Source organism: Salvelinus sp. IW2-2015, linkage group LG17, assembly GCF_002910315.2.
Source record: "Salvelinus sp. IW2-2015 linkage group LG17, ASM291031v2, whole genome shotgun sequence".
NCBI classification, from domain to species: domain Eukaryota; kingdom Metazoa; phylum Chordata; class Actinopteri; order Salmoniformes; family Salmonidae; genus Salvelinus; species Salvelinus sp. IW2-2015.
In genome coordinates, this window is record NC_036857.1 from 16459622 (window position 1) to 16575612 (window position 115991).

Consider the following 115991-nt stretch of genomic DNA (forward strand, 5'->3'; position numbering starts at 1 on the left):
CCCCTTGGCGTCGCAGACGCTCGTTGGCGTGCGTGAGCAGTGTGGGTGCAATAATTGAATAACATGGATTTCAAAATTTATTTTGCGACGTGTCTGGTCTGGTCAGCATGTCAGATTGGCCTCTCCTCTTCTGTGGTGCTGCATTGCAGTCAGTGATGTTTTCTCTCGGTAGCTGTCCATGGTTACTGAAATCAAATCATCTGAGTTTGCTAAGACACCAGCCTGATCTCCTGCTCCTTCTACCTCTGGAAACTATCTAGGTGGTCATGATACTTCTCATGCGAGCTGAGGAGGCGGAAAGATTCTTCCAGTCCCTGGTTCCATCCCTGACCAGCGTAGATCTCCGTGAATGGCCTGTCCTTGTAGGCTTGTCATTCTCCACACTGGTGGATGTACATTGCTGCACACTGTTACATTTCACCAACGAATTTCTTTGGTTTAGAGATTGTGCCTCTTTTCTCATAGTTTAAAAAAAATATTTGCTTCCTGATAGTTTTTGTCTCTTAGACATGGTAGCAAATAGTTTCAAATCTCTATAGATTACTTTTAGCTAAAATGATATCCACTAGTAGTAGCTAGCTAACGTTAACAGGCTAGGTTATGCTACTGCCTTAATCACTGATTGTTTTCGTCATATACAACCCCCCCCCCAAAAAATACAATAATTTAATTGGCAGATTCATTTTTATTAATATTTCACAATTGGATAATCCCATATAAACATACACATCACCATAGCTACCAATGATAGTGGGAGTGAACTTCGGGAGAAGCGGGAATGGGGTGGGGAGGGGAACTGCAGCAACGCTATGAGCTGGGGTGCCGCGTGCGGTGTAGTAGCCGATCAGGGGCGCCGGAGGGTGGCAGCCAATTGTCAAAATTCCGCCCCAAATTCAAGTGCCGCCATAGGTGGCTGCCTAATGGGAGTGCCGGCCCTGATTGTCATTATCAATGGATGTAAAAACAGACTTTGTTAACTTGCTGTTTGATGCGAAGAACAACATACTTTGAGAAGCTTCACAGTGATGGTGAGTTAAGAAAATCAGAAATAGTATCAGATCCCCAAATAGGTACATTTTATAGGCCTACATTTGCACTCAGGCCAGGTAGACTAGTCCTACTTCTATATGCGTAATCAGTTGCGTGTCCTTACTCAAGATTAACAAGAGCACTCCAAACAAAAGTCAATGAATAAAATGAAATAAACAAACTTTTCTCACAAGTGTAGCCAAGGTTGTGCACTCTGCAAACAACGTGCCCACTCCGACAATGGCAATGGTAAGACTCTAATAATAATATATTGAATGCATTAACAGAAATAAACCAAACAAACATTGTAGATTAGGAATTAACGGTAAATGTTCTACTGGTGATACTGGTGTGCCATCACCGCGGCCTCCGCAATGGATTCTGACAGACGTGAATCAGACAGTTGTCTCGTGTGCCATAATTGTTTTTATATAAATTTGCCACTGCTCGACTAAAAACAATCTTTGTCGACCAACAGCCTATCAATTAAACAATCAACCAGTCGACTAAATGTGGTCAGCCCTAATAATATTAGTAATTAGTGATGGGCGATCGAAACAGTATCTCAATATTATTTTTGCCGATTTTTATATATGATACTGACTCCACTTATCGATTCTAAAAATATAATTAAAAAACATGTTTTAATAATTGGTAAGTAGTTAACGTTAGCTACCTCTAGTTTAGTCGGCTGTACCTGCTCCAAAACTCATCCTATAGCTTGTTCTCCATGTTCTTTTAAAATGGTGAGCACTTATTTCCATGACTGGAAATATATATATATATTTTTTCATGGCTCTCTCTTGTCCATCTGAAGCAGACATATAGTGTGCAATATGTTTGGAACATAGAATCCCAATAAAATCTCAATACATATTGTATCAGCACCTAAGTATCGTGATGTCCCTGACAATTCCCAGCCCTATTCTTAATGACACAGAATAATGTTCTGATATTTTGAGGGGAAATTAAGGGGTTCTCATTGGAATAGATCCTTGAAGGACCAAAGGAATAATAAGAAGGGTTTTGGGTGTGACTCAGTCACATTGAGGTTTAAAATGATGTATCAAAAACACAGCAGCTCAATGACTTTCAACAAATGCAGTGCATTGTGGGGGAATGTCTAGGTAAATGAATATGAATTATTCCTCTCTTCATCCATCCTTTCAGGTTTGTTCCTCTGAATTCAACAATGTCAGGAGCAGCGAACCTGCCCAACCTTGAGGACACCAGTGTGTTTGACCTGTCAGGGTACCAGTACATCATCATGGCGGTGGTGGTGACTAAAGGATACCCCTACAAGAGACCTCTGTACTACAACGGTGAGGCACCAACCAAGGGGCTCCAGACATATCACATCATTCTTTGTGGGGTTCGGTAACGTTGTATGAACGTGCCTTGCAAATCAAAGCCACAAAAAAAGCACCTGTTGCTGGGTCTCCTTTCCCCTCCTTGATGTTCATTCAGTGTGCTGTAAGGAATAGTTTACTTGATTGGTTAATTTAAAAAGTGGTTTTAAATCCACTTAACCAATTTTGAGGTACTAAACCATCTGACACTTAGATTTGAGTGAACTTTCCCTTTAAGCAGTGAACTCTGATAATCACAGTAGCTGCCAAGGTCTCTTACATGATGCCCATATTTTCTCTCTCTCCTAACAGTGGTTTTTGTGTGTGTGCTGCTGGTCTTGTTCGCTCTGATGAGTTGGCTGGTGCTAGCTCCCATGCCTTTCCTGCGCAAGCTGCTGAAGCTTTACGACATCCCTGATATGAACTTCAAAATCCTGCTGGTGGCCCTGGCTGCACTCAACTTTGTTGTCTGCTTCCTATTGGAGGTACTGTATGCAGAACCAACCCTAGGGCCCTGTTCTAAAAATTGTCCTTCCTTCCTTGAGGTAATCTCACGTTAGGATTCAGCCCTTAGTGAGTATGGTTACATGCACACAATAATGCGATTTATTGTGGATAGTCAGATTAATATAATAGTTTGATTAAAACATTTACATGCTTTGCAAGAACGATTTCCCCCAAAAATCCTGTTTACATGGACACATCTGAAATCAGGCTACTTGATGGCACTCTGATAAATTCAGAAAAATCGGCAATCAAAATAAACGTTCTACCACAGCGACCATGTTATTTTCCGGAAGCATATTTTATTCTGAGTTTGGACATATAAAATGTGTATGTGAAAACTACTTCAGAGGCATACATTCAGTTGTTCCGAACTCACTTCACTTGTGCAAAAGTGGGAGGCTCACTCGGCTGGAGCTAGCACATGCGCAGACCAAATACACCGCAGCAAGACCGATTTAAGGTGTTTACTTGTCCTAATAATTAGAAATTTGCTTAGAAAACCAGGGGCCTCATTTATCAATATTGCGTAGAAACTATTCTAAGAAGAAGAATCAGAATCCTAAAACACGGGGCGAGATGTTAAAACTGTCCATTGTGCCAATAGATGGTATGCACTCACATGAGATTTGCCGTGATGTTGACAAATCAAAAATCAAATCACATTTTATTTGTCACATACACATGGTTAGCAGATGTTAATGCGAGTGTAGCGAAATGCTTGTGCTTCTAGTTCCGACAATGCAGTAATAACCAACGAGTAATCTAAACCTAACATTCTACAACTACTACCTTATACACACAAGTGTAAAGGGATAAAGAATATGTACATAAAGATATATGAATGAGTGATGGTACAGAACGGCATAGGCAAGATGCAGTAGATGTTATAGAGTACAGTATATACATATGAGATGAGTAATGTAGGGTATATAAACATAAAGTGGCTAGTGATACATGTATTACATAAAGATGGCAAGATGCAGTAGATGATATAGAGTACAGTATATACATATGAGATGAGTAATGTAGGGTATGTAAACATTATATTAAGTGGCATTGTTTAAAGTGGCTAGTGATACATTTTTACATACAGTGGGGAGAACAAGTATTTGATACATGCCGATTTTGCAGGTTTTACTACTTACAACGCATGTAGAGGTCTGTCATTTTTATCATAGGTACACTTCAACTGTGAGAGACGGAATCTAAAACAAAATCCAGAAAATCACATTGTATGATTTTTAAGTAATTCATTTGCATTTTATTGCATGACATAAGTATTTGATACATCAGAAAAGCAGAACTTAATATTTGGTACAGAAACTTTGTTTGCAATTACAGAGATCATACGTTTTCCTGTAGTTCTTGACCAGGTTTGCACACACTGCAGCAGGGATTTTGGCCCACTCCTCCCTCCAGACCTTCTCCAGATCCTTCAGGTTTCGGGGCTGTCGCTGGGCAATACGGACTTTCAGCTCCCTCCAAAGATTTTCTATTGGGTTCAGGTCTGGAGACTGGCTAGGCCACTCCAGGACCTTGAGATGCTTCTTACGGAGCCACTCCTTAGTTGCCCTGGCTGTGTGTTTCGGGTCGTTGTCATGCTGGAAGATTCAGCCACGACCCATCTTCAATGCTCTTACTGAGGGAAGGAGGTTGTTGGCCAAGATCTCGCGATACATGGCCCCATCCATCCCCCCTCAATACGGTGCAGTCGTCCTGTCCCCTTTGCAGAAAAGCATCCCCAAAGAATGATTTTCACCTCCATGCTTCACGGTTGGGATGGTATTCTTGGGGTTGTACTCATCCTTCTTCTTCCTCCAAACACGGCGAGTGGAGTTTAGACCAAAAAGCTCTATTTTTGTCTCATCAGACCACATGACCTTCTCCCATTCCTCCTCTGGATCATCCAGATGGTCATTGGCAAACTTCAGACGGGCCTGGACATGCGCTGGCTTGAGCAGGGGGACCTTGCGTGCGCTGCAGGATTTTAATCCATGATGGCGTAGTGTGTTACTAATGGTAACATTCTTTGAGACCGTGGTCCAGCTCTCTTCAGGTCATTGACCAGGTCCTGCCGTGTAGTTCTGGGCTGATCCCTCACCTTCCTCATGATCATTGAGCCCCACGAGGTGAGATCTTGCATGGAGCCCAGACCGAGGGTGATTGACCGGCATCTTGAACTTCTTCCATTTTCTAATAATTGCGCCAACAGTTGTTTCCTTCTCACCAAGCTGCTTGCCTATTGTCCTGTAGCCCATCCCAGCCTTGTGCAGGTCTACAATTTTATCCCTGATGTCCTTACACAGCTCTCTGGTCTTGGCCATTGTGAGAGGTTGGAGTCTGTTTGATTGAGTGTGTGGACAGGTGTCTTTTATACAGGTAACGAGTTCAAACAGGTGCAGTTAATACAGGTAATGAGTGGAGAACAGGAGGGCTTCTTAAAGAAAAACTAACAGGTCTGTGAGAGCGGAATTCTTACTGGTTGGTAGGTGATCAAATACTTATGTCATGCAATAAAATGCAATTAATTACTTAAAAAATCATACAATGTGATTTTCTGGATTTTTGTTTTAGATTCCGTCTCTCACAGTTGAAGAGTACCTATGATAAAAATTACAGACCTCTACATGCTTTGTAAGTAGGAAAACCTGCAAAATCGGCAGTGTATCAAATACTTGTTCTCCCCACTGTACATTTCCATCAATTCCCATTATTAAAGTGGCTGGAGTTGAGTCAGTATGTTGGCAGCGGTCCTAAATGTTAGTGGTGGCTGTTTAACAGTCTGATGGCCTTGAGATAGAAGCTGTTTTTCAGTCTCTCGGTCCCTGCTTTGATGCACCTGTACTGACTCGCCTTCTGGATGATAGCGGGGTGAACAGGCAGTGGCTGGGTGGTTGTTGTCCTTGATGATCTTTATGGCCTTCCTGTGACATCGGGTGGTGTAGGTGTCCTGGAGGGCAGGTAGTTTGCCCCGGTGATGCGTTTGCAGACCTCACTACCCTCTGGAGAGCCTTACGGTTGTGGGCGGAGCAGTTGCCGTACCAGGCGGTGATACAGCCCGACAGGATGCTCTCGATTGTGCATCTGTAGAAGTTTGTGAGTGCTTTTGGTGACAAGCCGAATTTCTTCAGCCTCCTGAGGTTGAAGAGGCGCTGCTGCGCCTTCTTCACAACGCTGTCTGTGTGGGTGGACCAATTCAGTTTGTCCGTGATGTGTACACCGAGGAACTTAAAACTTCTACCCTCTCCACTACTGCCCGTCGATGTGGATAGGGGGGTGCTCCCTCTGCTGTTTCCTGAAGTCCCACATCATCTCCTTTGTTTTGTTGACGTTGAGTGTGAGGTTATTTTCCTGACACCACACTCCGAGGGCCTCACCTCCTCCCTGTAGGCGTCTCGTCGTTGTTGGTAATCAAGCCTAACTGTGTGTCTCCGCAAACTTGATGATTGAGTTGGAGGCGTGCATGCCACGCAGTCGTGGGTGAACAGGGAGTACAGGAGAGGGCTCAGAAGCACCCTTGTGGGGCCCCAGTGTTGAGGATCAGCGGGTGGAGATGTTGTTACCTACCCTCACCACCTGGGGGCGGCCCGTCAGGAAGTCCAGACCCAGTTGCACAGGGCGGGGTCGAGACCCAGGGTCTCGAGCTTGATGACGAGTTTGGAGGGTACTATGGTGTTAAATGCTGAGCTGTATCAATGAACAGCATTCTCACATGGTATTCCTCTTGTCCAGATGGGTTAGGGCAGTGTGCAGTGTGGTTGCGATTGCGTCGTCTGTGGACTATTGGGTCGGTAAGCAAATTGGAGTGGGTCTAGGGTGTCGGTAGGGTGGAGGTATATGGTCCTTGACTAGTCTCTCAAAGCACTTCATGATGACGGAAGTGAGTGCTACGGGGCGGTAGTCGTTTAGCTCAGTTACCTTAGCTTTCTTGGGAACAGGAACAATGGTGGCCCTCTTGAAGCATGTGGGAACATCAGACTGGGATAAGGATTGATTGAATATGTCCTTAAACACACCAGCCAGCTGGTCTGCGCATGCTCTGAGGACGCGGCTGGGAATGCCGTCTGGGCCTGCAGCCTTGCGAGGGTTAACACGTTTAAATGTTTTACTCACCTCGGCTGCCGTGAAGGAGAGCCCGCAGGTTTTGGTAGCGGGCCGTGTCAGTGGCACTGTATTGTCCTCAAAGCGAGCAAAAAAGTTATTTAGTCTGTCTGGGAGCAAGACATCCTGGTCCGCGACGGGGCTGGTTTTCTTTTTGTAATCCGTGATTGACTGTAGACCCTGCCACATACCTCTTGTGTCTGAGCTGTTGAATTGCGACTCTACTTTGTCTCTATACTGTCACTTAGCTTGTTTGATTGCCTTGCGGAGGGAATAGCTACACTGTTTGTATTCGGTCATGTTTCCGGTCACCTTGCCCTGGTTAAAAGCTGTGGTTCGCGCTTTCAGTTTCACGCGAATGCTGCCATCAATCCACAGTTTCTGGTTTGGGAATGTTTTAATCGTTGCTGTGGGTATTATGTCGCCGATGCACTTTCTAATGAACTCGCTCACCGAATCAGCGTATTCGTCAATGTTGTTGTTGGACGCAATGCGGAACATATCCCAATCCACGTTGCGATCGAAGCAGTCTTGAAGCGTGGAGTCAGATTGGTCGGACCAGCGTTGAACAGACCTGAGCGCTGGAGCTTCTTGTTTTAGTTTCTGTTTGTAGGCTGGAAGCAACAAAATGTTGAGTCGTGGTCAGCTTTTCCGAAAGGGGGCGGGGGAGGGCCTTATATGCGTCGCGGAAGTTAGAATAACAATGATCCAGGGTTTTGCCAGCCCTGGTAGCACAATCGATATGCTGATAGAATTTAGGGAGTTTTGTTTTCAGATTAGCCTTGTTAAAATCCCAGCTACGATCAATGCAGCCTCAGGGTGTGTGGTTTCCAGTTTACATAGAGTCAGATAAAGTTCGTTCAGGGCCATCGATGTGTCTGCTTGGGGGGAATATATACGGCTGTGATTATAATCTAAGAGAATTCCCTTGGTAGATAATGCGGTCGACATTTGATTGTGAGGAATTCTAAGTCAGGTGAACAGAATGACTTGAGTTCCTGTATGTTGTTATGATCACACRACGTCTCGTTAATCATAAGGCATACCCCCCCGCCCCTCTTCTTACCAGAAAGATGTTTGTTTCTGTCGGCGCGATGCATGAAGAAACCAGCTGGCTGCACCGACTCCGTTAGCGTCTCTCGAGTGAGCCATGTTTCCGTGAAGCAAAGAACGTTACAGTCTCTGATGTCTCTGGAATGCTACCCTTGCTCGGATTTCATCAACCTTGTTGTCAAGAGACTGGACATTGGAGAGTAGTATGCTAGGGAGTGGAGCGCGATGTGCCCGCTTCGTTTGCCCCTTTTACGGCGTCGTTGTTTAGGGTCGCCGACTGGGATCTGATCCATTGTACTGGGTGGAAGGCAAAACACAGGATCCGCTTCGGGAGAGTCATATTCCTGGTCGTAATGATAGTGAGTTGACGTTGCTCTTATATTCAGTAGTTCCTCCCGACTGTATGTAATGAAACCTAAGATTACCTGGGGTACCAATGTAATAAATAACACGTAAAAAAACAAAATACTGCATAGTTTCCTAGGAACGCGAAGCGAGGCAGCCATCTCTGTCGGCGCCGGAAGTATATAAAACAGGACTGGCATGGGAGGTTTATTTCTTAGACTGGGTTAAGATGTCAATTTTGGGACACATCCTCAGTAGTGTGCCTTCGAATCAGTGGGTGTTTCGGCCTTTAATCACTAAACACCCTCATCAAAGGTGGCCAGCTAAAGGGTGATCAAGCCTTAGCTTGTGTCCCATGCCCAATTAAGATTTCCCACGGGACTATGCAAGGCAGGGGCGTCCTCTTCCCTGAGCCAGCCCTACAGCTGACCGCATACCTCAGATCTGAATTGGGTTCTCAGGTGGGGGTGGGGGGTCATGAAGTTATAGCCCAGCAAGGGTCCTTCCGTWTGATCCAGATCCACTGGCTGCCTCTTTCAGCTGCTTGAGAAACTGCTCTGACGGTCTGCCGCAGAGCCTGTCCATGGATTCCAAGTTCTTTCAGCAACCTGATGGTGGAAAAAGCCACGAATCCTCTGCATCCCACTTCAACTGGCCAGACTTTTGCATGTTTGCATTCCAGCCACGCTGAGTTGCGTCTCCTGCCAACTCTGTAACGCAGTTTCTTACGCTCGTAGGCCTCTTCAACAGAGTTTTCCCACGGGACTGTGAGCTCTATGATGTACACAGCCTTTCGTGAAGGGGACCAGAGTACCATGTCTGGCCTAAGGTTGGTAGAAGCAATCTCAGGTGGAAAAATGAGTTGCTGGCCAATATCGACAAGCATCTTCCAGTCCCGGGCCATGGCTAGGTGTCCAGTTTCTGGCTTCGTAGGAGGATGCTTGGGCCTTTTCTGTCCCTCCCGGATGAATGTTGTTGTTTTGACGGGATTGCTTGCTTTTGGAGGTAATGAATTGGTTGCACTTCTCTTGGTCTCAAGTGCTGCAGCCAGGCTCTTGAGGACCTGATTGTGCCTCCAGGTGTAGCGGCCTTGTGAGAGGCTGGTCTTGCAACCTGTATTATATGCCTGAGAGTCGCTGGAGCTGGGCAGAGGGGGCAGGTCGGGTCCTCGCCATACCATTGAGTAGGTTTTTTTGGTGATGGAAGCACATCATAAACAGCTCTTTATGATGAATCTGATGTTGCTTGCCTCCATTTGCCAAAGCTCACTTCAGTTGATCTTTCTCCTCTCCAGGCCTTCCCACCGCGTCCATTGCCCTTGTTTAGCAAGAGAGACAGCCTTTGCACTTCTTGCAGTCTCCTCCTGTCTGCGCATCTCCTCGACCACCAGCTTCCTGCGTTCAGATGTTGTTGCCTTATGGAACGTTGGTTTGCTTGCTGCCAGGCCAAAGCCTCCTCTTCCATGCTGGATATTCCCCACAATGTCTTGGTGTCTCAGGGCTGATGTTGCTTGCTGCACAGCCTTGGATGATGTCTATTTCCGTCCAGTTTGTAGGGGAGGTGCAGCCTTGCTAATGGTCTGGTCTTTGGAGTCCTTCAATGTCATCTGAAGTCTTACTTTAGAGCACTTGTACTCCTCCGTTAGACTTGTAAGAGGTAGTTCAAGGACCCCTTTGCCATAGAGGCCGATGTTACTCAGGCATCGTGGGACACCCAGCCATTTCTTCACGTATGAGGTAATGGTTCGCTCCATCTTCTCCACTGTTGTTATTGGGACCTCATAGAAGGTGAGTGGCCACATTACCCGGGGAAGAAGTCCAAACTGTAGGCACCAAAGCTTGAGCTTCCCAGGCAGTAGGGTCTTGTTGATGTTCTCAAGACCGTCGGCGATGTCCTGCATTACTGCTGCACTTGATCTTTATCCCGGAGGCTTTCGTTGTACCATCTACCCAGGCTCTTGACGGGTTGCTCAGACACCGTTGGTATCGGGTCATCTCCAATGCAGAACCTCACATCTTTAAGCTGTCCCTTGACTATGGAGATGCTTCGAGATTTGCGTTGCTTGATTTTCATCCGGGCCCACTTGATGTTATCCTGCAGTTTTGCAAGTAGCCGCCTGGTGCATGCTGCAGTGGTGGTCAGTGTAGCATGTCATCATGTATGCTCGGATAGGTGGGAGACGGAGCCCTTCCTTAGTTCTCTCACCGCCGACCACCCATCTCGATGCCCTGATGATGACTTCCATGGCCATAGTGAAGGCCAGAGGTGAAATTGTACAGCCTGCCATTATGCCRACTTCCAAGCGCTGCCATGTTGTTGTGAAGTCAGGTGTTGTGAAACACAATTGCAGGTCTTGGAAATAGGCCTTTACCAGTGTAGTGATGGGTTCTGGTACGTGGAAAATGTTGAAGGATTCCCAGAGGAGTTCATGGGGAACTGAGCCAAAGGCATTGGCCAGGTCGAGAAAGATGACAGAGGTCTCTCTTGTCCTTCTTAGCTGTTTGGATCTGGTGCCAAATCATACTAGTATGTTACAGGCAACCAGAGAAACCAGGAATGCCTGCTTTCTGTACAGATGTATCAATGTACTTGTTCCTTTCCAGGTAAGTGGACAGCCTCTGTGCTATTATACTGAAAAAGATCTTCCCTTCGACGTTGAGAAGGGCGATTGGTCGGAATTGACTGATGTCTGTCGCATCCTTCTCTTTCGGGATTAGCACACCACCAGCCCTTCGCCATGCTTTTGGTATTATTTCCTTCTGCCACAATATCCTCATGAGCCTCCAAAGAAAGCGTAGAACATCCGGGGCGTTCTTGTAGAGCTTGTATGGTATTCCATTAGGCCCAGGAGCCGAGGCCGCTCTTGCTCGTCGTGACAACGTTCTCTACTTCCTTCCATTTTGGAGGGTCAGTGTCCAGATTGAATTCTGGTGGTTGAATAGGTGGGATGTCATGTGGGATGATTATCTGCTCATGCCTTTTCGTGTCCTGGTGGACCTTTTCCAGATGTTCTTCCAGTTCTGGCTTTGGAGTTTTTAGGATTCCGCACTTTTCCTTTGCGWAGAGGTCTTTGACAAACTTAAAGGGTTTTTTATAGAACCGTGTTCTTGAGTGTTCCTTCTTCCTACGAAGTTTCCTTAAGTTTTCCGCTCTTCGCAAGGTTGCCAGCCGACATTTGATGTCTGCTTGGAGTAGCATGAGACCTTCTCTCTCTGCATCAGAGGCCTTCTTCCACTGCTTTCTCAGCTGCCTTCTCTCTCTGACAAGTATCTCGATCTCTTGCTGCCTCCTAGATTTGACTGGCGCGGGTGGTGTCTTGCCACTTCTCCTTTTGTTTACTCCAAAGCTCTCTTCTCCGTAGTGGTAGATAATGTCTCCCATCCTTTCAAGCTTTTTCTCTGCTGTTCCTACCTGTTCCAATATTTTTGTCAGGTCGTTGTTGATTGTTTCCCACTCTCTCTTTTCAACAGCTTTGGGCCACTTCACACCTGGTCTGTGCCCTTTGATCTTTTCCTGTTTTAGAGGTCTCTGTGGTTGGGTGAGTTCATCCACCGGCATTTCTGTGCTTGTGTTATCCTCCTCCGTTACAGGGGTGCTGATGCTCTGCGAACTTTGGTTTGCGTCCCGTCGCTGTGCTTCATTCGACTGTTTTGACTGGCTGCTTCGTAAGAAGTACTGGTCAATGCGAGGTCCCTGTCTCTGCTCTCCCAAGCACCTTTTCCTCCCTTGATGGATCCTTAACCCCCTTGCCGATGTTACTCTCTCCCAACCACAGATGCACACCTGAAGTGTGTGTCCTGCTGCTGTTATGGTTGTCTCATGGGCTGTGTTCCTACTCGTAGTCGTTTCCGTTCCTGGGTCCGTAGCAGTGTGATCAGTCGTTGAGCCATCTTGCGCCCCAGCTCTTGCAGGCTCTAGGGGTATGTTCCTTTGTTGACTTTCAGTAGCACTTAGCGGGTGTCTCCAACATACTGAAACAGCGTCGGAGACTGCCAACATGGGTACCTAGCCCATGACAGCCCCAGTGGGGTCTATTCCCCAAATCTCAAATCTCTGCCAAATCTCTAATTCAATTTCCCATTATCGCAGTCTTTTATAGTATTTCAACAACGATTTCATTTTCACACGTGCCTCTAATTGAACAAATTACTGTACTTTATATGGATTATTCTTATTAGGGCTGTCCAACTAAAATTATTTTGAACATTTGATTGTTTGAAAAATATATATAATTTTTCCATATAGACACAAGCTATGTATTTAATAGAATCAACTATATATGCATTGAGCTTGTCTGATGCTTTAAGCATACTGTTTGATGAAATAAGACACAAATGACCCAGCAACATTAAGGAAGTTATATACAATTTAAAATACAACATGACATTACATTTTTGTATTTATTAGGGATCCCCCATTAGGTACTCTTCCAGGGGTCCAAACACATTAAGGCACTTACATCATATAACATTATTACACCACTACATATCTACAATGTATGTGTGTGTAGAGTGTGTGCTAGTGCTTGTGTGCGTATGCGTGTGTCCGTACCTGTGTGTATCTTCACAGTCCCCGTTGTTCCATAAGGTGTTCCATAATCTGATTCTACTGCTTGCATCAGTTACCTGATGTGGAATAGAGTTCCATGTCGCACTGTGTGCCCCCCATAATCTGTTCTGGACTTGGAGATTGTGAAGAGACCTCTGGTGGCATGTCTTGTGTGGTATGCATGGGTGTCCGAGCTGTGTGCTAGTAGTTTAAACAAACAGCTCGGTACATTCAGCTTGTCAACACGTCTTACAAAAACAAGTAGTGACGAAGTCCATCTCTCTTCCACTTTGAGCCATGATAGATTGACATGCGTATCATTAATGTTAGCTCCCTGTGTACTTTTCCTAAGTCCCTCTTTGTGGCACCTGACCACACTACTGAACAGTAGTCCAGGTGTGACAAAACTAGGGCCTGTAGGACCTGCCTTGTTTATAGTGTTGTTAAGAAGGCAGAGCAGCGCTTTATTATGGACAGACTTCTCCACATCTAAGATACTGTTGTATCAATATGTTTTGACCATGACAGTTTACAATCCAAGGTTACTCCAAGCAGTTTAGTCACCTCAACCTCCTAAATTACCACATTTATTATAAGATTTAGGTTTTAGTGAATGATTTGTCCCAAATACAATGCTTTTAGTTGGAAATATTTAGGACAAATGTATTCCTTGCCACCAATTCTGAAACTAACTGCAGCTTTTTGTTAAATGTTGCCGTGATTTCACTCGCTGTAGTAGATGACGTGCATAGTGTTGAGTCATCCGCATACGTAGACACACTGGCTTTACTCAAGGCCAGTTGCATGTCATTAGTAAAGATTGAAAAAGTAAGGGGCCTGATTCTACCAGGATTATGTTGGAGATGCTTCCATTAAAGAACACCCTCTGTGTTCTGTTAGACAGGTAACTCTTTATCCACAATTTAGCAGGGGGTGTAAAGCCATAAAACATATGCTTTTCCATCAGCAGACAATGATCGATAATGTCAAAAGCCGCACTGAAGTCTAACAAAAAAGCTCCCTCAATCTTTCTCTCAGCCAATCATCAGTCATTTGTGTAAGCGCTGTGCTTGTTGAGTGTCCTCCATATAAGCGTGCTGAAAGTCTGTCAATTTGTTTACAGTAAAATAGTATTGTGTCTGGTCAAACACCATTTTCCCCAAAAGTTTATTAAGGGTTGGTAAAAGGCTTATTGGTCGCCTATTTGAGCCAGTAAAGGGGGCTTTACTATTCATGGTTATCGGAATTACTTTTGCTCCGCTCCAGGCCTAAGGACACACTTTCTTATAGGCTTAGATTGCCACTCCTATTTGCCATATCTTCAATGTCAGCCGCTATTATCCTCAGTAATTTTCCATCCAAGTTGTTAGATCCCGGTGGCTTGTCATTGTTGCTAGATAAACAATTTAACTTCTTCCACACTCACTTTATGGAGTTCAAAATTACAATGCTTGTCTTTTTAATAATTTGATCAGTTATACTTGGCCCCCCCAAAAATGAAATGCTAATTTGGCTATCATAAAGAACTACACATGCCATGTTGGTCTGGACGAGACTGCCGAATCGAGGAAAATGTAAGAATCTCTGGATTAACTATCTAATGTTAGCTAAATGTAGTAATGAATAAATTGGCAAAATGTCTTTAAATTGACAATTCTGTGAATGGTCTTGTGCAAGTTATGTATTTTTGTTTACTTTGATGCTCATTAGTATTTTCAAATCTGAATGTAAATAGAGCCAAATATATTGACATAAGTAGATAGATACTGCCATGGTGAGCCTATACGAAACACAGCCCTTATTTTAAGTCTTTCTAAATATCCTCTATGGGAAAAATTAATGGTGGATAAACAATTAGAACCATTTCCCTGTTTGACAGCTAGGTTTTATGCGTATTAGGACACACACCTCCACTGTGGGGCTCTATAGGCTACACAAGGTATTCAGCAACGTTTTTTCTCATGTGAAATGCCAATTTATCTTGCCAGTTATGGTTTTCATGTGCACAGTTTAATTTAAATTTATAACGTCTTCGCATCTTAAAATCATTGTCATCTAAATCTAAATGATAATGATAAACCTAAAATAAACATTAAATGATAATGATAAACCTAAAAAGTAACTTCTATTGCCAACTATCTAAAAATTGCCTATAAAGCAAACAAATAAGACCATTGCAGTCTGCAAGTAGAAAATATCCTGATAAAAATAAATATCCTATAAATCCCATTGGCTATGCATGGCCCTGTCTGCAACGAACTTGAAACGTTGTTTCAACTATCTTGGGCCGAAGGATCAGAGAATTACATTTTTCCCTTTCACGCTGAGTGGTTATCGAAAAGGAGAGAACTGTAAAGATTTTTGAAATACATTGAGGAACTATTGTCATTCTCAATGGATATAAAAACAGACTTTGTTTGCTTGCCATTTGAGGTGAAGAAAACATTAGCCTACTTTGAAAAGCTCCACACCTCATTAGTGGTAGTGCGTTAAGCCAATCAGAAATACTATCAGATCCCCAAATGGAAACATTTATATGCATACATTTGCGCGCATATAGGCCTACTTCTACCTGATTGTGAACGTCCTTACTCAACATTGACAGGAGCGCTCCAAACAAAAGACTGACTAAATTGACTTGTTTCTCAAAAGTGTAGCATAGCTTGTGTACTCTTCAAACGATATAATAATATATTGAATGCATTAACAGAAATTACCGTAACCAAACAAACACAGATTAGGAATTAACGGTAAATGTACTACTGGTGATATGTAATGGGGAATTGATAGACGCAAACAATTCACACAATGATGTTATGAAACAATGAATGTACACAAATTGGCGGGAGAGCGCGCATTCTGGAGAGAAAGGTGCATTTTAGCCACAGTACACTTCTTCTTGTACTGTGCCATCCCCGTGGCCTCCACAATGGATTAAAGACAATTTATGCTTGAGACGTAAATATGGTTGGTTGGCTTCGTATGGAGGGTGTGACGCAATTGCGGAACCTCTGGAGGTCAAATCAAGGTGGAGGGCTCCTTATAGCTCCGCATTGACATGATTGGTTGATGGTAGGTGTGGTGCGGGAGGTCCTGTATGAACACGAACTCACTTTGACAATAGCTCTACTCCGCGATGTGCAAAATGTATGTTTGCTCAGACTTCTGCGGAGGCCTCATCACAGTAAATGCTGTACGGCCACTGCAGATGTCAGATTGACCATGCAGAGCCTTTGTCTCAGTCTCCGCTATGGAGTAGTTCACTAAGATGGGCGCAAATAAGACAGGTCTCTCGTGTGCCATGAAAAAAATAAGATTTGCTTGGTTGACTGACCAGTCGACTATTTGGGTTCAGCCCTAATTATTATCGTAGCAAATTCACTGTGGTCAAATTATGTGATATAGCCTGACAAGATACAGTATGTTGCATGAATTCACAATGAAAATGCAATGAAGTACAAAAAATGTATATTATTACTCACAATTTCACACATTTTCCCCATTCTACGCTTGACAAATAGTTCCCTTATTCCACCACTTGGCACTGTGCCTACGCATGGCTGTGCGTGAAATGTATGCACTCAAGCAAATGTTCATATTGATAAATCACATTTTGTGTGGAAATGATCCCAGACATGGTTTACGCAGATTTGTGCCAACGCATGGTTGATAAGAGGCCCCATATGCTTACTTTGAACTTGACCATAAGCCAATTAAGATAAGCAGAGTAAGGTGTTTACATGACTATTGCATAATCTGCATACTGCCATAATCAGTTTAATATCAAATTATTACTATGCATTTAAACGTACTCAATGACTGTGTGACTATCCTACTGGCTCTCCTGTAGATGCTGATAGACCGAGGTATGCTGAACTGCCTGCGTCTACTCCGAGGGAGGCGCCAGTCCAAGAAGCAGTACAAGCGCCTAGACGTCCTCCTGTCAGACTCTCCCTCCTGGCCCCCCCTGGACCAACCACTAGTCCCGCCCCAGTGCACAGTCATTGGCCTGAGCTAGCATCAGCCTCTCCTCCCATTGCACAATATTGAGAGATTCGATTATCTGGCCCAGGTTGCATCGGTGGGAGGAGTCTAAACCGATAGCATTAGTTTTGGAACCGTGCTGCCTCCCGGGCATGAGTCAGCCAAGTGCCCAACTCTGTCCGATGGCGAAGTCGGCTCAAAACAAAAGTGACGTAGGTGAAGCACGTGAAGTAATGAGTAGGATTCTGTGTTCACATGTAAAAGTGATTGCTTTAGATTAACGCTTTCTGTCTTCCCAATGAACGTTCGAAAATTCTAACATTTTATCGATAAACCATGCTCTATTGTTGACATGACCGAGCGGTGCAGATTACTCTTCAATTTGATAAAGGCGCTCGTCCCTCACCGCTTTCGCCCATTTACATCACAGGCCATAGACCGGTGAACCGTGGTTAATTTTAATCGAACTCTCTCAATATTTCCCCAGCCAAAGAGTGCCTAGGATCTGAGCCACATCCACAATGTCGCAGTGAGGACAGTGGACAAACCTCTGAAGTATGTTTCACACATTTTTCCTTTTCAACAGCAGTGTGAAGTACAATACTGTGCCACTGGACTGCCGAGTGGTGCAAGGCACTGCATCTCAGCGTTAGGTGTCACTACAGACCCTGGTTCGATTCCAGGCTGTATCACAACTGGCCGTGATTGGGAGTCCCATAGGGCGGCGCACAATTGGCCCAGCGTCGTCCGGGGTAGTCCATCATTGTAAATTAGAATTTGTTCTTAACTGATTTGCCAAGTTAAATAAAAAAATACCAGCCAGTGATATAAGATTATGAAAAGCTCAAATGTTCAATAGTATTAGGAATAAAACTATTTTTTAAATGTTCTTGTCAGGTTGTATTTATGTTTCTCAGAGGTAGGTGGTTGCAACACAATAGAGAAAAGTGAAATGTTTACAAGAGAGCTAATTTGATCCCATTAATATGTTCAATAGGGGACTCCAATGGACAACAAATGTGGATGATATACGTATCATTTCTGTGGTGAAATCAATATCACTTTAAACTGTCATGGTCATTTTGAGATATAAAGAAAAGCAGTAGATTATTTTATAAATCATTTAAATTTAAATTTAAAATTTACAGGCAGTTTTGTTCTCACTCAGAGCTTTACAAACCCTGTTGATCCTGTCTCTCCCTCTTAGTGCAGACAGAGGACTTTCAGAAAAACCTTAATATCCAGGGTTACCCTCTGGCATGTAAAGTTTTCACAACCAACATCGGATGAAAACTGAATTGTCAGTTGGGAGGCGATGTTACTGAACACTAGGTGAATGGTTGATACAGTACTATGAAAAAGTATTTTCCCCTTTAATTTGCTCTACTTTTGAATAGAGCATCAGAAAGGGGGCAAATACTTTTTCACATTTCTATCTGCAGCAGTAATGTGGCTGCTAAAGAGGCAACTGGACTCCCCTGAGTTCTTTGGAATAGTTTGCTGATATTCCTCCATTCAAATATCATCATGGCATACTGAAGAGGCCAGAGGCTGTCCACCTGACAGACTTGGGCTGACGCTCATGGATTCCTTTCATTCCAAACATACATTAGTTTAACATTTGGGCACACTTTCAGATATCGGTGTAGCATTAAGTTTAAAGTAGGTGCTCACTAAAGCTTTTATGGACATCAGTTTTTTTGCATTCGATCCCTCCCCAAAATACAGTCTGACATTGCACCCAAGTTCCTACTTCAGTGAAGTGCATTAGAAGAAATGAACGCAGTTGACAGTGTGTGTATGTATGTGTATATATATATATGTAATGGATGAGCCATGAGGGGAGAACATATGCATTTAGATTCACAGCACATCCCATAGAATTGGAGGCCTTTTGTATTTTTTTACACCCTACTATAACCCCTTAGAGGGTGCCCAGCCATTTCATCTTCCTCTTAATTACTCTCCCCATGTCAGGATGGCCCCTCTTCCACTTATCTGTTTTGGTGAAAGGCTTGTGTGCCATCTAGGCATGCTGGTTGGCAGACAGCATGATTTCTTTGATTGGTCCTCTGGGGGTGTGGTGGAATTTGTAAGCCCTGGTCTGGAGGTACGGAGAAGACCAAAAACAGTGGTGCTTATGTACAGTATAAATTATGTGATCATCTACAAAAATATTGCTTTAGTCAAAGTTGGGCTTCCAAAATATATGTAGCAGATAAATGACAAGATACCCAGACTTTGTTTACTCAAGTTTACAGAATCAGAGATTGATGTCRGATCCGAACAGCCACATGTATACACACATACAGTAGGCCTATACTTGAGATTAACAATTGTATCATGGCAGCTGTGCAGTGTACACCATTTTGCCCTGCACTGTCAACTGGTAACAGCCTGCATAAGGTATTTATTTACCCGTCTGCATTCAGCTTTTCCTGAGGCCACTCTTCACGGCTGGCGCTGCCTAGTATTCTCTTCCTGGCCTTCGCGTATGCCTCCTCCCGCTGGGCCAGGGACTTGACCTGTGGCGCGGGACGGTTCTGGCCCTGGGGCAACCCGTTACTGGAGGGCCTCTTCAGAATGCGGATCTGGGGCGGAGGCGCTGCGTGGGGGGAGTCGTCCTGGATCACGATGGCCGTCTTCAATGGTGACCGTGTAGAATTATTACTGGACAGTCTGGGAGCAAAACAACAAACTAGTGTGAATGGTGATTTCAGTGAGAAGGCTGTGAGTAGGAGAGGGGACTATGAATGTGGCTGTACCAGTGGGAGATGGGGGGAGGTCAATGGAAGTATTTAAGAGAAAATGCTTAGTGCTTGTGAGGTGGACAGATGTTTTGAGTAATGTTAAGGTTATGAAATGCAAATGGATTTAATTAAGAGACTATTTTCCTAAATGCCTGTCCATTATCAAAAATGTTTGCCCTATGACTTGTTTGAGTAATGCACGTGTCAAACTCATTCCATGGAGAGCTGAGTGTCAGTGGGGTTTTGCTTCTTGTACTTCATTGATGAATTAAGGTCACTAATTAGTAAGGAACTCCCCTCACCTGGTTGTCTAGGACTTAATTGAAAGGAAAAAAATAAAACCGAGGGCCAACAGTGTCAGCATTTTACTCACTTCTCTTTCTGGCTGATCCTAAACTTTTCTAATCTTCTCTCCATTTCCTGCATTTAAGAGACAGAACAGAAAGATCTGTGATTAAAATGCAATTGTGCATGCGAAATTGTAACGTTATGCCAAATGTAACTTGAAAGTGGTAACCGGGGTGAGTAATGTTAGCAGGAAGAAAGGGGGAGTGGAGGGTGGCTGAAACTATGGAGGCCTAGATTCAATTTCAAAGTTATTTATACACTGACAGTATTACATTTACATTTAAGTCATTAAGCAGACGCTCTTATCCAGAGCGACTTACAAATTGGTGCATTCACCTTATGATATCCAGTGGAACAACCACTTTACAATAGTGCATCTAACTCTTTTAAGGGGGGGGGGGGTTAGAAGGATTACTTTATCCTATCCTAGGTATTCCTTAAAGAGGTGGGGTTTCAGGTGTCTCCGGAAGTGTGTTGACTCCGCTGACCTGGCGTCGTGAGGGAGTTTGTTCCACCATTGGGTGCCAGAGCAGCGAACAGTTTTGACTGGGCTGAGCGGGAACTGTACTTCCTCAGAGGTAGGGAGGCGAGCAGGCCAGAGGTGGATGAACGCTGTGCCCTTGTTTGGGTGTAGGCCTGATCAGAGCCTGAAGGTACGGAGGTGCCGTTCCCCTCACAGCTCCGTAGGCAAGCACCATGGTCTTGTAGCGGATGCGAGCTTCAACTGGAAGCCAGTGGAGAGAGCGGAGGAGCGGGTGATGTGCGAGAAATTGGGAAGGTGAACACCAGACGGGCTGCGGCGTTCTGGATGAGTTGTAGGGGTTTAACCTGTACCACCCCCCCGTTCCGCTAGCGGAACTCCTCCCACATTCCACTGAAAAGGCAGAGCGCGAAATTCAAAAAATATTTTTTTAGAAATATTTAACTTTCACACATTAACAAGTCCAATACAGCTAATGAAAGATACAGATCTTGTGAATCCAGCCAACATGTCCGATTTTTTAAATGTTTTACAGGGAAAACACAATATATATTTATGTTAGCTCACCAACAAATAGAAAAAAGCACAGACATTTTTCACAGCACAGGTAGCAAAATCAAAATCAACCAAACTAACCTAGAACAAAACAAAGAAACCAAGAAACAACTTAATCAGATGACAGTCTTATAACATGTTATACAATAAATCTATGTTTTGTTCGAAAAATGTGCATATTTCAGGATAAATCCATAGTTTACATTGCGCTACAATCAGAAATTGCACCGAAAGCAGCCAGATAATTACAGCACCAACGTGACATACCGAAATACTCATCATAAAACATTTCAGAACAATATATGGTGGATAGCTAATGAAAGAGAAGATCTTGTGAATAGAGACAATATTTCCGATTTTTGAAGTGTTTTACAGCGAAAACACCACATATATTTATGTTAGTTCACCACCAAATACAAAAGACAGACAGACATTTTTCACAGCAACGGTAGCATGCAAGTAGCATGCACAAGCTAACCTAACAACCTAGAACCAACCTAAATAACTAGAAAAAACTCCTCAGATGACAGTCCCATAACATGTTACACAATAAATCTATGTTTTGGTCGAAAAATGTGCATATTTTAGCTATAAATCAGTTTTACATTACTGCTACCATCATAGCTACCATCATAGCTACAGTCAAAATCGCATGGGAGTAGCCAGAGTAAATACAGACACCAACGTCAACTACCTAATTACTCATCATAAAACATTTCAGAAAAATATAGGTGGATAGCTAATGAAAGACAAATATCTTGCGAATACAGACAATATTTCCGATTTTTGAAGTGTTTTACAGCGAAAACACAATATATCGTTATATTAGCTTACTACAATAGCTAACACACAGCAGCATTGATTCTAGTCAAACGCTAGCGATAGCACAGTTCGACAGATATATGAAATAGTATCCCAAATTGGGTCCTTATCTTTGTGATCTTCCATCAGAATGTTCTCCAAGGGGTCCTTTGTTCAGAACCGTCTTTATTTGGAACCAGAACGAACGATTTCCCTCTTGAATTAGCAAGCACAATGGCCGTGCTGTGCTACCTCTCGTCTTGACAAAATTCTTGCGTCGCATCACGTCTAAAGTCCAGAATACATTTCAATAATATAATTAAAGTATATTGAAAAACATACTTTTGGATATATTGTGACATGTATCAAATAAATCGAAGCCAGAGATCATATTCACCTATAACGACGGTTTTCCAGGAGGCTACTCCAGATCCAACTTCGCGCCTTCCAAAAAAAATAAAAGTGCGCACTTCTCACTCCAAGAGGTTGTATACAACCCCTGAACGAGATAATCAACTCATTTCTGCTCTCACTTCCGCATGAACCCAGGGAAGGCGTATGACGTTTTCTACAGTCATAAGTGACATGCCCTTTTATAGACAAGGTCTTAAAGAGAGACTTCGCATTTGGAAATCTCACTTCCGGATAGGAAAATGTCTGTAAAAGAGTTCTGTTTCACTTAGAGAAATAATTCAAACGCTTTTAGAAACTAGAGACTGTTTTCTATCCATAGTAATAATAATATGCATATTGTACGAGCAAGAATTGAGTACGAGGCCGTTTAAATATCATACGATTTTCCCCAAAAGTGAAAATAGCACCCCCTGGTCCTCATCAGGTGGAGCCCAGCCAACAGCGAGTTGCAGTAATCCAGACGGGAGATGACAAGTGCCTGGATTAGGACCTGCGCCGCTTCCTGTGTGAGGCAGCGTCTACTCTGCGAATGTTGTAGAGCATGAACCTACAGGAACGGGTCACCGCTTGATGTTAGTTGAGAACGACAGATGTTGTCCAGGATCACGCCAAGGTTCTTAGCACTCTGGGAGGAGGACACAATGGAGTTGTCAACCGTGATGGCGAGATCATGGAACGGGCAGTCCTTCCCCGGGGAAGAGCAGCTCCGTCTTGCCGAGTTCAGCTTGAGGTGGTGACCGTCATCCACACTGATATGTCTGCCAGACATGCAGAGATGCGATTCGCCACGTGGTTATCAGAAGGGGGAAAGGAGAAGATTAATTGTTGTGCGTCTACATAGCAATGATAGGAGAGCCATGTGAGGATATGACAGAGCCAAGTGACTTGGTGTATAGCGAGAATAGGAGAGGGCCTAGAACAGAGCCCTGGGGACACCAGTGGTGAGAGCACGTGGTGCGGAGACAGATTCTCGCCACGCCACCTGGTAGGAGCGACCTGTCAGGTAGGACGCAATCAAGCGTGGGCCGCGCCGGAGATCCCAACTCGGAGAGGGTGGAGAGGAGGATCTGATGGTTCACAGTATCAAAGGCAGCCGATAGGTCTAGAAGGATGAGAGCAGAGGAGAGAGATTAGCTCTTAGCAGTGCGGAGCACCTCCGTGACACAGAGAAGAGCAGTCTCAGTTGAATGACTAGTCTTGAAACCTGACTGATTTGGATCAAAAGGTCATTCTGAGAGAATAGCAGGAGAGCTGGCCAAGGACGGCACGTTCAAGAGTTTTGGAGAGAAAAGAAAGAAGGGATACTGGTCTGTAGTGTTGACATCGGAGGGATCGAGTGTAGGTTTTTTCAGAAGGGGTGCAACTCTCGCTCTCTTGAAGACGGAAGGATGTAGCCAGCGGTCAAGGATGAGTTGATGAGCGGAGTGAGGTAAGGAGAAGGTCTCCGGAAATGGTCTGGAGAAGAGAGGAGGGGATAGGTCAAGCGAGCAGGTTGTTGGCGGCCGGCCGTCACAAGACGCAGATTTCATCTGAGGGGAGAAAAGGTTCAAAGCACAGGGTAGGCAGTGTGAGCGAACCAGCGGTGTCGTTTGACTTAGCAAACGAGGATCGGATGTCGTCGACTTCTTTCCAAAATGGTTGACGAAGTCATCCGCAGAGAGGGAGGAGGGGGGGAGGGAGAGGGGGAAGGAGGATTCAGGAGGGAGGAGAAGGTGGCAAAGAGCTTCCTAGGGTTAGAGGCAGATGCTTGGAATTTAGAGTGGTAGAAAGTGGCTTTAGCAGCAGAGACAGAAGAGGAGAATGTAGAGAGGAGGGAGTGAAAGGATGCCAGGTCCGCAGGGAGGCGAGTTTTCCTCCATTTCCGCTCGGCTGCCCTGTTCTGGTATGGCAATAAAGCAAGGCTGGAAATATAGTCTAGTAACGTAAGTTGGAAAATTGACATTGAGATAGACATACGATTGGCACCATAATTATTCAATAGATGCTAGCTGTAATATTGCTATCGCTGCTAGAGGGGCACACGAATCAGTATCAAACGTTTTATGAATTCATAAGTTAGCTAACGTTAGCCAGCTAGCCAAGACGTGGATTTTAAAGCGCAACGTAAAAGCATTTCAACAAACTATTTTGGACTGAGCCCTACAGTAGACGCGTCATAATACCCATGACACCTAGCAAGTGGAACACGAAAATGGATCTAATCGTTTTCCAATATGTGATTTTAGAACCACTTCAAAACGGGGAAGAACTACATTGTTTGCATCCATGAGCTTGCTTTTTTTATGACCAGCACTGTAGGTGCGCGAGACAACTTTACCAGCATCATAGCATACGTATCGATGAATCGTTGTGACATAGTGTAAAATCTATGTCACAACGATTCATCGATACGTATGCTATGATGCTGGTAAAATTGTCTCGCACCTAATGTTACAGTGCTGGTCATAAAAACAGCCCCAAAAAACATAGCAAAACGACTCTGTTTCAGTACTGTAGCTATAGTTAGCATCATCTAAAAATAGCCCTAATTTATAAGACAGTTTTGTTGTATAGCACTGTATTACTTATACAACTAATATAAGGACAGGACATGAGACGGGAGTAGAAATTAACGTGGGCATTGTTTAATGCGTTTCACAGGAAGAACATTAAAAGCATTTCAACGTAGGTAAGCAAGGGGGGTTACAAGTGCCCTAAAGGGACAAAACTACAATATCAATACACAACAAGTTCTTATTTGATTAATGGTGGTCGGTGTCTTGTTTTGCACGCTTTGTACAAAATAATAAAATGCAGTACTAGAGTACTACAGGATATTTCTTAACGTAGCTCTTTATTAGCTAGCTATAACTGGCATGTTCACGTATCGCCAACCAGGATCAAACTGACCATGACATAATCATTTGGGTGGTCTTAACCAATCATAGCACAGTATGATATGGCGGTAAAATGCATCCAATTATAATTCAGTATGTTTACACATATGAATATTACAGTCGGACCTATCTGAAGTTAGCCACAATAAGGATTAGCCACAATAGTGGACTTTCCGGGTAGCCTTCAACATAAAAGTATGGCATAATTCTACTATTCGTATTCATTTGCATCACTGTCAATTACACTTATTTTGAATGCAAACCGCAAATTCCACTATTGTGCCTAATCCTTATTGTGGCTAGCTTCATAACCCGGTCCGGTCAAGCCTGACTAGCCAGATGAAGCTAGCTGGCGCTGCTTATAACGTTATCTTTGGGCAACAGGGTTAAGTAGCTGGCTATGTATTTTCATGAACTGAAGTTCAATTTCAATAGGCGAACAACAAGCGGCAACCTAGCTAATACTTAAAAGAATTCCTAAATCATTGCTAAGAATAATGAAAATGGCTGCAGTTTCTACTGGTCATTGTTTTCAGGCTGGTTGAATTGGTGCTAGTTAGGTACCAAGTTAAAGCTAGCTACCCCACTAGTTGCGGTCGAACAAATTATGCTTTATTACTAACGCGGTATTGTAAACACATCGTTCGTGGCCGGTGTTTGCTTGTTTGCAGACTTTTTTTAATACAGCTTTGACAGTGTTACTGTATATTTTTTGACGCGCAAAGACCCAAACGGCATTCCATAGTATGTATGTCGTGAAGCTAATAGCAGTGACGCCATTAATGTGCAACTCCGGTAGGGCAACATTTGAAAACTAGGAGAGGGCACAGGCAAGAGGTGAAGAGAGAGCACAGGTGAGAGATGAGGCGATAGGATTGCCTGTAAATGGACAGAAACAATCACACAAAGGTTATAACTATCCATTAGTTCAAATGTAGTCCGATACGAACATCAAATATATTATTATTAGGTATTGTCATACTAGTCACCTGCACATCCTCCACAGACAACCACAACACATACAGTGTTGTGTACTCCCGAATGTCATGGTCCTCCAATTACCCATTAATCTTGCTCTTCAGGGTTGCGAAGCCCGCTACTGCCTGGAGGGTAAAAACCTCACTCGAGGCATCATCCTCCCCCACAAAATCAAACAACATCTATATAACAAAAGACCAACATTAACAATTGTAATTCAGCCTGAAATGTACATTTATAATACTGAGTTTATCAACAAGTAAATTAATGACTTACCTGAATGGATTCAGAGAGCCGGAATCTCCTAATCCGCTCCCTTCCATCCGGGTATTTGATCTTAAAGGGCACTCCATCAGGCTGCTCTGGATGAGAGACCCCCCCTCTGTCTTCTCTCCTCTATTGACTACAATATGCATTACTGTTAGTGTTAAGTTACAAATATATTTATACCACAGCATTTTTGAATTCTAGAATGGGCATTAAAACCAGTTCGGAAAGAAAACGGCACGTAGAAATACATTTAACCGTGTATTAAAAAATTAATAATACAAGGCGTGGCGATATAGGCCCTGCTCATTCAGGGTAGCTCACTGCCCAAGCAAAGTGTCAATATAAAATAGCCTACAGGCAGTGAGTGCGATAAGCTATACCAATGCCCCCGGCAGGAACATATAACCTAACAGGTGGAGGCTGAGGTGGTGGTGGGAGCAAGAAGCCAGTGCATAGTAGCATTTCTGCAGATAAATGTGTGATTTAGTATTATTTTCTTTGGTAACTAGTATAAGCAGGATAAACGCCCCCTTTCTGTACATTACCTTGGAAAAATGAACTCCGCAAAGGGACTCGGCTCCACTTTGTCCCGCTGCGTCGTCCATTATTTCCAAGGTAATGTAAAGAATGTCTGCATTTGTCCCTTACATAATATACAGATGATATCAACTTGGTGAAATCCCTTACCTTCCTTCGCCTGCTCTCCCACACCTCAAAACGATGACATTTCATCTCCTGTGGCAAAAATAAGAATCTGTTTTGTGTATGAAAACGTAAGTGTTTCCTGTTGGAATGCCGTTGATGTGTGATCTGAACAGATTTACTAAGCTATATCATATACATACTTTCTCCTGGTCTGCAGCCAGAGAGAGATGGTAGGCCTCGTCTTGAAGACGCCGTATCTCCCGCATTTCCTCTAGAGACTGAAATTAATACAGGTACAGTAATAAATAAAGCCATTCTGATTGTTAAGTTACAATGACAATCCTATAACTAATTTTATACTTTATAATTTGATGCTAAAAGTGGAAAAGGTAATTTAACGTTCCAAACCTCTAGTGTCATTGAAGCTTGTGGTGAGGCAACAGGGAGGCCTATCTCCATAGTCTCTGTCTCCGAGGTTCTGCCCTCCCTTTTCCTTTAACATAAAAATACAAGAAATCACTAGTTGCTCAATTACCTTAGAACTTGTGTATACAGAGGGAAATCCAGTTTCTTTTAAAATTAATTAATTACCTCTGTCATTTATCACGTGACATAATAAAGCTCAATCTACCTCCCCCTTCCTAACACATAAGCTATCAAATAACTTCAATCTTAAGTACAGGGCAGACCTCCCTAGACCAGCTGATTTGATTGCAGCTGGACACATGCTGTCCAGCTGTAGGGGAACAAGCCTCCTCCTGTCTGTCTTAAAGGCCTGTACATTTGGATTCATCTGGGGGAAGGTTTCCCCCAAAACCTTCAAGAAGCTGCTGTCTTCCTGACCATAGAGCACTTTGATCTGCCTCACAGGATACTCTAAAGATACTGAGATATGGAAATATTATTTAAATCTAATAAAAATTATCCCAATATAAAACAGGGAAACAGTCCATGATCTTTAAAATCAGTAAAATAACCTTCAATAAGTCTATGTTTAATCACAATATAGATTCACACTTAGCTTATTTACAAAGCAAGCACTGTGCACCGCACCGTGTCCTCATGTACAGCATGGATATATGTACCTATCCTGTTCAGCTGCCGGATGGTAGGGTCAGCGATCAGGCAAACCCTCATAGTTATCAGCCTGCTTCTCCCGGTTTGACGCCTTTGGACTCCTGCATTATTCCGTCTCCTGAACGATTGAAATCTGACATGTGCAAACGTGGACATATTAAAGCAACATCTCAAGACATCAGTCAGGAAGTTAAAGCTTGGTCGCAAATGGGTCTTCCAAATGGACAATGACACCAAGTATACTTCCAGTATTTGTGGCAAAATGGCTTAAGGACAACAAAGTCAAGGTATTGGAGTGGCCAGCACAAAGCCCTGACCTCAATCCTATAGAAAATGTGTGGGCAGAACTGAAAAAGTGTGCGCAAGCAAGAAAGGAGGCCTACAAACCTGACACAGTTACACCAGCTCTGTCAGGAGGAATGAGCCAAATATTCACCCAATTTATTATGGGAAGCTTGTGGAAGGCTACCCGAAACGTTTGACCCAAGTTAAACAATTTAAAGGCAATGCTACCAAATACTAATTGAGTGCATGTAAACTTCTGACACTGGGAATGTGATGAAAGAAATAAAAGCTGAAATAAATAATTCTCTCTACTATTATTCTGGCATTTCACATTCTTAAAATAAAGTGGTGATCCTAACTGACCTAAAACAGGGAATTTTTACTAGGATTAAATGTCAGGAATTGTGAAAAACTGAGATTAAATGTATTTGGCTAAGGTGTATGTAAACTTCCGACTTCAACTGTAAGAGCATTTGGACGCCATTGAAGGAGTGTTGTATGGCATTGAAACTCGTCTGGAGGTTTGTTAACAGTGTCCAGAGATGGGCCAGAAGTATACAGAATGGTGTCGTCTGCGTAGAGTTGGATCAGAGAATCACCAGCAGCAAGACAGCAGCAGCAACATCATTGATATATACAGAGAAAATAGTCAGCCCGAGAATTGAACCCTGTGGTACCCCCATAGAGACTGCCAGAGGTCCGGACAACAGGCCCTCCGATTTGACACACTGAACTATATCTGAGAAGTAGTTGGTGAACCAGGCGAGACAGTCATTTGAGAAACCAAGGCTGTTGAGTCTGACGATATTATCCAAGTGTTTTAAATACATCCATTATAAATATTATAATTGTAAGATTATAAATACAAGTTCAATTTGTACTTCAATGCACATCTGTTGTGCATTATAAAAACAGAGGAAGAAAGAGGAGGTGGTGAGAGAGGTGTAAAAGACAAAGGGAAAGAGGTAAGACATAGGAGCAGGGAAGGCAGCATATGATTAATGAATTACAGTGCTACCCAAATATTCTCTCAGATCATCACAAATACATAAGTGTCTCTAGTCGGCCTGAAGGTTATCTTAAAAGTGGGTGAGGTGGCGTTGATGGGACTGAGGGTTGGCACCCTCTCACATCAAACCATATCTGCAGAAGAGAGACAGATGGAGAGAGAGAGCATGCTTAAGCCTTGTGTTTTTTCTTTTTTATTCTAACATTGTTAGTCATCATAATAATCAGGAGGTGAAATGCAACACTGACCTTGGATCATTAACTCTGGGACTACTGCATCACTATCTGTATTCCAATGTAAAGCATCTCTTTAATAATACTTTCTACTTACCTCTCACCCCTGATCAGGCTGTGCTCTCTATGTAGCCAGTTCAGATGTGGGAGGGGTTCACCAACACAGCTGATATAACCTATAGGATTTAGGGAGAAGAGGAGAGAGGGATGAAGTAAAGGAGAGAGACTTCTTGAGAAAATACGGTAGTTAAAGACAGTGTTCAACAGGAATCTGTGTGTGTGGCCTCACCTGGTGTCCACACCACACTAAGTGGCTGCWGAGTACTTTATGCTGAAAAACATGAACGGACACACGAGGACAAACAATATTGCGTAGTTATAGAAATAACGGAAGTGTCTTATTCTCCATGGTTGGCCCTCTTGCCTATTCTTTGAAGGTGGAAGGTGCCACAGTTATACACCTGAACCTGCTTACTGCACAACACAATCCATCAAAAAGATTGATACATGAGTGTGTAGGTATGGGTTATAGGGTGTCTAATTGTTCTACATTTTTTCAATATTGGTAATTGAAAATAGCCTGTTTTGTTTTTGTACAGACATCACACCCTTACCTTACCTAAAAATCAAAGGGAGAGAAACTGAGAATTGAATAACTGCAGTTGACATAGCTAAGTAAATGGAAGAATATTCTAATTGCAATGTGAAAGACTCTTTAAAAGAGCCTTTGGTTGTGCATAGTGTAGTCTATGGTGTTGCCAGGGAACAGCACCCTCTTCAAAGAAGTAGGAGGTGAAGACCTCCCGCACATGGATTGCCTCTTGCTGCGTTGTTGGACCCCATCCTTGAAACATCCTGCAGAGCAGCAGACTTCTCCTCTGGCACACGGCGGTGAGCTGCAGATCCCCTCCTGGTCCTTGTGTCCATCCTCATGAAGTTACACAGGTAGCCTTCACACACCTGAATTGCTCCAGGAGGCAGTCCCAGATGACCCTGGTCACCCAACCTTGCAGTGCCCTACACATTAACTGTATGCAATTGTTTTGAAGGAATCTCCAGTTACAAGGTATCTGTAGGAATATGGAAGACAATGTAATCGCCAATACAGTGATCCCTCGCCACTTCGCGGTTCACTTATCGCGGATTCGCTATTTCGCGGATTTTCATAATGCATTTTTTTTTTTTTTTTTGGTGCATTGTGCTCTGCATTCTGATTCGCTAAAAACTCACTCCCGCTTCTTGTATCAAAAKATGCTACGAATTGTGCTATCATTTTGTCGTCTCGTGCAGTTATGTGTACGTACATAAAACAGCTTGGCAAATTTACATTAAGTTGGCCAAATTATCTTGTAATTTCGAACATCTCCTAAACCCATAATGTCGACGAAACGGCCTACACGTGAGTCACTGTATTTGTATACATGTAATAGTTGCTAATTGTAAAAAAAAAAAAAGTTTTCTATTTCGCGGATTTCACTTATCGCGGGTCATTTTCGGAACGTAACCCCCGCGATAAACGAGGGATTACTGTATACCATAGAAGAAGACACTCCATGCGCTGCAAGCCAAGACCCCTTAATTGGATATGAGGAAGATACAAACCCATGTGGATGCTTGAAAGACAAACGAGGAGATTAATTAAAGATAACTAACTAGGTTTCCCTTTTATTAGTGGATTAATCGTCGGAGTGGAGAAATATGATTTTGTATGACTCCGGCTCAAAATTCTATAAAGAACCAGCTAAAGAGAAGCATATGCATGTCAGGTAAAATAACAACCCAATGTTCATCTCCCAGGACAAACTAGTCAGCCACAGCTAGCAAGCTAAATGTCCATGAATGTTTCGACTTACCCCCAAATTAATATAACGTTAGTTGTTTCACAGTTGGTTTTGATATTTTAACCTGTGTGTCATGATCATGTCAGTGGATGGACAGGTGCGATGTTAAAAACAACTAATATTTCAGAATTCAGACTTCAGTGCGTTCAAGACAACTGGGAACTCGGGAAAGACTGGCTCCGACTGGGAAAAATATTTTTGAACAGTCATCCAACTCGGAATTCCAAGTCTGAAACTCTGGCATCTTTCTAAAACTCTGACTTTCCGACCTAAAGTTCCCAGTTGTCTTGAAAGCACCATTCATAGTTCTGATGAAGGGATCTGTAGCCTACAAAATTTTGAATTGGACCAAAGACAGTGGTGTATATGTAACGGATGTGAAATGGCTAGCTAGTTAGCGGTGGTGCGCGCTAATAGCGTTTCAATCGGTTACGTCACTCACTTTGAGACCTTGAAGTAGTGGTTCCCCTTGCTCTGCAAGGGCCGCAGCTTCTGTGGAGCGATGGGTAACGATGCTTCGTGGGTGATAGTTGTTGATGTGTGCAGAGGGTTCCTGGTTCGCGCCCGTGTCGGGGCGAGGGGACGGTCTAAAGTTATACTGTTACATATATACGACTTATTTGCCTCTTCCTCTCTGGTTGGACTTAGTTTTGCAACTGTCTCCACACTGTTGCCTTCGGAAACTATTCAGACTCCTTGACCTTTTCCACATTTTGATATGTTACAGCCTTATTCTAAAATTGATTAACCAATTTTTTCCCCCTCAATCTACACACAGTACCCTGTATTGACAAAGCAAAAAAAGTTGATATTTTTGCTAATTTATGAAATCACATTTACATAAGTAATTAGACCCTTTACTCAGTACTTTGTTGAAGCACCTTTGGCAGCGATTACAGCATTGAGTCTTCTTGGGTATTACGCTACAAGCTTGGCACACCTGTATTTGGGGAGTTTCTCCCATTCTTCTCTGCAGATCCTCTCAAGCTCTGTCAGGTTGGATGGGGAGCGTCGCTGCACAGCTATTTTCAGGTCTCTCAGAGATGGTTAAGTCCGGGCACTGGCTGGGCCACTCAAGGACATTCAGAGACTTGTCCCGATGCCACTCCTGCATTGTCTTGGCTGTGTGCTTAGGTTCTTTGTCCTGTTGGAAGGTGAACCTTCCCACAGTCTGAGGTCCTGAGGCATCTGGAGCAGGTTTTCATCAAGGATCTCTCTGTACTTTGCTCCGTTCAATTTCCCTCGATCCTGACAGTCTCCCAGTCCCTGCCAATGAAAAACATCCAACAAGATGCTTCACTGTAGGGATGGTGCCAGGTTTCTTCCAGACGTGACACTTGAGACTTTAGGCTTTCTATTATTTAACCAGGTAGGCTAGTTGAGAACAAGTTCTCATTTACAACTGTTCTCATTTACAACCTGGCCAAGATAAAGCAAAGCAGTGCAGCACAAACAACAACACAGAGTTACACAAGGAATAAACAAACATACAGTCAATAATACAATAGAAAAAGTGTATATACAGTGTGGTGCAATGAGGTAGGATAAGGGAGGTAAGGCAATACATAGGCCATAGTGGTGAAATAATTACAATATAGCAGTTAAACACTGGAGTGAGATGTGCAGAAGATGAGTGTGCAAGTAGAGATACTGGGGAGTGGCTTCTTCTTCTCCTTTTACTGAGGAGTGGCTTCTGTCTGGCCAGTCTCCCATAAAGGCCTAATTGGTGGAGGGCTGCAGAGATGGTTGTCCTTCTGGAAGGTTCTCCTATCTCCACAGAGGAACTCTAGAGCTTTGTCAGAGTGACCATTGGGTTCTTCCCCTTCTCCCCCGATTGCTCAGTTTGGCTGGGTCGGCCAGCTCTAGGAAGAGTCTTGGTAGTTCCAAACTTCTTCCATTTAAGAATGGACCTTCAATGCTGCAGAAATTGTTTTAGTACCCTTCCCCAGATCTGTGCATGTCTCAGAGCTCTACGGATAATTCCTTCGACCTCATGGCTTGGTTTTTGCTCTGACATGATCTGTCAACTGTGGGACCTTATCTAGACAGGTGTGTGCCTTTGCAATCATGTCCAATCAATTGATTCACCACAAGTGAACTCCAGCTGTAGAAACATCAAAGGATGATCAATGGAAACAGGATGCACTTGAGCTCAATTTCGAGTCTCATAGCAAAGGGTCTGAATACTTATGTAAATAAGGTATTTCAGTTTTTTGTGGTTAATACATTTGCACAAATGTCTAAAAACCTGTTTTCGCCTTGTCATTATGGGATATTCTGTGTAGATTGCGGAGTTTTTTTATTTGATCAATTTTAGAACAAGACTAACATAACAAAATGTAGAAAAAGTCAAGGGGTCTGAGTACTTTCCGAATGCACTGTACAGAAATAAGAAAGATCCAGCTTTTGTTGCCTGTTTGAGAGTTTGTTTAATAGCCTACTGATTCCGTGAGCTCCATGCCTCACATCACCAACACATGTCGGATAGAACAATTTCACAATTTAAGTGATTTTTTTATTTATTTTAATCTTTGCTATGCTGTAATAAAGGCATTACCATTTTTTCCCATTAGAACACACTCTCTGGTATTAGTTATAATTTATTTAGTGTTTACTCTTCCAAACGGTCAGAAATATTATATTGTAATCTAACAGCACCTGTTTTTTCTTGATCTCCTCCTTATTGTTTTTATTACAATAATAAGTAATGTCATTATCATTAGTAGGCTTAGTATAGTAGCCTTGTATAACCACCATCGAGCTGTAGGCCTAAGAGTGTGTCCTGTCTTAATACGTAACTTACTTAGGTCTATAGTAAAATATATATAGGCTACTGTATACTTAAATTCACCACTTTACAAGCTGGACAGCTAACTCTTTCAAATWTTTTATTTTTATTATGGGATATGCCAAATAAAGCTACAGATCCAGTCTGACATTGGCAATTAGCTAATTGTTACCTTTATTTCAGTGGGGAGTCAAGTGAGGGGACTATGTTTCATGAAGCCATTACATTCTTAGAAAAAAAGGTTATGGATAGAACTCAAAAGGGTTCTATGCTTGCATCATATAAGACCTCTTAAGGTTCTATATACACTGAACAAAAATATAAGCGCAACATGTAAAGTGTTGGTCCCATGTTTCATGAGCTGAAATATAAGATACCAGAAATGTTCCATTTGCACAAAAATCTTATTTCTGAGGCCCATTGTCATGCCATTCATCCTCTGCCATCACCTGCCATCACTTCATGTTTCAGCGTGATAACGCACAGCCCCATGTCGCAAGGTCTGTACACAATTCCTGGAACCTGAAAATGTCCCAGTTCTTTCATGGCCTGCATACTCACCAGATATTCCACCCATTGAGCATGTTTGGGATGTTCTGGATCGACATGTACGACAGCGTGTTCCAGTTCCCGCCAATATCCAGCAACTTCGCACAGCCATTGAAGAGGAATGGGACAACATTCCACATGCCACAATCAACAGTCCAACTCTGCGAAGGAGATGTGTCGCACTGCATGAGGCAAATGGTGGTCACACCAGACACTGATTGGTCTTCTGATCCACGCCCCTACAGCAGGGCTCTCCAACCCTGTTCCTGGAGAGCTACCCTCCTTTAGGTTTTCAATCCAACCCCAGTTGTAACTAACCTGACTGAGTTTATCAAACAGCTAATTATTAGAATCGGGTGTGCTAGATTAATGTTGGAGTGAAAACCTACAGGGTGGTAGCTCTCCAGGAACAGGGTTGGAGAGCCCTGCCCTAGAGGCACCAATTCCTCCAATTTTATAGTGTATTGTAGGTCATTCCACACGTAAGGTGCAAGGAAAGGCTGATTTACCAAACTCTCTAGACACCAAAGGAGTCTCCAGAGTTAACCAGCCCAGTGAACGGATTTGATAACTTGCCATTTTAAATCTTCACAGTGATGTTCGATAAGTCGGAAATTTGTGGAGCAGGGCTTCGTAAACAAAACGTGTGTAATTATGTAATCTACATTACTTCAAATGGGTCCAGCCAAACTTTTGATAAAGAATACAGTGATGAGTAATAAAAAACTGTCTCCTGTGATAAAGGGCGCTATGAAAAACGGCATCCAGGGATTAAAGAGTATAGGCAGCTGCACTTTGTTAAATAGTATGACCATAATCAAGAACTGATAGAAAGGTTGACTGCACAATCTGCTTCCTGCTGACTAGAGAGAGAGAAGATCTGTTTCTATAAAAAAAAAGCCCACTTTAAATCTTAGTTTCTTAACAAGTTTAGTCGTAAGTTTTTTAAATGATTGACCTCAATCCATATACTAAGGTATTTGTATGCAGGGACTCGTTCGATTATAGAACCATCCGATGAGTAAAGATGTAATCCATCTGAGACAATCTTATGAAGACTTAAACAACATGTATCTAGTTTTGCCCGTATTAAGTATGAGTTAAGTCATAAAGGGCTTCCTGCAAAACTGGAAAATCTGATTGTAGCCTTGTCACAGCAGTCGGGGAAATTGCATACATAATAGTATAATCCGCATATAGATGAAGGTTAGAATTAACAGATTGACCAATAAAATGTATATAAACAGTGAAAAGAAAGGTCTTAGTATCGATCACTGCGGAACACCTTTATGTACTTCAAGAAATTCAGCCTTAATCCCATCAATCACGATGGCCTGAGTTTTGTCACTAAGATAATCGTGAAACCATGAACAGGTCTGAGCTCTGATGCCTATCAAGGACAACTTATTCAATAAAATAGCATGATCAACAGTATCAAAAGCTATTGACAGGTCCACAAACAAAGCAGCACATTTCATTTTAGTGTCTAAAGCATTGACAAGAACATTAACAACTAAAGTGGTTGCTGTAATAGTGTTATGCCCAGGCCTAAACCCTGATTGGTTTACATTCAAAATTCATTTCTCAGATAAAGAGCAAAGTTGTAAATTTACCAAGGATTCAAGAATCTTAGCTAGCTAAGGAAGCCTTGAAATGGGGTGAGAACGCAGTCCATACCAAACACAGGAAAAGAACCAGAGTCGCACAGCAGGCCTATTATTGGTTATTTGACTATGAGTATTTGATGAAATACAGCATCATAACTTTATCTCTGAAACATTGAGTATAGCAGCACATTTATGAGCACATCTGATGCAGATTAGGGGAGACGGGGCTATACCGGGGTTATAGGCTACTGAATGCCAAAGTAATATGAAGATTGGGACACAAGTGAAGCTTCATTATATAGATTATTTAACATTAGCATTTTTGTACAATAAAGAAATTACTTGTATGGACACGTGGATTTGTTTAGGTGTTTTACATTTGTCAATCTGAAACCAACCAGACCAGATGAAAAAAATACAATGTAACAAATAATCTTACTCTGATTCAAACTACACCCCAAAACTGTGTGAAAACGCCCTAAATCAAATGTTTTCCACACATCTGACTTCCCCTTTCCCTCCCGTGCAACCATTTCGAGTTTCTTTTTCACGTCCTCCGCATCCATTATGCGGTCACGTGTTATGGTGTTGGAGTTTGTAAAAACCAATTTATTGCTATGATTATGCTATAGTTCAGGCCCTATTGGTCACGTGCATGTGATGCATACGTATCACGTAAAGAGAGCAAGGGTTGAGGGAATATGGAATGTTTTTTCTAAACAAATGAGGGATTTTGGTAACAGAACTTTTCAGTCAGAGAAACAACAAGTAAGAAACTATAAATGGATGTAATTATGTTGCAGCTTTAGCACCACAGACAGCGCAATAAACACTGTTGCTGTGCTGTGGTGCCTGGTTACTCTAGCAGGGAGGCGAGACAGACAACTTGCGCTAGTCACAGGCACTCCCTGTGTGTTTATTTTTTTTAACAGAGCGGTAAGTCTGAGCCCGGTCCGGCCCAAATCAATTGCCATCGAGCTCCCTCTGAGTCATTGTGTCTTAATTATTTCATCAAACAGTGCGCTTAAAGCATGAGACAAGCTCAATAGTTAGTGTTGATTTTATTAATACACATAGGGTGTGTTTATATATGGAAAAATAGAAGTAAAACATTTTCAACCAATCGATTGACTCTCAGTTGACCAATATTTTTTTTTTCTTCCCGGGGACAGCCCTACACATGTTTATATAGATCGGTATCAATTAAGTGAGTAGCATTTAGGCAACTGGTCAGTAGTTCAATCAGATTTCAATCAAAAACCAGATATCAACCAAAATGTGATTTGCTTACAAGACGTCCCGACCAGATTTCAACCAGAAAAAAATTCTTTATCATGTTGTATAGATGTTTTGGTTGTTTGGCAACAAAACCACTGTGTGCAACTATTGGGCAAAACAGACATGCGTCCACAATCGCGCACATATAGATTTTTGTGCTCCACACCAGATGTGATCAGGACACGCAGGTTTAATATCAAAATGAACTCTGAACCAACTAAACTCAGCAAAAAAAGAAACGTCCCTTTTTCAGGACCGTCTTTCAAAGATAATTCGTAAAAATCCAAATAACTTCACAAATCTTCATTGTAAAGGGTTTAAACACTGTTTCCCATGCTTGTTCAATGAACCATAAACAATTAATGAACATGCACCTGTGGAACGTCGTTAAGACACTAACAGCTTACAGACTGTAGGCAATTAAGGTCACAGTTATGAAAACGTAGGACACTAAAGAGCCCTTTCTACTGACTCTGAAAAACACCAAAAGAAAAATGCCCAGGGTCCCTGCTCATCTGCGTGAACGTGCCTTAGGCATGCTGCAAGGAMGCATGAGGACTGCAGATGTGGACAGGGCATTAAATTGTAATGTCCATGCTGTGAGATGCCTAAGACAGTGCTACAGGGAGTGCTCAAACTGTCCGCAATAGGCTGAGAGAGGCTGGACTGAGGGCTCGTAGGCATGTTGTAAGGCAAGTCCTCACCAGACATCACCGGCAACAATGTCGCCTATGGGCACAAACCCACTGTTTCTGGACCAGACAGGACTGGCAAAAAGTGCTCTTCACTGACGAGTCGCGGTTTTGTCTCACCAGGGGTGATGGTCGGATTCGCGTTGATCGTCGAAGGAATGAGCGTTACACCGAGGCCTGTACTCTGGAGCGGGATCTATTTGGAAGTGGAGGGTCCATCATGGTCTGGGGCGGTGTGTCACAGCATCATCGGACTGAGCTTGTTGTCATTGCAGGCAATCTCAACGCTGTGCATTACAGGGAAGACATCCTCCTCCCTCATGTGGTACCCTTCCTGCAGGCTCATCCTGACATGACCCTCCAGCATGACAATGCCACCAGACATACTGCTCGTTCTGTGCGTGATTTCCTGCAAGACAGGAATGTCAGTGTTCTGCCATAGCCTGTGAAGAGCCCGGATCTCAATCCCATTGAGCACGCCTGGGACCTGTTGGATCGGAAGGTGAGGGCTAGGGCCATGCACTGCAGTACTTAATGCAGCTTTTGGCCACACCAGATACTGACTGTTACTTTTGACAGTGAGGATGTTTATTTTTTGCTGAGTTTATATTGAGTTGAGGACAGGTCGAAACACATGAAACACTCATGGACATTTAGCTAGCTAGCTTGCTGTTGTTAGCTAATTTGTCCAGGGATATAAACATTGGGTTGTTATTTTATCTGAAATGGACAAGATCCTTTTATCTGGATCTTTGTATAATTTTTACCCTTTTTGAGTCACAAAATTGTGTGTTCTCTACTCAGACAACTAATCCACAGATAAGGGGAAATCTARTTAGTTTCTAGTAATCTCTCCTCCTTCAGGCTTCTTTTTCTTTGGACTTTACATATGGTGGTTGGCAACCAACTTTAAGGTGCATCACCACCACCAACTGGACTGGAGGGTACCTCAGTTCATCTTTCATTCCCCCACATGGGTATACGCTCCAAAAAAAACAATGAAGAGATGGGAGAGGTGGGACTTGCGGCTCGTCAAGCATCAAAAATAGAACCAAATTAAATTTTAGTGCCTGGTTGAGCAGACGCGTGTGAGCAGTTTAGATTAAATTATTTAATAACTTCTACGGGATCGGTGACCGCCCCCACCCCCCACGGGACGACTGAGCTAACGTGCGCTAATGTGATTAGCATGAGGTTGTAAGTAACAAGAACATTTCCCAGGACATAGACATATCTGATATTGGCAGAAAGCTTAAATTCTTGTTAATCTAACTGCACTGTCCAATTTACAGTAGCTATTACAGTGAAAGAATACCATGCTATTGTTTGAGGAGAGTGCACAGTTATGAACTTAAATGTATTAATAAACCAATTAGGAACATTTGGGCAGTCTTGATACAATATTTTTAACAGAAATGCAATGGTTCATTGAATCAGTCTAAAACTTTGCACATACACTGCTGCCATCTAGTGGCCAAAATGCGCCTAACTTGGAATATTACATTTTGGCCTTTCTCTTGCATTTCAAAGATGATGGAGCAAAAACAAAACAATAAAACACACTCTTTTTATTTGTATTATCTTTTAGCAGATCTAATGTGTTATTCTCCTACATTCATTTCACATTTCCACAAACTTCAGTGTTTCCTTTCAAATGGTATCAAGAATATGCATATCCTTGCTTCAGGTCCTGAGCTACAGGCAGTTAGATTTGGGTATGTCATTTTAGGTAAAAATTGAAAAAAAGGTTCCGATCCTTATGAGTATAAAATGTATGTGTACATTTATTTTGCAACACTCGCGAACGCAATGTGGGCAGTGTGGTCAGCATGTTAGATTGTTGACATGAATTGACCTAATTAGTCAAAACACCTGAAAACAAGACATGGTATCAAGAACAAGATTAAACTAGCTGAAACGAGTCACTAACAATTTCCCACATTGCAATTTCTTGTCATTGCTTGTAGCTATCTGGCCAACCAGAATCACAACTCACAGACTACTGCTTCATTGAAGCGTGCGCATCGTTTGTGACATTGTCAGCTAACCCAAATATGCCCAGAGAGTTATCCATCATAGTCCTCCCAGACTTGAAGTGCACATGAATCCAATAGCATTAGGCCTATGTCTACATAAATGGCTTAGCACCCCAGTTTTGAAGAAAACGTGCTTTTAATTCAAGTCATTTAAGCTGATATTTACAGAGTTAAATGATATATAAATATTGTAATTGAATTCATAGCTGACAATTTTGGGGATTTTCTGGCCCGGAAAATTATGTTTCCATACTGTAAAATCTTCGACGTACTGTCACCCATTGGCGGTATTATTCCTTACGTCATAATTATGGAATATTACCACCATCTGGCGGCAGTCGGGCTAGTAAAATATTTTATGAACAACGCTGACAATAACCCTTTTCATGGTTTTCGGCCTGACATCCTCATGAAGACAGTTGGCAATAATTGTAACATTTGTGGAGATCTCGAGTACATTTAAGTACAGCTACAGCGTAAGCAACCTCAACAGACCAATATAGTCACATATCATTAATTTTAGCTCTCTGATAGGTAGGAAAGCCCGACAGTCAAAGACACCAAACAAGGATGGTAGACAATGATCAAACTAAGTTAAGAGGCAAGCCACACTTGTTTTGAACGCCTAAGAAACTGTCTTTGCAAGAATAACCATTTGACATAGACTACTGGTTATAAACTACATGCATAAATCTGTCGTTGGCTATTTTGTTGCTATAGTATATGCTCAAAGCAAGCTTGTGCTGATTTGTAGGCTACAGAAAGTACAGTAGGGGAGAGTGGGGTAAGTTGAGCCAAAGGGGTAAGTTGAACTTGAGCCTCCCTTATTTCTAGGAAACCACACACAAAAGGTATTATTTATCAGTGAAGGAAGAAACAACATGAAAAAAGTGGTAAGCAAGTTAGGTCCCCAAAAAATATTTTCACCAAGTCAAATTAATTTGTGTTAGAGGTATCGTGATGCTTGTATCTAAACCAAAGTAGATAATATTAAGATTGTTCTATGCACCAGTTGGGGGTCTCTATAAGCTTCAATATGAGGTCCTAAACCTAGCATGAAAGTGCATCATTGTAGCTGTGTGGGCTAATATAGTCAAAATGTTTGCCATTGGGTAAGTTGAGCCAATGGCCATGGGTTAAATTGAGCCAGTGGTTGAGACAATGGCAAGTTAAGAAAATTCAAGTGTTGTCTTCCCAGGTGTAACGCAAGGCATTATTGCTGGGATATGAGGTAACAACAGGACCTGGCCTATGTTAAGTGTTTAAAAAAGTACAAAGTGTTTGGTAGTTGTCAAGCCGGTGTTAAAAGATGCTTAATAAAATGATTAAAAGACAAAAAAAACAATTGTGATTGGGAATATTGTGTTTGGGAAATAAAGATTAGACATGGTTTTAAAAAGTAGTGGTAATATTTTATTCTGCACAGAAATGTGTAGGTTGCTTAACTTACACTGTCCCGTGGTTCAACTTACCCCATTCCTGGGGTAAGTTGTGCCAAGAGGCCACTTTATATGGACAAGCTATGTTTTCAAAACTGTATAATGTTTACATTAATTATGATTATTTCCAGGGATACACAACATCCTGAAATATATTGTAGATGTTTTCAAATGGTTGAAACTGTTATTTAAAGGCTCAATGCAGCTGTTTTTATATCAATATCAAATAATTTCTGGGTAACAATTAAGTACCTTACTGTAATAGATTTACATTCAAATGGGAAAAAAATGCTTTTTAGCTAAAACTATTTCTCAAGCATGAATTTTGCTAGGACTGTCTGGGAGTGGTCTGCGTGGGGAGGGGAAAACTGAAAACTAGGTTTGGAAATCTTTTTGGTATTGGTCTATTAACTAATTTACGCATGTTGAAACTCTCGCCCCTGCAAACCTGCTGATTAGAAGGTCGTGTAGATTGTATTTTCAACCAGCAACTATCAGGAATTAACACTGATCAAATTACTTTTTACAGTGTTAATTGCATCAGCTGTTGTACAATATGAAATAAAACACAGGAAAAATATATTTTTTATCGATGATTACACATGAGCTACACTGTTAGAACTTATTTAAGTTTTAGAAGAAAATTTGAACGCACCCCAAATGCCTCTGAAGTCGTGAACTCAATGATATCACAACATATAAATCAAATCAAATTGTATTCGTCACATGCTTCATAAAACAACAGGTGTGGGCTAACAATGGAATACGTACTTACGGGCCCTTCCCAACAATGCAGAGAGAACGGAAATAGAAAAATAATAGAAAAGTAAAACAAGTAATGAGCTCTAGTCAATGAACAGCATTCTCACGTACAATAGGTGTTCCTTTTGTACAAGTGGGAAAGGGCAGTGTGGAGTGCATAGAAATTGCGTCATCTGTGGATCTGTTGAGGCAGTAAGCGAATTGGAGTGGGTCCATGGTGTCTGGGATGATGGTATTGTGAGACATTAACATTTCAAAGCATTTCATGGCTACAGATGTGAGCTCATAGAAGGCATTTAGCTCATCTGGTAGGCTTGTGTCACTGGGCAGCTCATGGCTGGGTATCCCTTTGTAATCTGTGATAGTTTGCATGCACTGCCACATCCATTGAGCGTCAGAGCCGGTGTAGTAGGCTTTGCCTGTTTGATATAGGTGACTTAGTTATGCTACTGGGACAATCACCGGACTTCTGATACTCTTATACAGAGTGAATTACAGTAGTGAGTTTTTGTTGTACTTCCAAACACATTATTTACACTATTTTCTCTAGTGAAGGTTTATTTTATTAAAATCTAACTTTTACATTTACGGTGTATTTTTGCCACACATTTTTGGTTGTAMAGTAATTACATTGGTTGTTTCTACAACAATTAAACGTTCTTTATTTAAAGACACCTTTTTAAAATGAATTTCACATACATTTTTGTCTCACAGTTTTTGTCTCACAATGACTGCCCACGACTGACCTTTGAACGGCACAATGACTGAGCAAAGCGTAGTTATTTAATCACAGAGAAATAGACAGAGGTAGTAATTTAAACTTTTGAAATTATTTAAGTATTTTGTCAATTGACCAACTGGCATGGTCTTATCTTTTATCGAAATATAACTGTTGCAATTAAATGACCTATTTGTGAAATTAGCCTATTATTTCAATTCAATGTGTATTGGTCATGTGCACACGATAGGGTGTAAACCGGCAATAGGTTTGATATCGAAACTAACTATAGCTTTAGGGAATCATTAGTCTAATATTCTAGCGATTTAACGAAAATGTTATCTTTAATTACATCGTTTCTTCCGAGTTTACCTGGATGGCTGACGCTTGATGCAAACCCCCTGGACAGTCTACTCCAAGGTGAGATGTTTCTATCGTTCTAGGCTACTCCGGGTAAAGGCCCTTCTCCTTTCTTGGTTTGTGCCGAATGCCTTTTTGCAGGTTGCTACTCATGCTGTACGTTTATTTTAAGAACCATATTTTATAATACAATTTTGTTGATGACAAATGTTTTGTGTGACACAGGACTTGTCGGGGCATGTGGGATCTCTGTTCTCTGTAACCTGTTGAGAGTACACGTATTCTTAGAGGCTGAAAGGTATACAATTATGGACAACTCCCAAAATATGACATTAGAAGATATGATTTCACTTGGGTCTGAGGCTACACTTCTTGTTATTATCATACCTTTTTAATTACATTGTAGTTAGGCAACTTCAGTATATAGGTTAGGCTACATTGTTAGTTGTAATAGCGTTTGATAAATAAACAAACTGATTGTTGCTATACCTGTTGCCCTATAATTAGAATCTGGATGCAATTACCATGTTATAGACAGGGACATTTAAAAACACGTGAGAAACAGGACCAAACCATATAGAAGATGTGGATGTAGATAACTAACCTCATACCTACTACTAAGGCCTCTTGATGTAGTTTAATAATTTGTGCTATTGAATATTGTGCTTGATTTCATCACTATGAACAAAGACTGTAATGTGATTTACATTACTATTGACAATCAATGTATCCTTAGAAATCAATGTTTTGTATTTCACTGCTTTGAAATGAATACTTTCTCTACACAGTTCAAGCAACAAAAGCAGCAGTAAAGAGACATCTATGCAGAAGAAACCAAGGCATCAAGCCAGTGCTAAAATTGGGCTGAGTGGAACTCTCCAGTTCTTGTTCCTGTCAGTGATGCTGGCTGTAGTGGGCTCTCGGGTTGCCTCCCTGGTGGTTCTAGAGTTCTCCCTCAGAGCAGTGTCAGCTTGGGTCACAGCTGGACCAGTGAGGCACTTGCAAGATAATAACATAAATGTCACTTATAATTATATGAAAATCTCTCTCACATCTCCCATTCATCAGCCTTGATCCATCTCTAAATTAATTTCCCTCCTGCTCTCTGAATCTGCAGGAGTCCAGTAGGTTCCTACAGCAGCTGCTGGTCCAGTGCCAGTTCTCCCTGGGTTGTGCCCTCAGCTGCAGTCTCCATTTCCTCCACGAGGGGGCGCCACAGCGCTGGCTCTGCCTCCTCCTAGCTGCAGGACTGAGCTGGTTCCTGGCCAGCCAGACTGGGCGCCTACGGCTCCATGTCATTTCACTGTACAAACTACACAGTTCCCAGCGCTACTGTGGAGTGTGCATTGCACTGCTCACATCAGGTTGCTCTTTGTTACCACACCTGACCAGGGCCCTTATGCTCAGCTTTGCAGTGGCTGCCATTTCCGCCATATCTATAATAAACAAACACTTCCTCTCAGCTACAGAAGCCCTCAGGTTCTGGACTCCACTGACAATCTGCTACACACTGCTGGTGGTGTATATGCAGGGTGAGAGACTGAACATACTGTATCAAGTATGGGGAAACGTTTAAGCAGCAGACTGTCAGATACTATTTGGGTATTTTGTAAATACCACAAAACAACTAAATGACAAGCATAGTGTTGTCATTCTCATTGAGAAAGCGTTCAACTGATGATAATTATTTTTCTACTCAGAGGAGCAACATCACCAGCCAAGTGGCCAAGCTGTTATAAACACAGTGGTGGTGCGTCTGGGGGGGCTCATGGTCCTGATGCTGACTGTCGGCCGCTGGGCAGATGTGCTCCATATCCTTCTGTGCTTCCTGGGTGAGGCTGGCTGTCTGATACCCTCCAGAGACCTGTTGGATGCTACAACACAGGTGAGAATGATTCTCCTTCAATTTACCATGCTGTTGCAGGTTGCCCTGCATCCATCAATCTATGTAAATATTTCTGTCATTTCAATTTATCTAACATAATATAAATGTGTGTTTGTATGCAGGATATGGAGGAAGTTCCCAGACATTCCCAGGGAAGTGAGAACCGGAGGAGACACCTGACACCTGGCAAAGACCACCAGAGTTAAGTCATGGGAAGAAACTATTTGTGCTGGGAATCTTTCTTAAGCAATAGTCTATTATATTCTATGATTATAATCATATCAATTATTGACAAGTGTGGACTTTTATACCTAGGAAGGATATAATGAAAATAATAATAAAATGGTATTATGACACATCTACTAACCTTTTGAATAAGGTACCTTGCAATAATGTTATTTTCACATAGAAATGCAGAGCTCTTGGGAGATAGGAATGATGCTCTTGACTTTGTTTTCAAATGTCACTGCCATTAAATTGAGCCAGAAGCTCTTTAGAATGCACAGAATGGACCTTATCAGCCCTGAAGTAATCTAACAAATGCTGCTTTAGTGTAAAGCATTGGTTAAGGCTACATCATCTCATGTAACAGTAGCAGCTGCTGTAACAGTATCACTTGACACCAGAGATGTGATCATTATCTCCTGAACACAGGATGTTTATGGTATACAATTTCCTCTACTTTCTTTGGGTAGATTGTATTTCATCACAGGCAGGCTCTCCAGCGCAAGCTATGTCATATTATGTTACAGTGGCAAGAAAAAGTATGTGAACCCTTTGGACCATTCCTCTTTATAACACTGTTTCAGTTCAGCAATCTTCTTGTGATGTCTGGTGTGAACTGCTCTCTTGAGGTCATGCCACAGCATCTCAATCGGGTTGAGGTCAGGACTCTCCAGAAGGCGTATCTTCTTCTGTTGAAGCCATTCTGTTGTTGATTTACTTCTGTGTTTTAGGTCGTTGTCCTGTTGCATCACCCAATTTCTGTTGAGCTTTAAATGGCGGACAGATAGCCTTACATTCTCCTGCAAAATGTCTAGATAAACTTGGGAATTCATTTTTCCGGCGATGATAGCAAGCTGTCCAGGCCCTGAGGCAGCAAAGCAGCTCCAAACCATGATGCTCCCTCCACCATACTTTACAGTTGAGATGAGGCTTTGATGTTGGTGTGCTGTGCCTTTTCTTCTCCACACATAGTGTTGTGTTCCTTCCAAACAACTCAACTGTAGTTTCATCTGTACACAGCATATTTTGCAAGTAGCGCTGTGGAACATCCAGGTGCACTTTTGTAAACTTCAGACGTATAGTAATGTTTTATTTTGACAGCAGTGGCTTCTTCCGTGATGTCCTCCCATGAACACCATCCTTGTTTAGTGTTTTACGTATCGTAGACTCGTCAACAGAGATGTTAGCATGTTCCATAGATTTCTGTAAGTCTTTAGCTGACACTCTAGAATTCTTCTTAAACTCACTGAGCATTCTGCGCTGTGCTCTTGCAGTCATCTTTGCAGGACAGCCACTCCTAGGGTGTAGCAACAGTGCTGAACTTTCTCTATTTATAGGCAATTTGTCTTACCATGGACTGATGAACATCAAGGCTTTTAGATATACTTTTGCAACCCTTTCCAGCTTCATGCATGTCAACAATTCTTAATCTTTGGTCTTCTGAGATCTCTTTTGTTCAAGGCATTGTTCACATCAGGCAATGCTTCTTGTGAATAGCAAACTCACATTTTGTGACTGTTTTTATAGGTCAAAGCAGCTCTAACCAACATCTCCAATCTTGTCTCATTGATTGGACCAGGTTAGCTGACTCCAATTAGCTTTTGGAGAAGTCATTAGCCTAGGGGTTCACATACTTTTTTTCAACCTACAGTCGTTGCCAAAAGTTTTGAGAATGACACAAATATTAATTTTCACAAAGTCTGCTGCCTCAGTGTCTTTAGATATTTTCGTCAGATGTTACTATGGAATACTGAAATTACAAGCATTTCATAAGTGTCAAAGTGTTTTATTGACAATTACATGAAGTTGATGCAAAGAGTCAATATTTGCAGTGTTGACCCTTCTTTTTCAAGACCTCTGCAATCCGCCCTGGCATGCTGTCAATTAACTTCTGGGCAACATCCTGACTGATGGCAGCCCATTCTTGCATAATCAATGCTTGGAGTTTGTCAGAATTTGTGGGTTTTTGTTTGTCCACCCGCATCTTGAGGATTGACCACAAGTTCTTAATGGGATTAAGGTCTGGGGAGTTTCCTGGCCATGGACACAAAATATCGATGTTTTGTTCCCTGAGCCACTTAGTTATCACTTTTTCCTTATGGCAAGGTGCTCCATCATGCTGGAAAAGGCATTGTCCGTCACCAAACTGTTCCTGGATGGTTGGGAGAAGTTGCTCTCGGAGGATGTGTTGGTAACATTCTTTATTCATGGCTGTGTTCTTAGGCAAAATTGTGAGTGAGCCCACTCCCTTGGCTGAGAAGCAACCCCACACATGAATGGTCTCAGGATGCTTTACTGTTGGCATGACACAGGACTGATGGTAGCGCTCACCTTGTCTTCTCCGGACAAGCTTTTTTCCGGATGCCCCAAAAAATAGGAAAGGGTATTCATCAGAGAAAATTACTTTACCTCAGTCCTCAGCAGTCCAATCCCTGTACCTTTTGCAGAATATCAGTCTGTCCCTGATGTTTTTCCTGGAGAGAAGTGGCTTCTTTGCTGCCCTTCTTGACACCAGGCCATCCTCCAAAAGTCTTCGCCTCACTGTGCGTGCAGATGCACTCACACCTGCCTGCTGCCATTCATGAGCAAGCTCTGTACTGGTGGTGCCCCGATCCCGCAGCTGAATCAACTTTAGGAGACGGTCCTGGCGCTTGCTGGACTTTCTTGGGCACCCTGAAGCCTTCTTCACAACAACTGAACCGCTCTCCTTGAAGTTCTTGATGATCCGATAAATGGTTGATTCAGGTGCAATCTTACTGGCAACAATATCCTTGCCTGTGAAGCCCTTTTTGTGCAAAGCAATGATGACGGCACGTGTTTCCTTGCAGGTAACCATGGTTGACAGAGGAAGAACAATGATTCCAAGCACCACCCTCCTTTTGAAGCTTCCAGTCTGTTATTCGAACTCAATCAGCATGACAGAGTGATCTCTAGCCTTGTCCTCATCAACTCACACCTATGTTAACGAGAGAATCAATGGCATGTTGTCAGCTGGTCCTTATAGGGCAGGGCTGAAATGCAGTGGAAATGTTTTTTGAGATTCAGTTCATTTGCATGGCAAAGAGGGACTTTGCAATTAATTGCAATTCATCTGATCACTCTTCATAACATTATGGAGTATATGCAAATTGCCATCATACAAACTGAGACAGCAGACTTTCTAAAAATTAATATTTGTGTCATTCTCAAATTTTGGCCACAACTGTACACTGTGAATGTTTAAATGATGTATTCAACATATACAAAAATACAATACATTGTGTGTATATTAGTTTAAGCACACTGTTTGTCTATTGTTGTGACTTAGATGAAAATCCTATCAAATTTGATGACAAATTTATTCAGAAATCCAGGTAATTCCAAAGGGTTCACATACTTTTTCTTGCCACTGTATATTAATGTGAACCATGCCAACTCATCTTGAAAATAAGCTTGTACAAAATGGCTGAAGCATAATGTTGGCACTTGTAAGTCACACAAAATGGCGTTATACAAAGTGACTATACAGGCTATTTTCAGAAAAGAGGAACAAACTAATCCCATAACTCACTGCATAGAACGTGTCAAATCTAATAGTTTGAATTCTGATTGTTTTGAGTGTCTTCAGACAAGTATATTATGTGTATGAATAAATTGAATATACCTAAACACTAAAATGTAAATTAAGCCTCCCACGAAAAGCCTATTCGGCGCTGTTTTCCTTGCTGTATGCAGTTCTCGTTTAAATCCGAAATTTATGGCACCCACAAACCAGATTTTTATCAGTCCTTTATCTTTTGATAGCAGTTTTGAGACACTGTTTATATACGCCGATTTTATTTGACAGTGGGTGATTTATTTGCCTGCATCCAAAATGGGGCTTTGTTTATTCCGTTAATTTATTCCATGATCTGTTGAAGAAATGTGGATAATAAAACGGTGCCGCATTTTCAAAATAATCCAGGGTCGACCAAGACCGAAGTTGTAAAGGACATTGGCATGGTATAGGTTCGGTAGTTCCACCACAATGTTTTTAGGCAATACGAACATTTTACAATCCACGATGTTATTGGTAGACTTTATTAAGCTGTTCCTTTTTACAACAGAACGATGAATTCGTTGAGTTTACTGGAAGGACACGATTATTTCCAACAACGCTCAAGTATGGATTTCTTTTTTTTTTTTAAACAGTGGGAATTATAATTTTCCTGTACCTCCTCTGACGGCTGGACTCTACTGTAGCCTATTTCTAGAAAATGTCTCGCTTGACCCCTTGGTAGCATGCCATACGCATGCGTCCTTGTTCCAAAATGCAGATCCTTTTTTACCGCATTGCAGCGCATGCCTACGTAGGCCTCCTAATAGAAGGCAAATTCGTTTTAAAAATTCTTTATCAATCTTTATTCAAACTGTCCATTAGATTTCATGAAACCTTCACTGTCAACTGTATCATTCCTTCAAGTAATTTGATATTTAACTAGCATTCTGCACTTGCAACACCATGGACGTTGACCTATAGGCTATCATATCTTATCACATTGTATACTTGGTTTTTTGGACTTTTGGACTTGTGCCTGATTTCTCCTGGCAATTAATAAACAGCTCAGAAAAGAGCAAATGTGTTGAATTACTGACATTGTGGTATAGCCACTAAATTGTAATGGCATTGTAACTCATTTACTTATTCAAACGGGCAAAGATATATTTTGTACAGGTAATGCACTGCTAGGTATGTTATAGATTCAAGGATGTAATGGTAAAAAACGGGGAAACAACCACTTAAAAATAGGTGGGGACACCCTATTCACTAAATACAAAGGTGCTGGATGAAGTTCACCCTCCACTATATAATTGGCTGTCATAAGTTATGATCCTTGAGGGGCAGTTGAGCAGTACAATGATCACTGTTATAGAGGTATAGGTTAACCATTTTCTCTCGTGACAATTGTGTGATATTATTCTCTTGTTTTCACTCTGTGTTCCTCATGTGGATTTCAAACTATGTTCTGCTCATTCAGAAGAACAGAAGTTAGTTATATGTTTAGTTCTTGCAGATATGAAAAAAGTATAGTCTGTTTGTGCTTGCTCCAATACTGCATATTTCTGTAACGGTCGTCTTTAGGTGAGAGATTGGACCAAGGCGCAGCGGGTGATGAATACATAATGATTTATTTAAACAAAGACGAAACACGAAGAACACTTGAGAAATTACAAAATAATAAACGAAGTCAACAGACCTGAACAAACGAACTTACAATATACGAAGAACGCACGAACAGGAACAGACTACATACACGAACGAAAACGAAACAGTCCCGTGTGGTGCGACATACACAGACACGGAAGACAACCACCCACAACAAACAATGTGAAACAACCTACCTATATATGGTTCTCAATCAGAGGAAACGTCAAACACCTGCCTCTGATTGAGAACCATACAAGGTCAATTAACAATGACACTTAACATAGAACAAACAACACAGACTGCCCACCCAGCTCACGTCCTGACCCACTAAACACAACTATACAAAAGGAAAACAAGGTCAGGAACGTGACAATTTCAGGTATAGCCTGTCTTATTCACGGTTCAAATCGGGGTTTGTAGGTGATGGTACTGTCCCCCAAAATGGTGGCCCTTCCATTATGTTTTTGACTAGCTATCTGTTTCATTCCTAATGTTAAAGGTCCAATTCAGCCGTTTTTATCTCAATTTTCAATAATTTATTTGTAACAATTAAGCACTTAACTGTGATTGTTTTCAGTTAAAATGGTAAAAAATAAATAAATAAAGCTTCTTATCAAAGACCAATTTCTCAAGCAAGATTTTTGCTAGGACTGTCTGGGAATGGTCTGAGTGGGAAGGGGACAACTGAAAACTAGCTGTTATTGGTAGAAAGGTTTAACTCTCTTTGTGGGTTTTTAACAAATTTACCGCCATGCGCATGCACGTGTCTCAGAGGGTATTTTTGTGTCTCAGTTGCTATGTGTGCAACCTGAACTTGTGATGTGTTCCAGGGCATCAGTGTTAACACATACAGTTGAAGTCGGAAGTTTACATACACCTTAGCCAAATACATTTAAACTCAGTTTTTCACAATTCCTGACATTTAATCTGAGTAAATATTCCCTGTTTTAGGTGAGTTAGGATCACCACTTTATTTTAAGAATGTGAAATGTCAGAATAACAGTAGAGATAATTATTTATTTCAGCTTTTATTTCTTTCATCACATTCCCAGTGTTGTCCAGAAGTTTACATACACTCAATTAGTATTTGGTAGCGTTGCCTTTACATTGTTTAACTTGGGTCAAACGTTTTGGGTAAGCTCCCACAAGCTTCCCACAATAGGTTGGTGAATTTTAGCCCATTCCTTCTGACAGAGCTGGTGTAGCTGAGTCAGGTTTGTAGGCCTCCTTGCTTGCACACATTTTTTCAGTTCTGCCCACAAATTTTCTATAGGATTGAGGTCAGGGCTTTGTGCTGGCCACTCCATACCTTGACTTTGTTGTCCTTAAGCCATTTTGCCACAACTTTGGAAGTATGCTTGGGTCATTGTCCATTTGGAAGACCATTTGCGACCAAGCTTTAACTTCCTGACTGATGTCTTGAGATGTTGCTTCAATATATCCACAAAATTTTCCTACCTCATGATGCCACTATTTTGTGAAGTGCACCAGTCCCTCCTGCAGCAAAGCACCCCCACAACATGATGCTGCCACCCCGTGCTTCACGGTTGGGATGGTGTTCTTCGGCTTGCAAGCCCTCCCCCTTTTTCCTCCAAACATAACAATTGTAATTATGGCCAAACAGTTCTATTTTTGTTTCATCAGCCCAGAGGACATTTCTCCAAAAAGTACGATCTTCGTCCCCATGTGCAGTTGCAAACCGTAGTCAGGCTTTTTTATGGCGGTTTTGGAGCGGTGGCTTCTTAGGACTCCGTTTTACTGTGGATATAGATACTCTTGTACCTGTTTCCTCCAGCATCTTCACAAGGTCCTTTGCTGTTGTTCTGGGATTGATTTGCACTTTTCGCACCAACGTACGTTCATCTCTAGGAGACAGAACGTGTCTCCTTCCTGAGCGGTTGACAGCTGCGTGGTCCCATGGTGTTTATACTTGCGTACTATTGTTTGTTCAGATGAACGTGGTACCTTCAGGCGTTGGAAATTGCTCCCAAAGATGAACCAGACTTGTGGAGGTCTACCATTTTTTTCTGGGTCTTGGCTGATTTCTTTTGATTTTCCCATGATGTCAAGCAAAGAGACACTGAGCTTGAAGGTATGCCTTGAAATCCATCCACAGGTACACCCCCAATTGACTCAAATTATGTCAAGTAGCTTAACAGAAGCTTCTAAAGCCATGACATAATTTTCTGGAATTTTTCAAGCTGTTTAAAGGCACAGTCAACTTAGTTTATGTAAACTTCTGACCCACTGGAATTGTGATACAGTGAATTATAAGTTAAATAATCTGTCTGTAAACAATTGTTGGAAAAATTACTTGTATCGTGCACAATGTAGATGTCCTAACCGACTTGCCAAAACTATAGTTTGTTAACAAGAAATTTGTGGAGTGGTTGAAAAACAAGTTTTAATGACTAAGTGTATGTAAACTTCCGACTTCAACTGTACCAGTCGGCACACTAGCTCTGATCCAGGGCATTATGTTAGTGTGTTTAGTAGCATAGTGGTTGAAGTTGGGAGAGTTAGCTAGCTAGCTTTTTTCAGGATGAATATATTGTTTTTATAATTTTTGGATACAATGTTATTATTAATGCAAAAGAATCACTACAACCATGCAACCACTGTTGCTTGTGCTTTAGCTGTCACCTTGATAAATTGGCTACACTGGCTAGCTAGTACTACTAGCAAAGATCGACAACTAACCTCTTGTCTGCGCTACTTTTAATTTTAAATGTAATTGCACACCGATGCTGTTGGTGGTAATGCACCATCCTCTCTGGCACCATTCGACATCCTGTCTCATCTTGTCTCACAGCGAAGGTACAGTGCCTTCAGAAAGTATTCATACCCCTTGACTTATTCCAAATGTTGTTGTGTTACAGCCTGATTTTCAAAATTGATTAAATACAACTATTCTCACTCATCTACACACAATACCCCATAATGACATAGTGAAAACATGTTTTTAGAAATCTTTGCACATTTATTGAAAATGCAATACAGAAATATCTCATTTACATAAGTATTCACATCCCTGAGAATACTTTGTAAAAGCACCTTAGGTGGCAATTACAGCATTGGGTTGTCTTGGGTATATCTATCAGCTTTGGAGATTTTCTTGCATTCTTCCTTGCAGATTTTCTCAAGCTCTGTTAAATTAGAAGGGGAGCAGCAGTAAACAGCAATCTTCATGTCTTTCCACAGATTTTCAATGGGATTCAAGTCTGGACTTAGGGCACTCAAGGTCTTTTACTTTCCCATTCTTGTTCTGAAGCCATTCCAGCTTTGCTTTGACTGTATGCTTGGGGTCATTGTCCTGTTGGAATGTAAATCTTCACCCCAGTCTAAGGTCATTTGCACTCTGAAGCAGGTTCTCATTAAGGATTTGCCTGTATTTGGCTCCATTCATTGTTCCCTCTATCCTTACCAGTCTCTCAGACCCTGCCGCTGAAAAGCATCCCCGTAGCATGCCACTACCATGCTTCACAGTAGGGATGGTATTAGATGGGTGATGAGCTGTGCCTGGTTTTCTCCAGGCATAGCGCTTTGCATTCAGGCCAGAGTTCAATTTTTGTCTCATGAGAACACATAATCTTTTGCCTTATGCTCTGAGTCTTTCACATGCCTTTTTGCAAACTCCAGGCATGCTGTCATGTGCCCTTTTCTCAGGAGTGGCTTCTGTCTGGCCACTATCCCATAAAGTCCAGATTGGTGAAATGCTGTAGAGACTGTTAAGGAACTCTGTAGTTCTGTCAGAGTGGTCATTTGGTTCTTGGTCACCTCCCTGACCAAGGTCCTTCTTGCCCGGTTGCTCAGTTTGGTCAAAAGACCAGCTCTAGGCTGGTCATTTATTTATTATTTTCAAGAATTCAAGAATTTCTAATTCTTGAAAATAATAAATTTCTATAAGCTTATAAATACCGTATGAGCTTAGTACAAATGTCTAATAAATGTTTTATTCTCCATTGTTTGTTTTTGTCATTTGGGTCTTTGAATAGCAACTGAAGCCTACAGTTCATTTTTTTCTTATACCACCTCTTATGTATACTTTGTGACACTATTCAATGTCACAAAGTAAAACATTCTTCAATGGCCTGTTGTAGGACTGCTTGCCAGGTGCTATCTGTCTCTGTGAAACATTCTATTCACACCCTCCTTCTACCCAAACCCCAAACTCACACATCGATACCCACGCATGCGCAAGACGAAAGGCGATCTCGTCTGAAAGCGAAAAAAATAGTTCTCACACAGTGCCACGCGTGCGCTGTGTGCGCCTCATTACGAGCTAGGTTGCTGCATCTTTTTAGGTAGCTACAAGCGTTCTTTCGACAGCCAAAGGGTCGCATGGTGTCAGGGACGCGCCTAGTCACGGGAACAGTAATACAGCGCGTGCTCGTAAGCCCAGATCGCGCTTAGACAGCAAAGGGAATCAAACAGCGTGCAAGAATTGAACCCCAATGGTTACATTGGGCCAGAACATGCAGTCGATGATCTACGCACAATACTTCGCTGCGCTCAATTTCGCAACGTATTTTACTTTGTATCGGAGAAGATAAGGACATCAAACTCATCTGTATGATCGGGGGACAGGAGCGCACAGTATGGTCCGGGAAACCAGACATTTATGGGTGGGAAATTTACCCGAAAATGTACGAGAGGAGAAAATAATTGAGCATTTCAAACGGTGAGTAACGCTAAACAGTTATGCCAAATATTTCACTGAGTAACGTTATCCCACAACTGTCACCATCTGTCTGCCTGATTCCCCTTAAATCAGAGGGAGATCAATTCTGGATCGAATTGCCCAGGCAAGTGACAGCCTGGCTAACCCACTGCCAACAAACCAGCAACCCAATGCAAACAACTCGGGTGAAGAGGAAGATATATATTATAACTAACTAAACAACATGAGTTTACCAATTGCTATCTTATGGCCCATTTACCTGGATTTCGAGGTCTTGCAAGCCACTTCTCCCACGCGGTGGACTTAGAAATAGCTTAGGTAGCTAGCTAATTACTTTAGAAAACAGCTAGCTAGCGCCACTGAACAATCGTGCCACTGTAGCAGCCTGCTGGTTGTGGTGTGTTAAGACCGAGCGACTTGTTTCAAAGTTATCCCATGGTATAGCCTAATTAAAACTTGCCAGTTGTGGAGTGTCTCCAGCAATGGAATTATAACGAACCATGCAGTGACTAGAAGTCTGTCAGCAATCAATCATAGTTCTAAAATCAAAACATACTGCCCACGTGCAATGGACTCACACCTTCGAAGCATGTTAATCACTACTTCGCATCAATGTTTTTCCTTGTTGCAACTGCTCGCTGTTCAACCAAGTGATGGTCCATTGTGAGATCAACTGCCATTGCTGGGCCCCACCGCAACATATGTTGCAAATTTCAAGTAGTTTTAAAGTGTGAAGTTCCGCTGAGACTCGGCAACGTAAAAAATATTGAGGTGATGCAGAGCTGACTTGCCAGCAGCATCATACTGTGTGTGACTACTGGCGTCAATTAGCCAAATAATGTAATAAATGTCAGTGGTTAGCAGTTAACAATCAACATGTTTTTCAAAATAAACTGAAATGTTAATTGAATGCATGTATGGTTGCTATGAATTGTTATTCAAATGAGTAATATAGCCTAACATTTCGTAGGCCTATAGGTAACAGACGACAATAATGATGACCATAAGCCCTAATTAAACTGTCAACGTAGGAACAGGAATAAGAAGCACGGTGATTATAAGGCACTGGTCATATTCCCTATTGGTAGCATACATGATTGTCGATATAGCTAACCCTATATAAACTATAGGCTATTGGAACATTATTTTTCACTTCTGAAATGTAAAGGGCGATTTTATTGCCATTGTTCCATTATTATTACTTCACATTTTTACCATTTTGTCAAATCAGATTYTGTGATGGTAAACTATATAGCTTTTGTGCATTTAACACAAACATTTCCCAACATCTGAATGGGGGTAAATTTGGTTATTGTCTTGACACTGCGCTCTCTAGTTCCTACTGGCTGTCAAAGAAAAAACAGGCCGCCTATCTGTCGAGCTAGGCAGGAGGAGTAGCCTAATTAAAATACGCGATATCCGTATTATTTCTTTCCGTTAGCTGAAGTGCTGCATTTTTAAGTTACAACATTATGGCTGAATGTCCTAAYTGGCGTATTTCTGCCACGATTTCCAGCTCAGGTTTTGCTATTGAGCCTATAGAGACACACAGTGTATTCTCATCAGCCATTATGACTGGCAATTTCAGACTGTATTTTGTAGGTTAATCTCAAACGGATGCTCATTTAGGCCTAGTTTCATTGAATTTAATCCTTATTCTTTGATGTTATGTTCAGATGCAAGCATGAATTCTGGTAACCTAACTGCTATTCAAATATTGCGGTGCATTTATGTCATCCTTATGATTTGCATGCATTATATCATAGGAATTTAATATGCATAGACAATTAAAAACATTTGACAATTGATCACAGACATTTTGATTTTGTTTTGAAGATGAGGCATTCATCGAGGTAATGAGTGCGCATGGAAAAACATTTCGGGTGCTCACTGCTCGTCAAGCAGCTTCTGGTTATATTGTAACAAACAAAGAAGCAGACAGCGTATGCAGGTGCATGACAGCTGAATGTGTGATAGGAGTCATTGAAGATGGGGGACGGCAGAATGAGTAAGCAGTGTGAACGGGTTTCTAAAATGGCGTCGAAGGCTATTCAATGTGGGAACTGGCATACCTTAGAGTCTGCACTTATGGGCATTTTCTGGGTGTCTGTCGGACAATAAGCAGAAATAGATAGATGTATGTTCTGTGGTTTTCATTTTCTCCCTGAATATAAAAGTGTTGTATGGAGTAGCCTAAGCTCCCCAAGACGTTGGCAAATAACTCGGATCAGAAATAACATCGTAACTGTAATATTTTGTTACTCCAGTTGTTTTATAGACGCCATAGGCTACAATGGAAATACATTTTAAGGCAATAACCTATTTTAATTATAGGCTATACCCAGGGAAACGATTGAAATCACTTTTTCCTCTGTGAAATAAACTTTAATTTTCCTTACATAAAACAGTTGCACTTTCCGTATTAAAATGTAGAAGCCCATATAGCTAAATTTCTCTTTAGCAAGCCTTATTGGAAGGACAAGTGAAATTATCCCATATTGCGTAATGCATCGGGTTTGCACCCACAAGCAAGAGGAGGGCTCCACAGTGCGACCATTTTCCTCTTAAATGCGCCTTATATATATATATATAGCTTTCAGACCTGATATTTTAATTTAGGAGCACCAGTACGCGCACACGTGCTCCTTGTAACAACAAAATAACTCAGTGTAGAGCCCTGGGTCCTCCTTTTTAACAGAAAATATTCTGAGCACAAAAATATTGAGAATTGTTTACATGGCGCACGCCATACATCCCCAAGTTTCCCGTTATAAATCAAACCTGTCATAAAAAAAGTGCGCGCGTTAACGAGCATTATAACGCTGCCTGAAACACGCCCATAATTCATATTTTATGGTGACAAAACCAGCCTGTATACTTTGGAAGTATTGGAATTAGACCAAGACGGTATCTAAAGGAAATGGCAATGGCGAACTTGATAAAAATTTATTTGGAGGTGTTGGCAGAAAGTTTTTTTCCCCCCAGTGACATTTGCTGTATTCAATTAATCAATCAAATTTATTTATGAAGCCCTTCTTACATCAGCTGATGTCACAAAGTGCTGTACAGAAATCCAGCCTAAAACCCCAAACAGCAAGCAATGCAGGTGTAGAAGCACGATGTCTAGGAAAAACTCCCTAGAAAGGCCGGAACCTAGGAAGAAACCTAGAGAGGAAACAGGCTATGAGGGGCGTCCAGTCCTCTTCTGGCTGTGCCGGGTGGAGATTATAACAGAACATGGCCAAGATGTTCATAGATGACCAGCAGGGTCAAATAATAATCATAATCATCATCATCACAGTGGTTGTAGAGGATGCAACAGGTCAGCAKCTCAGGATTAAATGTCAGTTGGCTTTTCATAGCTGATCATTCATAGTATCTCTACCGTACCTGCTGTCTCTAGAGAGTTGAAACCAGCAGGTCTGAGACAAGGTAGCACGTTCGGTGAACAGGTCAGGGTTCTATAGCCGCAGGCAGAACAGTTGAAACGAGCAGCAGCACAACCAGGTGGACTGGGGGACAGCAAGGAGTCATCAGGCCAGGTAGTGGGGAGAGGGAGAGACACTTAAATTCACAACGGATAAGAAAGGAGAAATACTCCAGATATAACAGAATGACCCTAGCCCCCTGACACAAACTATTGCAGCATAAATACTGATTGCAAATTGTTGTGGACATGTAAACAAATCGTTTGAATGCAGCAATGTTTGCATTCACTTTTTCCCTAACCTAAATATGCTGCACTGTCTGAGAATTCTGAAACATTGTCCACTTTGAAAAAAAATGAAAACTACAGTAGACCTAGTTAGTTTGCATTGAAGTGTGTAGGCTACCACTATCTGTTCACCTATTACATTCTACTGTATACTATAAACCGTGATCCCTGCCCGATACATGGAGCAAAAGCTTGAAATTATAATATCCTTTCTAATAGGCCCAATTTTAAATGAGAGATGGACATGGTCATTTGTTGTATGGCTACTTCGGGAATATGAACTCTGCTGTCTCAACATGGCCAGAAAAGGTGAGGAATTTATTCTGCAATGGTTATGATAAATGTATATGTTTATAAGTTAAACATTGTCTACTCGAGAGATTTGACTTGCCAAGTGTGTGCAAAGCTGTCATCAAGGCAAAAGGTCTCTACTTTGAAGAATCTCAAATATGAAATATATTTAGATTTTACACTTTTATTGGTTACTACATGATTCCATGTGTGTTATTTCATAGTTTTGATGTCTTCACTATTATTCTACCATGTAGAACATAGTAACAATTAAGAAAAACCCTGGAATGAGTAGGTGTCCAAACTTTTGACTGGTACTGTATACTGAACAAGAATATAAATGCAACATGCAACAATTTCAAAGATTTAACTGAGTTACAGTTCATATAAGGAAATCAGTCAATTTTAAATAAATAAATTGGGGCCTACTCTATGGATTTTACATGACTGGGCAGGGGCACAGCCATGGGTGAGTCTGGGAGGGCATAGGCCCACCCACTGGGGAGCCAGGCCCAGCCAATCAGATTTTTTTTTCTACCACAAAAGGACTTTTACAGACAGAAATACGCCTCAGCATTAACTTGAAACGTATAAATGCCAACTTTTGCGTGAAAACAGGCGCACGCATATTTTGGGTAATATTTTTTGCGTACCCAACATTTATAAATGAGGCCCCGGAAGAGCAAACCAGGAAATTTCACGTGTGTATATATGCTGCGTTGTGCAGACCTCATCAGAGTTCCATCTTTGAATAACTTAAAGGGACCTTTTCTCATAACTAGAATACATGATATATTGAATGTATGTACAGGTAACTCCCAAAATACAGGAAACACTTGAGTACATGAGGGATAGGCCTACAAAGTATATTGAATGCAGGTGCTTCCACACAGGTGTGGTTCCTGAGTTAATTGAAACATTTCAACTTTAAAATCTATGACAAACAAAGTTTAACAAACCATACAACTCGATGCACAAGGACTACATTGAACAATTTAAACAGGACATTTCACAAAAACACTTTTAGTGGAAGAACTTTGCAGATGCAGAATTAAAGTAAAATCTCCCTCAGTTTATGGGACTAAGTTTTCCAAAAATTCTTAAGTATCTTCTCCGAATTAAGATTCAGAGATGTCTGCAGAACGAATGGGGTGTCAGCTATGACGTGACACCTTGGGTTTCATTATTATTATTTTTGGCTATTGAACTATGGTAGGTGAAGTGGATTCACATCCGGTAACGGAATTACATCATGGGTCTCTGATCTGTATTATACAGAAATGCCTAATTACGGATATGAATATCATTTTCTTACTTCATGGTAACCAAAGGTAGAAATATGCAATATTCTTCTTTTGCATATCTGTCAGAGACGTGTGTGTAGGTGGCAGGGAAGTCAGGCGCAGGAGAGTCAAACGGAGTGTAATTTGTCATTTATTTAGTCTTTTAATAAATGTCCAAGAAACATGCTCCATAACACTAATAAGAAAATGAATAATAAACAAATGTGGGTACGAAGACCCGTCGCGCACCTATACAAAAATAAACACTACACTGACAACAAACAATCTCTGACAAAGACATGAGGGGAAACAGAGGGTTAAATACACAACAGGTAATGGATGGGATTGAAAACAGGTGTGTGGGAAGACAAAACCAATGGAAAATGAAAAATGGATCGATGATGGCTAGAAGACCGGTGACGTCGACCGCCGAGCACCACCCGAACAAGGAGAGGCAACGACTTCAGCAGAAGTCGTGACAATATCTGGGTATTATTCGACACGCTGGCTATTATTGTAATGAGTTCCGCCCCAAAACAAGAACACATTTGTTTGTTTCAGATTTGGTCTGGTCAGGACCAATCATAGACATCTATGTTTCTCAAGTTTGGACATCACAGTAGAGTACATTTAAAGTCTATGTACAGTAAATTGTACTGTACTGAACTCTGCTCTACTGTACTGTTCTCTACGGTGCTGTCCAAACTTGTGAAACAAATGTCTATGATTGGTTCAGATTTGGTCCGGCCAGGGTGGACTGACCCAAACTACTTTTTGATGTCCAGTGTCGGTTGGTGCTCAGTAGTTGAGGATGCTTGTTACAGTAAATGTAACTAGGATAGGTGTCATGGTAGGTGCCAGTAAGAGCTGGGTGAGGTAACATTTAACTTGAAAGAAGAGAGAGGGCGGCAGAGAGGGAGAGGTTGTCCAGACGGTTTTCACAGTCTTGCTTTGACCACCAGACGACAAAAAGAGAAACAAAACAGTTATGACCTGAACATAACAGTATGCCAGTGGAAGGGAGTACACTAGCAGGTGACCCAACTGTGGTTTGTCTCTAGTATGATTTCCCATTGTAGCCAATTAAATTGCAGTAATTCCGTTACTGATTTGGTAACAATTCTGAGTTTCAATCACTTAATATTTAATAAACTTGATATCAGTAAAATCATTATAACTAATTGGCAGGTCTACCTTTACATGTTGCTTCTATGAACTTTCATTATCCTCCCTCATGAGGGAGAGAAATTAGAAAATATCTTAAAGATATGTGCACAAGGCGATGTTTCTTAAATTTACAGAAGGCAAATAATTTCTCAAACTAAATAGAAGTGTTGATATTAGTTGTCAGGGGTCTTCAACATTTATTGTGTTTTGGTGTATTTCTAATACCTTAAGACTTTTTCTGGTAGGTGTATTCTAAGACCCTTTTTCTATCTGTTTGACCAGAAATTAAAACCGTTGCTTATACCTAATTATTAGGATGGAAAATGGTTGTTATATAACAAATTATATATATTTTTAAAACATACTCTTAGCTTTGATTTGACCTTCTCCTATGAACTTCACATGTTAGTGCTCATGGGTCAAACTCATTCCATGGAGGGCCTAGTGTCTGCGGGTTTTGGGGTTTTCCTTTCAATTAAGACATAGACAACCAGGATAGGGAAGTTCCTTACTAATTAGGGACCTTATTTCATCAAACAAGTACAAGGGAGGAGTAGAAACCCGCAGACACTCGGCCCTCCGTGGAATTACTTTTAGAAGTGTTTTAGATGGAAATGCCCTTAAGCAATTAACATACCATCATGTATAAAAATGACCAGTTGCCCATTACTTTGGCTACCATGGCTAGAAGAAAACATCTGTGACTTTGAAAGAGGGCCTCGAAGGAGCATAGGAAGTTTTAACTACGTGTGTTTGTCACCAGATCTCAAAGCAAATGAACACATATGGGAGATTCTGGAGTGGTGCCTGAGACTGTGTTTTCTACCACCATCAACAAAATACCAACTGATGGAATTTCTAATGGAAGAATGTTGTCGCATCCCTCCAATAGAGTTGCAGACACTTGTAAAATCTATGCCAAGGCACATTGAAGCTGTTCTGGTGGCCCGACATCCTATTTAGACACTTTATGTTGGTGTTTCCTTTATTTTGGCAGTTACCTGTGTATCATGCTATGTGCCAAGATTTGTAGTTGCTTGGTTACTGTTGCCTGGTGAGGTTGGGAAATGATAGTGGCCAAATAAATATTTTGTAAGGACACCCCTTTGTGGACCCCCCCTGCACGCACATACACACCTTGACTCAATTTGATAAAATGCATAGGTCTACTTTACCTATTGACTTGTTTCCATTTCCAATAAAACATTCCAATTGGTATACAACTTAAATCAATAAATAAACAATTTTCTTTTCATTCTCCATTTCCTCCCTAGATATGGACGGGTGGAGAGTGTCAAGGTCCTTCCAAAGCGGGGTTCAGAAGGTGGAGTCGCAGCCTTTGTGGATTTTGTGGACATTAAAAGTGCTCAGAAGGCACATAAATCAATCAACAAGATGGGGGACAGAGACCTGCGCACTGATTACAATGAGCCAGGCACAATCCCTAGTGCTGTGAGAGGGCTGGACGATAGCCTGTCCTTAGGCTCTCGTGGACGGGATGTTTCAGGGTTCATAAGGGCGGCAGGGGGCCCGGTGTATGGGCCCCCTGCATCTCTCCACAGCAGAGAGGGACGCTATGAACGCAGACTAGACGGGTAAGTGGACAAAGTTTCTCTGAAGGCAGGGGGAACTTGGTTTCTGATAATTCCTTACCCCCAAGCATTTTTCCATCTATTAATTTATAAGCAGGTTCATAAACAGGAATAAATCTGTAGGCATCCCTTCTAAAGTCCTCAGAGAGTTGCCATCGCTCATGGATTGATATGGTAGACACCAAGCTATACTGTAAATGAGCATGTATGTACATTATGCACACAATTGTACTTCTATGTGTGTGGTAAATAGCGTATTGGCTGTTGGAGATTATCTTTGTGAGCTTAAACATTCCTGTGAGGTGGATATCCCATTTGCGGAGAGTACGGGGCATATTGGATATCGTAACATTCCTGGGATTAATGGATGCTGGAGAGAGTTTGTTCCAGCGGCCTTCCCTGGGATCTCCCTGATCTGGAGTACCGTGCCCTCCTTGGTGGATTAATGGGTCACCCTATTTTCGTATAACAACCAAGAATACATATTTACACATTTTAAGATGCATTAACTAGTTTTTGGATTAATAGAAATTGGGTTCTCGATCATTCTGCAACCCTTCCAGTGGTGTTTTCAAGTGCAGCACTTTCCTTGTGGTCCGGAGTCATGTGGATAACCAAACCCGGATATGTATTCCCCTATTGGATTAAAACTGGCCAATCACGAAAGGATATTCTATCATCTATCTACCATAAAGGTATGGGTTTTACGGTTTTGTGATGAGATTGTTTGATATCAGGGTTTAACAATTAAATCCTGGGAGACCCCAACTGTTGATCAACTTTGTAGAGAAACGACAGAAAGGGTGAGCAAATTATGCACTTTTTTTTATCCAAACAAATCTTTGTTGGTGGTTCAAGTAATTTGTTATATTTTTGCTCTTGAAAGAGTGAGACTTTCCAATGGATATAGGGGGAAGCATTAAACAGAATCACGTAATAGAGGATTGGATTATTTTGGAACCATACAAATCAATACAATTACATGGAAATATGGGGCTGAAGAACATGGTACTGGATGTCAGTGGAGATACCTGCCTTCTGTCAGTGGATTACCTCCCTTCTGAATGTGGAACTACATCTGTCCATCCTTGGATACAATTATTCTCAGAATCAGAAAAGACAACATCCTGTCAACATCAAATAATTAGCCTACTGCCTTGCAGGCAACTGTACCTATGAGGGAGAATCATGGAGTTTAAGACATGGATTACTACTGACAAATAAACTGTGTTATTACAAGAGAATTTTTGCTTCAATGGATCTAGTTGGACAATTGTTCAATTTTGCACATAGAATGTGGCGGACTATTAAAGATGAAATACTTTTTTCCCACTAGTTGTGTGCCATGATGTTCCAGACTCATTGCTCATGGGGAATCAATAGAGCACTGTTTACACAAGCTGGACAATTGGATATCATTTATTGATTTGACTGGATTATGTTGCCTATTTTCCATGAACATTTAAACATTTATGTAACCATTTTTGAAAGAATAGTTTAGTCTGACTTCCTATGACTATTTCCACCACAGCAAAATCTTGTTACAATTGGATTAGATTTTTGGATTAGTTGATATTCCAGCCCCTCAAAGCAAGTGACGATTCCCGCCATACTGATGAGGATGACTATTTTGAACATAAACCTGCCCGGAATATATAATTTTTTTTTTTTAATATAATTTTTTATACCAACCCTACAGTTTTCCTTTTTGCTCACAAAGTTCTGTCTCCCTAGATTGTATTTGGAATTGTAGGTCGGGTTACCGCTGTCTCAAAAGGTTGGTATGTCCTGCCTTGTGTATTTTAGCTGTTCTCTCTAACCCCTAGTTTGAAGCCCTGTCTCTCTCCATATTTCCTACTAACAGAAATGTCTGTTAAACAGACTGTTTAATTGCTTGTTGTTGTTATTTGCAGATGATGTACCTTTTCCCGGCTGTCCCCCTCACCCTGAACCTACTCGACCCACTTCCCAGCTCCTAATCCCCTAGTCAATAGTACCTTGTCACTTAGGCATTTTTCACATTAAGTGAAATGAGAGTGATACATTGACACAGGCCAAATGTTCTAAACAGAGGGATGCACCTCGGGAATGTTTTTTTTAAACCATGAACAATTACATCATATTTAATAGTTGCGTTAGTTAACAAAAATAAGATTAGATTCAACCTAATTTGAATTGCTACTGTATATTACATTTCACTGTCAGATTTGTCATGACTAAAGGGTTTATGACAATGTTTAGAAGGCTTTGGCAGTCTCTCGTTTTGTCAGTGGCTGAACCTTTTTCTTCTGAGCCAAAGAGTGGGATTTCTCCAGGAACAGATGAACTTGTGCATACCATTTTCATGTCTCCGTGTCCAGTATGACAGAAGTTAGAGGTAGTTTTGCGAGCCAATGCTAACTAGTGTTAGCACAATGACTGGAAGTCTATGGGTATCTGCTAGCATTCTTTGCCCAAGATTATCACAAGACATGAACAAAATGCTTCAGTGATTTGTATTTTCCTTAATCTTTCTGAAGAGGCAAAGCGGGAATGCCCCTGTCTGTTTGTTTACCACTTTGTGTAGCTGTTAGGGATAATGCTAATGATAACCGTCTTCTGGTAGATGGAAAAGCTTTCCAAAAAACCTTCTCAATTAAATGTTAACTACAAAGTAGCCTATGCCTGCCTGGTAGAATTACATGATTATTTGCATCAATCCAGTGGCATTTTTTTTGTTGCTTTTAGCAAACTCTGTAATAACGTGCACTACAGAAACACCCCAAACCAAACAAGTGTCTTGCTGGTGCAGACTTGAATTAAAGGGTATCTACACCCCAAAAAATTTAAATTTCTTTGATTTTTCCCAGACCTCAAAAGTGGTCTCCTGATGTCGTTTGAGCGTTGTTGTGGACTTTGAACATCCAATTTTGTTATTATTATTTTAAAGGGATTTCTAGAGAGAACCTGAAAAAACTAAATGTAATTTGGGGGAAAAAATCAATAGAATTACGCAATAAATAAAACAGATTTTATAGGGCCCTTCAATAGGTGTGGTTTTGAAACTTATCATTAAACTTCCATCATACTCATCACTCTATTCAGAAAGGAAGTTATGGTAAAGGTATATTTTACAGATGGCTTATGTACCAGGTAGTTATTTTAAATTACATTTTAAATTGTATAGTAGTTATAATTTGGTTTCTTTGAGATTCATGGACTTAAGTGTCACTATGTACCATTTAGTACCAGGCTGTTACCAATTGTTTTATTCTTTCAGGTGCAAAAAGTACTAGAAAGACAGTATCCATTGTTACCACAGTTTTTTTTTTTAGGTAGCATCTTAAACCAGGCTGTATAAAGTGTTACCGAAGTTAGATCCTGCACCTTCTAAACTGCATCTCAATAAGTCTGATTCATCTCATACGTATGAAAAGGGTAACTAATCATCTAACATGCTGGCCACACCGCTCGTGTCACGTGCGCGAGTATTACAAAATAAATGTACACATACATGTTATTCAATCATTGCACCAACACTGCTCGCGCGCATCAACGAGTGTCTGCGTAGCCAGGCACTGAAATAGAACTTGCTTCTATTTGTGACGCGTGACGCGCTGCAAGTCCTGCTTCTCCCATCTTCTCATTGGTTTTTAGGAGCAAATATCTACACGGGTGATTGAAAGATAAGCTGAGGTTCACACTCCAGTCCAGTTGGTGGCGGTAATGCACCTTAAAGTTGGTTGCCAACCGCCATATAAAGTCCAAAGAAGAAGAAGCCTGAAGGAGGAGAGATTACTAGAAACAAACTCGGTTTACCCTTTTATCTGTGGATTAATTGTCGGTGTAGAGGACCTTGTGCATTTCAGGTAAAATAACAACCCAATGTTTATATCCCAGGACAAATTAGTTAGCACCAGCAAGTTAGCTTGCTGAATGCTTTTCGACTTGTCCCCAAATTAATATAGTTGGTTCAGAGTTCGTTTTGATAATTCAACCTGCGTGTCCTGATCGTGCCTGGTGTGGGTGGACAAAATCAACATGCGCGCGGTCTGGTCAGCATGTTAGTGTGATTCTTACATTGTACTCTCAGTGGAGACGACCTGTTTTGTGTTCAATTTTTAAGTAGGCATGCTATTTATTCCTCCCCCTTAATTCTAATATTTGTTGATAAATCGCCACCTCGTTAACTCACACATTTTTGATAGACCCTAACTGCCTCTTTATTGAAGTGGTGGTGTACCTCCTATAAGAACATAAATTAGTATAATTGTTTTCATCAGCAGAGCAGAGCATATGATTCAATTTCAGTGTACATAAAATCTTTAAAATTGGAATGTTGTTTGTACTGTTTTAGGCATTCCGACATGAAGGCTCTCGCACCTTGACAAACTACCAGTTAGGAGGTCTGGTGATTTTTTTTTTTTTTTTTTTTTTGTAGTTTATCCTGCAAGATAACTTGCTATCTAATCTTAAGAAACTGCTGCATTTTTGTAATGATTCCAGTAATTGAATATGGATCAGTGCAGTATCTTTCTAGCTAGCAGCTATCGCTGCGCAATTCCCTAAAAGCTAAAATAACTAGTTGTGCAATAACATTATGATCTTATTTGCACAATACAGTGAAAACCCTCAAAATAATCGCAATTATACAGTTATCATAATATCAAAATCTTATTCTGGACATCCCTAATGGCAAGCTCAGTATATTATTATTATTGAGCTTTTGTCAAAGAATCCTCCATTTGCAGCATTTTCAGTCTTGCAGACCTTTGGCATTCTAGTTGTTGATTTGTTGAGGTAATCTGAAGAGATTTCACCCCATGCTTCCTGAAGCACCTCCCACAAATTGGATTCGCTTGATGGGCACTAGTTATGTACCATATGGTCAAGCTGCTTCCACAACAGCTCAGTAGGGTTGAGATCTGGTGACTGTGCTGGCCACTCCATTATAGACAGTATACCAGCTAACTGCTTCTTCCCTAAATAGTTATTGCATAGTTTGGAGTTGTGCTTTGTGTCATTGTTCTGTTGTAGGAGGAAATTGGCTTCAATTAAGCAACGTCCACATGGCATTGCAAAATGGAGTGATGGCCTTCTTCAAGATCCCACTGTACAAATCTCTCACTTTACCATGCTTGACAGATGGCGTCAAGCACTCCTCCAGCATCTCTTTATTTTTTTCTGCGTCTCACAAATGTTCTTTGTGATCTGAACACCTCAAACTTAGATTTGTCTCTCCCTTGTCTGTGTGCTTTTGCCCATCTATCTTTTCTTTTTTATTGGCCAGTCTGAGATATGGCTCTTCACTGTTGATGTTGAGACTGGTGTTTTGCGGGTACTATTTAATGAAGCTGCCAGTTGAGGACTTGTGCGGTGTCTGTTTCTCAAACTAGACACTCTAATGTACTTGTCCTCTTGCGCTGTTGTGCACCGGGGCCACCCACTCCTCTTTCTATTCTGGTTAGAGCCAGTTTGCGRGGTTCTGTGAAAGGAGTAGTACACAGCATTGTACGAGATCTTCAGTTTGTTGGCAATTTTTGCATGGAATAGCCTTAATTTCTCAGAACAAGAATAGACTGACGAGTTTCAGAAGAGGTCTTTGTTTCTGGCCATTTTGAGCCTAGAATCGAACCCACAAATGCTGACGCTACAGATACTCAACAAGTCAAAAGAAGGCCCGTTTTATGGCTTCTTTAATCAGAACAACAGTTTTCAGCAGTGCTAACAAAATTGCAAAAGGGTTTTCTAATGATCAATTAGCTAATCCAAGTTGATAATTTCAAAAGGCTAACACAACGTGCCATTGGAACACCGGAGGGATGGTTGCTGATATTGGGCCTCTGTACGCCTATGTAGATATTCCATAAAAAATCTGCCGTTTCCAGCTACTATAGTCATRTACACCGTTAACAATGTCAACACTGTATTTCTGATACATTTTGTTATTTTAATGGACAAAAAATGAAATTTCCTTAATTTGTAAGTGACCCCAAACTTTTGAACTGTAGTGTATATATTTTTTGCATTTAGGTTTTAGCATTAAATCCATTGTGAAGGCCCCAGACTCTTGTTTTTCCAGATCAGGGTGTGCTCTATATTATGGGCCATAAATATATCAACTAATTTCTTTTCTTTCTGCTTTTCAGTCGAGTACATGTAATACGGTGTCTAAAATATCTACTCCTTTTTATTTAGGTTCTTACCAGTTTTCAATACATTTTCCAATTCAGAAGATTTGGATGTTCATCAAAATACTAGAATAAAATTCAAACAAGTGAAAGATTTGATATAAATTGCAATGCCTAGTTAGTAGCAGTTAAACATTTTCATTTAGATAATCTGAAAGTATCTAGACAAATATAGGTGACAAATTCTGCAACAAATAATGAGAACATTAAAACATTTTACAAATATTTTAAATTAAATATCTTGCTAATGTAAAGTATGATATGCCAATTGAAATGTTTACTGTATACCGTTTCAAACATATACCCCATTTGAACACTCAACTTGACTGCTGTTTTAGTTATTTGATAACCTGATATACTTTTATTTACCACCGTGTGAAGCTCAACTAGTTTTGTAATTAGTGTCAAAAAGCATAATGTGTATCTCTTTCTTTCTCTCTCGCCATTTTCTCCTTCCATCCCTATCCCTGTCACTCAGGACTGCTGAAAGTCGGGATCGAGCGTATGATCACAGTGCCTATGGTCATCACGAGCGCGCTAGCAGCAGCTTTGACCGGCAGCGTCACTACGACACAGACTATTACCGAGATACCAGGGAGAGAACGCTTAACTCTGGGACTGGAACTGCCTGTGGAGGTGGTGGGGCTGTCTCTGCAGGGATCGGTGGAGGGGTTGTAGGTGCTGGCGTCAGTGGAACAGGTGGAGGGGCTGTGGCTGGAGGAAATGGAGGATCTTCATCGGTTGGTGTGGGATACTATCGTTCACATAGCCGGAGCCCAAGCCACTTTGATACACCAGAACCTCGATATGAGCCTCGTGCCAGAGAACCATTTATACTGGCCAGCGTAGTTCACAGGGATTTGTACCAAGAAGAGGGAGGTCGGCGTAGAGATCGGTCTTACCACGACAGTCGCAGCCGATCTCCACACTCTACACATTCACGTAACCCCTCTCCACAAAGGTTGTCGACTCAGGCATCCCGGCCTCCACGCTCCCACAGTGGCTCTGGCTCTCGCAGCCGTTCCTCCAGTTCCGACTCAGTCAGCAGTACCAGCAGCAGCACCAGTGGCAGGTAGGTAGAGCGAGTGCTCATTAGTTTCACTTTCATGCATTCTGTCCCCTGCAGTTATCACATGGTGTCTCTGTGCCCATCTTTCTGCTTTACAACTTGCTCAATTAAATAATAAACCTAAAATGTTTCTTAAACAAGAAGCATAGTTAGCCACCAAAATGTTGTACTTAGCCACCCACATTCAAAGTTATGTTAACCTCAAAATGCAACCTAAACTCAGCAAAAAAAGAAACATCCTTTCACTGTCAACTGCATTTATTTTCAACAAACTTAACATGTGTACATATTTGTATGAACATAACAAGATTCAACAACTGAGACATTAAACTGAACAAGTTCCACAGATGTGACTAACAGAAATGGAATAATGTGTCCCGGGAACAAAGGGGAGGTCAAAATCAAAAGTAACAGTCAGTATATGGTGTGGCCACCAGCTGCATTAAGTACTGCAGTGCATCTCCACCTCATGGACTGCACCAGGTTTTCCAGTTCTTGCTGTGAGATGTTACCCCACTCTTCCACCAAGGCACCTGCAAGTTCCCGGACATTTCTGGGGGGACCCTCACCCTCCAATCCAACAGGTCCCAGATGTGCTCAATGGGATTGAGATCCGGGCTCTTCGCTGACCATGGCAGAACACTGACATCCCTGTCTTTCAGGAAATCACGCACAGGACGAGCAGTATGTCTGGTGGCATTGTCATGCTGGAGGGTCATGTCAGGATGAGCCTGCAGGAAGGGTACCACATGAGGGAGGAGGACGTCTTCCCTGTAAACGCACAGCTTTGAGATTGCCTGCAATGACAACAAGCTCAGTACGGTGATGCTGTGACACACCGACCCAGACCATGACTGACCCTCCACCTCCAAATCGATCCCGCTCCAGAGTACAGGCATCGGTGTAACGCTCATTCCTTCGACGATAAACGCAAATCCGACCATCACCCCTGGTGAGACAAAACCGTGACTCGTCAGTGAAGAGCACTTTTTGCTAGTTCTGTCTGGTCCAGCGACGGTGGGTTTGTGCCCATAGGCGACGTTGTTGCCGGTGATATCTGGAGAGGACCTGTCTTACAACAGGCCTACAAACCCTCAGTCCAGCCTCTCTCAGCCTATTGCGGACAGTCTGAGCACTGATGAAGGGATTGTGCGTTCCTGGTGTAACTCGGGCAGTTGTTGTTGCCGTCCTGTACCAGTCCCGCCGGTCTGATGCTCAGATGTACCGATCCTGTGCAGGTGTTACACGTGGTCTGCCACTGCGAGGACAATCAGCTGTCCATCCTGTCTCCCTGTAGCGCTGTCTTAGGCGTCTCACAGTACGAACATTGCAATTTATTGCCTTGGCCACATCTGTAGTCCTCATGCCTCCTTGCAGCATGCCTAAGGCACGTTCACACAGATGAGCAGGGACCCTGGGCATCTTTCTTTTGGTCTTTTCAGAGTCAATAGAAAGGCTTCTTTAGTGTCCTAAGTTTTCATGACTGTGACCTTAATTGCCTACCGTCTGTAAGCTGTTAGTGTCTTAACGACCGTTCCACAGGTGCATGTTCATTAATTGTTTATGGTTCATTGAACTAGCATGGGAAACAGTGTTTAACCCCTTTACAATGAAGATCTGTGAAGTTATTTGGATTATTACGAATTATCTTTGAAAGACAGGGTCCTGATAAAGGGACGTTTCTTTTTTTATGCTGCGTTTAGTTATGGGTGATTCCTTATGAAACTAGAACAGAACAAGACCATACATTTTTTTTGATTTTCATAAAATGTGATCTATAGAAGGGTCCTTTAGAGAGAGGATTGTTTACATATATTTGACATTTGTATCTTAAAGCATAATTGAGACATTCATTTAAGTAGGAATATTTGTGCCATTTTGGCCTTACCAAGGCCTCTTTTATGACTTCATCGGTATCTGTAAAAGCTACAAAGCAAAAGTTGGTGTCATATGAATCGTTACAGCTTATACTGCATTATGAGTAGTATTTTGATTTCAATAACCATTTTCTTACATTAATGAATTAATATATAAAACTTGAATTGAAATTAAACAATTTGATTTGTCAATTTGTTTAAAAAAATGTTTTTTACATAATATATTCTAATGGCATATCAAAGTTCCAGAGTGGGCCGAAATTGGCATAGTAGACAATCACAGCCCTCCTTTTACACCTGCACATCCTGCAAATCACTAGCAGAGGGTGACAATTTTTAATCAATTTTTACATTCACTCTGTTGGCAATGCTTAAAAATTGGATCATAACTTTAAAGGTAGAGATCCCACTCTGGAACTTTTACATGCGCGTAGAGTATATTATGTTCGACAATATATAGAAAAACTACCCAAATCAAAATGGTATATTTTCAATATTCATACATTTTTAAGAAATGTGCTATTGAAATGTGCAAACTCAAAAAAAAGTTCTGGGACACTGAAGTCCATGGAGAATAAGAGCACCTCCTCCCAGCTGCCCAGTGCACTGAGGCTAGGAAACACTGTCACCACCGATAAATCCACTATAATTGATAATTTCAAGAAGCATTTTTCTACGGCTGGCCATGCTTTCCACCTGGCTACCCCTACCCTGGTCAACTGCCCGGCACCGCTCGCCCAAGCCTCCACCATTTCTCCGTCACCCAAATCCAGATAGCTGATGTTCTGAAAGAGCTGCAAAATTTCGACTCCTACAAATCAACCGGGCGAGACAATCTGGACCCTCTCTTTCTAAAATGATCAGCCGAAATTGTTGCAACCCCTATTACTAGCCTGTTCAACCTCTCTTTCGTATCGTCTGAGATCCCCAAAGATTGGAAAGCTGCCGCGGTCATCACCCTCTTCAAAGGAGGAGACACTCTAGACCCAAACTGCTACAGACCTGTATCTATACTACCCTGCCTTTCTAAGGTCTTCGAAAGCCAAGTTAAACAGAATACCAACCATTTCGAATCCCACTGTACCTTCTCCGCTATGCAATCTGATTTCAGAGCTGGTCATGGGTGCATCTCAGCCACACTCAAGGTCCTAAACGATATCATAACCGCCATCAATAAGAGACATTACTGTGCAGCCGTATTCATCGACCTGGCCAAGGCTTTCGACTCTGTCAATCACCGCATTCTTATCGGCAGACTAAACAGTCTTGGTTTCTCAAATGACTGCCTCGCCTGGTTCACCAACTACTTCTCTGATAGAGTTCAGTGTGTCAAATCGGAGGGCCTGTTGTCCAATCCTCTGACAGTCTCTATGGGGGTGCCACAGGGTTCAATTCTCGGGCCGACTCCTCTCTGTATACATCAATGAGGTTGCTCTTGCTGCTGGTGATTCTCTGTGGCTGGCTCCAGGTCATCTACAAGTCTCTGCTAGGTAAAGCCCCGCCTTATCTCAGCTCACTGGTCACCATAGCAGCACCCACCCGTAGCACGCGCTCCAGCAGGTATACTTCACTGGTCACCCCCAAAGCCAATTCCTCCTTCGGCCGCCTTTCCTTCCAGTTCTCTGCTGCCAATGACTGGAACGAACTGCAAAAATCACTGAAGCTGGAGACTCATATCTCCCTCACTAGCTTTAAGCTCCAGCTGTCAGAGTAGCTCACAGTTCACCGCACCTGTACATAGCCCATCCAACTACCTCATCCCCATACTATATGTATTTATTTGTCTTGCTCCTTTGCACCCCAGTATCTCTACTTGCACATTCATCTTCTGCACATCAATCACTCCAGTGTCTAATTGGTATGTTGTAATTACTTCGCCATGGTGGCCTATTTATTGCCTTACCTCCCTTATCTTACCTCATTTGCACACATTGTATATAGATTTTCTTCAACTGTATTATTGACTGTATGTTTTGTTTATTCCATGTGTAACTATGTTGTTGTATGTGTCGAACTGCTTTGCTTTATTCTTGGCCAGGTCGCAGTTGTAAATGAGAACTTGTTCTCAACTAGTCTACCTGGTTACTAGTCTACCTTGGAGGTTAAAGGGAAACTTCAGGATTTTGGCTATGAGGACCTTTATCTACTTCCCCAGAGTCAGATGAACTCGTGGATACCATTTTTATGTGTATTGTGCAGATAGAAGGAAGTTGCTCACTAGCACTAGGGCAAATGCTCACTAGCACTAGGGCAAATGCTCACTAGCACTAGGGCAAATGCTCACTAGCACTAGGGCAAATGCTCACTAGCACTAGGGCAAATGCTCACTAGCACTAGGGCAAATGCTCACTAGCACTAGGGCAAATGCTCACTAGCACTAGGGCAAATGCTCACTAGCACTAGGGCAAATGCTCACTAGCACTAGGGCAAATGCTCACTAGCACTAGGGCAAATGCTAACTCGCGGTGGCGCAATGACTGGAAGTCTATAGTATCTGCTAGCATGAAACTACCTCCAACTTCCTTCATACTGGATGCAGAGACATATAGATGGTATACATAAATTCATTTTACTCTGTGGAAGTAGATTAAGGGCCTAATTTGCCAAAATCCCGAAGTATTCCTTTAAGATACAAATGTAAAAAAAGATGTTAACAATCCTTCCTCCAAAGGACCCTTCTATAGATAAAATTTGGTGAAAATTCCCCAAATCAAGGTGTTTTGTTCTAGAGTTGTGAGGAATCACCCTTATGTAATGCTTTATGATAACCAATTGTTATTAAAAGTATGCCCCTCCAAGAACTTAAAGGGCTAGCTTATTCATCTTGCTTGTGCCATATGATTTGAATGCACTCAACTCAAATTGATAATAGTTTAAGCGCCTCTGGCTCACAAACTTCTGAGTGAAATTAAAGCTAGTTAGCGTTATTAGCATCAGAACTCCTGTTCAGTGTGCACCAACTTGGCTTTGATGAATGTAATGCAATGAACTCAATAGTAGAAAATGGTTCTAATTCGTTTTTTAAAAAATTGAACAATACTATTTCTACTTTTGCTTATTCGGTGTGAATCTCTCAGACCCACAGAATTCCTTAAAAGATTTTGGTGTGAAATGCTAAAACAAGGGTATTCAAATCTTACCCTGGGAGGTCCGGAGTACTGCTGGTTTTCTGTTCTACCTGATAATTATTGCATCCACCTGCTGTCCCATGTCTAAATCAGTCCCTGATTAGAGGTGACGAATTAAAAAGCTGTGGAACTGGTTTCGAGGTCCAGCTTTGAATTTGAGGGGGCTAGAATTTAAAGCCCCACTAATCTTGAGCCGAAGTAACTCCTTGGAAATCTGGTATAAATGTGACGACAAATTCCAACAACCGGCTTCAAAAAGTAAATTGCTATGGTATGACAGTGAAAATATGCAAGAATAAGTAGGTTCTATAATTTAAGCAGTTTCATTGGTTATTTGAGAGCATTGCGATCTGACAACAGACTGTGCAGTTTGACATGCTTGGTGGTTTCAGGAAGAAATGCTACAGGGAATTTTTGGAGACTGCTGGTATATTTTCTCACTGCCCACCTCTGTGTATGGGTAATGCCCCCCCCCCCTCCGTGAGATCCAGTTAGAACTGGAAATTTCTAGCCACTGCTGGCTCCTTGCCCACTACCACAGGCCAGGCTCCATAAGCAGCACTTATGGGAGTGTCTGAGGGGAGGAGGAGGAGCAGAGGCAAACAAATAGCAGAGGGAAGGCTGGAAAATTGAGAAGGGCATGAGAATAGTGGGGTGTACTACTAAAGGGATGCACGGCTTATGAAATGTCTATTGCAAGTGTGAACATATCTATTGGTCATGTTTACCACTGTGGGACAGTACACTGTGATATAAAATGTTTTTTTAGCATAGTTTAGCAAAGCAAAATAAATTACCATCTCACAAGAGATTGAAATGGAATGGGAGAACTGTACAATGAAAATACGAAAGTAATTGTTTTATTTTTATTACATTTGAGAATTGCGGCTCATATTTATTTTCTAAAACATTTCCTTTTTTTTGCTCCCTTTCTGTTACTTCTGTTATAAAATATATTATTCCATCTAACAACACAAGCAGTATAATTTCAAAATTGCTCTCTATTTGCTCTACAAAAGCCAGTGTCTTTCCGTTTTGTCATCTACCTGTGAGTCATTTGTTTTCTAAAATTGGAATCTATGCACTTGTGATCTATTGTAGTTCTCAGCTGCTCTCAAACCTTGGTTGTTAGTCATGGTGATTTGATTCAAATCCATATGGGCACGATCTGCTGAATGCACTCATGGATAACTCATATATTCACCAACACGGGGAACAGATGTACAGAATATTCTGCTTCAACATATAAATAGAAATAAACAATCTCAACAGATTTGATTCCATTTGTATGAATTGTGAGAACAGTGCCACTCAAAGACAGGTAATGGTATTACATATTCCTTTATGCTAGGGTAACCTTCATTATTTCCAACTTCATATAGAAGTTTGTTCAACATGATTGTTGTTGAGTGTACTGGGTGATTCTCACAAAACTGGCACTTGCCAAAAAATGTTTTACCAAAAAAATTGATTCTACACCATAATTCCTCTTGGATCAATAAGATTAGCATCTGTAGTTATCTATTTCATAATTGTTATGTTTATTGATCAGATATTATGCATTTAACCACAATTTCCACAACTATCAATACAAACACTCTCATTACCACAACAGTTGTCGAAGTCCAAAAAAGTGGGAAACAAATCTATTTGTAATATTTAACATTGCTCACCTAATGAAAAGGCCTAAGTTAATGTATTTTGTAATATATCTCATTACCTTGTTTTTTGTCATAATTACTTGTGTATGTACAGTTGAAGTCGGAAGTTTACATACACTTAGGTTGGAGTCATTAAAACTTGTTTTTCAACCACTCCACAAATGTCTTGTTAATGAACAAACTATAGTTTTGGGAAGTCGGTTATGACATCTACTTTGTGCATGACACAAGTCATTTTTCCAACAATTGTTTACAGACAGAATATTTCCCTTATAATGAACTGTATCACAATTCCAGTGGGTCAGAAGTTTACATGTGTAACAGTATAGCTTCCGTCCCTCACCTCGCCCTACCTGGGCTCGACCAGGGACCCTCTGCACACATCAACAACTGACACCCACGAAGCATAGTTACCAACAACTCCACAAAAGCCGCGTCCCTTGCAGAGCAAGGGGAACAACTACCTCAAGGTCCCAGAGCGAGTGACGTCACCGACTGAAACGCTATTAGCGCGCACCCCGCTAACTAGCTAGCCATTTCACATCGGTTACACATGCACTAAGTTGACTGTGCTTTTAAACAGCTTGGAGAATTCCAGAAAAGGATGTCYTGGCTTTAGAAGCTTCTGATAGGCTAATTGACATAATTTGAGTCAATTGGGGATGTACCTGTGGATGTATTTCAAGGCATACCTTCAAACTCAGTGCCTCTTTGCTTGACATTATGGGAAAATCAAAAGAAATCAGCCAAGATCTCAGATAAAGAATTGTAGACCTCCACAAGTCTGGTTCATCCTTGGGAGCAATTTCCCAACGACTGAAGGTACCACGTTCATCTGTACAAACAATAGTACGCAAGTATAAACACCATAGGACCACACAGCCGTCATACCGCTCAGGAAGCAGACGCATTCTGCCTCCTAGAGATGAACGTACTTTGGTGTGAAAAGTGCAAATCGATTCCAGAACAACAGCAAAGGACCTTGTGAAGATGCTGGAGGAAACGGGTACAAAAGTATCTATATCCACAGTAAAACAAGTCCTATTTCAACATAACCTGAAAGGCCGCTCAGCAAGAAAGAAGCCACTGCCCCAAAACCGCCATAAAAAAGCCAGAGTATGGTTTGCAACTGCACATGGGGACGAAGATCGTACTTTTTGGAGAAATGRCCTCTGGTCTGATGAAACAAATTAGAACTGTTTGGCCATAATGACCATTGTTATGTTTGGAGGAAAAGGGGGGAGGCTTGCAAGCCGAGGGAACACCATCCCAACCGTGAAGCATGGGGGTGGCAGCATCCTGTTGTAGGGGTGCTTTGCTACAGGAGGGACTGGTGCCCTTCACAAAATAGATCGCATCATGAGGTAGGAAAATTATGTGGATATATTGAAGCAACATCTCAAGACATCAGTCAGGATGTTAAAGCTTGGTCGCAAATGGGTCTTCCAAATGGCCAATAACCCCAAGCATACTTCCAAAGTTGTGGCAAAATGGCTTAAGGACAATAAAGTGAAGGTATTGGAGTGGCCATCACAAAGCCCTGAACTCAATCCTATAGAAAATTTGTGGGCAGAACTGAAAAAGTGTGTGTGAGCAAGGAGGCCTACAAACCTGACTCAGTTACACCAGCTCTGTCTGGAGGAATGGGCCAAAATTCACCCAACCTACTGTGGGAAGCTTGTGGGAGCTTACCCAAAACGTTTGACCCAAGTTAAACAATTTAAATGCAAAGCTACCAAATACTAATTGAGTGTATGCAAACTTCTGACCCACTGGGAATGTGATTAAATAAAAGCTGAAATAAATAATTATCTTTAATATTATTCTGACATTTCACATTCTTAAAATAAAATGGTGATCCTAACAATTTTTACTAGGATTAAATGTCAGGAATTGTGAAACTGAGTTTAAATATGTTTTGCTAAGGTATATGTAAACTTCCGACTTCAACCGTATGTATGCTATTTTTATGTACACATTTTTGATAAAGAACAAAAGGGACACTATCAGATTCATCCAAAATTCCTAAAGTATACATTTGACTTTTCGTGATATTAAATATTGTTTTATTACGGTAATTTACGGTAAATTAGTGTTGCATTGTTTGCCATTGAAAAACTGTACATTTGTAAATCCCAAATGCTTTACAAAATACTAAAATCAATGATCTTAATGCAATTGTTTAAAATACTCTTTAGCATAATCATAAATACTGTAATTACGTGCATGTGTTTTCAAAAGTGGACTTAAGTATTAGGTACAATTTTTTTTTTCAATAATAGTAATTTCTCCAAGGTCTTTACAGGTAATTGGTGTTAGGATGTGGTTATGTGTTATTCTAAGGTATTTTAGATGCATTTCTAAATTGACATACCACCTTTTTACACACCACCACAGTCAGAGGCAGCCTATAGGGAGGAGGTCAGAGACCTGGCCGTGTGGTGCCAGGACAACAATTTCTCRTACGGGATCAAGACAAAGGAGATGATTGTGGACTACAGGAAAAATGACCGCGGATTCTCATCGACAGGGCTGCAGTGGAGCAGGTGGAGAGCTTCAAGTTCCTTGGTGTCCACATCACTTACAAACTAACATGGTCCGAGTACACCAAGACAGTCGTGAAGAGAGCACAACAAAACCTATTCCCCTTCAGGAGACTGAAAAGATTTGGCATGGGTCCTCAGATCCTCAAACAGTTCTACAGCTGCACCATCGAGAGCATCTTGATGGGTTGAATCACTGCCTGTTATGGCAACTGTTCGGCCTCCGACCGCAAGGCACTACAGAGGGTAGTGCGAACGGCCCAGTACATTAGTGGGGCCAAGCTTCCTGCCACCCAGGACCTCTATACCAGGCGGTGTCAGAGGAAGGCCCTAAAAATATTCCAAGACTCCAGTCAGACTGTTCTCTCTGCTACCGCACGGCAAGCGGTACCGGAGCGCCAAGTCTAGATCCAAGAGGCTTCTAAACAGCTTCTAACCCCAAGCCATAAAATTCCTGAACACCTAATCAAATGACTACCCAGACTATTTGCATTGCCCCCTCCCCCTCCTTTTGTTTTACACTGCTTCTGCTCTCTGTTGTTATCATCTATGCATAGTCACTTCAATAACTCTACCTATATGTGTACATACTACCTCAACTAACCGGTTCCCACACACATTGACTTTGTACCAGTACCCCCCTGTATATGGTATTGCTATTGTTATTTAGCTGCTGCTCTTTAATTACTTTTATTTATTATTCTTATCTGTATTTTTTTTAACTGCATTGTTGGTTAGGGGATCGTAAGTAAGCATTTCACTGTAAAATTTACACCTGTTGTATTCGGCGCATGTGACTAATACAATTTTATTTGATGTTTTACAAAAAATATATATTCAATAGTTGTAACAGTGGTCCTAGTAAATAAGAAAAGTTACCTGCACAGCACACCCATTGACTATACATTAGAATTTAATTAATTTCATTACCGAAACAGACCTAAAAAATTATTCAGTAATGAGATGTGTGTTTCGGTAATGAAAGCTCAATCTGCAAGTAATAGACAGACATTGAGTCAGCAAACAATTGACCATCACTAAAGCCCATTCATGCTTCCATGTTGGTAAGGTAATGGTTTTCGAAGTTTTTCCCAATTGGAGCTTTTTTGTCATTTCGGTGAAAGGTCAAGTGTCTTAAAGCGGTGTTTGAGAAGAAGATCCTCATTCTGAAGGCATATAAATTAAAATAACTTGTGCTCATCTAAGGACTACTCCTCTAGATGATGCATCATGGGTGAATTAAACTTTATTTAAAAAATGATTGGTATTTTTTATAGCAACTTAAAGTGTTATGGTAATGAGAAACATCCACAGACACTGTTTTAAGTAATAAATATAACTTGTATGATTTATGGACAAACTACAGCAACATATTTTGTGTTTTATTCAACATTTTATAAAGTTACCCGAAAATTTAATTGGGCTCATTTCAGTAAAAAATGTACAATTTATGTAAAATAAAACACTGTGCCATAAACTAGGCATCTTAGTCTTCAGAATGATAGTTGATTGTTGCAGATGCATCAGTTTTCGAAACTCGAAATTTGTTACTGCCATTGTTAAAACTGGTTTCATGAGAATCACCCGTATATATCGGAATCATCGCCAATCCATTATATCGCATCTGTGAGCTATATCAATATCTTTGCAGACAAAAGCACACTATCTGAGTCATCAGTTCTTTACAGTGATTTGCTCCTCTTATGACGGATGTATGAGGTTCTGTGCACACTAATCTATTTTTCATTAAGCCTCTGTGTTCCTCTGTGGCAGCAGTGATTCCAGCAGTTGTTCAAGTGATGGCTCCCCAGCACGTTCAGTTCAGTCTGCTGCCATCCCTGCACCTTTATCTCTGCCTTTATCTGCCCTTGACAAGGATGAGCCTCGAAAAAGCTTTGGTGTCAAGGTCCAGAATCTTCCTGTGCGTTCTACAGGTGAGGATTTGACCCCTTCAGCTGTGCAGTGGAGGGAAAAAGTACCCAAAGGTCATACTTAAATAAAAGTAAAGTTACCTTAATAGAAAATTACTAAAGTATAATTTAAGTCACCCAGTAAAATACTACTTCTCTAAAAGTATTTGGTTTTAAATATACATAAGTATCAAAAGTATAAATCATTTAAAATTCCTTATTAAGGAAACCAGACGGCTTAATTTTCTTGTTTTAAAAATGTACGGATAGCCAGGGCCACACAGACGTAATTTATGAATGAAGCATTTGTGTTTAGTGAGTCTGCCAGATCAGAGGTAGTAGGGCTGACCAGAGATGTTTTCTTGATAAGTGCGTCAATTGGACCATTTTCCTGTTCTGCTAAGCATTCAAATTGTACCGGATGCTTTTGCGTGTCAGGAAAAATGTATGGAGTAAAACTACATTATTTTCTTTAGGAATGTAAAAGTTGTCAAAAATATAAATAGTGAAGTACAAATACCCCCAAAAATGACTTATTTTTATTTCATATTTTATTTAACTAGGCAAGATACCACCCAAAAATGTTAAAGTACTTTAAAATATTTTTACTTTAGTAGTTTACACCACTGCTGCTGTGTTTATACCATACATTATCTACTCCACGCTACATTTGGGCAATACACCGTTAGGTTTTGGTATTAATATAATTTGTTGAGTTAATTACATTGTTGATTTTTGTACTGCAGATAAGAATTAGTCACTCTGTATGCACCTGAAGGTATTAAGTCAACATTTATTTTAGCATTTGTTCCCTTCTCTGCTTTCAGATACAAGTCTAAAGGATGGCCTGTTCCATGAGTTCAAGAAGTATGGGAAGGTGACGTCTGTGCAAATCCATGGAGCTTTAGAAGAGCGCTATGGACTAGTGTTCTTTCGCCAGCAGGAGGACCAGGAAAAGGCCCTMGCTGCATCAAAGGGGAAGCTGTTTTTTGGCATGCAAATTGAGGTCATTGCCTGGAACGGCCCTGGTGCGTCCACAACTGGTATATAAAGGGGCTTGAGTTTTTCCTAACCATGTAACCTGACCAGGAAAATCTCTGGGTTCTATTAAGATTATGTAAAAAAAATATAATATATACAGTGGGGAGAACAAGTATTTGATACACTGCCGATTTTGCAGGTTTTACTACTTACAAAGCATGTAGAGGTCTGTCGTTTTTACCATAGGTACACTTCAACTGTGAGAGACGGAATCTAAAACAAAAATCCAGAAAATCACATTGTATGATTTTTAAGTAATTCATTTGCATTTTATTGCATGACATAAGTTTTTGATACATCAGAAAAGCAGAACTTAATATTTGGTACAGAAACCTTTGTTTGCAATTACAGAGATCATACGTTTCCTGTAGTTCTTGACCAGGTTTGCACACACTGCAGCAGGGATTTTGGCCCACTCCTCCATACAGACCTTCAGGTTTCGGGGCTGTCGCTGGGCAATACGGACTTTCAGCTCCCTCCAAAGATTTTCTATTGGGTTCAGGTCTGGAGACTGGCTAGGCCACTCCAGGACCTTGAGATGCTTCTTACGGAGCCAGTCCTTAGTTGCCCTGGCTGTGTGTTTCGGGTCGTTGTCATGCTGGAAGACCCAGCCACGACCCATCTTCAATGCTCTTACTGAGGGAAGGAGGTTGTTGGCCAAGATCTCGCGATACATGGCCCCATCCATCCTCCCCTCAATACGGTGCAGTCGTCCTGTCCCCTTTGCAGAAAAGCATCCCCAAAGAATGATGTTTCCACCTCCATGCTTCACGGTTGGGATGGTGTTCTTGGGGTTGTACTCATCCTTCTTCTTCCTCCAAACACGGAGAGTGGAGTTTAGAACAAAAAGCTCTATTTTTGTCTCATCAGACCACATGACCTTCTCCCATTCCTCCTCTGGATCATCCAGCTGGTCATTGGCAAACTTCAGACGGGCCTGGACATGCACTGGCTTGAGCAGGGGGACCTTGCGTGCGCTGCAGGATTTTAATCCATGACGGCGTAGTGTGTTACTAATGGTTTTCTTTGAGACTGTGGTCCCAGCTCTCTTCAGGTCATTGACCAGGTCCTGCCGTGTAGTTCTGGGCTGATCCCTCACCTTCCTCATGATCATTGATGCCCCACGAGGTGAGATCTTGCATGGAGCCCCAGACCGAGGATGATTGACCGTCATCTTGAACTTCTTCCATTTTCTAATAATTGCGCCAACAGTTTTTGCCTTCACACCAAGCTGCTTGCCTATTGTCCTGTAGCCCATCCCAGCCTTGTGCAGGTCTACAATTTTYTCCCTGATGTCCTTACACAGCTCTCTGGTCTTGGCCATTGTGGAGAYGTTGGAGTCTGTTTGATTGAGTGTGTGGACAGGTGTCTTTTATACAGGTAACGAGTTCAAACYGGTYCAGTTAATACAGGTAATGAGTGGAGAACAGGAGGGCTTCTTAAAGAAAAACTAACAGGTCTGTGAGAGCCGGAATTCTTACTGGTTGGTAGGTGATCAAATACTTATGTCATGCAATAAAATGCAAATTAATTACTTAAAAATCATAGAATGTGATTTTCTGGATTCCGTCTCTCACAGTTGAAGTGTACCTATGATAAAAAAATGACAGACCTCTACATGCTTTGTAAGTAGGAAAACCTGCAAAATCGGCAGTGTATCAAATACTTGTTCTCCCCACTGTATATATATATTTTTTTTTAAAGATTTGTACAGGTTCATGAAAACATGCATTTCTCTTTTCAGAGACTGAAAGCGAGAATGAGTTCCGGCCTCTGGATGAGAGGATAGACGAGTTTCACCCCAAAGCCACACGGACTCTGTTTATTGGCAACCTGGAAAAGACCACCAGCTACCATGATCTGCTCAATATCTTTCAGCGCTTTGGGGAGATAGTGGTAAGTGAAATACATTATGAATCTGCATGCTGCAAATTAGATTTTATGAGGAACACGTTTCCTATTCGACACTGCCTCTCTTAATGCAGTGTTGCCTTTCTTTCCATTCACATAGGATATTGACATCAAGAAAGTTAATGGTGCCCCTCAGTATGCCTTTCTACAGTACAGTGACATTACCAGTGTCTGTAAGGCCATAAAGCAGATGGATGGAGAGTACCTCGGCAACAATAGGCTAAAGGTGAGAAGAGCATAAAACTGGAATTTCACGAAACACATCTTTTGAATGTACAACTGAGATTTTTTGTTGTTGACTGGAGTGATGTCAACAGGATAATATTGTTGACATGTTAATTCTCCATCTTTCTACAGCTTGGATTTGGAAAAAGTATGCCCACAACTTGTGTTTGGTTGGATGGTTTAGCCTCCAACATCACAGAGCAGTATCTCACTCGTCATTTCTGTCGTTATGGACATGTTATCAAGGTAAGCCTGCTCCTTATTCCTGTTTAAGCCTTTCTCTTGTGACACATCCCCATGTCATTATATATATATATATAGATATGCATGCATGCATAGTTGGAGTCATTAAAACTCGTTTTGCAACCACTCCACAAATTTCTTGTAAAAAAACTATAGTTTTGGCAAGTCTGTTAGGACATCTACTTTGTGCATGTCACAAGTAATTTTTCCAACAATTGTTTACGGACAGATTATTTCACTTATAATTCACTGTATCACAATTCCAGTGGGTCAGAAGTTTACATAAACTAAGTTGACTGTGCCTTTTAAACAGCTTGGAAAATTCCAGAAAATTGTCATGGCTTTAGAAGCTTCTGATAGGCTAATTGACAATTGGAGGTGTACCTGTGGATGTATTTCAAGGCCTACCTTCAAACTCTGTGCCTCTTTGCTTGACATCATGGGAAAATCAAAAGAAATCGGCCAAGACCTCAGAAAATATTATTGTATACCTCAAGTCTGGTTCATCCTTGGGAGCAATTTCCAAACGCCTGAAGGTACCACGTTCATCTGTACAAACAATAGTACACAAGTATAAACACCATGGGACCACGCAGCTGTCATACCGCTCCGGAAGGAGACACGTTCTGTCTCCTAGAGATGAATGTACTTTGGTGCGAAAAGTGCAAATCAATCCCAGAACAACAGCAAAGGACCTTGTGAAGATGCTGGAGGAAACCGGTACCAAAGTATCTATCCACAGTTAAACGAGTCCTATATCGACATAACCTGAAAGGCCGCTCAGCAAGGAAGAAGCCACTGCTCCAAAACCACCATTTAAAAAGCCAGGCTACGGTTTGCTGCACATGGGGACGAAGATCGTACTTTTTGGAGAAATGTCCTCTGGTCTGATGAAACAAAAATAGAACTGTTTGGCCATAATGACCATCGTTACGTTTGGAGTAAAAGGGGGAAGCTTGCAAGGTGAAGAAAACCATCCCAACCGTGAAGCATGGGGGTGGCAGCATCATGTTGTGGGGGTGCTTTGCTGCAGGAGAGACTGGTGCACTTCACAAAATAGATGGCATCATTAGGGAAAGAAATTGTGGACATATTGAAGCAACATCTCAAGACATCAGTCAGGAAGTTAAAGCTTGGTCGCAAATGGGTCTTCCAAATGGACAATGAACCCAGGCATACTTCCAAAGTTGTGGCAAAATGGCTTAAGGACAACAAAGTCAAGGTATTGGAATGGCCATCACAAAGCCCTAACCTCAATCCTATAGAAAATTTGTGGGCAGAACTGAAAAAGCGTATGCGAGCAAGGAGGCCTACAAACCTGACTCAGTTACACCAGCTCTGTCAGGAGGAATGGGCCAAAATTCACCGAACTTATTGTGGGAAACTTGTGGAAGGCTACCCGAAACGTTTGACCTAAATTAAACAATTTAAAGGCAATGCTACCAAATACTAATTGAGTGTATGTAAACTTCTGACACACTGGGAATGTGATGAAAGAAATTAAAGCTGAAATAAATCATTCTCTCTACTGTTATTCTGACTTTTCACATTCTGAAAATAAAGTGGTGATCCTAACTGACCTAAAACAGGGAATTTTTACTAGGATTAAATGTCAGGAATTGTGAAACTGAGATTAAATGTATTTGGCTAAGGTGTATGTAAACTTCCGACTTCAACTGTATGTACATACATACAGTGGCAAGAAAAAGTATGTGAACCATTTGGAATTATCTGGATTTCTACATAAATTGGTCATAAAATTAGATCTGATCTTCATCTAAGTCACAACAACGGACTGCTTAAACTAATAACACACAAATGATTGTATTTTTCTTGTCTTTATTGAACACATTCACAGTGTAGTTTGGAAAAAGTATGTTAACCCCTAGGCTGACTTCTCCAAAAGCTAATTGGAGTCAGCTAACCTGGAGTACAATCATTGAGACGAGAGTGGAGATGTTGGTTAGAGTTGCCCTGCCCTTTAAAAAACACTCACAACATTTGAGTTTGCTATTCACAAGAAGCATTGCTTAATGTGAACCATGCCTCGAGCAAAAGAGATCTCAGAAGACCCAAGATTAAGAATTGTTGACTTGCATAAAGCTGGAAAGGGTTTCAAAAGTATATCTAAAAGCCTTGATCTTCATCAGTCCACAATAAGACAAATTGTCTATAAATAGAAAGTTCAGCACTGTTGCTACTCTCCCTAGGAGTGGCCGTCCTGAAAAGATGACTGCAAGAGCACAGAGCGGAATGCTCAATGAAGTTAAGAAGAATCCTAGAGTGTCAGCCATAGACTTACAGACATTTCTGGAACATGTTAACATCTCTGACAAGTCTATGATATGTAAAACACTAAACAAGAATGGTGTTCATGGGAGGACACCACGGAAGAAACCACTGCTGTCCAAAAAAAAGTTCGCAAAAGAGCATCTGGATGTTCCAAAATATTCTGTGTACAGATGAAACTACAGTTGAGTTGTTTGGAAGGAACACACATAACTATGTTTGGAGAAAAAAAGGCACAACACACCAACATCAAAACCTCATCCCAAATGTAAAGTATAGTGGAGGGAGCATCATGGTTTGGAGCTGCTTTACTGCATCAGTGCCTGGACAGCTTGCTATCATCGCCCGAAAAATGTATTCCCAAGTTTATCTAGACATTTTGCAGGAGAATGTAGGGCTATCTGTCCGCCAATTGAAGCTCAACAGAAGTTGGGTAATGCAACAGGACAACAACCCAAAACAGAAGTATATCAACAACAGAATGGCTTCAACAGAAGAAGATACGCCTTCTGGAGAGTCCTGACCTCAACCCGATTGAGATGCTGTGGCATGACCTCGAGAGCGGTTCACACCAGACATCCCAAAAATATTGCTGAACTGAAACAGTGTTATAAAGAGGAATGGTCCAAAATTCCTCCTGACCATTGTGCAGTTTTGATCCGCAACTACAGAAAATGTTTGTGGTTGAGGTTATTGCTGCCAAAGGAGGGTCAACCAGTTATTAAATCCAAGGGTTCACATACCTTTTCCACCCTGCACTGTGAATGTTTACACGGTGTGTTCAATAGACATGAAAATGTATAATTGTTTGTGTGTTATTAGTTTAAGCAGACTGTCTATTGTTGTGACTTAGATAATGATCAGATAAAATTTGATGACCAATCTATGCAGAAGTCCAGGTATTTCCAAAGGGTTCACATACTTTTTCTTGCCACTGTACGTACATACATGCATGCATACATACATACATACATACATACATACATACAAAAGTTTGGGGTCACTTAGAAATGTCCTTGTTTTTGAAAGAAAAGCACTTTTTTTGGTACATTTTTAAAATGACATCAAATTGATAAAAAAATAGTGTAGACATTGTTAATGTTGGAAATTACTATTGTAACTGGAAACACTGATTAAAAAAAATATATATATATCCTTTTTTTTAAATGAAATATCTATATAGGCGTACAGAGGCCCATTATCAGCGACCATCACTCCTGTGTTCCAGTGGCACGTTGTGTTAGCTAATCCAAGTTTATAATTTTAAAAGGCTAATTGATCATTAGAAAACCCTTTTGCAATTATATTAGCACAGCTGAAAAGAAGCAATAAAACTGGCCTCCTTTATACTAGTTGAGTGTCTGGATCATTAGCATTTGTCAGAAACAACAGTCTATTCTTGTTCTGAGAAATGAAGGCTATACCATGCGAGAAATTGCCAAGAAACTGAAGATCTCGTACAACGCTGTATACTACTCCCTTCACAGAACAGCGCAAACTGGCTCTAACCAGAATAGAAAGAGGAGTGGGAAGCCCCGGTGCACAACTGAGCAAGAGGACAAGTACATTAGTGTCTAGTTTGAGAAACAGATGCCTCACAACTCAACTGGCAGCTTCATTAAATAGTACCCGCAAAACACCAGTCTCAATGTCAACAATGAAGAGGCGACTCTGGGATGCTGGCCATTTAGGCAGAGTTCCTCTGTCCAGTGTCTGTTATTTTTTCCATTTTAATCTTTTATTTTTATTGGCCAGTCTGAGATATGGCTTTTTCTTTGCGACTCTGCCTAGGAGGCCAGCATCCCAGAGTTGCCTCTTCACTGTTGATGTTGAGACTGGTGTTTTGCGGGTACTATTTAATGAAGCTGCCAGTTAAGGACTTGTGACACACACACACTCACAGTACCAGTCAAAAGTTTGGACACACCTACTCATTCAAGGGTTTTTCTTTATATTTACAATTTTCTACATTGTAGAATAATAGTGAAGACATCAAAACTATGAAAAAACACTTATGGAATCATGTTGTAACCAAAAACAAATCAAAATATATTTTAGATACTTCAAAGTAGCCCAGCTTTGCCTTGCTGTCAGCTTTGCACACTCTTGGCATTCTGTCAACCAGCTTCACCTGGAATGCTTTTCCGAACAGTCTTGAAGGAGTTCCCACATATGCTGAGCACTTGTTGGCTGCTTTTCCTTCACTCTGCAGTCCAACTCATCCCAAACCATCTCAATTGGGTTGAGGTCGGGTGATTGTGGAGGCCAGGTCATCTGATGCAGCATTCCATCACCCTTACACAGCCTGGAGGTGTGTTGATTTATTGTCTTGTTGAAAACAAATTATAGTCCCACTAAAGGTGTTAGCCATGCTGGTTAAGTGTGCCTTGAATTTTAAATAAATCACAGACCGTGTCACCAGCAAATCAACCCCACACCATCACACCTCCTCCTCCATGCTTCACGGTGGGAAGGGAACCACCGATGCGGAGATCATCCGTTCACTTACTCTACATCTCACAAAGACACGGCGGTTGTTATCAAAAATCTCAAATTTAGACTCATCAGACCAGAGGACCGATTTCCACCGGTCTAATGTTAATTGCTTGTGTTTCTTGGCCCAAGCAGATCTCTTCTTCTTATTGGTGTCCTTTAGTAGTGGTTTCTTTGAAAAGAAAAAGAAAAACCCTTGAATGAGTAGGTGTCCTAACTTTTCACTGGTACTGTGTGTTTGTATTCGTACAGTGGCTTCAGAATGTTGTCAGACTCCTTCCTCTTTCATTTTTTTTGTTATGTTTACAGCCTTATTGTAAAATTGATTTTTAAAAATATATATATATATATATATATATACGTAATTTCAACCGACACACAATACCCTATAATGACAAAGCGAAAAAAGGTTTTTAGACATTTTTGTAAATTTATTACAAATAAAAAAACATCTTTATAAGTATTCAGACCCTGGGCCAGTAACCGAAAGGTTGCTGAATCAAATCCCCAAGCTGACAAGGTTACAACTGAATGCCCCATTCTGCCCCTGAGCAAGGCAGTCAGCCCACTGTTCCCCGGGCACCGATGACGTAGATGTCGATTTTAAGTCTGCTCCCCGCACATGTCGTATTCAGAGGGGTTGAGTTAAGACACATTTCAATTGAATGCATTCAGTTGTAATACTGACTAGGTATCCCCTTTCCCTTTGCTATGAGACTCAAAATTGAGCTCCGATGCATCCGGTTTCCATTGATCATCCTTGATGTATCTATAACTTGATTGGAGTCCACCTGTGGTAAATTCAATTGATTGGACATGATTTGCAAAGTCACACGCCTGTCTTCAAGAAGGTCCCACAGTTGACAGTGCATGTCAGAGCAAAAACCAAGCCATGAGGTCGAAGGAATTGTCCGTAGAGCTCCTAGACAGGATTGTATCYAGGCACATATCTGGGTAAGGGTACCAAAACAATCTGCAGCTTTGAAGGCCCCCAAGAACACAGTGGCCTCCATCATTCTTAAATGGAAGAAGTTTGGCACTACCAATCCTGTTCCTAGAGCTGGCTTCTCAGCCGTACTCAGCAATCGGGGGAGAATGATCTTGGTCACTTCCCTGACCAAGAACCCGATGGTCACTCTGACCGCGCTCCAGAGTTCCTCTGCAGAGATGGGAGAACCTTCCAGAAGGGCAACCTCTTCTGCTGCACTCCACCATTCAGGCCTTTTATGATAGAGTGGCCAGACGGAAGCCACTCCTCAATAAAAGGCACATGACAGCCCGCTTGGAGTTAGCCCAAAGGAACCTAAAGGACTGTCAGACCATGAGAAACACGATTCTCTGGTCTGATGAAACCAAGATTGAACTCTTTGGCCTGCATGCCAAGCATCACGTCTGAAAGAAACCTGGCACCATCCCTATGGTGAAGCGTGGTGGCAGCATCATGCTGCGGGGATGGTTTTCAGCGGCACGGACTGGGAGACTAGTCAAGATGAAGGGAAAGATTAACGGAGCGAAGTACAGAGATCCTTGATGAAAACCTGCTCAGACTGAGGCAAAYGTTCACCTTCCAACATGACAGTGACCCTAAGCACAGAGCCAAGACGACACAGGAATGGCTTCGGGACAAGTCTTAATGTCCTTAAGTGGCCTAGCCAGAGCCTGGACTTGAACCTGACCGGAAAATAGCTGTGTTGTGACGCTCCCCAGCCAACCTGACAGAGCTTGAGAGGATCTGCAGAGAAGAATGGGAGAAACTCTCCAAATACAGGTGTGCTAAGCTTGTAGTGTACCCAAGAAGACTCTAGGCTGTAATCGCTACCAAAGGTGCTTCAAAAGTACTGAGTAAAGGGTCTGAATACTTACAGTAAATGTGTAAAAAATAAAWAAATAAATATATTTGCAAATAAATTCTAAAAGCCTGTTTTTCCCTTAGTAATTATGTGGTATTGTGTGTAGAGTGATTGGGGGGGGGACTATTTAATCCATTTTAGAACAAGGCTGTAATTTAACAAAATGTGGGAAAATTCAAGGGGTCTAATACTTTCCGAATGCACTGTATATAAAGAAGATAATTTTGGTTTTACTAAATATGTTTCTTTCTTCTCTCCCCTCCCACCACAGGTTGTATTTGACAGACCCAAAGGAATGGCCCTTATACTGTATAATAACATAGAATATGCGCAGGCAGCTGTCAAGGAGACCAAGGGTTGGAAGATTGGTGGCAACAAAATTAAGGTAGCAAAAAAAAATCTTATGAAATAGAATCCCTGTTGGTTGGGGAAATAGGCCAGGTGATTGAAGACCATAGTCCAAACAATGATATTTGTCTCTGATTTATCAACTTCCATGTGTTTTTGTTTGCAGGTGGACTTTGCCAATCAGGAAAGTCAGATGGCTTTCTATCACTCAATGCAGGCATCTGGTCAGGACATTCGCGACTTCTATGAAATCCTGTCTGAGCGAAGGTTTGTATCATTTTTACTAGATTAATTTTGTCACACATCCCCATTTGAAAAATTCCAATGACATTGAATAATATGAGTTTGATTCCTATTTTTTGTGTGTTTATCAGGGATGAGCGCAGGCCGCAATATGAGTTTACAGCTGAACGGCCATTCTTTGATAATAGTGTACGAACACCTGGAGGAACCTTCACAGAAGATCCCCGTCGCAAGTTACCTGACAGAGGCCGCGAGTTCTACACAGAATGGGACTCATACCAGGGGGATTTCTATGACCCGCGTTACTTTGATGATCCGCGTGAATACAGAGATTACAGAGACCCCTATGAGCAGGACATCCGCAAATACAGTTACTTGCAGAGGGAGCGTGAGCGGGAGCGCTTTGAAACAGACCGTGAACGTGACCATGGGCGGAGAACAATGGAACACAGCCAGAGCCCTTCTCACCCTCATCGCCCTGCCAGTCCTACAGCGTCCCACTCCCTCTCTGAGCGTCTACCAAATGACTCTGATCGCCGCATTTGCTGTAGATCCTCAGAGCGAAGTGCCAGCTGCAGTTCACTCTCACCTCCGAGATTTGACAAGGCACGACCCGATCGGTATAATAAGAGCGATAAGCCAGAGAAGGAGAGACCATTTGAAACTGAACATGGTACTGGGGGTGATAAGGAAAAGAGGTCTGGGCGCAAGGAGAAGGGTGAGAAACAGAGGTTGAGAAAACTTAAATTGCAATCTCCCAGCATTCCATCGCCTGAGACAGTGCCTAAACTGGAAAGAGAAGTTAGTCCAGATGCAGGCCCTCGAAGCAAAGTCAGCAAGTTTCCTCTTAAGGAAAAAGAAGGCTCAGGCAAAGGACGGCTAGATCTACCACCTTGTGTGGTGCAGCTAACACGTGTGAAGGAGAAGGAAGGGAAATTGCTTGGTCATGCTATCCTAGAAAAACAAAGAGTTAGAGGTGGGAATGACAGTATTCGGCTTGCATCACCTTCAAGGGATCAGAAAAGTCCTCCCTTCCGCATAGATCCCCAAAAAGGAGATATAGTCAAGCATGGGAAGGTGCCAAAAGTTGTAGACAAGGATGGTAAAATGAAAGCCAAAAAACATATGAAAGCTGACCCTAGGTATGATGATTCTAACTCTGTGGATGTTCACCGTCTAGCTGCACGAAAGAGGCGTTTTGAAGACTCCATGGGGAAGACCGATCAACTGAAGAGGGAGAGTCCGGAAGAGGGCAGTAGACTGGGACTTAGGAAGACACCTGACAGTGCTATGGCAAAGGAGAATGAGGGTGAAAAGAGCTTATTGCGAAAAGTGGTTCATAAGATGGAGCATTGCAAGGCTAAATCTGAGAGACTTGTTACTGTTTGCAGTCCTCAAGATGAACAAGAGTCTGAAATAGTCTCCATGGGAATGGGGCTTGGACTCAGTTTGGAACTTCAGTCACGACTTGGAGAACCAACAGAAGAGGCAACAGATCCATTAGACCCAACCTGTCTGAAAATTCAGTTTTGGGGATCAAGTCTCACGAAAATCTCTGATGGGAGTCTTGACCAGGACGCATTCACGCAACTGCCGCAACAAGACAATGGCGAGCAGGGTGTAGGATTTTACAAAAGTAGAGGGGAGACTGAGGAACGACTTGAGTCTGACCTTGACCACTCTCAGACCTGCAGAAAACAAATGGAACAGAGCCGACAGCTTCGGCTGAAGCTAGAAGAGCCTGACAAATCACATAAATCAGAAAGCTCACAAGACGGCGACACAGAGGACTTTGAAAGGTGCAATCTGGTGCATGAGGTAGGAAAAGCACTTCAAGATGTTACAGACGATTCTCCATCTAGCAAAAATAAGAAATCCGAGAGTTTTGACTTTGACTTGCTAAGTGGTAAGAGAGCCCGCAACTACAGGTCTTCCTGTGAATTAAATGAAGACCCTGACCTGAGTGTCATATCTTTTTCTGGCTCTGGTCCCTTTCCCTCAAATGAAGAAGAGTGTGCTTCCCGGTTAGCACAATCAGTTACCAATAAAGAGACTAAAGACTCTCCAAAAGAAGAGGACAAAGTCTACTCGCTAGTAGATTCATTGAAATACAGCTTGGACATGACACCTAATCATTTCCGTTCCACTATCACAGAATTTCCTAAGCTTAAAACAGCATTGCTTGGGTGTAACGAGCAGCTACTTCAACGATGGGAGAGTAGAATCAAATCTGACTGCCTCAGAATGGACATGACCTTCCCCAGTAGCATTGTGAAACAAGAAAGCATTTGCAAACATCTTGTGTGTGAACTAGAGCCTGGAGAAGTACCATCAGATTCAGATGATGATGGTGAGAACAAAAACCACTCCCCTAAGTCCAACACCTCACTGTCCTCTATCCTCGGGCAACGTGAAGAAAGGTTGACAGGCCTCAAGCTCTCATGCTCCCTGGAGAAGAACAAGTTCTATTCTTTTGCATTAGACAAGACTATCACTCCAGACACACAAGCACTTCTTGAGCGAGCCAAGTCATTGTCCTCCGCAAGGGAGGATAATTGGTCCTTTCTTGACAGAGACTCTCGCTTTGCCAGTCTTCGCAGTAGCTCAGACAAAGAAAAGGTAGAGTCTGTACCACGACCTATCCCGTCTTGGTACATGAAAAAGAAGAAGATTCGTACCGACTCTGAAGGTAAACTGGATGACAATAAGAAAGACCACAAAGCAGAGGATCTGGAACGGCAGGAGCTGTTTGCATCTCGTTTTCTTCATAGTTCAATCTTTGAGCAAGATTCACGGCGTCTACAACATCTTGAGCGCAAAGATCCTGAGTTGGGAATTGGCAGACATCCTGCCAAACAGGATGCTGTCGAAGGACAACCTGGGCCATGGGGAGGGGACCTTCAAGAGCCCATAGTGCTTTTTCATAGCCGCTTTCTGGAGCTTCAACAACAGAAGGAGACCTCATGGGGCCACTTTCCACAAGAAATTGAAAGTGTTGATGAGAGTGAACAAGAAGAGTCTCCCAAGGTTTTAGAGTTCATGCAGAAGGCCGATATTAAATCAGTCAGCCCTGCTCTCATCTTGCCAATTTCACAGTTTCTTTCTTCACCCAGAGAGATTTCTCCACAGCAGGAGAAAGAGGTTGTTTTAACTACTTCATCCTCTGAACAGACTGTTTCACTGATTGAAGAGGAAAAAGTAGAACATAATCTTGAAGTGTTCCCACCCCAATCTCCTCTAGTAGAGATCCAACCCCCTGCCTCGATTTTAATCACACCCATATCACCTTTCCTTTCAGATGCTGAGGTTAAAGTTGAACCTAAAGAGGTATTATGTGAACCCAGAGTTACAACTGAAGGCAATCTTACAGTGGATCATACATCTTTCCTTGATAATAAGCTTCCCACTCCTGGTGCCTCATTAAGTAGTTTTGAGGCGAATGCTGCTGAATTCACCTGCTCTGCTTCCCCCAAGGTTGACGAGAATATAGAAATGGTAAAGATAGAGACCCAACCAGAGAAACTATATTCTAAGGACATTGACAAACTTCAGAAATCTGACGATTCCCAAGAGGTTCACATACCAGTCTCAGAGCCTGGAATCAAACCAGCAAAGCCAATTCGCAAACAACCCAAGAGTAAAAGAGCTAAGCCAAATGTGTCAGAAACACAAATCCTGGAGCCCCCCAAAACCGCTGTCTCTGAGAAACCAGTAACTCGAAAGAGTGAGCGAATTGACAGAGAGAAGCTGAAAAGGTCTTCATCTCCACGAGGAGAAGTATTAAAGGCATCATCAGAACCTAAAACCACAGCCAAGTCACCAGTTAATGTCCCTGACTCTGAGAATGAATCAATTCTAATCCACGGAAGGAGCAGACGGCGAAATGTTCGGTCAGTTTATGCCACACCATCTGAAGGGGATGCCCAGCCACCATGTAAAGAGGTGGTGGAGTCCTCTTGCTCCACCCGTAAGTGTGGTGTTGACAAGGATCTAGTGCTGCAGCAGGATGCATTGAACACATCTACCTACACAAGGCGAGGTCGCCCACCCAAGTCACGCAGGCGAGGGGAAGATGTGTCACCAGTGAAAGGGGACTCGCAGAAATCATCAGAGGAAGACATTGACATGAAAGAGCCTGCGAACACTGGACAGGGTTCCAGAATGTCTGAGGGGTGGTGTTCACCCCGTATGCAGAAAGTGCAGACAGCTCAAGTGTCTTCACTTACTGGGGCTTCAATTGGTAGGAAAGCAAGTAGAGTAGACAAACAATCCGAGAGTGCAACATCATCAGGAGAGAAGTCAGTTGATAGTACAACTACTGAAGAGCCTGAGCCCAAAATAAAAGATGAGTCAGAAGAAGCAGGGAAATTATTAGAGGAAGCAATGCAATGCTTGCCAACACAGAAAGACGAAGGAAACAAAGTGCTAACTGATCAAATTGAGAAAAAGTATTCTGAAGGGGACATTGAGAGGATAGAATCTACCCATGTGGAGAAAAGACAACAATCTGAAAAGAGCACCAAGGTTTACACAAAAGCACCAAGGTTTACACGAAATGCCAAATTGGTGACAGAAGATAAATCGCATGGCTTGAGAAACCTTGAGATTCGTGTAAGCGTAGATGATGTGAAAGGGTTGCTTTGCTCTGAGGAGGATGAGGCTGAATCTTTTGAGACCACTGCTAAAAATGCCAAACCAGGAGTACCAGATAAAGAAGAAGCAAGGACTCAGTGTTATCTGAAAGATGCCGCAGAGTTCAGCCCAGAGGAAAAGGAAGATGTTCTGTTAGACCCTGAACAAACGGTAGACCCAGCAGCCGCTATTTTGGCACGTCAGATGGAACTGGAACGGGCAGTGGAGAATATTGCCAAACTTACAGTTGTGCAACCTCTTCAACCCTATAAGGAACCACCTGCAGAGCCACCTACCCTGTTGCCCCCTGTCACTGTAGAACCAGAGAATGAAATGGAGGGGGAGAAGTCAGCTATTCCTGCCAGTGAAACCGAACTAGCTGCTGCTATTGATTCCATTACTGCTGAAGACATATCTACTGATACAGATGGTTTCACAGCTCCTTCCACTTATACTGCAATTGTTCCTACCCCAGAGCCTCTGGTCTTACCCTCTGCCAATGATGTCTTGGAACCAGAAACACACATGGCTATCAGCAACATTATTGACCCAGAGATGGGAGTTTTGATTCCCAGTGCCAAACCCCTGACGACAGATGCTAAAGCCTCTGAATCAACAGTCTCTGGGGCCTCTGCTGAAGATGAGTCCCTTCTACCAGAAACACACGCAAAAAAAGGGAAAGCAGTCAGACCTAAGACTCCAAAGAGGTCCAGAGGACGAAAGGCTGTCAACCGGAAGGGAGAACCTGCTGAAGAGGTATCAGAAGCTGAGACCTCCCCCTTCAAGCTACCAGAGTCCATTCCTGAAGAAGTTGAAGTCATCAACTCTAAGGCAGCTACTGCTACAGCAACAGCCACTGTTGTCACTGCAGCTGCTACCTGCAAATGTGATATCACATGTACCATGACTGTGAACACTCCCAAGGAGGCAGAACAACCTGCTGTGGAACAACCCGTACCTGAAGAATCAGCCTTTCACTCTGGCACCAAGAGACTTCCTCATTTCAAAAAGTTTCAAATATCAGCAGTAGCCCCTACTCTCTCTCCATCCCCTGCTCTCACACCTTCTCCAACCCAATTGAATGTCCCTCCACCCTGCCATGGCAAGATGCCTGTTTCACGAGACTGGCTTCACAGATCTGAAGAAAGTATAATACATGCTACTCCTGCAACTCTAGTTTCTGTAGTGACTCCCTCTGCACCAGCAGTAACAGCACTTGGAAGCCAGTCGGCAAATCCACTTATGCCTCCTGATACTAAGGCATCGGATATTGACTCTAGCTCCAGCACTCTCAGAAAGATCCTCATGGATCCCAAATATGTGTCAGCATCAAACAGCAATGCCATTCCTACTACAGTGCTAACCACAACGCTGGCAGACCCTCGCATGTCGGAGAATGAAAACTCATCTGACACAATGGCTGCTAGGCACACGCATCCTGAAGACAGACCCTTTCCTTTCACTCTTCAAAAACCATCCCCGCTCACCGAGACCCAGCAGAACTTTGGAGAGAAGATGGTGCATTCAGTAATTTCTTCCCCTACTACCTCTGTCATCAGCCGGATTCCAATGCCCTTTGACACTGAGGAAGCACCTCGAATCTCCCTAAGTAACCGTAATGCTGGCCTATCTCTAACCAAACAGAAATCCAGATCAAGTATGAACGAGAACAACTGTTACCATGGAGTGGATGTGGCAGAGGATGTAAACTGCAGAGGACGGTCTGTAGTTGAGAGCACACCCTACAACACAGGCTCCAGTCGTGGCCTCAGGGTAAATACATCCGAGGGTGTGGTAGTACTAAGTTACTCAGGGCAAAAAACAGAGGGACCTCAACGGATCAGTGCCAAAATTAGCCAGATCCCACCGGCCAGTGCAGTCGACATAGAGTTTCAGCAGTCTGTGTCTAAATCTCAGATTAAGCAAGAACCATTTGCCCCATCCCAGCTTTGCATTCCCAAGGGACCCCTGACACCCACAGGGTACGGACACCCGGGGGTACTCTTAACTGGCCATACATACAATTCTCAGCCTGTCATCTCCACCATTAAGCAGGAGAGTCCTGGTTCTGAAAAGTCAGAGTCGTCATATCACACTGGACCCCAGGGTAGCGCAGTAAGGATGTTTCAACAACCGGTCACTAGTCCTCAAATATTGATGTACAATCGGGCTGTGATGCAGCAGCACGTAAAGAAAGAGCCTGGAGCAGAATCCAAACCAATGATGGTGGATATGGCAAAGGCACACCAGACATCCAACCTCAGCCCAATCATGAATCCACATTACCCATCTTTGACTGGAAACCGCATGAGTCCTAGTCCCAGTACCCCATCTGATTGGTCAGTCCCACACCTCAAGCAAGAGCCTCATTCCCCTCGAGCAACGGGCCACTCACCTTTACCCTTTGCGAAAGTTTGCTCTCCCAGAAACTCAATGTCCCCCCATGCCAGCTCTATGGTTTTGCATCCTGGCATGCCTGAGATGTCTCCATATGTTGCCAGTATGCACCACCCCCACCCAGAGCAGTCTGTTATAATGACCCCGGTGTCACACAGCGTCACCCAGTCAGTGTCTATAGGTCACCTCTCGCACAGCGATGTCAGGATGAATACCCCACAGCTCTCTGGAATGAATCATGGAAGACGGGCGAATTCCATGCCATCTCCCCGCACTGGACCTCCTCAGCGCGCCAACACCATCAGAGAAATGGTGCTGCAGTCACATACGGGCCCCACTCGGGGAGCATCAGACAGCTGTGCCGAAGAGAACATGAAGCACTACAACCAGGGGCTGTGCAGACCCTCTGCACCCCAGCTCCAGTCAGATGTGATGATGATGCAGGCAGAGCAGCACAGAGGGCTGCATCACGCAGGCCTACGTCTGGACCAGTACAGCATGGCCTCCCGAGACATCAGAGACATGCGCGACATACGGGACATGCGCATCCTAATGCACCATCAGCTAGGAGAGCACACCATTGCAGAGGGACGTCGGTCACAAACTCCTGAGGCAGGAGGAACCTCAATCACCAACCTCTCTGCTGCCTCCAAGACTCCAAAAGGCATGACGCAGATGCGGAAGGAGATTCCTAAAACATTGGAGGCAAAGATGTCTCACCCACCTCATACTGAGATCAGCAGGATGATGGGGGTCCATCCATCTGTCCCTGTTATGGTGTCTCCTCATCATCATCCTCAAGGTGTTCAGCTGATTCATCCAGGTGGCACTGGCTCCTTCCCAGTGTACCGGGATATGCAGGGCTTCCACTCCCAGTTTTCTAGTCACTCTTCGATGGGATTGAACCTGGCTCCCCGCGGCATCACACCTTCCCAGGTCAGAGAACTATGCATTCATGTTTAAATTTAGTTCATTAGTTTCAGATGTTTAGTGTTTTTGCCAGTGTTTTCAGTTAGGATTGACTTTGACTATTATTTTTAGTGTTTCTCTCCTACAGTACATTACTTCTATGTAGATAGCACTGAAGTCTTATTCGTTTCCTCAGGATGATGATCTCAGCCACAGGGGCAAGCTATCTCAGTCACTCTCTGCTGGGTCACTTGGTGGAGGAAGTGAAACCAAATCGGACAACTCCCACCTCCGTCACACAGCCTCCATGGACTTATCCCACATGCCCCGGATGCAGAGGGACACCATTTCACCCTCTTATACTTCTCCCATGGCTCTCTCCCACAAGCAAGAGCTAGCTCTGCAGAAGGGCCCACCAGTCTTCATGCCGAGCCCTCCAGTAGCACCCCTCTCAAGTTCCTCACAGTTGCACCCTGAGGGTAAACTGGGGCACTCAGGATACCGGTCCGTCGATATGGTGCAGCTTTTAATGGTAAGGAGGCTGATCATGGGAATTAAAACAATCCTGAAGACTTTCAGTCATCATTAGTAAGGATAGATTAGAATTAGAAATCAGTTCAGATAATATTGCTTATACTTAAAATGTCATATATTTCTCTGATCTTTCTTTGCTACACTTTTGTTTGTGCAGAAATACCCCATAGTATGGCAAGGCCTGCTGGCTCTGAAGAATGACTCGGCTGCCGTGCAGCTCCACTTTGTCTCTGGCAACAACGTTCTTGCCCACCGTTCACTGCCGCCACTGGAGGGAGGGGCCCCGCTCCGCATCGCACAGAGGATGAGGTTGGAAGCGTCCCAGCTTGAGGGCGTGGCTCGCAGGATGATGGTGAGTTGCTAGTTGTCCGTCATTGAAATTATGCATTTTATCACGGTTCTTGTAGAATGTTTCCAAACTAAGACACTCTTAGGTAATGTTTTCTTTGCAGGCAACTAGTTCTCATTACAACTGTGAATGTAAACATGCTTAATATTTCAGTAACATTTCAGGTGAAAGCACAACCGATTTGATGATTGTTGTTTATAGGTGGAGAGTGACTACTGCCTCCTGCTAGCTCTGCCATGTGGACGGGATCAGGAGGACGTTCTCAGTCAGACCCTTCTCCTGAAAGGAGGCTTCATCACCTACCTACAGCAAAAACAAGCAGCTGGGATCATCAATGTCCCCAACCCCGGCTCCAATCAGGTATGTGTTGCATTCTGACTGTTAAGCCATATCAGCATCCATTTCAAATGGACCTGTAATGGCCCTTCTGTATTCAAGTAAATATTAGGTGGAGATGGGAGTATGGTACTGAACTGATTTCAAACAATGAGGTTGGAAACACAACTGACACGTGTCTTGTCTCTTCCTTCCCCAGCCGGCATATGTGGTGCAGATTTTTCCACCATGTGATTTCTCTGAGAGCCACCTGTCGCGGCTCGCCCCCGACCTTCTCAACAGTATCTCCAGCATCTCCCCTCACATCATGATTGTCATTGCCTCCGTGTAATACCTCCAATAAAAAAAAACTCCATTCTCTAGAACCCAACAGAATCAAGCCAACACCAGCCTTTTTGGACTTTCATCCAGGTTAGAAAACTGGAAATGCCTCAGTTTGGATGGGTTTGACCTCTTTTTTTGTTTTTAAAACATGCACTCACTCTTACTTCTCTTCACCAAGTCCTTAAGTCATCCTTCCACCTCTGATTCCACAACTCCCTGCCTTTACGGAGAGCATACGGAAGGGTGGATTGGGGGTTTTCATGATCAATTCTATGATCATACATTTCACTTTTGCAATCGTTGGAAGTAAACCGGATTGCGTATTGATTTTGAAAGCATTCGCGGAGTCGAAGGAACATAAAGAGAAAGACTGCTAAGGGATGTTTTTACTCTCATTGAAATAATGATTGTGATTTTATTTACATCCTTTGGGGATTTTCTTAGAGAACAGATCCAATCAGTCATTGCACTATGTTGAGAAAAAAAACATGATCTTTGTACAGATTAGAGAATAAAATGCTACCTAATTATAATAGACATGCGCCAGTGACCAGCTTTACTTGTGCACGAGAAAAATAGAAAAAGGAATAATGTCTGCTTCATCAATCTTCTGTACTGCTTCAACTCTTCTACCATCGGCCAACTTGATTTCCTTCTACTTCATTTCCAGAGTCAACTCTATCCTCAGAGGGTACAATTTGAGTTGTACAGTTTGCACTTAATGCCTCAACAGGCGACTATATATATAATTTGTTTATTTTTGTTTGTCTTATTTACAAGTCAAGGTGTCGTAGACAATTGCAAAACTGTAAATATTATAAATATTTAAAGATTAAAAGTATGTAAGGAGGCCAAGTGGATTATATGACAACTCATCACTATCAACCTTTTGGTCGGTGGTGAGGGGTGGCAACTGGCAAGGACCCCTACAAAACTCCTAGGCGTGACATTTACAAACTTTTGTTATTGGAATTGATTCTGTGCCAAAATCTCTTTTTCAATGAACCCCCAGAACCTATTTTCATACTTGACTTTGTATTTGTCACTCAGATCTACTGTACCAGCCTCTGTTTGTACTTTGTTTTTTATATATTTTCTTCATCAGCCCAACCTGTTACAGCATACATACTACTACTCCATTGTGAAATCCTGTCCTCATTTCCATGGAGTGCCATAAACTGTTCTATTTGATGTTGGTGAACATAGTCCTTCTGTCTCTCTCCTTGTGTCCTCCACTGCCCTCTACCGTTCCTCTGAAAATACTCCTGGATACCAATATGTGCTCCCAAAGTCAAAAAGCAAATTACTCAATGACAGCTGTAGCATGCTTAACTTGAATAAGTAAAGGGTAAATACAATCCGTAAGGCAACGAATGTGACTAAAACTTTAAACAATGCTGGGAATGTATGTGTAAACGGTCTCTCTTTCCTTTCCCTGAACTAGTTTCTCCCTGAGCCAATTCTGTAAATACTCATGTTCTCAATATGTGCTCTTGTGTTCTTTCCCTTATTACTGTCTCCATTCAGGGTCTTCATGTTTTGTTTTGTGTGACAAAACAAAGCAGTCCGAAAGACGAAGCTAGTTGTGAACCGATGCAGATTCTCAGTTTTTGTGGTGTAAATATTTCTATGACTGCAGGCTGAATACTTTCATGGTGATGTTGAAGGCACTTATAATTTTTGTATACAACTTACAAGAAAATACCCCAAAAACAAAATTATTTATCTTAAACTGTCTTTTGATCAATCTTATTTCATAATTTTCAGTGTATTTTGCTGTTCCTCCATGAGGACATTTTTAAACTAAAATAAATGGTTGTTTAACATCTACAGATCCATTAAATGGTCCGTCACTCTTGATTTGTGTTTGCTTGTTTTTGCCCGTTGTCTTGGTATGCCTTGTTCCACTGCAGATACATTACTGTATGATATATTACCAACAGTATTATCTAGTTGTTACTCTGATTATGCAGAACATTGTTTTCAGGTTACTACTTGTTGTGAAATATGCAGCGTCTTCAGGTTACTACTTGTGAAAATATGCAGCGTCTTCATGTTACTACTTGTGAAAATATGCAGCGTCTTCATTTACTACTTCGTTGAAAATATGCAGCCGGCGTCTCAGGTTTAACTACTTCGTGAAAATATTCAGCGTCTTCAGGTTACTACTTGTTGTGAAATATGCAGCGTCTTCAGGTTACTACTTGTTGTGAAATATGTTGCAGTTCACCTTGAAGTCACAAGATGTCAGCATAGGATAATACCCACTGGGCACAGACATCAGTTCAATGTTTAGTTTTGATTTCCATTTGGCTGAGTTATCAACTAATGTGAATTAAACATGTAATCACCCTGTCATTGGAATTAGGTTTAACATTGGGTGAAAAGACAACTCCCTTACATTGATGACTTTTGCAAATCCAATCAGTTTTCCCAATTAATTTAATGTCGTTACACAGATTGTTTTGTTGAAATTTCTGTTTGTACTTCTGTAGCCTAAAGCTTACCATGCTCATTTTATGTTTTGAGTCAGAGTTCTCTAACTGCACTATTAGTTGACAATCCTAGTTTATGTAGACAAATGGCTCACATAAATGAGTTTTGGAAAAACTACCACTAAATCATAAACATGGCAACTGCAGTGAAAAATCCACAGTACAGCTGTGTGTACATGCATAGGAGAGAGCGAAGAGAAGTTAATTTCTCCAACAATGGCCTTGCATTGTTAGTCTTCCAAAGAAAGTCAGACATTTATCTGATAATATGTGCCCATATTTTGCATTTATGTGAAGCAGTCTGAAGATAAGTGACTATGGAGAAGTATGTTCAAACCTGGGATCGGCACAAGGGAAGGGCAATTAAAGTTGCACTTTTGTACTTATCCTCCCCGAGGCTATAGGGCTCTATAGTTTAAAAATGTTAAGACTAATGCCTGAACATTAGGGTGTCCTGCTGCTCCTGTTACATTCAAAAGCACACTGAAGAATCCTCAGAGGGATGCCGATTGGGAGTTATTGGTGAGGAATTCCCTGTGGGAATGTTCAGCGTACAGGCCTGTGTGGACTCTCATCACATTTGGAGGTACTGAAAAGGCTAAAATGAATGTCCTCAAAGGGGGACTGCCTGCAGCGAAGAGACCCCAAGTACCCCAACTGTACATTATGGTTTTATAACCCTCAATTTCAGCCATCAAAGGATGTTCTAGAGTTCCAAACGGGTGGCTTCTTCCTGAAATGTCAACTGTGGTTTTCGCTTATTTAAACACTCATCCAACATGCTTAATGCAATAATATAGAATTTTTCATAACAGTATTTTATATCAGAGAGAAAACAGAGCTACAAAGAGATGTAGAAGGGCTGAGGTTGTGAAAATAAAGGTTCTCAAACTAAGAGACCACTGGATATCTGAGGGAGGGAAAGCGGATCATGCTGGAACTCATCAGACACATCACGCCTCTCCTCTCTTTTTTTTTTCATTACAGGAGGAAGAAGGGAGTGTGACCATGGAAAAGAGGTGAAGCGCAAGCGATTTATAGTGCCTCGACAGGCTAAGACAAGGAATGTTAATTGAGGCCCAGCATGAGAAGAAGCAAAGATGGTGGAACACAGTGTGAAGAGAGAGAGCAAGGAGAGCAAAGGGGAAACTCAAGATGCTGTTCCTCTCCTCACTTTGTCCCCCCCTCCTACCCTGCCCTCTGAAATTACAGACCTAGCCTATGACAAACGAGATGGGGAAGCAGCAGCAGGAAGAGTAGGAAGGAAAAAAGTTATGAGTCCTTCATGCTTGCTCAACCCCCTCCATCTTTCTGGCTTTTTAGTCTGTCTTTTGAAGTCTTAGCCCGCAACATTACATTCCAAAGGCCAAATTGAGCTAGTAAAAGAAGATGCAAAGAACTTTGAAAATACTGGTTTTGGCCTTTTCTGACATTGATAAGTGCTTGTTTTCTTGTTTTGAGTTTTAGGCTTTTTGCTGATGTTCCATGCAGATGTTGCTCTGAATGTATTATCCACAGACACATTTCAACACATGATAAACACAACTAGATCGGAAGCATTACAGTTATGTAATGCATTTTTTCAATTCTTTCTTCTGGGTCTTAGAGATACCCTAAAGTTACATAATGTAGGGGTAAACTCACTTCATCTATGTCAATGTGGAGCATCCACCTGGGTGGATCCTCAAAGGGTTCTACAGCTGCACCATCGAGAACATCCTGACGGGTTGCAACACTGCCTGTTATGGCAACTGCTCGGCATCCGATCGCAAGGCACTACAGAGCGTACGGTCCAGTACATCAGTGGGGCCAAGCTTTCTGCCATCCAGGACCTCTATACCAGGCGGTGTCAGAGGAAGACCCTAAAAATTGTCAAGACTTCAGCCACCCCAGTCATAGACTGTTCTCTCTGCTACTGCACGGCAAGCGGTACCGGAGCACCAAGTCCAAGAGGCTTCTAAACAGCTTCTACCCCCAAGCCATAAGACTCCTGAACACCTAATCAAATGGCTACCCAGACTATTTGCATTGCCCTCCCCTTTTACGCTGCTGCTACTCTCTGTTATTATCTATGCATAGTCACTTTAATAACTCTACCTACATGCACACATCACCTCAATTACCTCGACTAACCGGTGCCTCCGCACTTCGACTCTTTACCGGTACTCCCTGTATATTGCCTCGCTATTGTTATTTTACTGCTGCTCTTTAATTATTTGTTACATTTATTTATTTAAAAAGAAAATGTAGGTATTTCTCTTAAAACTTCATTGTTGGTTAAGTGCTTGTAAGTAAGCATTTCACTGTAAGGTCTACACCTGTTGTATGTGACAAATTACATTTGATTTGATTTGATTTGGATCTGGATGCAACAGCAAAATCATAAAGACCTCTTGAGACTCTTACATGTTCTGTTTATTTTGTTGCAGATTTTGTCACATTGGCATTTGAATTGTCTGAACAATAACCTTTGCTGAACCATTCAGAAGAGGTCTAGAGTGGGGGCAGCAGTTGTGGCCTGGAGAGAATTGTGACTCCAAATGATGAATGGGAGGATGTTCACTGTTTAGTAAGCTCTTCATTTGGGAGATTAGACCAAAGAAGCCTGTGTTTTACATATCTGGTTTGTGGATACTCTGGGTTGGGAGACTTTAACGGCATGTATCGCCCCTCCCTTAACTGTGTGTGGGAGGACTTGATAATAGGGTGGTGTGGAGAGTTCCAGGTCCTTGTCAAAAACAGCCTCATTTGGTGGAGCAGCTATATGGAATTGTTTTAAGGTCTTACCAATGATCAGTTTGCTATTTGATTTAGAATTTTAAAACCCCTTGAGGTATCGAAAACAAATATGAAAAAATGATTTGTTGAAATGCATTGAATAACAGATTCACGACACGGAACAACAGATAGTCCCCCAAAAATCAAATGGAAGTTTTTTCTGAAGTGTCTGTCCTATATTTGAGAGATATAATAAAGATCAGTATTTTTATTTTTGTAATCTTGATTTAACTAGGCAAGTCAGTTAAGAACAAATTCTTATTAACAATGACGGCCTACACCAGCCAAACCCAGACGACGCTTGGCCAGTTGTGCGCCGCCCTATAGGACTCCAAATCACGGCCAGTTGTGATACAGCCTGGATTCAAACCAGAGTGTCTGTAGTGACTCCTCTAGCACTGAGATGCAGTGCCTTAGACCACTGTGCCACTCGGGAGCCCAAACACTTATTTTTTGGGACATGTATTTAACCAATTTAATCAATTTTAGAATAAGGCTGTAACGTAACAAAATGTGGAAAAAGTCAAGGGGTCTAAATACTTTCCGAATGCGCTATACTTACATACATTTTTTCAACTGGTACCAGGGGACCTTCAGATGAGTCTGGTGAGGCATGTGGGCGTCCTAGAGCAAAACAACCCATGTGTATGTGTTTGTGATTGTCTCACCTTTACACAGAGGGGTAATATTAGGCCAAAACGTATGGACTCTACAGACAATTTTGTGAGCAGAACGATTTTCAGGATGTCTCATGGTCTGACAAACACTGCACTAGCTCTGTCACCTTTCAGATGCATCCAATGCAAAAAAAAACAGATACTCTATGTCTATCTTAAATTGATGAATTTTTATCGGGATTATTTTATTATGCTAATTAGATGTCCCCGGGGTCATGGACATCGACCTTAGGGGGCTAATCCAAGAGCCTAGATAAGAACACAGACAATGTGGAAAGACACAGATGAGAGGCTGCTTGTGGTAGCAGAAAAATAACAGAAGCAGGAAGTACAAGGGAGCAAAGGTCATGTGTATACATATTTATTCAGTAACACACAAAATGTACAAAATCACACAGCCCAATAAGCCTACTGCTAATACTGCATTTGGTCTCTGACTCAGTCTTTCTAAATCCTGATTTTGGCCCATTTTTCTCAGTAGAACATGGCTATACCTCCATACACTCTTCTATGTACAGTCTAGTACCTCCCAGTCCTCTTTTGTCCCAAATACCTGGTTATAAGAGAAAGGTGTCAGCCCACCCAAGGTGCATACTACATGTATGACCCATCCCACACACTTCACAATAAGTGAGCTCACGTCCGGAAGCCTTGTTGTCAACATTGTTGTCAATGTTGTCATGCTAACACGATAGGACCAGTGAAAGGATGAGGATAAGGTGATCGTTCCACCTTTTCCAGACTCCAGTATTTTTATTTATTTAGAATTCTTTTCACCTTTATTTAACCAGGTAGGCTAGTTGAGAACAAGTTCTCATTTACAACTGCGACCTGGCCAAGATAAAGCAAAGCAGTGACACAAACAACAACACAGAGTTACACATGGAATAAACAAACATACTGTCAATAATACAGTAGAAAAAGTCTATATACAGTGTGTGCAAATGTGGTAGGATAATGGAGGTAATGCAATAAATAGGCCATAATGGTGAAATAATTACAATATAGCAATTAAACACTGGAGTGATAGATGTGAAGAAGATTAGTTTACAAGTAGAGATACTGGGGTGCAAAGGAGCAAAAATAAATAAAATAGATAACAGTATGGGGATGAGGTAGTTGGATGAGCTATTTACAGATAGGCTATGTACAGGTGCAGTGATCTGTGAGCTGCTCTGACAGCTGGTGTGTAAAGCTAGTGAGGGAGATATGAGTCTCCAGCCTCAGTGATTTTTGCAGTTTGTTCCAGTCATTGGCAGCAGAGAACTGGAAGGAAAGGTGGCCGAAGGAGGAATTGGCTTTGGGGGTGACCAGTGAAATATACCTGCTGTAGTGTGTGCTATGGGTGGGTGCTGCTATGGGGACCAGTGAGCTGAGATAAGGCGGGGCTTTACCTAGCAAAGTCTTATAGATGACCTGGAGCCAGTGGGTTTGGCGACGAGTATGAAGCGAGGGCCAGCCAACGAGAGCATACAGGTCGCAGTGGTGGGTAGTGTATATGGGGCTTTGGTGACGAAACGGATGGCACTGTGATAGACTGCATCCAATTTGCTGAGTAGAGTGTTGGAGGCTATTTTGTAAATGACATCGCCGAAGTCGAGGATCGGTAGGATAGTCAGTTTTACGAGGGTATGTTTTGCAGCATGAGTGAAGGATGCTTTGTTACGAAATAGGAAGCTGATTCTAGATTTAATTTTTGATTGGAGATGCTTAATGTGAGTCTGGAAGGAGAGTTTACAGTCTAACCAGACACCTAGGTATTTGTAATTGTCCACATATTCTAAGTCAGAACCGTCCAGAGTAGTGATGCTGGATGGGCGGGCAGGTGTGGGCAGCGATCGGTTGATGAGCATGCAATTAGTTTGATTGGCATTTAAGAGCAGTTGGAGGCCACGGAAGGAGTGTTGTATGGCATTGAAGCTCGTCTGGAGGTTAGTTAACACAGTGTCCAAAAAAGGGCCAGAAGTATACAGAGTGGTATCGTCCGCGTAGAGGTGGGTCAGAGAATCACCAGCAGCAAGAGCGACATCATTGATGTATACAGAGAAAAGAGTTGGCCCGAGGATTGAACCCTGTGGCACCCCCATAGAGACTGTCAGAAGTCCGGAACAGGCCCTCCGATTTGACACACTGAACTCTGTCTGAGAAGTAGTTGGTGAACCAGGCGAGGCAGTCATTTGAGAAACCAAGGCTGTTGAGTCTGCCGATAAGAATGCGGTGATTGACAGAGTCAAAAGCTTTGGCCAGGTCGATGAAGACAGCTGCACAGTACAATCTTTTATCAATGGTGGTTATGATATCATTTAGGACCTTGAGCGTGGCTGAGGTGCACCCTTGACCAGCTCGGAAACCGGATTGCACAGCGGAGAAGGTACGATGGGATTCGAAATGGTTGGTGATCAGTTTGTTAACTTGGCTTTCGAAGACCTTAGAAAGGCAGGGTAGGATAGATATAGGTCTGTAGAAGTTTGGGTCTAGAGTGTCTCCTCCTTTGAAGAGGGGGGTGACCGCGGCAGCTTTCCAATCTTTGGGGATCTCAGACGATACGAAAGAGAGGTTGAACAGGCTAGTAATAGGGTTTGCAACAATTTCGGCGGATAATTTTAGAAAGAGAGGGTCCAGATTGTCTAGCCTGGCTGATTTGAAGGGGAACAGATTTTGCTATAGGGGTCCAGATTATGCTGCAATAGTTTATGTGTCGGGGGGCTAGCGTCAGTCTGTTATATCTGGAGTATTTCTCCTGTCTTATTCGGTGTCCTGTGTGAATTTAAGCATGCTCCCTCTAATTCTCTCTCTCTCTTTCTCTCTCTTTCTCTCTCTCTTCTCTCGGAGGACATGAGCCCTAGGATCATGCCTCAGGACTACCTGGCCTGATGACTCCTTGTTGTCCCCAGTCCACTTGGTCATGCTGCTGCAGTTTCAACTGTTCTGCCTGCGGCTATGGAATCCTGACCTGTTCACTGGACGTGCTACCTTGAACTGGACCTGCTGTTTTGGACTCTCTCTCTACCGCACCTGCTGTCTCTAACTCTGAATGATCGGCTATGAAAAGCCAACTGACATTTACTCCTAAGGTGCTGACCTGTTGCACCCTCTACAACCACTGTGATTATTATTATTTGACCCTGCTGGTCATCTATGTACGTTTGAACATCTTGGCCATGTTCTGTTATAATCTCCACCCGGCACAGCCAGAAGAGGACTGGCCACCCCTCATAGCATGGTTCCTCTCTAGGTTTCTTCCTAGGTTCCGGCCTTTCTAGGGAGTTTTTCCTAGCCACCGTGCTTCTACATCTGCATTGCTTGCTGTTTGGGGTTTTAGGCTGGGTTTCTATACAGCACTTGTGACATCGGTTGATGTAAAAAGGGCTTTTTAAATACATTTGATTGATTGATTGAATATCGAATACAATGCCACAGGAGGAATCATGAAATGGATCAAATAGCTCTAAGGGGTGATAGTACATGTTGTAAAGTAGACTCCTAGGTGGGGACAGGGAGGGAGAGCTCCAGGTATGGGTCTTAACCAGATGACTCAGAGTCACCATGAATACATTAAATGTGTCACCATCCGGCTACATCAGCTCCTCTCATCCCAGGCTGAAATTGGATTTTGGGCCATATGTATCAAGCATCTCAGAGTAGAATAGATACTTCACACTGGTTGAATCAACATTATTTCAACGTAATTTGTCAATGTATTATGACGTAGAGTCAACACGGAAAATACACTACAAGTTGTGATCCCTTATTGATGTTATTTGTTAAATCCACTTCAATCAGTGTAAATGAAGGGGCGGAGACGGTCAACAGTTTCCCATGTGTATCAAGAATGGTCCACCACCCAAAGGACATCCAGCCAACTTGACATAACTGTGGGAAGCATTGTAGTGAACATGGGCCAACATCCCTGTGGATCGCTTTCGACACCTTGTAGAGTCCATACCCTGACGAATTGAGGCTGTTCTGAGGGCAAAAGGGGGTCCAACTCAATATTAGGAAGGTGTTCCTAATATTTTGGACAGTCGGTGTACACACACACACACACACACACACACACACACACACACACACACACACACACACACACACACACACACACACACATATGTTGAGAGGCAGTGCAGCGCCCCTGGCTGGAGAGCAATAGGGGGGAGTAGGAGGGCTAATTTAGGATCAGTTCCCCCATGTCCATGTAACGTTTTCATTGTAATCTAAAAGGCTAAACTAATCCTAGATCAGCACTCCAATTCTGAGACACTTGATTGACATGAATATGCCCCTGAAATACAAGTAATAAGCAAATTTATCTGAATTATATGATTTTTCATCACCCCTCTTAGGTTCTTGTTTTCCTCCTCCTGTGTTGCTGTGGAGGGGATGAAATGGGATGTGGCTTTGGGGGAACTTGGGGAAGTGATCTTGTTTTGCACCAGTTTCACTTTTGTTTTTGTTAATAAAATAGTGTATTTGTGGTTTATCAATTCTACGGAATTAAAAAATTCTGTGCCCCTTCTCTTTTGGCTATAGCCACTCCAGAATTGAACCCAATATGCCAGTGACAGTGACAGTGCGTGTGAGAGAGTGTTATCTTTTGGGTTCTTACTATAGGTAGGAGGTGAAGCAGGATTTACATCACCTTTTTCATTTTGTAACTCAGGACTTTAACTGCCTTTTCAACTTCCTTGTAAGTCAGTGTCTATGGCAAGGAAACACAGTATTTGAGTGGATAGTGAGAGGGCTATTAGGCCGATGATGCTGTATCTACAGTAAAGCAGAGGGTTAATGGACTTATGCAATTCTCTATCTATCCATATCTATCAAATACTCACTGATGATGGATGATAAAGATCAAAGTAAAGGATTCTTTCCGGATGAGGTAAAGTGGATGACAAAAATAACAGATATGTAGGAAGAGGGCACTTTTGAGGGGGTGGGAGAATTGAAATTCCCCAATTAAGGTTTTGTGCAGGGCTCTTCAGAAAAATGGTGGGGTGGCGGTGGGTAGTAGTGAAGGGGTTAGGAAGGGACAGAAACATTTACTGGACTGTTCAGGCCATCAGTATTTGTTTGTTAGGTCCACTTTGCAGATATGCTGGTTGAAAAGTTCCCTTTTCCTGCCTGCGTCTGTCATGGCCGTCAAAGGAAGTGGACCAAAGCGCAGCGTGGTGAGCGTACATATTCCTTTTTATTTGAATAACGCCGACAAAAAATAATACAAAAACGACCGTGAAGCTTAAGCGCTATCGTGCCACAAACAAAGACAACTACCCACAACGAAAGGAGGGAAAAAGGGCTACCTAAGTATAGTTCCCAATCAGAGACAACGATAGACAGCTGTCTCTGATTGAGAACCATACCCGGCCAAAACATAGAAACACAAAATCATAGAAAACAAAACATAGAATGCCCACCCCGAATCACACCCTGACCAAACCAAATAGAGACATAAAAAGGCTCTCTAAGGTCAGGGCGTGACAGCGTCGCAATGCGTGGTGACCACTGTGGCATCAAACACAATTTGCACAGTTTGATTTTCTTCTCACATTAAAAGGTCAAGTGAGTTTTGATATCAACATCACAAGATGCAAGGAATTGACTGTAGAACGTCAGGTATTTATTGAATTAGCATTGGGGACGATACAAAAAAACTCCCACATATCGCCAGGGCTAACTTGCATAACTGTAGATGTAATCATGAAATATTATTGATGTTATTTCACAAAACCAATTCTATCCCTCAAACCACTCCCATTCTGATGTGCAGTAAGTACACTGTGGTTTGACGGTGGTTGAGACAATTATCATGTTCTGGTTTATTGTCTGGTATTGTTGTCAGATTTTTACATTAATATGTGATTTACGCCTTGTAAAAAGCACTGGGGCACAGTGTCCCGACTAAGATCTTTGGACTCCATGCTTGCTTAATCCAACAGTCACATGTGTTACATAACTGTTTATCTTCACGTGCTTTCACTGAATCACTGCCGTCTCAGAAGGACACACTTTACATGCCAACCGTTTCACAGACTTTCAGAATTCTGTCTTGTCCTGGAGAAAATATAGGTTTCTCTGTGGTTTGGAACTGGGAGCTGTTGAAAGAGAGCAGACAAGCAGGAACAAGCTTTCTGAGACATGCTGGAGGAGTGACAAGCGTTGATATGAGCTGCCATTCCACAGGCAGTTGTCATACACACTACTTTGTTCCCCCAGCACTGTATAACTATCTAAGTCCCATTGACCCTTAGCTTAGCACTCACATGGCTGGGCAACACCTGTTTGTATGCTTGCTCCCCTTTCTCCCACACTTGCCTCAAGGGAGGTTACGGCTGTATTTGGTCACCTAATTGTTGAACTCTCTGTTTTCACCCGCAGAGCAGCATGAGAAAGTGAATGTGTGTGTGTGTGTGTTTGTGGTTTTGTGCATGTGTCTGTGCATGTGTGTGTGTTGGTGTGTGTATGTGTATGTGTGTGTCTTTCCTGGTGTGTTAAGACTATGGAAACATCACTGCTTTAAAACCACCTCCCTGGTGACCAAGAAGATGACAGCTGTATGGCACCACCTGTGTGTCTGTAAACAGGGACACTAATTGATATCTCCTCATATGCAGGTTCTAGCCACACACACTCCCTACATCCTCCTGGGTAACTATAGCCTTATTTGGCACTGCAACTATTATATACAGTACACAAGCCTTTGTTATGATGAGATGATTAGATGACGTGGTTGAAAGGCCTACTGTATAAGAACACCACTTATCTCAATCAAAAAGGCTCTTAAATATTTTCCCTCTGAGCAGTGATTGTTTAATAATCTTTCCAAGTAACAATGTAAGCCTGATTTATGAAGCTACCTTTTCACCAACCCTGCTTCTACTTGTCTACTTAAGGCAAATTGCTAGTGAGCAAAAGTACCACACTCCTACACAACAACAACTATCAACACTGTGAAATTCTTACTTTTGGTAACAGTCTTGCATGTATGCACACACACACACGCACGCACGCACGCACGCACGCACGCACGCACGCACACACCACAACACCACACAACACACACACCACACACACACACACACACACACACACACACAGGCATACACAAACACTTTATATAGTTGTCCTAACACTTTCATTGGCACAACCCCCCTTCTTTGCCAGGAAGTGGGGCCGGTAACATATGGAGGAGGGTCAGACATGCTTCACATGCCTACCTCAGCAAACCACAGACCACCATAGTGTTGCAGGGGCAACTACAAGAACAGGTGCTGCCTAACATCATGACATCACTGATCAGCATCGTCAACCATTTTGCCTGAAACCCCCTGAAGAACCTGGCACTTCTCTACTACATCTCTCTCTCTCTTTCCTTTTCTCACTTTCTTTTAATTATTTCTTTATGTTTACTTTCCTTCCTCTTTCCCTCTCTCTTGCTCTCTCTCTCTCTCCCTCCTATTCTCTCTTTGTCACACAGACACACAGACACAAACACATACACACACACACACAACACACACACACACACACACACACACACACACACACACACACACACACACACACACACACACACACACACACACACACACACACACACACACACACACACACACACACACACATACACAAACAAACACACACATACACCTGATCGAGTAATCTAAAAAAGTTTAGGTCATTTGGAACAGAATCAACAGGTGGCTATCAATGGGCACCCCTCATGCCTTCCAGACTCTCTTCCGCCCTAAGCTCTCAGGGGTCCATCTCACACATTCTGGATGCGCTTTCCGCAGGGCACTTCCTTCAAGGCATTGTCTTGAATGTATTCTGACCCCAGTAGTGTCA

General features: G+C 42.1%; 3 protein-coding genes across 9 annotated transcripts in view; all 3 read left to right on the forward strand.

Annotated features, from left to right (window-relative positions):
- The window catches only part of atp13a2 (ATPase cation transporting 13A2), a 45486-nt gene extending 27681 nt beyond the window's left edge, over window positions 1–17805 (forward strand). For all 4 annotated transcript variants that reach the window (XM_024005761.2, XM_024005763.2, XM_024005762.2 and 1 more), the window contains exons 27-29: window positions 2200–2351; window positions 2691–2863; window positions 16783–17805. In XM_024005761.2, coding sequence (XP_023861529.1) covers window positions 2200–2351; window positions 2691–2863; window positions 16783–16950 — 493 coding nt within the window. In that variant the 3' untranslated portion in view covers window positions 16951–17805. The remainder of the gene's footprint in view (window positions 1–2199; window positions 2352–2690; window positions 2864–16782) is intronic.
- A 25768-nt stretch (window positions 17806–43573) lies between these two features.
- Window positions 43574–46308, forward strand: tmem82 (transmembrane protein 82). The gene is made up of 6 exons (XM_024005149.2): window positions 43574–43768; window positions 43934–44006; window positions 44497–44698; window positions 44826–45240; window positions 45409–45593; window positions 45716–46308. The coding sequence occupies exons 1-6, from the start codon at window positions 43684–43686 to the stop codon at window positions 45797–45799; spliced, it is 1044 nt and encodes a 347-aa protein (XP_023860917.1). The 5' UTR covers window positions 43574–43683; the 3' UTR covers window positions 45800–46308.
- Window positions 46309–55249: 8941 nt separating this feature from the next.
- spen (spen family transcriptional repressor) lies at window positions 55250–104054 on the forward strand. 4 transcript variants are annotated; one of them, XM_024006439.1, is made up of 15 exons: window positions 55250–55666; window positions 63397–63717; window positions 70363–70956; window positions 81936–82096; window positions 82900–83115; window positions 84858–85009; window positions 85125–85250; window positions 85382–85495; window positions 92396–92509; window positions 92639–92739; window positions 92847–100680; window positions 100850–101185; window positions 101345–101539; window positions 101738–101896; window positions 102072–104054. In XM_024006439.1, exons 1-15 carry the CDS (start codon window positions 55584–55586, stop codon window positions 102201–102203), a joined length of 10638 nt encoding a protein of 3545 aa, XP_023862207.1. In that variant the 5' UTR covers window positions 55250–55583; the 3' UTR covers window positions 102204–104054. The 4 variants fall into 4 exon arrangements, with proteins under 4 accessions (XP_023862207.1, XP_023862209.1, XP_023862208.1 ...); XM_024006441.2 differs by having other exon boundaries at window positions 82900–83100; XM_024006440.1 differs by having other exon boundaries at window positions 81939–82096.
- Window positions 104055–115991: the final 11937 nt, after the last annotated feature.

What these genes read in the sequence shown, in the direction of transcription:
- tmem82 (XM_024005149.2), top strand. Translation starts at nt 43,684, where the DNA reads ATGTTATCTTTAATTACATCGTTTCTTCCGAGTTTACCTGGATGGCTG. An exon ending in CCTGGACAGTCTACTCCAAG is followed by an intron (nt 43,769 to 43,933) that starts GTGAGATGTTTC and finishes TGTGTGACACAG; the next exon opens with GACTTGTCGGGGCATGTGGG. An exon ending in CTTGGGTCACAGCTGGACCA is followed by an intron (nt 44,699 to 44,825) that starts GTGAGGCACTTG and finishes CTGAATCTGCAG; the next exon opens with GAGTCCAGTAGGTTCCTACA.